We start from the raw sequence: 144,179 nt of genomic DNA, 5'->3' as shown, positions 1-144,179 counted from the left end.
CTGGGATCTTACCCGCAGAGATCTTTCATTTAGGTTTGTGTGTGTGTGTGTGTGTGTGTGTGTGTTTTGCCAGAGTGTCTTGGCTTTCCATGCCTGAACTCTCATGGGCTTTTCAGCCGGATCCAAATGCCTTAAGGGCTGATTCCGAGGCCGGAGTACTACCAACAATAGATGCTTGTACAACTTGGGACATGCTCAATCGGAAATCGGACTTGCCCCAAATGGTGGAGTTAGAAACGTGCCAGGGGATTCCAATACAATCCCGTCAATGTGGCATGAACCAATGCCATCTCACTAGTCCAAGTGATCAATTTCAGTTCACAATCGATCACACTGATAGGTCTAAGAGTCAAAGGGATCACACAAACAAGACTAGTGTCTGTTGTTTTTGTGATCCCTTTGACTTTTAGACACTAGAATGGCTATTATTAAAAAAAAAGACATCAAAGAAATGGCAACCCTTGTATGATATTGGTGAGAATGTTGATTGGTACAGAGATTATAGAAAACATTGTGGAAAATTCCCCTCAAAATTAAAAAGAGAACTACTTTGTGACTCTATAATTCTACTTCCAAAGCAGAATCAAAGTCAAGATCTTGAGGAGGTATCTGTACTTTCATGGTCATTGCGTCATTATTCACAATAGCCATAATATGCGCCCAACACAGAAGTCCATCCATGGATGAATGGATAAAGAAACTGGTATGTACCTATAATGGAATTCTATCCAGCCTTTAAAAACAGGGAAATTTTGCCATTTGCAACACTCTGGATGAATTTGAAGGGTGTTACGTCACATGAACTAAGCCAGACACAGAAAACAAATACTGTATGACCTCACTTAAGTGTGAATTTTAAAAAGGCAAAGTTGTAGAAACAGAGAGCAGGATGTGATTACATAGGTGTGAAGGAAGGAGGAAATGGGGAGGTGATGGCTAAATAGTGCCATGTTTCTATAGCACATGGTAAATAAGTTTTTGAGAGATATGTTCATTGCCACAATGGTGATGATGGTTTCATAGATATATATTCATCCCTAACTCATCAGGATGTATACATTAAATATAAACATATTAAAAAAAAAAACAGAAATATGCTGCTGCTGTGACCTAGTAGGCAAAGCTTCTGTCTGCGGCACTGGTATCCCATATGGGCACTGGTTCTAGTCCTGGCTTTTCCTCCTCCAATCCAGCTCTCTGCTTATGGCCTGAGAAAGCAGCAGAAGATGGCCCAACTGCTTAAGTCCCTGCACCCACATTGGGTACCTGGAAGAGGCTCCTGGCTCCTGGCTTCAGATTGGCTCAGCTCTGATCATTGTGGCCATCTGGAGAGTGAACCAGTGGATAGAAGACCTCCTTCTCTCTGTCTTTCCCTCTCTCTGTCTGTAACGCTACCTCTCAAATAAATAAATAAAATCTTAAAAAAATAAAATATTTATGCCAGATTTGGCCTCTTAATAAAATAGAGGCTTCTCACTCATCTGTAGAATTTGTCAAAATCATGTATGTTTATAACTTATACAAAAAACCAGGCATCTTAATACTTCTCAAATCTTCTGCATAAAGATAATAATTATATATTGGAATTTCCATTCTCCCATTTTCTTTATTCCTTACCCCTGCAAGCACATCAGAGATATTGGCTTTGGTGGCCAGTTAGTTTAGTTGAATCTGCCTATTAGCCCTTTACTCTGCAGTCTTGGATTCTCTCCATTATCATAGGCTTATTCAATGTCACAGCTGGAGTTGTTTCATCCACACACACAAAAGTAGAGACACAAAATAGAACTGTATTAGTGACTTCTAATGATGGAAATTCTGTATCCTACAAACAAACAATTTGGAAAGGAGGAAAGAGAATGAGATTCCCATTGTTCAGTGAGGAGACATGCTCTTTTGATGTCAGTTTCAAAGGATTTTCAAGAATTTATAATTATTTGAAAGACAGAGTATCAGAAAGGGAGAGAGAGAGAGAGAGAGAATGAATGAATCTTCCATCTGCTGGTCCATTCCCTGAAAGTCCACAATAGTCAGAACTAAACCAGCTTGAAGCCAGGACTCAAGAACTCCATCTGGGTCTCCAACTTGGGTGGCAGGAACCCAAATACTTGGGCCAACATGCCTTAACTCTCAGACACATTTGCAGGAAGCAAGATTGGAAGCATGGAGTAACCAGAACTAGAACTGGCACTCCGATGTGGGGTGCTAAGTGTCAGCTTAACCAACTGTGCCACAGCACACATTCCCTTAAGGCTTTTCAAAGCCCTATGCAGAATAATCAGTCAAGTAAAAAATTTGGCTTAAAATAAAAGTCAGAGAAAAATAAAAGTCAGGGTTAGCATCACAGTAAGAGAGACTCAGTGGTATTCTTCATGGAGATGTTGCTGAGACATTGACTGGATCAGTATTTCTCTGAGAACTTGTCTTCAAAAAATTCTGCTTTTCCCATGATAAACTGGACTGTTTTTAATTTATGACAATTGAGTGGGGCAGATGTTAGGCACAGTGGTTAAAATACTGCTGCTTGAGATGCCCACAACCCATAGAGGACTGCTTGAGTTTGAATCCTGGCCCAGCTTCTGATCCCTGCTGCCTGCTAATGTTCACGCTGGGAGGCAGCAGGTGATGGCTTAGTACTTGAGTCCATGCCACTCTTACGGGTGAGTTCTGGGCTCCTAATTTCTGCTTGCCCCAGCCACCACTGTTGAGGGCAGTTGGAAAGTGAACCAGTAGATCCAAAATCTCCCTCTGTTTCTGTCTCTTTCTGTGTGTGTCTCTCTGCCTTTCAAATAAACCAAAAATAAATAAATATCAAAGATAATTCTGGCCAATGAGGATATTTAACTGACCCCTTTTCCTTTTTCCCTCTGTCTTCTAAGAACTCAGTGCTACATTTCTGTCTTGCAGTTAACAATTGTACAAATACTTATGGCCATCATTGTATCAACTTGCTCTAACTTTTTTTTTTGCTAATCAATCCTCTTTTTATTTTTGTCCTAATTAATTTTGCTTAATTTTTCAAAAGAGTTTCATAATTATGTCGTACTCACAATGAGACGGCATATAAATATGCCTAAAAATAGTATTTCATAAGGTTAGAAAACTCAAGTGGTCAGTGTTGCATCACAGTGGGTAAAGCCACTGCCTACAACACCAGCATGCCCTGTGGGCTGCTGGTTGGGGTCTCAAGGCCACTCTACTTCTGATCCAGCTCTGTGCTAATGTTCCTGGGAAAGCAGTGAAGGATGACCAAGTGCTTGGGCCCCTACACCCAAGTGGGAGACCTAGAAGAAGCTTCTGGCTCCTAACTTTGGCTTGGCCCAGCCCCAGCCATTTTGGCCATTTGAGGGGTGAACCGGCAGATAGAAGATCTGTTTCTATCTCATTTCTCCTTCACCAGTAACACTACCTTTCAAATAAATAAAATAAATCTTTAAGAAAAACACTCAGTTCTTTGCTAATACTGCACATTTAAGTAATACAGTTGACCCAGTGGCACCTGAGGATGCTGTGTGCAGAATGGATATAAAAAGTTTAAAGACTGTAGGATATCAAGCAGAAATATGTGAATCCATTAGAGTATATAGATGAGGGGTAACAAAAGCATGTAATAAAGCAACAGCTCTTGATTTTCCACAAAAATTTGTGAATGGCCTTTAAGAAATCTATCAGTCATCCAAACACTTCTTAATTCTCCTGCAATTCAGTAGTGTTTATAACCAATGCAACAATTTACTTGTTTGTGTCTAGTATACTGTGTCTTGATTTAAGTCATTTAGAATATTATGCAATTGGCTCAACCACCCTACTATCTCTGAAATTGTTTTCTTCTTTGTGCAAATTTTCTCACATTTAATGTCTGCTCTTATGGGGAGTGGAGTTAGGGTATAAATTCAGAAAGATACAGACTAGATTAGCCAGCTTTTCCTTACTTTAACAAAATACTCAAGAGGAACTTCTTGGAAAAGAAAAGGTTTATTTTTGTTTACAGTGTGGAGATTCCACTATGGCCCCATAGGCAAGCATCTGGTGGAAACTGGGAACGGTGGCATAGGTGCTCAGTGACAACTACATGGTGAGCCAGGAAGCTGAGAACCAGGATGAACACAGCTCAAAATATCCAACCCTCCCACAGGGCTTATGCTCAAAGACCTTCCACCAAACGCACCTCTCATATGTCACCATTAGATTCAGCCCCAACCCTTAATCCACCATCCCTGAACATAAAAAGCCAAGTTTAAACATATGCATGAGTTTGGGCTGCCCATTTCCCTTTAGTACATAGCACAAGACATCAACATGGTTCTGCCACTAGTTCTACCCCATGACTGGCCCAGTCACAACCAAGCCCAAGGAGTTTTTATAGCATATGCAAACTCAGGTTAAAGTAATTATAAGTCCGTGTGTTTATGAGGGTAATGGCATGCGCATTTAGTGGAGACAAGCACGTTGCAGCAGGACCATCAGAGGAAGAGATAGTCCTCTTCGTTATAGTTAACTTGCCAACCAAACATCTCTATGAGGGCATTACTTTCCCAGGCAAGCAGGGACAGCTGGAACAGAAAGGCCAGGCATGTCCAAGTGATATGCTGAAGTAGAAGTGGCATGAATCAGGGCCAGGAGTGGAGTGATGCAAATGAAGTGGCTAGGAGCAACATTTAAGGAGATACTCACATTTATGGTTGTGCAAATGCAGGTCTCCTTAAGTGTTGTGTCCTATGAAACTGCCTCACCCTTGTCCCAGGACATCTCTAAGTTTACAGCTGGAAATAATGGAGAGAATGTCAATGACAAAAAGACAGAAATGGAGGAATTAAGAAAAAGAGCAACGTAGTGTTGGAAAGAGGTATGATAAGAATACATGGCACTTGGGATGACAGGAGGCCTTCCCTCTGTGTAGGGACTGGGGTTCTCTATACAAATTGGAGGGGGAAATTTGTGCCCAGAAGAGAAAGTGGTGTTCCAGGGTTCAAAGATTTCTGTTTTGAACTTTGTCTAACTCTTGCTAATCAAAAACTCATGTAATTCACTTTCTTAACCTTTGAATTTGCCCTATTTTAACACTCTTATATGTCTTTAAAGACATTGAAGAAGAGAAGAGAGAACATGACTTAAGTCTTGTTTTTCCTGCTTGCATCATCTAATATGAACAAACTGTGATGCCAGTATCATGCATGATGCTTCTTGTGTTTGTCATCAGTGCCAAAGTCCAAGGAAGGGTGGGTATTTGACCTAGCAAGTGAGATGCCCACTGGGGCATCTGTATCTCAAACTGCACTGCTATGTTCAATACCCACCTCCTGCTCCTGACTCCAACTACCTGCTAATGCAGACCCTAGGAGGCAGCAAGTGATAGCCAAAGTACCTGGGTTCCTGCCACCCATGTGGGAGACCTGTACTGAGTTCCCAGCTCCCAGCTTCATCCTGGCACAGTCCCAGTATGTGTGCACATTTAGAGTTTTAACCAGTGGATAAGAATTTTCTCTTTTAGTCTCTGTTTTAAAAGAAAAAAAAAGCCTAAGAAACTTAGTAGAATTTTTAAAATCCTTTTTATTTAACTGTAGTTTGTCCAAAGATGCTAAGCATATTTGATATGATTTGCAAGGGTGGGTGACATGCAGCTTCAGATGATTGACCAAAGATTCCTTAGGCTCATCTCCTTCATGACTAAAACAGCCACTGAGTTTTGAATGAGACTGATGGTTTTCACTTCTACTATATGCTGCCTTCTTGTAGTGCTTTTCTTGCTATTCAGTTTTCTGCCAATTCATTTGTGTCAAGAACTAACCTGTGTTCTGTGATCATATCACCACCACTAAAATATAAGAACTTTTTTTAAGATTTAATCTATTTATTTGAGGGGTAGAGTTACAGACAGTGAGAGGGAGAAACAGAGAAAGGTCTTCCCGTCCGTTGGTGCACTCCCCAAATGGCCGCAATGGCCGGAGCTTTGCCGATCTGAAGCCAGGAGCCAGGTGCTTCTTCCAGGTCTCCCATGTGGGTGCAGGAGCCCAAGGACTTGGGCCATCTTCTACTGCTTTCTCAGGCCACAGCAGAGAGCTGGATTGGAAGAGGAACAGCCGGGACTAGAACCGGTGCCCATATGCGATGCTGGCACCACAGGTGGAGGATTAACCTACTGCATCACGGCGCCAGCCCCTAAGAACATTCTAACTATCAATTTTTTTAAAAAATGTTACTTTAAGTTATAAACATCCCCTCTGCCACCCATTAGACATATGTTCCATACATATGCCTAAGACATATCAGTGAATCAACTCACCATGCAAATACTGTTGATAATTCATTTCACATTTCGTTTGCTGCATCTTGGACTCAGAAGGCTTCCAAAGCCTAGACAGCTCATGTCAAGAGCCTTGGGTGGTCACTGACATCATACATAAGAGTGTTAATTGTTAAATTAATAATAGGAGTCACTGTGCATTAACTCGCCATGCAGGACCTCTGTCCTCAATGAGTTGTATTATGAGAGTTAACTGTAAAACTTGTTCTAAAACTGTAAAACTAGTTCCAAAAACTGTAAAACTATTTCTAAAACAGTTTGTGTGTTTGTGTATGTGTCTGTGTGTGTGCAAGTTGTTGAAATCTTTTCTTAATATAGAGTTGGCCTTCTGTGTACACAGTTAATTGAAAATGAATCTTGGGGCCGGTGCTGCAGCATAGTGGGTAAAGCCACTGCCTGCAGTTCTGGCATCCCATATGGGCACTGGTTCGAGTCCTGGCTGCTCCATTTCCAATCCAGCTCTCTGCTGTGGCCAGGGAAAGCAGTAAAAGATGGCCCAAGTCCCTGGGCCCCTGCACCCATGTGGGAGACCCTGAAGAAGCTTCTGGCTCCTGGCTTCAGATTGGCACAGCTCCAGCCATTGCAGGCAATTGGGGAGTGAACCAATGGGTGGAAGACCTCTCTCTCTCTCTCTTCCTCTCCTTCTCTCTGTGTGTAATGTTGACTTTCAAATAAATAAATAAATCTTTTTTTAAAAAATAGAGAGAGAGAAAAGAAAATCAATCTTAATGGAGAATGGGACTGGTAAGGGGAGAGAGAGATGGAGAAGGGGTGGGAGTGTGGGCGGGAGGGTGGGTATGGTGGGAAGAATAAGTATATTCCTAAAGTTGTACTTATGAAATCTGTATTCCTTAAAAAACAAATTTAAAAAAATTAAAAAGATGGTCCCATTAAATGATTTTTGAACTTGGAGTACAATCAGGTCTCAGAATGTCAGAGCTGAAAGAGGATTAGAATGTCATTTTATCCAAACTCTTACTTTGTAGATAAGGAAAGCAAAGTGCAGATAAATAGAAGCGTACCTAAGTTCAGACAGTGAGCTCAATATTGCCAATGCTATATTTCAGATGTTCTGATACCTATTTCAATAATTTCATGCTGAGGAGAGAAAAACAAAACAAGACAAGAAACTGAAGTGAATACGTATTATGTACTAATTTATGTACAACATGTAAAAAGAAAGTATAATAAACTTGACCTCAACTATGATGTTTAACAGAATAGAGTTCTTAAAATGGGTCAAATGGCAGAAGCAATGTGATCATTTAGTAACTGCATCAGGAGCTTTCCGAGAATGTACTAAATTGGCAGTTTCCCAGCATAACAACTATTTCATAAAATATGCTTGTCTGAAGACACATAAGAGGGTGTTGTTACTGAATATCACACTGAGTTCACTTTCTATTAGTGCTGCTGTGGGATGGACCAGAAAAAAATGCGATTTCAATTATACAAGGGTACTCCAAAAAGTTTGTGGGAAAATTAAATGAAAAGTTTATCTGGATGCAAAAAATGTTTTGAAGTCTGTGCATAGTTTCTCTAAATATGCATTGCCATAAACTTTTTTAAGGCTCTTCATATTTATAATTGATCAAGAGAAGCCTTTAATTGGATCGTGTATTATTCATATTTTAGTTGCAGCTTCTCACAGAGTGTTCCAAGGTAATGCAGAGGAGATACTCTATCAACAGTTACTGAACAGATTATGATAAGAACAGATAAGACAGAATGCATAGCTTAGAGAAGGCTTCAAGTGCACAGATGAATGGGAGAGAAAGGGGCTGGGATGTACCGAGATTAGTGAGTTTCAGGGTTGGAGGTGGGGAGCAGCAATGAACTCCACCTGCTTCTTCATAATTCTACGTAAAATCAAGACTTCTCATGAAATTGCATTGAGATTTCATGAAGGAACTATAAGTCAGAGGACTTGCAGAGTGTCAATATGGTGATGTGGTAGCAGAATGGGGAAATGCAAATCTCATTTCCAACCCTTGTGATATTCTCTAATGGAAAACTATAGAATAAAATGTTCTCAGTCCAATTTGGGTGGGAATCCTGCTGACGAACACTGGTATATTGTATATAGAAAATAATGCTCCCTGTTAACATTTAATACCTTCCAGGTACTGTACTAGAGGTTTCAAATTGTCATTTATGCCGCACAATATTCCAGTAAAAAATAAAAATAAGAGTAATCACAATTTATTGACTGCTTACAGGGTATCAAGAAGCAATATAATCAATTATTTTATAGGTATTATCTATGTACTTTTTTCATTCAACTCCATGAATTAAATACAAACATTCATGTTTTGGAGAAGAGAATGAAACAATTGCAAAGTAAAACTCTTAGGCAGCATCTAATTGTTGATAAGAATTTATCATAATACAATAAGCCATCACATATTTGGCAAAACTTTGAGCCTTGGTGTCAGCATTTGACCTAGAGGGAAGACACCACTTGGGACACCGATATTACATATCAGAATGTCTAGGTTCAAGTTCTCATTCCATTTCTGATCCCAGCTCTGTCCCTTTCCTCTCAAGTCTCTCTCTCACCTTTTCTCCTTGAGATGTGTGTGGGAGTGGGAGATCTCTCTGTCTCTCAAATAAAGGAAATTTGAACTTCTGTAGGACAAGATGAACACATCTCTCAATCCTTGAGATAAATCTAGGAGTATTTCCTTGGATGTGCCAGCCTATTCCTATGCCTGTGTTTGAGAAGGCAGGATTTATGTGGACCATAGATTGTCAGGTGGTAATGTGGGCCCCAGGGTTGCCCCCAGAGCAGCCTCCAGACAGCAGAAGGAGCAGCCCTGTATAGGCTGACAACACAGTCCAGCTGCCCCAGGTACAATTCTCCCCAGTCCTTCCTTCTCATACTGCCAGAATTTATCCTAGTGTGAATGCTTTGGAAAGTGCTTCACACTAGCTTGAGTGCTCGAAGGCAGTGTTATACCTTTTCTTTAAAGAGGGGGAAAATTTGTCCTCAGTTAAATTGGATTACTTTTGCTTTTTAAATCAAGGCTTTTTAATTAAAAAAAGTTTACTTTTATTTATTGAAAGTTCAACAGAATGAGAGACATCCGTCTGCTGGTTCACTTCCCAAATACTCTCAACAGCTGGGGCTGGGACAGGCCAGAGCCAGGAGCCCAGGACTCAATCCAAGTCTTCCGGTGGGTGGCCAGGAACTGCCGTCTCCCAAGGTGCATGTGAGTAGGAAGCTAGATTGGAACTGAAGGCAAGACTCAATCCCAGGCACTGCAATGTGGGATGCAGGCTTTCTAAGTGGCAGCTTAACTAGCTGCACCACAATGCTTGTACCAATGCTTATAACAAGAGGTCTTCAAAAAGTTAATAAAAAATCCATATTATAAAAAGATAATGCATGGAATTGGAATTCAAATGCTTTTGCACCAAAGTGAACTTATAATTCCATTATCCATGAGCTTTTTGAAGTATCTTCATACTTATTTCTGGGAATAGGGGGTTTTTCTACCTTCATAAAAATAATTCTAGTATTAATATGAGAAATACATTAAAGCATTTTGATTTAAAATAGTTTAAAATAGAGGGTCCAGCATTAAGCTTAGTGGTAGTTAAGATGCCATTGGTGATGTCTGCATCCCATATTGAAGTGCCTAGGTTCAAGTCCCAGCTCTGCTCCATATCCCAGCTTCCTGCTAATGGGTACTCTGGGAGGCAGCAGAAACGGCTCAGATAGTTGGGTCCCTGCCAACCATGTGGGAGACCTGGATTGAATTCTGTGTTCCCGACTTCTGCCTGTATCAGCCCTGATTACTGGGGGCATCTGGGGACTGAACCAGTGGGTGGGAGATTTCTCTCTGTTTTGCTGCCTTTCAAACAAATGAATAAGTAAAAATTAAAACAGCTTGAAGCTACATTTTATTAAAAGATTTGCATCCTTTGAAGCAGAGTGCTGCACTTTAACATCAAAATCAGTATTTCCTAATATTGATGGTAACATGAAATAAATGCCAGACTGCCATTTTTATTCATGTTTTATGAATCATTTTCCAGTCACTCTCCTTTCTCTGCTGTTTCCCATCACCTGACCCTACAGCATCCTTACAGCCATTGCTGGCACCAGCAGCCTCCAATTCTCCTGCAGCTTCTTTCTTTCTTTCTTTCTTTCTTTTTTTTAACAATTTGTTTATTTGAAAGGCAGCATACATAGGTGGGGGTGAGGGGAGAGAGACATCTTCCACCCACTGGTTCACAAGACAGGAGTCAGGAACTCCACATTAGCAGGAAGCTGGGCTGGAAGCACAGCAGCCAGGACTGAATCAGTCTCAGACTTCAGATGCTGAGTATTGCAGGCAGCAGATTAACTCGCTGCATCACAATGCCAGTCCCTTCACACAGCTTCTACCCCATACATCTGCCATCACAAGAGGCTCACCAATCACCCTCTTTAAGGATAGGACAGTTTCACCTCACTAAACCCTCTTCTTCTACAGGGTGATAGACCCGAAAATTAAAAAAAAAAAGCTCATGGAAAATGGAATTAAAGATATTTTTATTTTTGTGCAAAATGTTTTGAAATCCATGTATAGCTTTTTTCCATAATATGCATTTTCCATGAATAGTATGGATATCTCCCATACAAAGATTTCACCTTTTTGTGCCAAAGTATCTTTCTTTTTTTTAAAAAAATATTTATTTATTTGAGAGGTAGAGCTACAGACAGAGAAAGGGAGAAACAGAGAGAGGTCGTCCATCCACTGGTTCACTGCCTAGATGGCCGCAATGGCCACAGCTGCATTGATCCGAAGCCAGGAGCCAGGAGCTTCTTCAGGGTCTCCCATGTGGGTGCAGGGGTCCAAGCACTTGGGTCATCCTCTACTGCTTTCCCAGGCCATTTCAGAGAGCTGGATCAGAAGTGGAGCAGCCAGGATTCAAACCATCGCCCATATGGGATGCTGGCGCTGAGGCAGGGGCTCAACTCACTGCACCACAGCACTGGCCCCTCAAATTATCTTTCAGTTGCATCTTCCATGAACTTTTTGTCATATCTCTGTATAACTGACTATTCATAGTAAGTGATGTAATATATCATTACAATTCCTAATATAGTCAGTGACATGACATGCAATGTAAACATTATAGCAGTAAAGAAAATTTCAATTTAATATGCAAAATTGCCATGACCATGGAGCTTGAAGACAGCATTTCCATCCATCTTCACACAGACATTTATGAGACACTGCCTCTGACTGCTTGTGCCTCTGATTTTCACTGAGTAGACCCACAACTTAGGCATATCCCAGAGGAAGTAATCAAGGTGCTGCTGAGCTGAGGAGCAGGCAACCCACTTCACAGGGCCACATTATCCATCTCAGTTTGGGAAATTATCCACCATCTGGTCTTTCATACCCCTGAACGGTGCACCTTTTGTCTGAAGCACTCCAGGTACTTCTCTGAGATCATCAAGAGTGGGTACTGTCACTTACATAGTAATATTTTAAGCATTTGTACATTTCTACAACCTTTTGTCAGCAACTGCGTTAAACACAGTACTTCTCATATACATGGGGCTCGGTCATGATTTTTCGAGTAAATGTGATTTAGTTCATTGATAGTCAATCAGTCATAAGACATGTTTTTATTTCTTCCACGTAATTTAGGTATTGTTATGGGCCTAGATATCTTAATCTTTGTTCCAGATTCTTGCCCCACAGAGATCAAAACTCAAAGCAGAGGCATAATTCATAATTATACAAAATGCATTATTTATAATAACATATATATCATTATGCATACTTATAATGTATTATGTTATATATAATATGTATATATTTATATACATTGTATAACATATAATAAAATATAATAATAATCTGCCCTCAGGATTTATTTAAAAGAGGCCGTGAACATACTTTCACGTGTGAGTGTGGGCCACTGCACAGAGATACCCTAAGAGGAAATGGTGAAGGAGGGCGGGAAGGATCCCTAAGCATGCTATAAATGGCCCTTACACATTATCCTCTTCTCTTACGAGATAAGGAATGGAGACTTGGTGGGATTTAGTGGGGATTTTGGGGATTTTCATGGTCTCTCCACATGGTTCCAATGGCCTTCATGGTTTCTCCTACTTCTTGGTCCCAAATGAGACACAGGTGCATGATGGGAAGGTGGGCATAGTCAATTGAATGCAAGGTTGGTAGAAATTCCAGCTCACCTACTCCTAACTCTATGCCTGGTTCCCCATATTGGGTATGAGGTAAAAGAACTAAGTCACCTGTTAGTAAGTTTTGTTAAACTATTACATCATATGTGCTGATGAGCACCTCAACTGCTGCCTCCCAGGTTTTACCTATTGCAGCAACAAAGGCAGCCACTTGCTTTTGTCCTACACTGCTGCTTTTCAAAGTGTGGTCCTAAAATCCTAGTATCTACTGTTACAGACATAAATTCTCAGGACACATCCCAGGCCTACAGCATTAGAAGCTCTGCAGTGGGGTCCTTCAGGTGATTTTGATACATATTAAAGCTTAAAACCATGGTCCTACATCTTCTTTGGACAGATATTATTGGAGAATATTAGTTTTACACTTGGCTGCCTTCACACTGATGCGCAGAACGGCCACTGTCATGTGTAGTTGACTCATGGGCCACTGAGCCACTAGGAAGTTCTCTGTTTAATCCTGAAACTAAAGCTTAATATGGGAACCCACACTGAGCAAGTATTTATGCCCCTCAGAATGAAAAGACAATAGTGTCAAATTTTGAATAGTTTGCAATTTAGGTAACTGTGTGTAATTAGGCCACAGAAGAATGTAATACACTTACAGAAGACTTGGTAAAATATCTATCTTAAAAGTCATGAGACTTCTTTTTGGTTTTAGATTTATTTATTTATTTGAGAGGCAGAGTTATAGAAAGAGAGAGGGAGAGATCTTCCATCTGATGCTCATTCTCCCAAATGGCTGCAACAGCCAGAGCTTCACCAATCCAAAGCCAGGAACCATGAGTTTCCTCTGGGTCTTCCAGGTAAGTGCAGGGGCCCAAGCATCTGGGCCATCCTCTGCTGCTTTTTCAGGCCATAAGTGGGGAGCTGGATCAGAAGTGAAGCAACGGGGACCTGAGCCCATATGGGATGACGCTGGCACTGCAGGCAATGACCTAACCTGCTATTCCAGAGTGCTGGCCCCAGAAGTCAAGGAGACTTCTAAGGCTGTTAGGACAACATTAGTGGGAACAGAATGTCTTCAACACAAAACAGCTCACTCCTTTAAAAAATTCCAGTTTGATTATCTCCCTTGTTCCCCACAAAAGAATCTCAGGGCCCTGGAATCTTTTTATTCAAAACATTCTGAATCTCATATACATGCTAATATGTTTTGGGAAAATATGTCACCTTTTCCTTTTATGATGGGTATTGTAACATGGAACTGTTGGTCTAAAGTGATAAACAATTCTAGATGTGGGTTCAGAGATGGTATTATTCCTGTGAGGTAGAACCAGCTCCCATTAAGCACTACTAATCAAATATTGACACACTTGATAGGATGCATGGATGTGGATGTCAGTCATCTGTCAGTGGCATCTCTTCTATGGTTAGAAGACTGTGGGTTAAAATGAACTGTACAATGATAGACTAAATATAATAATGTTGATCAATAATATTTGGTTCATGTTAAAAGCTCTAAAGTACTTAAAAATTGACAACCATATGCATTGCCCAGCATGACACATATCTGGTCTTCATTTAATACACCTTCGAAGTTTAGCATTTATTTTTCAAAGGAAACTGCATTGGACTTAAAATAAAAATTCACCTGCTTTTGCTGTATTTCTAACTACGCAACATTTTCTTTCCTGAATAGTTGTTTTATCAAGGGCAAGGTATACTTTTCCACCCATGTGACTGCTTCTCAGGGTATTTGCCCTTTTCAACATGCAAAGAGGACTCTTGCACTTAGTAAGGAGAACTTGTTGGCAGGTGCAGTGAATGTGCCCAGGTTGGAAAGCAGAACTGCTGTGACCATATGGAACACTGGAGATAAACTATGATGGTGTGGGTTCGACATTCTAGACTTACTGTTATTTTTTTTTATCTTTTATTTAATGAATATAAATTTCCAAAGTACGACTCATGGGTTACAATGGCTTTCCCCCCCATACCGTCCCTCCCACCCACCACCCTCCCCTTTCCCACTCCCTCTCCCCTTCCATTCACATCAAGATTCATTTTCGATTATCTTAGTATACAGAAGATCAGCTTAGTATACCTTAAGTAAGGATTTCAACAGTTTGTTCCCACACAGAAACATAAAGTGAAAAATAATAGATGATTTTTTTTTAAATGATGATGAAATCAGATCAGACCTATTGTCATGTTTAATCCCAGTGAGAGTCAAGTTGGGAATTGATAATTTCTTTTTTTTTTTTTTTACAGAAGATCAGTTTAGTGTACATTAAGTAAAGATTTCAATCGTTTGCACCCCCATAGAAACACATAGTGAAATATACTGTTTGAGTACTCGTTATAGCATTAAGCCTCAGTGTACAGCACATTAAGGACAGAGATCCTACATGAGGAGTAAGTGCACAGTGACTCCTGTTGTTGACTTTACAAATTGACACTCCTGTTTATGGCATCAGTAATCTCCCTATGCACCAGTCATGAGTTTCCAAGGCTATGGAAGCCCCTTGAGTTCTCCGACTCTTATCTTGTTTAGACAAGGTCATAGTGAAAGTGGAGGTTCTCTCCTCCCTTCAGAGAAAGGCACCTCCCTCTTTGAAGACCTGTTCTTTCCACTGGGATCTCACTCACAGAGATCTTTTTGCCAGAGTGTCTTGGCTTTCCATGCCTGAAATACTCTCATGGGCTTTTCAGCCAGATCCGAGTGCCTTTAGGGCTGATTCTGAGGCCAGAGTGCTATTTAGAACATCCGCCATTCTATGAGTCTGCTGAGTATCTCACTTCCCATGTTGGATCACTCTCCCCTTTATTTATTCTATCGGTTAGTGTTAGCAGATACTAGACTTGTTTATGTGCTCCCTTTGACTCTTAGTCCTTTCATTATGATCAATTGTGAACTGAAATTGATCACTTGGATTAGTGAGATGGCATTGGTACATGCCACCTTGATGGGATTGAATTGGAATCCCCTGGTATGTTTCTAACTCTACCAATTGGGGCAAGTCAGCTTGAGCATGTCCCAAATTATACATCTCTTCCCTCTCTTATTCCCACTTTTATGTTTAACAGGGATCACATTTCAGTTAATTTTCAACACTTAAGAATAACTGTGTGATAATTACAGAATTAAACCAGTCATATTAAGTAGAACAGACAAAAAAAAAATACTATGAGGGATAATGTATTAAGTTGTCCATTAGCAGTCAGGGCTATGCTGATCAAGTCACCATTTCTCATAGTGTCCATTTCACTTCAGGAGGTTTCCTTTTTGGTGTTCAGTCAGTTGTCACCGATCAGGGAGAACATATGGTATTTGTCCCTTTGGGACTGGCTTACTTCACTCAGCATGATGTGTTCCAGATTCCTCCATTTTGTTGCAAATGACTGGATTTCGTTGTTTCTTACTGTGGTATAGTATTCTAAAGAATACATATCCCATAATTTCTTTATCCAGTCTACCATTGATGGGCATTTAGGTTGGTTCCAGGTCTTGGCTATTGTGAATTGAGCTGCAATAAACATTAGGGTGCAGACCGCTTTTTTGTTTGCCAATTTAAACTCCTTTGGGTAAATTCCAAGGAGTGGGATGGCTGGGTCGAACGGTAGGGTTATATTCAGGTTTCTGAGGAATCTCCAGACTGATTTCCATAGTGGCTTGACCAGTTTGCATTCCCACCAACAGTGGGTTAGTGTCCCTTTTTCCCCACATCCTCGCCAGCATCTGTTGTTGGTAGATTTCTGTATGTGAGCCATTCTAACCGGGGTGAGGTGAAACCTCATTGTGCTTTTGATTTGCGTTTCCCTGATTGCTAGTGACCTTGAACATTTTTTCATGTGCCTGTTGGCCATTTGGATTTCCTCTTTTGAAAAATGTCTATTGAAGTCCTTGGCCCATCTCTTAAGTGGGTTGTTGGTTTTGTTTTTGTGGAGTTTCTTGATCTCTTTGTAGATTCTGGTTATTAACCCTTTATCTGTTGCATAGTTTGCAAATATTTTTTCCCATTCTGTTGGTTGTCTCTTCACTCTCCTGACTGTTTCTTTTGCAGTACAGAAACTTCTCAATTTGATGCAATCCCAATAGTTGATTTTGGCTTTGACTTTCTGTGCCTCCCGGGTCTTTTCCAGAAATTCTTTGCCTGTGCCAATATCTTGAAGGGTTTCTCCAATGTTCTCTAATAACTTAATGGTGTCAGGACGTAGATTTAGGTCTTTAATCCACCTTGAGTGGATTTTTGTGTAAGGTGTAAGGTAGGGGTCTTGCTTCATGCTTCTGCACGTGGAAATCCAGTTTTCCCAGCACCATTTATTGAATAGACTGTCCTTGCTCCAGGAATTAGTTTTAGATCCTTGATCAAATATAAGTTGGCTGTAGATGTTTGGATTGATTTCTGGTGTTTCAATTCTGTTCCATTGGTCTATCCATCTGTTTCTGTACCAGTACCATGCTGTTTTGATTACAACTGCCCTGTAGTATGTCCTGAAATCTGGGATTGAGATGCCTCCGGCTTTGTTTTTGTTGTACAAGATTGCTTTAGCTATTCGAGGTCTCTTGTGCCTCCATATGAATTTCAGCATCATTTTTTCTAGATCTGCGAAGAATGTCTTTGGTATCTTGATTGGGATTGCATTGAATCTATAAATTGCTTTTGGGAGAATGGACATTTTGATGATGTTGATTCTTCCAATCCATGAGCATGGAAGATTTTTCCATTTTTTGGTATCCTCTTCTATTTCTTTCTTTAAGGTTTTGTAATTTTCATCGTAGAGATCTTTAACGTCCTTGGTTAAGTTTATTCCAAGGTATTTGATTGTTTTTGTAGCTATTGTGAATGGGATTGATCTTAGCAGTTCTTTCTCAGTCATGGCATTACTTGTGTATACAAAGGCTGTTGATTTTTGTGCATTGATTTTATATCCTGCCACTTTGCCAAACTCCTCTATGAGTTCCAATAGTCTCTTAGTAGAGTTCTTTGGATCCTCTAAGTACAGAATCATATCGTCTGCAAAGAGGGATAGTTTGACTTCTTCCTTCTTGATTTGTATTCCTTTGATTTCTTTTTCTTGTCTGATGGCTCTGGCTAAAACTTCCAGAACTATGTTAAATAGCAGTGGTGAGAGTGGGCATCCCTGCCTGGTGCCAGATTTCAGTGGAAATGCTTCCAACTTTTCCCCATTCAATAGGATGCTGGCTGTGGGTTTTTTATAAATTGCTTTGATTATATTGAGGAATGTTCCTTCTATACCCAATTTGCTTAGAGTTTTCATCATGAAAGGGTGTTGAATTTTATCAAATGCTTTCTCTGCATCAATTGAGATAATCATATGGTTTTTCTTCTGCAGTCTGTTAATGTGGTGAATCACATTGATTGATTTGCGAATGTTGAACCATCCCTGCATACCAGGGATGAATCCCACTTGGTCTGGGTGGATGATTTTCCTGATGTGTTGTTGTATTCTATTGGCCAGAATTTTATTGAGGATTTTTGCATCTATGTTCATCAGGGATATTGGTCTGTAATTTTCTTTCAGTGCTGCATCTTTCTCTGGCTTAGGAATTAAGGTGATGCTGGCTTCATAGAAAGAATTTGGGAGGATTCCCTCTTCTTCGATTGTTCTGAATAGTTTGAGAAGAAATGGGATTAGTTCTTCTTTAAATGTCTGGTAGAATTCAGCAGTGAATCTATCTGGTCCTGGGCTTTTCTTTGTTGGGAGGGCCTTTATTACTGTTTCAATTTCTGTTTCAGTTATGGGTCTATTTAGATTTTCGATGTCTTCATGGTTCAATTTTGGTAGATTGCATGTGTCCAGGAATCTATCCATTTCTGATAGGTTTTCCTGTTTGCTGGCATACAGGTCCTTGTAGTAATTTCTGATGATTCTTTTTATTTCTGTGGTGTCTGTTGTTACGTTTCCTTTTTCATCTCTGATTTTATTGATTTGGGTCTTTTCTCTTCTTTTTTTAGTTAGTTGGGCCAATGGGGTGTCAATTTTGTTTATTTTTTCAAAAAACCAGCTTCTCGCTTGGCTGATTTTTTGTAATTTTTTTTGGATTCAATCCTGTTGATTTCTTCTCTGGTTTTAATTATTTCTCTTCTCCTACTAGATTTGGGTTTGGTTTGCTGCAGTTTTTCTAGGTCCTTGAGGTGCGCTGAAAGCTCATTTATTTGGTACCTTTCCAATTTCTTGATATAGGCACCTATTGCTATAAATTTGCCTCTCAATACTGCTTTTGCTGTATCCCATAAGTTTTGATATGTTGTGTTGTTGTCTTCATTTACTTCCAGAAAGTTTCTGATTTCTCTTTTGATTTCTTGAATGACCCAGTGTTCATTCAGGAGCATGTTGTTCAGTCTCCATGTGTTTGCATACTTTCTGGGGTTTCCTGAGTTGCTAATTTCCAGCTTCATCCCGCTGTGGTCTGAGAAGCTGCATGGTATGATTCTAATTCTTTTAAATTTGCTGAGACTTGCTTTATGGCCTAGTATGTGATCAATCCTAGAGAAGGTTCCATGCGCTGCTGAGAAGAATGTGAAGTCTGTAGATGTAGGGTTGAAAGTTCTGTAGATATCTGTTAGATCCATTTGGGCAATAGTGTCAGTTAAATCTGCTGTTTCCTTGTTGATCTTCTGTCCGGATGATCTGTCTATTTCTGAGAGTGGAGTATTGAAGTCCCCCAGTACTATTGTATTGGAATCTAAATCTCCCTTTAAGTCCCTTAACATATCTTTTAAATAGACCGGTGCCCTGTAATTAGGTGCATATACATTTATAATAGTTACATCTTCCTGTTGAATTGAACCCTTAATCATTATATAGTGTCCCTCTTTGTCTCTCTTAACAGTTTTTGTATTAAAGTTTATTTTGTCTGATATTAATATGGCTACACCTGCTTTTTTTTGGTTTCTGTTGGCATGGAATATCTTTTTCCAACCTTTCACTTTCAGTCTGCATGCCTCTTTGTTAGAGAGATGTGTTTCTTGTAGGCAACAAATAGTTGGGTTGTGTTCTGTGAGCCAGTCAGCCAAACGGTGTCTTTTAACTGAAGAATTCAGACCATTAATGTTCAATGTGACTATTGATACGTAGTGACTTTGCCCTGCCATTTTCCCGGAAATATTTTCTAGTATATGCTTTGAGCTTCCCATGCTCTTTTACTGGTAGGTGTTCTTCCTTTCCCTTCTTTCATATTGATGGCCGTGTTTCTGTGTTTCTGAGTGTAGCACATCTTTAAGTATCTTTTGCAGGGCCGGACGAGTGGCCACAAAGTCTTTCAATTTCTGTTTGCTATGAAAGGTCTTTATTTCACCTTCATTCACAAATGAGAGCTTGGCAGGATATAATATTCTGGGCTGGCAATTTTTCTCTCTTAGCACCTGTGTTATGTCTCGCCATTCCCTCCTAGCTTGTAGGGTTTCTGATGAGAAGTCAGCTGTGAGTCTGATTGGAGATCCTCTGAGAGTAATCTGACGTTTCTCTCTTGCACATTTTAGGATCTTTTCTTTATGTTTCACTGTGGTAAGTTTAATTACCACGTGTCGTGGTGAGGATCTCTTTTGGTCATGTTTATTGGGGGTTCTATGAGCTTCCTGTACTAGGATATCTCTGTCCTTCTCCAAACCTGGAAAGTTCTCTGCTAGTATCTCACTAAAAAGGCCTTCCAATCCTTTCTCTCTCTCCATGCCTTCAGGAACTCCTAGAACTCGAATGTTGGTTTTTTTAATAGTATCCTGTAGATTCCCAACAATATTTTTTAGGTTTCTAATTTCCTCTTCTTTTCTTTGGTTTGACTGTATGTTTTCCTGTGCTCTATCTTCTAAGTCCGATATTCTCTCTTCTGCTTCACCCATTCTGTTTTTAAGGCTTTCTAATGTGTTTGTCATTTGATCTATTGAGCTCTTCATTTCATTTTGATTTCTCTTGACTATTACACTTTCCTGTTCTACTAGTTTCTGAGTTTCATTTTGACTCTTCCTTAAAATTTCATTTTCACGAGAAAGATTTTCAATCTTGTCCATTAAGGATTTCTGTAGTTCAAGGATTTGCTTTTGAAAACTTCTAAATGTTCTTATCATAAATTTTTTGAAATCTGTATCTTGCATTTCTTCTATCTCATCATCTTCATACTCTTGGCTTGGGGTGTTTTGCTTATTTGGAGGCATCATAGTGTCATCGTTGATCTTGCTCCCTCTATTTCTGTGTTTGTTACTCGGCATAGTTAATTCTTCTTGCGTCACTGTGCGCTTTTTTTTTCTTTTTTTTTTTTTTTATACTGTGTCCGTGTTAAGTGGACTGCCTGCTGTTGGAGGAGCCTTGGAGGCTTGAGATGGGTGCGGCCTGAGAGCTCTGCCTGGTTCTTCCTCCCCTTCCAGCGCCGATGTGTGGACTTGGAGCCCTGAGCGTCCCAAGTCTCTCCGCTGTTTTCTGTGCATGCACTCTCCTTGGAGCACTGTCGCACAGACCCTGGGGCTTCTGCGGCTGGGTCCCGCAACTTGGCTTCCGCGCGGTGGGCGACCTTGTTCTCCCAGTAGGTCCTCCGATTCACGCCTGCTCCATTCAGAAGGGTTTCCCCTGCAATTTTTTGTTTGGTTCTATTTTCTGCAGCTACCGTAACTCCCCTTTTATTAAACTAAATTTTCCCGGACTATCGGTGCGCGCCCTCACTATTCCGCCATCTTGGCTCCGCCCCCGACTTACTGTTATGTTTGACAAGCACTGAGAAGCCAGGTCCTAAATCAAAAGCTAAGCCTTAGAAATCTGTTGTATGATAAGATTTCATGATGCAATCTTGGTGTGTAAGAGATTTGTTAGTTAAAATATGTCTTCTGATGAGTCTGTGTCTAGTATTGTTTACTTGTAAGTGGGAACACTAAAAATGATTCAATGTTATTTAACTCACATAAAAGTCTACATATGTGCATAGGGTGTGCTTGAGAGAGAGAGAGATTGAAAGAGAGACAAGTATAACTTCCTTGCATAAATAATATTCAGGGAACTTCCTCTGGGAGGCTTGTAGATGAACCTTTTAAATACAAGCCTTTCAAGTGATTATGCTTCATCTTTTTCTCATCTCATTGTTCCCTTGCTCTTAAGAGACAAGTGGATCTCTGCAGCCCATTCACATGTAGGGTGTCCCCTTAGCTGTACAATGTGCTTTGTCTTCAGCTCACAGAATCATTTGAAAAGAAATATGCAAGCCTTGGTTAATAGACAAGGTGAGACAGCTAGGTAAAGTTGCAATAGTGGCATTTTTCCTTGTTATAAATAATCGTTTAAGTAAAAATAGCTCCAAACTGTTATTCAAAATATGATTGCAGGGGTTGGCATTTTGGTTTAGAGGGTTAAGCCCCTGTCTGTGACACTGGCATCCCGGGGACTGGTTTCTGTCCTGGCTGCTCTACTTCTAATCTGTTAATGCCCCTGGGAAAGCAGTGGAGTTTGGCCCAAGTATTTGGGACCCTGCTACGCACATAGGATATCCAGATGAAGTTCCTGGCTCCTGGCTCCTCCTGGCTTCAGTTTAGCCCCATACTGGTTATTGAGGCCATTTGGGGAGTGAAGCAGTGGATGGAAGATCTGTCCCTCTGTCTCTCCCTTTTTCTCCATAACTCTGACTTTCAAATAAATAAATAAATATTTAAGAAAAATAAGTAAGTCTTAGATCCAAGGTTCAAATTAGATCAAGAGTCATTGATGATTTTAAAGACTGAAAGGTGTTCACAACAATTTGTTTGAAATGTTGACAGTGCACCCTATTAAAAAGGCTGAGGGAAACAGGTATTCTCATATTTTCCTGGTGGGCATATGCACTGGCACAGCTTCCTGGAGAGGCATTCAGCAGTGCCTAACAAAAGTGCATACTCTGGGGGCTGGCACTGCAGCACAGTAGGATACCTGTGGGGCCCACATCCCATATGGGTGCTAGTTTGAGTCCTGACTGCTCCTCTTCTGATCCACCTCTCTTTTTATGGCCTGGTAAAGCAGCAGAAGAGGTCCAAGTGCTTGAGTCCAGGCACCTTCATGAGAGACTCAGAAGAAGATCCTGGCTCCTGGCTTTGGATTGGCCCAGCTCCAGTCATTTAGAGAATGAAACACAGGATGGAAGACTTTTCTCTCTGTCTCTCACTCTCTCTCTCTCTGTAACTTTATCTCTCAAGTAAACAAATTATATCTTAAAAAATCCAAAAATAAAAAGGCAGATGGATCTCTCCAGGACCCCACCCTAAAAATAAAGAGCGTACTCCATTAGCTATTAGTCACCACAACTGGCAGCCTGCTCCTCTGAAGACAAAGCCCCATGAATACAGAACAATTCCGATTGAAAAGACAAAGAGAGGTGGGAGAAGAGTTTATCGTTCTCATTGTCACGTTTGAACCATGTTGAAGACTTTCTCCGGGTGGTGCCCCCCAGAACATGAGGAGCAATATTCTTTTTTTTTGCTCTTTAGTCTGAATTCTTATGATAATTTATATTTTAGTTTTGTGCATTAAGGTTGGTATCTCAGGAGTCACATGTGTCCCACAATCACCTGCTATAGGTAGACATAGTGAGCTTACTTGCCTGGGTATGTTCATCTCAGCATTAATTTTGGAGGAGTTGCTTGTCTCCCAAAGGCATAACTTCACATAGGATTGAAGCAGTTTCCTTTGCAAATATCTTGTGAAGCATTGATGATATCAGCTCTTAAAACAGAACAGTGCAACACAAGGAAGGAGGAAGCCTGACTACTCAGTCTAGGGTACTCCATTGTGTTGGGGGTGGCAGGGTTACAAAGTGGTGGTAGGGGCTCCCCTTGGGTTGCAGCTCAGCTTCAACTGAGCTGGCAGGGCTCCATGTCTCTCCCTGCTTCCCCACATTCCACCTGATGCTGGGAACAGGAGTTCATGTACTGTTCAGCCTGGATCTCCTTACCCTACATCATTCTACTGAGAGTTGACTAACATCCACCAGTCAAGGCAGGAGCCCAAACCTTGTCTTTGTGAGTTAAACTGCTGTACTTGGTTAGTAAAAACAAGTTTACAAACTCTAAAACAGAAGGAGGTATCCCTTCTACAGTAAAGAGATCTGTCTACTTCCTTTTCTTTTTTAACAATTTCATGATCATAAAAAAAGTATGCACAGATTTCAAAATTTCCTTGCACACAAATAAACTTATTTTTAATCATATTTTCCATGAATTTTTAGAAATATTGTATAATATATCATTATTTCAAAATAACTAGAAAAATGATTTTGAGTATATTTACGAAAAAGAGATGAGAAGCCTTTGAGATGATAGACATGTTAAATACTTTGATTTGATCATTATACATTGTATACATGCATTGAAACACTAAATTATGCCTCATAAATGTGTATAACTATTATGCAATGATTCAAAATACAATAAAATTAAATAAATAAGTAAAAATTTGCTAAAATTCCATACTCAAACTAAACATAAAATTATTTTGAGAGCCTGAATCCATTCTACTTTTTTCTTTTCTTGTAGAAACTCCAAAGTATAAAACATTTAGGAATGGTTAATTTCCAACTCCACTCTTTACTTCCTGTGATTACAGTCAGGATTAGTGGCCAGAAGATGGTAAAATAATGCAGTCTTTAGGAGAGGAAGGGCAAATATTCAACCCTCTTATCTCAGGTATTTAAATATTATTTATTAATTTGAAACGCAGAGTGACAGAGGTGAAGAGAAGGTGAGAGAGAGAGAATCTAGCCACTGGTTCATTCCCTAGATGGTTGCAATGGCCAGGTCTGGGCCAGGCTCAAGCCTGGAGACAGGAGTTTCATTCAGGTCTCCCACATGGGTGGTAGGAGTGCAAACAGTTGGGCCAAACTCTGATGCTTTTCCCAGGCCAATAGCAGGAAGCTGGTTCAGAAGTGGAACAGCTGGGACATGAACTAGCACTCATACAGGATGCCATTATCTGCTAGGCCACAATGTGGCTCCATCTCTCTTGGCTCTTTCTCTTTTTCTTTCTCTCCTTCTCTCCCTCTATTTCTGTAACTCACCTTTCAAATAAATAAAAATAAAGTTTAAAAAAGCTTATGTAGGCATTGGATGCATAACGTTCTCACTAGATTTGTCCTATTTTGGATGCTTCTTCTCATTTCATCTTCCTTCCATTCAATCTCCTATTGACTTGACTTCAGTATGTAACTCTAAACCTATAGACTGCTGTCATATAAAATGGCTAACACCATCATTCAAAATAGGCAGCATTCCTCAAACTTCCTATCCACTTAAGAAAGAAGTTCACGTTAGGCTAGAAATTCACTCAAAATAAACATATCAAGAATGTCATTAAGTAGACAACTTTGGCTGGCGCTGCGGCTCCCTTGGCTAATCCTCCGCCTGCAGTGCCAGCACCCCTGGTTCTAGTCCCATTTGGGGCGCCGGATTCTATCCTGGTTGCTCCTCTTCCAGTCCAGCTCTCTGCTATGGCCTGGGAAGGCAGTGGAGGATGGCCCAAGTGCTTTGGCCCTGCACCGCGTGGGAGACCAGGAGGATGCACCTGGCTCCTGGCTTCAGATCAGCGCAGCGCGCCGGCCGAAGTGCTCTGCCATAGCAGCCATTTAGGGAGTGAACCAATGGAAGGAAGACCTTTCTCTCTCTCTCTCTCTTACGAACTCTGCCTGTCCAAAAAAAGAAAGACTACTTTATGTCATCATTAGTATAATTCATGGCCCAGAACATTTTTCTGCGTATTCATCTCCCAAGAATGAAGGCAACAGTTTCAGAAATTACAATTATGTATGGTATGAAATTTTCAAATTCCTTAGGTGTTGATTTAAATTGAAAGTACATGGGCGGCCGGCGCCGCGGCTCAATAGGCTAATCCTCCACCTAGCAGGGCCGGCACACCGGGTTCTAGTCCCGGTCGGGGCGCTGGATTCTTTCCCGGTTACCCCTCTTCCAGGCCAGCTCTCTGCTGTGGCCCTGGAAGGCAGTGGAGGATGGCCCAAGTGCTTGGGCCCTGCACCCCATGGGAGACCAGGAGAAGCACCTGGCTCCTGCCTTCGGATCAGCGCGGTGCGCTGGCCGCAGCACGCCAGCCGTGGCGGCCATTGGAGGGTGAACCAACGACAAAAGGAAGACCTTTCTCTCTGTCTCTTTCTCTCACTGTCCACTCTGCCTGTCAAAAAAAAAAAAGAAAGAAAGAAAGAAAGAAAGAAAGAAAGAAAGAAAGAAAGAAAGAAAGAAAGAAAGAAAGAAAGAAAAGAAAAGAAAGTACAGGGGCTAGTGTTGTGGCATGGTGGATAAAGCCACTGCTTGCAATGCCAGCATCCCATGTGAGTGCTGGTTTATGTACTGGCTGTTCCACTTCTGATCAAGTTCCCTACATAATGCCTGGGAAAAGCAGTCCAAAGATGGCCCAAGTGCTTGGGCTCTGAACCCACATGGGAGTCCCAGATGAAGTTCCTAGCTTCTGACTTCAGCCTGGCCCAGCTCTAACAGTTGGGTCCATCTAGAGAATGAACCAGCAGATGGAAGATGTCTCTCTCACTTGCTGTTTCTTCCTCTCTCTTAGAAACTCTGACTTTCAAACAAACAAATAAATCTTTAAAAAAATGAAGTATTTGACAGAATGATTAAATTTCCCCATATACTTTTGGGACCAGTTTCTGTTGTTATTCAGTAATTTAATTGGCATATTTCATATTATAAATAAGATTCTGAGCACTGACCCACTGTGTAGACTGAGGGCTTTCTTCAATGTCAGAGAGCTGAGCTGCTCAGATGTTTATGGGAATGGTGCTTACATAGGGGCAGGGGTGTTTGTGAGTGACTGCCCTACTTTGAAGAGCCTAAGAGAGGGTCCAGCGTGGGGGTGAAGCAGGTTAAGCAGCTGCCTGCAACACTGCCATCCCATATCAGAGTGCCGGCTCAATTTGCTGCTGGCTGTTCAGCTTCTGTTCCAGCTCCCTACTAATGCACCTGGGGAAGTATTGAAAGATGGCCTAATTATTTGTGTTCCTGCCACCCACGTGGGAGACAGACTAGAGCTCTTGCCTCCTGGCTTCAGCCAGGCCCAGCCTCGGTTGTTGTAAGCCATTATGGAGAGTGAACCAGTGAGAGTAAGATCTTTCTCTCTCTTTCTCTCTCAGCCTTCAAATAAATAAAAAAAAATCTTTATATTTATAAAAAACCCTAAGAGATGGTGGAATTTGGAACTGGATCTCAACCCAGGATCACCCTCCTGATGTTTCTGTGATCCAGAGTACATCAGGAGAAGAGGAACAATGGAAATGTGCCTTGATGAGCTCTGTAAAAAGAACAGAGAATAAGCTCCACTTGTTTGTTTCAGAGACTAACACCTAACCTATAAGCTCAACACATGAGGATATAAAAAAGTTAGACTCACTATACTATTCACAATAACCAAAACGTGGAAATAACCCAATTATCTATCAATGGATGAACAAGCTTTAAGTGGTATATACGTGCAGCAAACTATTATTCAGTAATTTGAAAAAAGTGAAGTACTGATATGACATGAATGAACCTCAAAAACATGCTACATGAAAGAAGCTCATACTGTATGACTGTATTTATATAAAATATACAAAGTAGGTAAATGTGTAGACACAGAAAAGCAGACTAGTAGTTTCAAGTGGCTGCAGTAGGGAGAAAGAGTGCTTAATATAGTTGAGGTCTCCTTTTCAGGTTTGAAAATGTTTTACAACTGGCTAGCCAGAGGCGACGGTTGTACAACACCATCTGTGTAGTAAAAAGCATTGAAATGAACACATTAAAATGTGTTTATTATTTATTGAGTGAATTTTATTGCAATTAATATACATATATATCCACAATTATCAAAGCAGGTCTGTGGGAATAAGTAAAATTCCCCACGAGTGTAAAATATTCCCAAGAGACTAAAACAAGTACCACAGTGGCTTGGCAGGAAGTTAGACCACGTGGTCTTCAATCTCTTGAGTTTTTCATGGTCAAGAACATCTTCATTGTACTGAGAACCTCTCGCCCTCGTATAAGAAGTAAAGATACATGCTACATGCTGTAGATATACAAACTATGAAGACCTACACCATTGTCAGGTAGCCAAGTGATCAAGAATTCTAGGAATTGAAGACCAAGAATCCAGACAGAGGCCAAGCCATCGAACTGAACCAGTATACTCTGTGAAGATATTTGCATTTTTTTTATATTGAGCACCCAAGAGACCAGACAGAATATGTGGCTAAGAGATTTTGATAGTTTCTTAGATCTCTGGCAGTTTTTTGGAGATTTTGACAGTTTTTGAGAGAGATAAAACTGATGTACGAAGCTACAAAGCAGTTAAGAGGCTCCTGGCTCTTGGCTCCTGGCTTCAGATCAGCTCAGATCCAGCCATTACAACCATCCGAGGAGTGAACCAATGGATTGAAGACCTCTCTCTGTCTCTCTCTCTCTCTGTAACTCTTTCAAATAAATAAAATAAATGTTTTAAAAAGATTTTTAAATGTCTTACTCATTTGAAAGGCAGAGGGAGAGAAAATCTTTCATTAGTTGGTTCATTCCCCAGATGCTAACAATGTCAGGCTAGACCAGTCCCACTCAGGAAATAATTCATTGTGGATCTCCCACATGGGCGACAGAGATCCAAATTCTTGAGTCACCATCTGCTGCCTCCCAGGGTGGACAATAGCAGGAAGCTGGATCAGGAGCCAAGCTGGGAGGGGCACCCAGAAATTCCAGTGTAGGTCCAGCAAGGGAAGGGACTTCTGCGCTCTGTCCTAGGGAGCAGGCAGTAAGCCAGGCAGAAGGGAAGGACAGGGTAAGATCAGAGCTCTGAGAACGTTTAACACGGTGCAGGAACACCCACCAAGACCCTGGAAAAGCCAGAACTTCCAAGCAGGAAGGCGGGGATGGGCCTCTGGTGGAGCAGTAGTGGCAGTGATAAACTGTTCCACAGGGCACAAAAACCACTTACCTTATAGAAACACACTCCTTCTGTGGAGTGGGTGAGCCCTGGCCCTTGAGGCCTTGACTGTCGTGGGTGCGGCTTCTGCCCAGGCACAGATCCCTAAAGTCCTCCGCTGTCCCCTCCTCCACCCTTCACGTTCCTCTCCCACCTCCCTTCCATGGCCTCAGCAAGCACAGACTGCCAGCTCCATGTGGGCAGCCAGGTTGGCGTCTGCGCAGGGAAGTCTCCATCCAGGCCCGCAATGGCTCAGTGTCCTCCCAACCTTTACCCAGCAGTGTGAAGAGAGCCTGGCCAGTGCCACTGAGATCCTAGCTGCCAGCAGAGGGCAGCTCGCGGTTCAGACACTCTAGGTGAGGGTGAAGAATCCTGCAGCCACCAAAAGTACCCTGAGAGAATCCCTCCTGGTCTTAGTCCCTTTGCGAAAGGCTTGCAGGCTGGAGAAGGGAGCAGCTGTTGCTTCTTTGTGGAGCGGGCACCCGCTCCCGTGAGCTAAGGTTCTTCGGTGTCCAAGGGCCACTGCTCTCTGCACCCAGTCCCCACCCTCCACACCCCACCTAGGAAACCTGGGGCAATCTCTCTGCCAGCCAATTCCTACCTATTTGGCTCTCTGTGAGGCTCTGGGCAAAAGTAATCACATAATCTAGTAATTAGTAATTAATCTGGTAAACTTAGCTTCAAACAACCTTTATATGGCTTTTCTTTGAATGTCAAAATCTCATAAAAGAGATTAATAGCCTTTTTAAAATTTATGTGTGTGGTCTTGTGTTTATATGTACATACATGCACACTCATGTGTGGTATAGATGTTCCATGTTTCATAGAAAACAAGAGAATGCATTTACTTTTGCTGTCTTCATCATAACCTAGAAATTAAGAATTAATGAAAAATAGCCCTGTAATTATTAAGCAGACACTAATCTCTGATTTAATCAATGCTATTATTTGCAATTCATCATGAAAACCATACTCCTGCTTACATACTAATGAAGCTCAATCAATTGTGAAATGAAAATAGTTTCTGAATACATATAGAGTTCAAATTTAGATTTTAATGAGCTGACTTTTGGCATGTGCACTTAGCAGTGAGGCTAGGTGATGAATCTTGGGGTTGAGAGTAATGCAGAAGAAAAGTTTCTGCATGGAATTTTGCCAGCTTTCGGTCTACAAATATGTGAATTAGGACAAGGAATGACACATTTGTTTTTCTGCCTAGTTCCTGATGGAGCGAAACAGGGTTGTATCTTTAGGATGAAGATAAAACACCTCCATGAAGATCTATCCACATGTGTTCATCCGTTTAGAAGGATCAGGTATAGTCTTCTGCAGAAGTGGCATTGATTTCTTCCATAAGGATGTGCAAGTTTTATTCCATTTGGAGAGCTACATTGTTTCCTTTAAGTGCCCTATACCTCATAGTAATGGATATACATTTGTAGCTCATTTTACCTTGTGCTGGAAAGTCAAAAAGCCAAATGGGAATAGTAGGAATGACTATAAATGCAACATTTGAGTTCCTGTTGTAGCTCCTCCTTCCTGGAAATGTTTCATTTGTGCTGAGGTTGTGCCCCTCTTGGTAAAGAAGAGTCTTACTGCTTGAGAGAAGCAGGGACTTCCATTCCTGAAAAATGATCATACCTATAACAACCTCAGATATATATACAGAGTGATCTGATGAGAACACTGTGACAGCTCTTCCTAAACATATCTCATTATTCACTGATCTCATAGGGGTGGGTGAGCCATTGCAAAGCAGGCCTTGGAGCACAGGATCAAGTGCATTTCGATCTCCAAGTGTTCAGGGTTCATAAAGAATCGACTATGTCTGCCTTCCACAGGTGCCACCTCAGCCATGGGATCGTTTGCAGCTCCAGACCCAGAGGGACAGAAGCATTTCTTATTGAAGACAGGTATAACAGTCTGCAAAGTGACCTCATTCTCTTTTTGATTTTCTACTGCATTATCTAATCACCACTAATTTAATCATGAGAGACACTAATATCACCCTTGCAGGCATGGGGGAACTTTTTTCTGCCAAGGGCCATTTGGATATTTATAACACCATTCACAGGCCATACAAAGTCATCAAATTAAAAATTAGCCTGCTATAGATTTACTGAATTTCAAGTCCCACTTACAATTGCCTTGACAAAGCCAGACCAAAATGATTTTACAGGCCTTATACAGCCCAGGGGCCAGATATTTCCCATCCCTGTTAGGAACTGAGCAGCTTCTTACTCTGAGTTCCCACTTACAGTCAGCACAGCACACACTTTCCTGGAATAGGAAAGATTAAACAGTGATAATACAGAACATCACATACCAATTGTGCTATTTCTAATGTCCAATTTCTAAAATTTTATATGACAGCTGTTGAAAAATCTAATATTTATTACATTCCCAGAATCAGCAGGCTAATGGACAATTCAGCAATAAACACAATAAGCAACACGTGAGATCTAATTATCACCATTCCAATTTGCAGTTAAATAATAACCCTACCTAGATACCAAAGCTTAGATTCTTATAAAAATGTCAACTCCAGAAAAATTCCTGTCTTGCTTCCAGTTTTTCTAATCCAATCTCTTCTCTAGTCTCTCTTTAGAAATAAATCAATTAACGTTTTATAACCTAGCCATACTTTCAACAGAACAACCTTTCAGACAGCCTGCAACTGAGTGTCAGAGCAGGAACATCCATGCAACATATGTTAGGAAACAGTATCCCTGTAACCACAGATGAAAGATTCAAGATAACAGGGAACTTGTGATTCCATAGCTATGTCCAAGGAGGATCCTAACTCAGGTCCCTTATATTGTCAACACAGCTGTCACTCATATTTTTCATCCAAAGGAGGATGACAAAATTATGTAAAAGTATCTCCTGTGATGTGATGCCAACCTCACCTCCAACCTCAGTCACAGTGAGTGACTAGACATTCAACTCCCCCATATGGCCCACTTGACTGCCTGTTAAACCTGGAAAAGAAAATGGACTTTAGGGTGGATTCCTGGTTGAGAACTCAGATCACTCTACTCTCAGGCTCTTGAGACCAGCAGGAACCCTGGGCATCTTGGATGAAAATACAGTTAACAGCACAGAACTTGGAGACAGCTAAGCTCTTGCCCAGCTCTGCTACCCAAACATGGGAAAATTATGTAACCTTTCTGGGTCTAAGTTTCCTCATCTTAACATGGGGATAAAGACAGTACTTACGTTGCACATGTGTTACATGAAATAAATATGTAGTACTCAGAACATTTCCTGGCCCACAGGATGTCGAATGTTAAGTACATAGAAGATGGTGATAGTTCACAGCTTGTGTCTTCCCTGACACACATTTGCATCTGTTAAGAACTGGGGTGAAAGAAGGGAGTAAATGTCAAGTGGCAAGTGTTGTTGTTTCGATAGCTCCAGGGAATGGACTTCTTATTACACTGAGGGTCAGGAATCATGAGGTAGAACAGAGCTGGTAATTCCAGATACATGCATTTATCTAACAAATGTTTACTTAAGACAGAAAGTTGCCAAGGTTCTAGACACTGCTCATATATTTAATGGTTAGATCTCCTCAAAATGCATGAGAAACATGCATCTTACTATAAACTACTGAAACCATGGAGTAAAACTCTAGAGAGAATATCTGGTAAAATTATTTCTGTGGTCATCATATATATTTCCAAAGAAAATTAATTTTATGAAGCATAATTTGCTCTGTGATAAAATTAACTTTGTATCTAAGAGTAGAGAATGAATGTTAGAAATCAAAGGATGTGCCTGGAAAAATAGCACAAGATGGACCCAATTCTTGGACCCTTGTACCCATGTGGGAGACCAGGAAGAAGCTCCTTGCTTCTGGCTTTGGCCTGGCCCAGCCATTTGGGTAGTGAATCAACAGATGGAAGACCTTTCTCTCTGTTTTCCTCTTTCTCTGTAACTCTTCCTTTCAAATTAATAAAATAAATCTCTTAAAAAATGTATGATGTGACTGTCATCAGATTGAAAAATTCTATCAGTATACTGTTCCCAAGTTTTCACCTTAAAGAAGTGAGACAGGAAAACAGCACGTACTTATTATTTCTGAATAGTCAAAATATGAGAAAGAAGTAAATAGAAATGGTGACTTATCCCTGGAAAAGCTATTTCATTTATTTTATTCAAGTACTTCCCATTTCCTATATCCTGTAAGATCTAGGAAAAAAATCCATTCTCATCAATTAACAATACTTATTTTAAGAGACTATTAATAACAATGAAATTTAATAAGAATTTTGAAATTTGACTTGATCATTACTCTTAATATAATGACATTTTCCCACCAAAAATAAATTACATGGATTTACAAAGTAAACTGGAATGAAAGTAGGAACACATGTTACCTTTTTTCTCTACAGATGGGTTAATATTTTAACTATATTTTTCTCTAGTTAGCACTTAAATGTTGACTTACCATAGATAAAAGTGATCTATATGAACTTTCCATTAGTTCTTCATGAACAATCATTATTTTTACACACATGTGTGGGTATATTGAACTATGTTCTGTTTGTGACACTTGAGGAATATACCAAATATCTTTGGGTCCGAGACTCTCTGTTGACCTTTAAAGTCTACTAAGATGAGTAAAACAATGTCACATACAAAGAGCACTTTGTAAGTCTCAGAAAGTCCCAGGCAGCAAGTTTACTTTCCCCTGTCCTCCTGTTTCTATGAAGAGGGTTCCTTAGTGTGTCATTAGTCATCCTTTCCCACCACAGGATGCATGAATTATCTGATTCATCAATAGTGTGTGTGTGTGTGTGTGTGTGTTCACATAAGCAATTTTTAGTTTTTAATGAACTTGTAAAGAAAACAGCTCTTATTTCAAAATAAAAAACAAAATCCCAAATATAGATGTTTACAGTGTCTATATATTTATCTAAGCAACATGCATTACGTGTTCAGTCTGAGGATATTAACTAAATTGCTGTGACAAATATGTTTTTTTTTTTTTTTTAAATACCAAGCACATTATAGAGTTAATGCAGAGTCTTAAGGATTAACTAGAGTTGCTAGGTTTTTCTTAAGTCTTCACTTCAGTGGCTATTATTTGTAGCACAAGTAAGCAGGCAGAGTTTTCCATACTCAAACACTGGGATCTTTGAAATCAACCATTTTAAGAACATTTTAAGAAACTAACTTGAAAAGCTCAAGGGTGAGAAAACTCTACAAATGCACAATTGTGAGGCTACAATCATCACAACTGTGGTTGAACACTGATCATGCCATTTTTCTGAAATGAGGTTTCAAAGCAGAATAGTGCAAAATGAAAGATCTTAACAAAAATTTGCATATGCACAATTTCTTCCCCAATTTGTGTGTGTCAGCCACTCAGTTAACTTTCCACTTGAAAAAATGCAGTAGAAAACCAGACACCATGTTTCACTATCCCAATTAGTATTCACAATTACAGTGGCTACAGCTCAGGACACAGCATCACCAATGCTGCCCAGAACCAGTTTATAATAAAATTAAGTTCTTTACATCAAGTAAATGGTTGTCCATAACCAATGGCTAGTGCACATATGAACTAAAATTTCTATATTTAGGGAGAAGCAAATGCTTCTATACTCCTTCTGTTTGGTAACTCCTGCTTAGAGACCTTTTGTGTTGCTCTTGGTCTTGTCAGTTTCCTTGTCTGTGGTGATTTGGGCAGGCTGACACTGCCCAATGGGAGATGTTGCTTTCTGCTTTAACATTGTCCAGTCAAATACGTAGTCATATTGGTGGTTCAGGGTCCTGAAAAGTATGTGGAATAGCTGCCTCAGATACATGTAATCTGGAGTTTCCTCAAAGCGCAACCCACGACAGTAGTTTAAGTACATGGCAAACTCCGCAGGAAACCCCTTACATAAAACTTCAACAGGAGTGGACATCTTCTTTTCACTAATCTTGTCATATTTTTGTTTCATTGTTGCCGCCCTTAGTCCTTGCCACGGCAGGGTAGTTTTATTAAAATACATCAAAACATAGCCTAAGGACTCCATGTCATCTCGGCGACTCTGCTCAACACCGAGGTGTGCATTGATGCTGGCATACCGGGCAGTGCCAGTGAGGCTTTTATCTTCTCTGTATGGTATGTGTTGTTTGGTCCTCTTGTCTCTGTATTTTTTAGCCAAGCCAAAATCAATAAGGAACAACTTATTGCAGTGATGCCCAACACCCATGAGGAAGTTATCTGGTTTAACGTCTCTGTGTATAAAATTCTTTGTATGCACATATTCAATTCTACTGATCATCTGGTCAGCCAACATAAGTACGGTTTTCATTGTGAACCTTCTTGAACAGACATTGAAGAGGTCTTCGAGGCTGGGTCCCAGGAGATCCATGACCAGCGCATTATAGTCTTTTTCTGGACCATACCATTGTACATGGGGGATGCCAACCCCGCCTTGAAGAATCTTATAGAGTTTGCTCTCGTACAGCAACTGAGGGTGGCTGGTCTTCAGCGATTCTAGCTTGACTGCCACTTCCTCACCGTTGGTAATGTTGGTCGCCAGATAAATGTCCCCGAAGGTGCCAGACCCTATCTTCCGTAACAGTTTGTACTTCCCTCCGACAATGAATTCGGCCTTGGAGCCGCTGCTGGTCGCCATCCTGGAGATGAAGACGGAGGCTGGGACCACCTCCGACACCGCTGAGAGGACGACGGAGCCCTGTGGGGCTCATACACCAGGCAAGGCTGTGGGGGAGGGCGTCAGGAAGCCCAGGACAGAGGCCTTGCTGGCGTTACACGCCCAGAATCGGCCGACAGGGACCGGATCGCCGCAGCTCAGTCAGGTTTCTTTTTGCCAGGCCGCCTATTGTGAGGCAGTTCTCTTGGTTACTAGGCGGGCCGCTTGTTCGGCTGCGGCTGCCTGGCTTTCACGGAGACGTCGCTAGCTGGAAAATGGACGCCATGAGTTAAGGTGGCGATATTGCCGGCACCACTGCGGCCAGCTCCAGCCTGAAGGCCTGAAGGGATCACCGTCCCTCTACCCACACTACCATCTTGTTAGTCCCGCTCCAGCCAACACCAATAGTGTGTTTGTTCACATACCTTGACTCAGTGTAGGTCAAGGTTTAAAATGCCTTATGTATAGGCGGTCATGTCTTCTGTGTCCCTGCTATGAGGCAATAGGTAAAGCAGCAATCCTCTCGTACAGCTAAATGGCTTAGGGAAATGGAAATGAGCTTTGTGACGATTCTTCATATGCATGGTTTTCAAAATTTAGTACTCAAATGATATTTTAATATCACGTTTGAAGTATCTCTATATGTATGCTATATGTATGTATGTATGTACGTGTCTGTGATTTCACATAGTAACAGAGGCTGGAAAGTCCGGCAAGCTGTAGTCTGCAAACTGGAGCCTGAGGAAAGCCAGTGGTTACCTTCAGATACAGAAACACAAAGCACAAAGTCCTTGAGGTACACGAAGATTGACAAGTCTGCTATTTTGCTCCTTTAGTTTATAGTGATTTGGAACAGAAGGGGAAATATGTATTGGATAATATGAAGGTAACTTTCCGCTCTAGCCAAATCCCAGGGTTACCCATCTACCGTTTGCCATTCTTGATTCCCATTAATGGGGAAAGGAAATAGTTTTTAAATGTTGATACTTATTAATTAGCAAGCACCTACTGTGTGCTGCAGTGTGAGGCTGTTTACCTATAGTTTCATTAGGTCTTCACAACTGTCAGGTGAGTAAGAATTATGATTTCCATTGTGTTTATGAGGATCCCAAAGCTTCGCTTGTCATCCTGATATGAATACCTCTTGCTATTATTAAGGAAATATTCTATATATATATCCTAATATGGTTAAAACTTTAAATAATTATTTTTAACTAAAATTTTATTTATTTATATTTGAGATACAGACACACAGAACTCTGGTTCACTCTCCAAATGCCCACAAAATTCAGCACTGGGCTGAGCTACAGTGAAGCCAGGAGCGCAAAACTGAATCCAGATCTCTCTTGTGAGTGGCAAGGACTCAGCTGCTTGAAACTGTCTGCCTCTACCATTAACAGGAAACTAGAGCTGGGAGCGAAGCCAGGACTCAAATTCAGCGACTCTGATATGGAGTGTGAGTATCCCAAGTGGCATCCTAACCACTACACTAAATGTTTGTGCTTTTTGTTTGTTTTTAAATGTACTAATGTGCCATTCTACAAGGACATTCCGGAAATCAATCAAGCAGTATAGCGTGTGACTTATCATATAAAATCATATTGCTTTTTGCAGCTCTGTTCTCAAACAGGAGAAGACATGGATATGTGCTACATTGGTGCTTGATTATTCTGTCTTAAAATACACATTAGCTACCTTAAAGTTTTATTCATCTACATACATATTAGGAATATTAAAGCTAAAGTTCTCATTTATAAGAATAACCTCTCCTAATTTTCTCATTGAGAAAAATTTTCTCTCAGTGGTTATATTAATTTCTGACTCTTGCTCTAACAAAGTGTCACAAGCTTAGTGCCTTGAAAAAGACAAAAATAATCAATGTCTTTACATTCTACCAGTCACACAAGACCAAACTGGGTCTCGCTGGGCTGCATTCAGAGCACTGGAAGAGCTGCATTCATTTCCAGAGATTCTAGGGGGAGGTGATTCCTTATCTTTCCCAGATCCTACAGGCTGCCCATCTCCTTGGCTTACAGCCCCCTCAAACCTTCAAAGCCAGCAACTGCCAGTTTTGTCTTTCTTACAGTGATTCCCTCTGACTCTTGACCTTCTGCATTCCTCCTCCTCCTTTAGGGACATCCAGTCCACATCACATGCACCTAGTTTCTCATCTATCTATTTTTTTCTTAAGATTTATTTATTTTATATGAAAGGCAGAGTTATAGAGAGGGAGGGAGAGACATCCACTGGTTCACTCCCTAAATGGCCACAATGGCCACAGCTGGGCCAGACTGAAGTCAGGAGCCAGGAGCTTCTTCTGGGTCTCCCATGTGGTTGGTAGGGGCCTGAGCACTTGGGTCAAATGCTGCTGCTTTCCAGGCACATTGGCATGGAGCTTGATTGGAGTGGAGCAGCTAGGTATTGAACCGGTGCCCATATTGGGATGTTGGTGCTGCAGCTGGAAGCTTGCACAGTACACAACAGTGCTGGCTCCTCATCCTCCTATTTTAACAACAGTTGATTAGCAACCTAAACCCCACCTGCAAACTTTAAGCCCTTTTGCGTTGGTTCCAGGGATCTGGATTTGGATTTCTATAGAGAACCAAGACCTGCCTGCAAAAGTGGTTTTATGACTAGAGAGTGCACTGTTTCTTCTTCATAAGGTCTGAATGTATACTTAGTCCTCCACGTCCACAGGTTCTACACTGGGGATTCCTTGCAATGTGGATCCAAAATATTTAGGGAAAAAATGTGTGTGTAGTGAATCTGTACAGACTTCTTTATTTTCTTGTCATTATTTCCTAAGCAATATAATACAGGAACTATTTAAATGGAATTTGTAAATATTAAGTAACTCAAGTAATGAAGACATGCTTTAAAGTATCTACAGCCAACTCATATTTGATCAAGGGTCCAAAACCAATCCCTGGAGTAAGGACAGTCTATTCAATAAATGGTGCTGGGAAAATTGGATTTCCACATGCAGAATCATGAAGCAATACCCCTACCTTTCACCTTACACAAAAATCCACTCAACATGGATTAAAGACTTAAATCTATGACCTGACACCATCAAATTATTAGAGAGCATTGGAAAAACCCTGAAAGATATAGGTACCGGCAATGACTTCTTGGAAAAGACCCTGGAAGCACAGGCAGTCTAAGCAAAAATTAACATTTGGGATTGCATCCAATTGAGAAGTTTCTGTACTGCAAAAGAAACAGTCAGGAAAGTGAAGAGGCAACCGACAGAATGGGAAAAAATATTTGCAAACTATGCAACAGATAAAGGGTTGATAACCAGAATCTACAAAGAAATCAAGAAACTCCACAAGATCAAAACAAACAACCCACTTAAGAGATGGGCCAAGGACCTCAATAGACATTTTTCAAAAGAGGAAATCCAAATGGCCAACAGACACATGAAAAAATGTTCAAGATCACTAGCAATCAGGGAAATGCAAATCAAAACCACAATGAGGTTCCACCTCACCCCGGTTAGAATGGCTCACATTCAGAAATCTACCAACAACAGATGCTGGAGAGGATGTGGGGAAAAAGGAACACTAACCCACTGTTGGTGGGAATTCAAACTGGTTAAGCCACTATGGAAGTCAGTCTGGAGATTCCTCAGAAACCTGAAGATAACCCTACCATTCAACCCAGCCATCCCACTCCTTGGAATTTACCCAAAGGAAATTCAATTGGCAAACAAAAAAGCTGTCTGCACATTAATGTTTATTGCAGCTCAATTCACAATAGCTAAGACCTGGAACCAACCCAAATGCCCATCATCAGTAGACTGGATAAAGAAATTATGGGATATGTACTCTATAGAATACTATACAGCAGTCAAAAACAACGAAACCCAGTCACTTGCAAAAGATGGAGGAATCTGGAAAACATCATGCTGAGTGAATTAAGCCAGTCCCAAAGGGACAAATATCATATGTTCTCCCTGATTGGCGACAACTAACTGAGCACCAAAGGGGAAACCTGTTGAAGTGAAATGGACACTATGAGAAACAGTGACTTGATCAGCTCTTGTCCTGACGGTTGATGTGCAATGTAATACTTTATCCATTTTAGTATTTTTTTTTTTTGTTCTAGTACCATTGGTTGAACTCTGTAATTAACACACAATTATTCTTAGGTGTTTAAATTTTAACTGAAAAGTGATCCCTGTTAGGAATTTGGAAAACATTATGCTGAGTGAAATAAGCCAATCCCAAAGGGACAAATACCACTTGTTCTCCTTGATAGGTGACAACTAACTGAGCACCAAAAAGGAAACCTGTTAAAGTGAAATGAACACTATGAGAAACGGTGACTTGATCAGCCCTCACCCTGACTGTTGATAAGCAGCTTAATATGTTATCCCTCTTAGTATTTTTTTTTGGTTTGTTCTACTTAATACTTTTGGTTGAATACTGTAATCAATACACAGTTATTCTTAAGTGTTGAAACTTAACTGAAAAGTGATCACTGTTAAATATAAGAGTGGGAATAAGAGAGGGAAGAGATGTGCAATTCTGGACATGCTCAAGCTGACTTACCTCAAACAGTAGAGTTAGAAACATACCAGGGGATTTGAATTCAATCCCATCGAGGTGGCATGTACCAATGCCATCTCACTAGTCCCAGTGATCAATTTCTGTTCACAACTGATCGTAATGATAGGACTAAGAACCAAAGGCATCACATAAACAAGAATAGTGTCTGCAAATACTAGCTGATAGAATCAAAAAGGGAGAGAATGATCCAACATGGGAAGTGAGATACACAGCAGACCCATAGAATGGCAAATGTCCTAATAGCACTCTGGCCTCATAATCAGCCCTTAAGGCATGCGGATCCGGCTGAAATGCCCATGAGAGTATTTCAGGCATGGAAAGCCAAGACACTCTGGGGGAAAAAATATCCTAAATGAAAGATCTCCACGAGTGAGATCCCAGTGGAAAGAATGGGTCATCAAAGAAGGAGGTACCTTTCTCTGAAGGGCGGAGAGAACTTCCACTTTGACTATGGCCTTGTCTAAAAATGATCAGAGTCAATGAACTCAGGGGGCTTTCATAGCCTTGGCAACTCATGACAAGAGCCTAGGGTGATTACTGATGCCATAAACAAGAGTGTCAATTTGTTAAGTCAACAACAGGAGTCACTGTGCACTTACTCCTCATGTAGGATCTTTGTCCTTAGTGTGCTGTACATTGAGATCTAATGGTATAACTAGTACTCAAACAGTATTTTTCACTTTATGTTTCTGTGTGGGAGCAAACTGTTGAAATCTTTACTTAATGTATGCTAAACTGATCTTCTGTATATAAAGAGAATCGAAAATGAATCTTGATATGAATGGAAGGGGAGAGGGAGTGGATAAGGGGAGGGTTGCGGGTTGGAGGGACGCTATGGGGGGGAAGCCATTGTAATCAATATTCTGTACTTTGTAAATTTATATTCATTAAATAAAAGTTAAAAAAAAAGAAAAAAAAAGAATGTGCAAAGACTACACACTCTTATGTAAGAGACTTCAGCATCCACAGGTTTGAGTATCCATTGGGGGTTCTGCAACCAATCCTGCCACAGAAACCGAGGGGCAGTTCCTTACTTGTTTCAGGTAACTACAATAAACTTCCACTGATTCCAAAGCCAAAAAGGCACAATTTAACTGAATTTCTAAGATTTGGAATGCAGCCTGATAGTCTTTAGAAAAGTTTCTAATTAGCAAACAGTTTGGAAGGGGCTTGGTTTTGAAATCAGCACTGGCTATATGTATCAGGGTCTCTGAGGAAAATCATTTTACTGCCTACACATCAAAATTTTTCTGTTGATGCAGAATCACTGGGTTTGGTGGAGTCAGGCTTCTTACTGATAATTGTTTCTTTTCAACTTCACCAACTGTAACAATTTCTTATATATTTCAATGATTCCCAATAATGCCTAAATCAGCTTTACAGTTTCAAAAGCAGGTTTCAATAAAAACAATCCTCGTACCATGAAGTTATAAACTGACTGTAAAAGAGAAGTAAGACACAAAAGAGAAAACATTAACAACAGCAATGAAACCTGCTTTTTTTTCTCTCAGTCTTTTGTCATTTATCCTACTCCAATTAACATTGTTCCTCATTAAATGGACTGTTATTATGGTGGCCAGGTAATCAACTCATAGCCTAGTGGGTAGCCTGTCCTTCAGGGGCCAAGTAATCTTGTGTAGAATCTGGTTGTTTTGATTGTCTATACTGAACATGGCACAATTAATACACTGACAGAGCATCTAGAATTAATAATTTAATAGATGCTCTTAATTTTGCACAATTTATTAGTCCTTCCATAGCACCGTGCAGTTATTTTTGCGTCACAGAAATGACCATAGGCTGTTTCAAATTCTCACAGGTTTTTAAATACACACACACACACACACACACAGTGCTTTGTATTTGCTAATAAAGCTGACACAATTTTGTAAAATATATTAACATAAAGGGAATATGACATCTCCGATACTATTATAATTTAGGTGCAATATGCAATCTGCAAAGTAGGCCCCTGTATTTCAGGTCATACCCTCATTCTTGGGTTTACTAATTAGATGATGGGCCTCACAGATTGAAACAGTCATCCCCTTCGCCCTGCACCCTCCACTCCAAAGTCTTCCCCCTCGGGAGAATAGTCTCCCGAGATACTTTAGTGACTCTGCTCACCCTGCAAAAGCAGTTGGCAGGGATCTCTGCTAGCCCAGGGCACTGTGACGATTTACTGTCCTGGACAGCTTGGTGAGCGGAAGGCCAGCCATTAAGAGGGGCTTTTCATGGTTAAAGCACCAAACCTCTAACCACATCAATGCCACTTGTGGACGCCAATTGTATTTTGATCAGTGCCACACAATTTACACTCACTGCTCTCAGGTGCTTAACCGTTTTCTCCAATATTTGCTAAGCCTATGCTTCTTTGCTTCTTTGATATCCCCCCAAATGCCTAGGACATAGCAATATAGAAAATGCTGGTTGATATTCAGACTTCAAGGGAATTTTCCTCTGACTTACAACAATGGATGGCATCATTTATTTCAATGTTTGCTATCGATATTCACATTCACAGAATGAACCAACCAACTTTGTTTAGTCTTTTTCATACCTAATTCAGGAACCTGAGTATTGCCTGTAAAAGATTTCAAATCTTCTCCCTGGGGTCATACCAGCCATGTTTATCAGGGTTGGAATGACTTGTTATCTCCTTTTGATCCCCCAAGTTGGGAATCTTGTTTTTTTAGCAGGAACTTTATAGGAAAGCCATGAGGTTTCCTCTTTTTCACAGTAGAGCATGCATTTCTGTAATTGATTTAGCAACAATTCTGGGACTTAATTTGTTTCTCTTGTTTCTTTGTTTTTGTTTTTAAATGCTTTTATTTATATAAGGGGAACAAATTTCATTATATAAAATATAAAGATTTAAGAGCATATGATAATTTCTACCCTCCCTTCTCCTCTTCCCCCACTTCTCCCACCTTGCTTTTCCTTCCATCCTTCCATCCTTGTTTTCCTTTGCATTTTCACAATGACGTGCTTTCAGTTTACTGCATAATCACAAGCTTAATCCTCCACTAAATAAAGAATTCAATAAGAAGTAAAGAAGTAATAGAAAAACCACTGTTTCTTGAGAGTATAGACATGGGCCATAAACAATAATCAAATTCAAAATGTGAATTTCATTTATATACATATATATTACTTTTTTGGTAGTCTCTTTATTAGTTACCACAAATCAGGGAAACCATATTTGTCTTTTTGGGACTGGTAAGCATAATGGTCTCCAATTGCATCCATTTTGTTGAGCAATACAGGATCTCATTTTATATGAGTGAGTAGTATTCCATGTGTATACAGCACAATTTCTTTACCACTCATCAGTTGATGGACATCTGGATTGATTCCATATCTTAGCTACTGTGAATTGAGCTCCTGTAAAAATAGTGCAGATAACTGTTTCATATGCTAGTTTAATTTCCTTTGGGTACATTTCCAGCAGTGGGATGGCTGGATTATATAGCAGATCTATTTTCAGATTTCTAAGGCATCCCCATACTGTCTTCCACTATGGCTTCCACATTCTCGCCAACAGTGTACTAGGGTACATTTTTCTACATCCTTGCCAAGATTTTTTATTTTTTGATTTCTGGATGACAGCCATTATAACTACGGTGAGGTGAAACTTCACTGTGTTTTTAATTTGCATTTAACTTGCACTGATTTTAATTTTAATTTGCATTTAATTTGCACTAACCATGATGGTTTTGGATCCCAAGCATCTTTTCATGTGTCTTGTGGCCATTTGTATTTCATCCTTTGAAAAATGCCTGCTCATATCTTTAGCCCACTTCTTAACTGGATTGTTTGTTTTGTTGTTGCAGAGGTCCTTGTGTTCCTTATATATCCTGTATATTAATACTCTATCAGATGTATAGTTTGCAAATGTTTTCTCCCATTCTGTTAGTTGCCTCTTTACTTTGTTGAGTGCTTCCTTTGCTTTGCAGAGCCTTCTTAGCTTGATGCAATCCCATTTGTATATTTTTGCCTTCATTGTCTGTGCTTCTGGGGTCTTTCCCAAGAAGTCTAACTATGCCAGTATTTTTCAGTGTTTCCCCTATGTTTTCCTCTAGTAATTTGATGGTTTCAAGTCTTAGATTTAGATCCTTGAATCATTGTTAGGTGATTTTTATTTAGAGTCCAGGGAAGGGGGTCTTGCTTCAAAATTCTGCATGTGGAGATCCAATTTTCCCAACACTAATTTTTAAGGAACTGTCCATTTTCTATTCAGTGATTTTACCTTATTTGTCAGATTAGTTGGTTTTGGATGCATGGATTAATTTCTGGGGTGTTTAATCTGTTCCATTTGTACACAGATCTATTCTTGTGCCAATACCAGGTTATTTGATTACAACTGTCCTGAAGTATGTCTTGAAATCTGATATTGTGATGCCTCTAGCTTTTTTATTGTTCAGAATTGCTTTAGCTATTTGGGGTCTCTTGATTTCATACAAATTTTAGGGTCATTTATTCTAGATGTAAGAAGAAAATCTTTGGTGTATTGATTGGGATCATATTGAATATGTAAATTGCTAATGGTAAAACTACTACTCAAACAGTACTTTATAGTTTGTGTATCTGTGTGGGTGCAAACTGTCGAAATCTTTACTTAGTATATACTAAGTTGATCTTCTGTATATAAAGATAATTGAAAATGAATCTTGATGAAGAATGGGATGGGAGATGGAGTGGGAGATGGGGTGGTTGCAGGTGGGAGGGAGATTACGGGGGGAAAGCCGCTATAATCCAAAAGTTGTACTTTGGAAATTTATATTTATTAAATAAATGTTGAAAAAAGAATATGTAAATTGCTTTGGGTATTATTGACATTTTGATGATATTCATTCTTCCAAACCGTGAACCTGGAAGATTTTTCCACTTCTTGTTCCTGCTTCCTATTTCTTTCCTTAATGTGATTTTCACTGTAGAGCTCTTTCACACCCTTGATTAAATTTGTCCCAGGATATTTAAGACTAATTTTTTTGTAGCTATAGCTATGGAACTGATCTTACAAGTTCTTTCTCAACCATGAAGTTGTTTGTGTATAAAATATTATTGATTTTTGTGTGTTGATTTTATATTCTGCAACACTCAAACTCTCTTATCAGTTCCAATGATCTCCTTCTGGAGTCTTCTGGTTCCTCTATGTATAGCATCATATCATCTTGTGAGCAGGGATAGTTTGACTTCCTCATTTCCAATTTTAACCCTTTGGTTTCTTTTTTCATGTCTAATTAGCTTTGGATAAAACTTCCAGAACTATATTGAATAATAATGGTAAGAATGGGCATCCTTGTCTGGTTCTAGATCTTAGTGGAAATACTTCTATCTCTTTACCAGTCAATATGATACAGACTGTAGGTTTTTCATATATTGCCTTGACTGTGGTGAGGTTTTTTTTTTAAGATTTTATTTATTTGAGAAATAGAGTTACACACAGAGAGAGGAAGAGACAGACAAGGAAGGTCTTTGATCCTCTGCTTCACTCCCCAAAGGTCTGCAACGGCTATAGCTGGGCCAATCCAAAGCCAGGAGCCAGGAGCTTCCTCTAGGTCTCCCACACAGGTGCCAGGGCCCAACCACTTGGGCCATCTTTTAGTGCTTTCCCAGGCCATAGCAGAGAGCTGCATCAGAAGAGGAGCAGCCAGAACACAAACCAGCACCCAAAATGGATGCTGGCCCTGCAAGTGGAGGCTTAGCCTACTATGCCACAACACTGGCCTTATGCTTAAGGTTTTATCATGAAAGGATGTTGTATTTTTATCAAATGCTTTCTCTGCATCTATTGAGATAATAAAATTTTTATCCTTTAATCTGTTAATATGACATATCATATTATTGATTTCCATATGCTGAATAATCCCTACATCCCAGGGACAAATCCTGCTTGGTCCATGTGAGTGATCTCTTTGATGTGTTGTTGGATTTGATTACATGGTATTTTGTTGAGGATTTTTGCATCTATGTTCATCAATGATATTGATCTATATGTGTCTCTGTTATATCTTTTTTTTTTTTTTTGCTTTTGGAGTTAAGGTGATGTTGGCCTCATAGAAGGAGTTTGGAAGGATTCTCTCCCTTTAAATTGTTTTAAATTGTTTGAGAAGAATTGAAATTAGATTTTAAAGGTTTGGTAGACTTCAGTGGGAAGCCATTGAGTCCTGGGCTTTTCTTTGTTGGGAAGGTCTTTATTACTGATTTAGTATCTGTCTTAGTTATTGGTCTATTTAGGTTTTTATGTCTTCATGACTCAATTTTGGTAGATTGTATATGTTCAGAAGCTTATCCATTTCTTTGAGGCTTTCCAATTTATTGGAATGTTGTTGTTTGTAGTAATTCCTGATGATTCCTCTTATTTCTGTGATATCTATTGCAATACCTTATTCACCTCTGATTTTATTAATTTTGGTCTTCTCACTTTTGCTTTTTGGTTAGTTGAGCCAATGGTGTATCAAATTTTTTTTTTTTTTTTTTTTTTTTTTTTTTAGTAAAGCTTGCTCTTCATTTCACTGATCTTTTGTAACATGATTTTGGTTTCAGTGTTGTTTATTTCTTCTCTAATTTTTATTATTTTCTTTCCTCCCACTAATTTGGGATTTGTTTTTTTTCCCCATGCCCTTGAAATGAATTCATTATTAGATTATTTTTGTTGCCTTTCCAGTTTCTTGATGTAAGCATTAATTACTATAAACTTTCTTCTTAACACTGCTTTTGCTGTATCCTTTAAGTTTTGGTATGTTGTGTTGTCATCTTCATTCACTTCTAGGAATATGTTTTATTTCCCTTCTGATTTCTTCTCTGATCTACTATTCATTCAGGAGCATGTTGTTCAGTCTCCATGTATTTGCATATTTTCCAGTGTCTTAAGTTGTTAATTTTCAGCTTTACTTCATTGTGCACAGAAAAGGTACAATGGTACATTTTCAGTTTTTTTTTTTAATTTGCTGAGACTTGTTTAATAGTATAGCATGTGGTCAATCCTATAGAAAGTTTCATGCACTGATGAAAAGAATGTGTATTCTTCAGCTGTTGGATGAAATGTTCTGTAGATATCAATTAGGTCCATTTGGTCCATAATGTATATTAGTTCCATTGTTTCTTTGTTGATTTTTTTTGTCTAGTTGATCTGTCCATTGATGAAAATGAGATGTTAAATTCCTTCATTGTTATTATATGGAAGCTATTATTATATTATATTATATTATATATATAATATATTATATTATATGGAAGCTTTAGCTCCATTAACATTTGTTTTAAATAGCCTGGTTTCATAGCATTTGGTGTATATACATTTACTACAGTCATATCTTCCTGTTGTACTGATTCCTTAATCGTTACAAAATGCACTTCTTTGTTTCTGATAAAATTTGTCTTAAAGTTTATTTTGGCTGATATTAGAATACGTACTCCTGCTCATTCTTCATTCATTTCTATGAGCATGGTATGTCTTTTTCCATCCTTTCATTTTCAGTCTGTGTGCATCTTTCTTAATGAGGTGTGTTTCGTGTAGGTGCAAATAGATGGGACTTGTTTTTTATTCTGAACTGCTTGTCTGTATATTTTAATTGGAGAATTTATCCCATTTGCATTCATACTGATAAACAATGACCTGGTCCTGCCCTCTTCCCATAATTATTCCAATTGTTTGTTTTGGATTTCCTTTGTACTTTTACTAGGAGATATTCTGCCTTTACATCTTTCATGATGCTATTGGTCTCTGTTTCTCTGTGTAGCACATCCTTAAGTATCATTTGTAGGGCTGTATAAGTGGTGATAAATTCTTTTAATTTCTGTTTACTTTGGAACGTCTTTGTGAGCTTTCCTGGGTACAAGAGTTTAGGTTGAAAGTTTTTTTTTTTCCTTTAAGAATTGAACTAGGTCTCTCTATTCTCTCATAGCCAGTAGGGTTTCTAGTAAGAAATCAGCTGTCAAGCTAATTGGAGATCCTTGGAAGATAAATATCCTTCTAGGATATTTTATTTATTTTTACTTTTGAAAATTTAACTATAATATGTTGTGGTGAAGCTCTTATCTGATCATGTGTCTTAGTAGTTCTGTTACTTCCTATACATGGATGCTCCATCTTTCCCCAAATTAGGGAAGTTGTTAATGTTTCCACTATATTTTATATGACATATTGAATTCTTCATTTCTCATGTTTCATTTTGATTTCTCTTCAATATATCTGTCTCCCAGTTTAATTTCTCATCCATAACCATATATGGATTTTTTAACTCATGTATATGCCTTTCTGTGTTTTTGAGTAATTTTATGATTTTTTAATTCCTTATCATGAGTTTCATCAATCTCTTTGCCTTCACATTCCAAGATTGAAGTGCTGTTGTGTTCCTTTTAGTGAGTCATATTATCTTCCTTGTTCATGTTTCTATTTCTGTGTTTATTTTTAGGCATCTGTGGAAACACTTGTTTCCTCCTCTGAATGTTTTTCCTTTGACTTAGTGGAGTGTCTGTTCCTTCCACGGTGTCACTGAGTTGAGCCAGAGAGCTCAGTGTGTGCTCAAGTGTGAGACAAGAGTCCAGAGTAACACCTAAGCTGGGCATAGTGGATCCTCTGTATCATTAGCAGAGGGAAGGGTATGATTATATCAGTTGGTGTGTTCACAGCCTCACCTCCTTTTCTACCATGATGAGTCAAATGCTCAGGGTGAGCTTACAGTGCCTGCATACCCCACCCACTCAGATGCATGGACCGCACAAAGGATCTGTGAGCACAGAGACCTCTGTGATGACCAATCCCAGCACTCAGTTACCTCTAAGCTTCTGAAACCAGACCAAAAAACCCGTCCACACCATGCCCCATCACACAGCCCAGGGTTCCTACAGTCACAGAGAACAGGGGATCCACTCTCAATCCCATGAGCCTCCTTGTCCATGAAGAGAGCCATGGCATTCCCCAAGCCAGCTGTCTGCCTGAGAAAAGTCGGTGGTGTTCCACCTTGGCCAGTTGAGTATGGATTCCTTATTAGAGTGAGGGGAGGAGAGTAATTCATGAGCTTAAGTGGGCTACTCTCACCCCCAGCAATCTTCCAGGTCAAACTCAAAGGCAATGCAGATTGTGGATTTATCCCTCTGATAAAATTCCCCCAATTTTGTGTGGTCCACAGCAGCCTCTACTCACCTTATTAAGATAGCGGCTTCCTCTCTGCTGATTGCCAGGCACCTTGTGGGGTGGGGAGGAGACCAATGTTTCTCCCTTCAGAGGGTCAGGTGGGCACCCTGCCCTCCCACTATTGCTTCATGCTGGATTCAAAGTCAGTGAGGACTGTGAAGTTCTCCTTCAGGCAATATTACCAGTGCACAGGCTGCTGCAGGTTCTTCTCACCATGCTCCAAGAAAATGGCATTCCCTCTAGTCACCAGCCCTGGGAATCACCTGTGGTGACCCACTTTCTGCTGCATGATTGTACCTTCCCCACTGCTCCATAGCATTTCTCTTCTTTTTATTGGTTTTCCTTTGCAAATGTCTCTCCAACTCTCCCCTGGGAATGCAGTTCCTCCCTTTTTCTTCTTGTATCTGCCCATGGTCAAACTCAGCATGTCTTTTCCCTATTCAGCCATCTCAGATCTTGGGACTTATTTTTGTTATGTCCTTAGTGAAATCACTGAATCTATTATTACCACATAAAACAATTCTTGATTTTCAAATGCATTATAAATTAGAATACTGAAATTTATTCCCATTCTCAAAATAATGGCCATTACTTGTCACTGTATGGTAGAAACTGTGTGCAGACGTCCCTTCTATTGAAGTATCTTCATAAGAACTTTGGTTCTCAGATTTCTAGGGACAGTGGAAGTGAAAGGATAATTTAACACCCCATCTTGTCTTCTTACTTGGGCTTCTTACATTCTATAAAAGATAATGTTTCATATCTTTAAAAAAAAAAGAAAAAATATATTAAAAGTCATAGATTTTACACTTCCTGTAGGAAAGTACATGATGTTAATGACTGTAATGGCTGAACAATAATTGGTATTTGCCCTACATGAGATATTTCCTGAGACCATGCCATAGGACCACCAGTGCTGCTAATTCTTTTTGTAGTGGTTGGTCTTTGGTATTAGCTTGTTTTTTTTTCCCATTAATTTATCCTCTCTTTCAACCAATTTATGTATTTGTAATCCAAGTACACAAATGAAGTAGCAATTTTGTACATGTATATATACATATATATATTACTTAAAAATAATCATCTTATCAGTCTATTTACACTGCCTTAGACTTTTCCAAGGAAAACTTAGAAAAATATTTTTAAATCTTCTTATAAGTCATAACATTGAATAACACAAAAAACAAAAGGTATCAGGTCTACCATTGCAGTATGGTAGGTAAAACCACTGCCTATGATGCTGGGATCCTGTATCAGAGATGGTTCAAGTCCTGGTTGCTCCATTTCCAAACCAACTCCCTGCTAATGGCCTAGGGAAAGCAGCAGAAGATGGTCCAAGTGTTTGGGCCCCTTCAACTCCTGGCTCCTGGCTTCAGACTGGCCCAGCCCTGGCCATTACAGCCATCACTCTTGCTTTCACTCTTGCTCTGTCTTTCCCTCTCTCTCTGTAACTCTAACTTCAAAATAAATAAATAAATCTAAAAAGAAGATATCAGGATAAAGCAACCTAAAATATAACATTAAAATATATAGTTATCTAATTTATTTGAAAAGCAAGAAAAGACAGGCAGACAGAGAGTTCACTGTTGCTGGTTCACTCCCCAAATTCTGACAAGGGCCAGGACTAGGCTGGGTATGGAACCAGGAGCCAGGCAGTCAATGCAGGTCTCCCACATGGGCTCCAAGAAATCAATTATTTCAGTATCACTGCTGCTCCCCAGGGTGTGCATTGACAGAATGCTGCAGTCAGAAACTAGAGGTGGGAATCAAACCCAGGCACTTCAAAGTGGGAGTCCAAATGTTAACCACAGAATACTTCTTAAAAAGTGAAAAGAGAAAGTTATAATTCCTGAATTATTATATTGTTAGAAAATCTCAAAACAGAGTAAGCAAAATATTCTGTTACTTTTAACAATAATCTTTTTAAGAGACACCTAATAGTTTTGTGCTTTGTTAGTGGAAACCTACTACCAAAACATGAATAAATCCATAAGTGAAGATATATCACTATTATTATGTAGCTTGTATTTGGGAAAGGATCAATATTATTCCTGCATAGTTTAAAAAACTACATAAATAATAGATTCTTTTTTTATTTTCAATTATCTTTATATACAGAAGATCAATTTAGTATATATTAAGTAAAGATTTCATCAGTTTGCACCCACACAGAAAAATAAAGTGTAAAATACTGTTTCAGTACTAGTTATAGCACTACTGCACATTGGACAACTCATTAAGGACAGATCGCACATAAGGAGTAAGTACACAGTGACTCCTGTTGTTAACAATTTGACACTCTTGTTTATGGTATCAGTAATCACCCTCAGCTCTAGTCATGAGTTGCCAAGGCTATGGAAGCCTTTTGAGTTTGCCAATTTCAATCTCATTCAGACAGGGTCAGAGTCAAAGTGGAAGTTCACTCCTCCCTTCAGAGAAAGATACCTCCTTCTTTGATGGCCCTGTTCTCTCCACTGGGATCTCACTCACAGAGATCTTTCATTTAGGTCTTTTATTTTTTTCCCAGAGTGTCTTGGCTTTCCATGCCTAAAATACTCTCAAGGGCTCTTCATCCAGATCCGAATGCCTTAAGGGCTGATTCTGAGGCCAGAGTGCTATTTAGGACATCTGCCATTCTATGAGTCTGCTGTGTATCCTGCTTCCCATGTTGGATCGTTCTCTCCCTTTTTGATTCTATCAGTTAGTATTAGCAGACACTAGTCTTGTTTGTGTGATCCCTTTGACTCTTAGACCTATCAGTGTGATCAATCATGAACAGAAATTGATCACTTGGACTAGTGAGATGGCATTGGTACATGCCACCTTGATGGGATTGTATTGGACTCCCCTGGCACATTTCTAACTCCACCATTTGGGGCAAGTCTGATTGAACATGTCCCAAATTGTACATCTCCTCCCTCTCTTATTCCCAATCTTATATTTAACAGGGATCACTTTTCAGTTAAATTTAAACACCTAAGAATAATTGTGTGTTAATTACAGAGTTCAACCAATAGTATTTAGAACAAAAAATACTAAAATGGATAAAGTATTACATTGTACACCAACAGTCAGGACAAGGGCTGATCAAGCACTGTTTCTCATAGTGTCCATTTCACTTCAACAGGTTTCCCATTTGGTGCTCAGTTAGTTGTCGCCGATCAGGGAGAACATATATTTGTCCCTTTGGGACTGGCTTAATTCACTCAGCATGATGTTTTCCAGATTCCTCCATCTTGTTGCAAATGACTGGATTTCATTGTTTTTGACTGCTGTATAGTATTCTATAGAGTACATATCCCATAATTTCTTTATCCAGTCTACTGATGATGGGCATTTGGGTTGGTTCCAGGTCTTAGCTATTGTGAAATGAGCTGCAATAAACATTAATGTGCAGACAGCTTTTTTGTTTGCCAATTGAATTTCCTTTGGGTAAATTCCAAGGAGTGGGATGGCTGGGTTGAATGGTAGGGTTATCTTCAGGTTTCTGAGGAATCTCCAGACTGACTTCCATAGTGGCTTCACCAGTTTGAATTCCCACCAACAGTGGGTTAGTGTCCCTTTTTCCCCACATCCTCGCCAGCATCTGTTGTTGGTAGATTTCTGAATGTGAGCCATTCTAACCAGGGTGAGGTGAAACCTCACTGTGGTTTTGATTTGAATTTGCCTGATTGCTAGTGATCTTGAACATTTTTTCATGTGTCTGTTGGCCATTTGGATTTCCTCTTTTGAAAAATGTCTATTGAGGCCCTTGGCCCATCTCTTAAGTGGGTTGTTTGTTTTGATGTTCTGGAGTTTCTTGATTTCTTTGTAGATTCTGGTTATCAACCCTTTATCAGTTGCATAGTTTGCAAATATTTTTCCCATTCTATTGGTTGCCTCTTCACTTTCCTGACTGTTTCTTTTGCAGTACAGAAACTTCTCAATTGGATGCAATCCCAAATGTTAATTTTTGCTTAGACTGCCTGTGCTTCCAGGGTCTTTTCCAAGAAGTCTTTGCCCGTACCTATATCTTAAATAATAGAGTCTTAATACAAGAAAAATCATAATTAATGATATTTTATTTCCCTTTTATCACTTTTTTTGGAAACCTACAATATATAGCACAGCACTAAGTCTATACCAAAGAGTGTCCCCTCCTTTCTTGTTCCAGTGTCTGTTCTCTCCAAATGACATGAAGTAGAAAAACTTTCCAGTAGGAGAATAGTCATTCTTTAGTCAAGAGCAGTCATGCACTCCTTTGAGATTCACCAGCTAGATGCCAATACTTGATGGCTGATGTGAGAGTCCACATAATGTAAGTGAAATTATATCACTCAGTGTAGAAACTTAACTCCAATCCTTATTAGTTATATGACTGAATAAATCACAAAGCTTCAGTTTCTCCTTTTAAAAGACAAGCAAAAATACCCATTTTGTTAGCTAACACACAGAGTCAGCTGCTGTAAAAATGATAACAAATGGAAGCATAGCCTAAATAGGACAGAAATGGATTCCTCACCCATTGCAGCTATTCAACATTTTTAAAAGTGTTGAGGTTTGCTTTATAGCCCTACAAATATTTATCTTGGAGAGTGTTTTGCGAAGATGCATGTCCTGCTATTTGGGTGTAGAGCATTCTGCAATGAAAGTCAAGGAGGGGCTCACTAGGCTAATCCTCCGCTTTGCGGCGCCGGCACACTGGGTTCTAGTCCCGGTCGGGGCACTGGATTCTGTCCCGGTTGCCCCTCTTCCAGGTCAGCTCTCTGCTGTGGCCCGGGAGTACAGTGGAGGATGGCCCAAGTGCTTGGGCCCTGCACCCACATGGGAGACCAGGAGAGGCACCTGGCTCCTGGCTTCGGATCAGCACGGTGCACCGGCCGCAGCAGCCATTGGAGGGTGAACCAATGGCAAAGGAAGACCTTTCTCTCTGTCTCTCTCTCACTGTCCACTCTGACTGTAAAAAAAAAAAAAAAAAGAAAAAGAAAATCAAGGAGGTCAAATTAGTTAAAAGTGTAGTCTAGTCTTCATCTTTTACTGATTTTTTTTTTGGTACACTTTCTATTAATTACTGAGAAAGAATATTGTACTCTCAAACTATAAGTGGGATTTATTTTTTTTCTTTTTGTTCTATCAGTTTTGCTTTATGCATTTTTAAGGATTTATTTATTTATTTATTTGAAAGTCTGAGTTACAGACAGTGAGAGGAGAGACAGAGAGAGAGAGATTTCCCTTCCGATGGTTCACTCCCCAATTGGCTGCAATGACTGGAGCTGAAGAGAGAGAGGAGAGACACAGAGAGAGAGAGAGAGAAAGAAGAGAGAGAGAGGTCTTCCATCTACTGGTTCACTCCCCAACTGGCTGCAAGGGCCAGATCTGTGCCGATCTGAAGCCAGGAGCCAAGAGCTTCTTCTGGGTGCAGGGGCCCAAGGACTTGGGCCATCTTCCACACTTTTCCCAGGCCATAGCAGAGAGTTGGATCGGAAGTGGAGCAGCTGGGACTTGAACCAGCACCCATATGGGATGCTGGCACTGTAGGCAGCGGCTTTACCCTCTATGCCACAGCACTGGCCTCATTTATGTATATTTTATGCAAAAAGAAATGAATACTCAGAATGGCTGAGGTCCACGGTGGGGAAGAAGCAGACCTAAGGCCAGAGTGAAGAGTCTTCATCCACTGACTGCTAGGCAGGTAGATAATTCTCAAACTCTATGCACAACACAATTCTCTACAGACCCGATATTTAATTAAATCAAAACCCTCATTCCATGGCCTTACCACAGAATTACTGAGGTAAGAATCTTCAAGGTGAGGGATAGGATTTTAAAAGCTTAAACTCTATATTGAAAAAAAGTATACCACATGCTGTACTTGATAAGCAAAGCTGTAAAGAGGATTTTTTATTCCCACCTCAGCAATAGGGAATTGGTGAAGATGTTTTGATAAACACATGCTTTGTATACTGTCTTCATCCTCTAAACATCAAAGCATTTACCCAAGAATCTCACGAGTGTAGGACAAGTGTGGGATTAGCAGTTAAGCCGGTAGTTGGGATGCCTGAGTCCCACATTGGAGTGTCTGGGCTTGAGTCCTGGCTCTGCTCACCATTCTAGCTTCTTACTAACGCTGACCATGGAAGGTAGCAGGTGATGGCTCAAGTAATTGGTTTCCTGCCGCACATGTAGGAGACATAGATTGAGTTTCCTGCTCTTGGTTTTGACCTGGCCAGCCCCCACTGTTTTTTAGGGGAAAACCATTCAATAGGTACTCTCTCTCACACACATAAAAATAAATATTTTAAAAAGTAATATCACACATATTTAATGCTTTTAGATATTTTAACTTTCTCTTAGTCTATATTTTTAACCACCAACCAGCAGGTATGGGCACTTTTTTATTGATAATATATAATATAATATAATATAATATAATATAATATAATACAGTAAGAAAGAAGATTGTTCTCATAAAAAGATCCTTATCTTTCTCTGGAGAAAAAAACCTTTTTTTCCTTTTGTTATTTAGTGATTTGCTTAAAGCCAATTCAGAAATAATCTCGAGGGAAAAGGCAATTTGCACAGCAGTTAAGATGCCGCTTAGGATGGCAGCATCCCATATCAAAGTTCAAGGCTCGGCTCTGCTCCCCATTGCAGCTTCCAGCTCATGTGTACCCTGGGAGGCAGCACTGATGGCTCACGTAGTTGGGTTCCTGATACCTATGTGGGAGACCTGGGTTTACTTCCAACTGCTGGCTTCAGTTTGCCCAGCCCCAGCAATTGTGAGCATTTGGGGAGTGAAACAGCAGTGATTCACTGTCTGCCTGCCTTTCAAAGAAATAAAGTAAATAAAAAATAATAATCTTGGCAGTTTCAGGAAGCACCTCAGAGATCTTAATACATGTGTATTTTGAAGATATCTGAAAGTTTTTCTCTTTACAAAGTTGTTGTTTTTTTTTTTTTGTCTGCTAAAATGGTTTCTACTAAAAAAATGCTCATATTTTGCCTTTGAGAGGACACACACAATATACAGAGAAATTCTTGAGGTGTACCATCTTGATTTTTAAATTTTATTTTCTAGGATTCCAAAGGAATTGAAAAGTAAACTCTTGAACAATAGCCCACGTGTCTGAGTGTGATAAGGTCTAAGTTGTGAGTGTGGAGATATCGTCAGGTTCATCAAAGCTGCACTCTCTCCTGTGTGGGTTTGTTTTCCCTGCCACCATGTTCAGGCGAATGTGCTGTATTCAGTGAGAATCCAATTATTCTGGTATATGAGTTTCTAATGGCAATGAGTAGCAGACAGAATGACAGCAATAGCAGTTCTTAATTCTCACGTTTATATGAAAGACGACCGAATAATGAAGCTGCCTACCAGGGCTTTGTTGTCTGAATTACTGTTGATATTAGAGTGAGTTACATGAACATTTTAGTTACAGCAGTGTGATAATAATGAACTTGTTCATTCCCAAACAAGCATCTTCACCACCAAAGAGAGGCCCTTACAAAGCAGCTCTGCCCGTAAATCCAACAAGTCTCTCAGTGCAATTGTTTGGCACTGGGACTTTGGCAATGATGTGGAACCTTGTTAGAAAATAACTAAGTTTGTAAAGTGAAATTGTTTAAACTATCATAATTATAAACAATTTTGCAGTCACGTTCCTTAGGGGATGGCTTATGAAATTAAATCATTACAGGCAAGAGCAGAGCTCCCTTACCTACTCAGATCAGTGTTACTATAATGTTTCTTTGGAGACTCCTCAAAACCCTACTGGTTTTTAACTTGAAATTTATGCTGTTATCTGAAATTCTGCTCTAGACTGGAAACCACACAAACTGCTTTACTTCTGATTTAAGAAACCATTTTTCTGTGCAAATGGCAAGCTTTCTCACACCCATCAGAAGAAGTGGTGATTCAATTCACTCTAGATACTCTAATTTCTAAAATCACTCTAAAACCTTTGGGTATGAATAGCCCAGTTCCTGGAAGGAAAGCTTGTTTTATATCCATTGAAAAAATGGTAGGAAAATCTTTTTTTAAAAAAAGTCATATAAACATAATCTATAAGAGAATATATTACAAAGACCCAGTCAGGAGGGCTTGAAAATTCAGTTAAAGATTAGCATGTGTAATTCTTGCACTATTTATCTCAATAGTTATCAGTAGTCTTTCTAGGCTTTATGGCTGCAAACTCAGGTGTTGAAAGAAGATGGTGTAATGTATTAAAGCCCTGTAGCTTCTACCCAAACTGTGTTAATTTTCCAGAGAGTCAATAACAAAGGGCTATAAACTCAGTGGCTAAAATACCAGAAATGTGTTGTCACACAGCTCTGGATGCTAGAACTTCAAGTGTCAGCACAGTTGCTTCCTTCTGTGAGCTCTCGGAGAGAACTTGTCCCATGCTCCCTTCAAGGAATGGCTCCAGGTATTCCTTGTCTTGTGGGTGGTTCCCCCTGCCTCTTCACGTCGTCATTCCTTCATATGTGTCTGTCTGAATCCAAACTTGCTGTCTTTTAGAAATTTTTCTTGCACTTATTTTTATTTAAAAAGCAGACAGAGAGATCTTCCATCTACTGGTTTGCTTCCCAAATGTCTACAACAGCCAGGGCTGGGCCAAACCAAAGCCAGGAGTTTGAACCTCCATCACCTGGATCTCCCACATGAGTGTCAGGGATCCAACTACTTGGGTGATCACCTACTGCCTCCCATGTGGCAGAAAGCTAGATCAGAAGTGGAGGAGCAGAGGGAGGTGGCACTGAGGTGTAGCGGCTTAAAGCCCTGGCCTGCAATGCAGGCATCCCATATGGGCACCGGTTCGAGTCCTGGCTGTTCACTTCCAATCCAGCTCTCTGTTATAGCCCGGGACTGCAGTAGAAGATGGCTCAAGTCCTTGGGTCCCTGCACCCATGTGGGAGATCCAGAAGAAACTCCTGGCTCCTGGATTCAAATCCAGCTGCAGCCAATGTAGCCATCTGGGGAGTGAACCACTGGATGAAAGATTCTCTCTCTCTCTCTCTCTCTCTCTCTCTCTTTTCTCTACCTCTTCCTGTCTGTAACTCTTCCTTTCAAATAAATAAATAAATCTTAGAAAAGAAATGGAGGAGCTGGGACTTCAACTAGGCACTCCAAAATGGGATAGATCTCAAGTGGCAACTTAGTGGCTGTGCCAAATGCCTGGTCTTCATATTTCCCCTCTTTATAAGGACACAATCATATTGAATTAGGGCCCACCCTCATGACCTTCCCTTAACTTGATTATCTGCATAGGTAATTTTTCCAAATAACGGCCTTGTGTTGTGTTGCAGCATGTTAAGCTGCCACCTGTGATGGCAGGCTCCTATATGAGCTCTGGTTCAAGTCCTGGCTGCTCCAGGACTTATGATCTAGCTCCCTGCTGATGCACTTGGGAAAATAGATGACCCAATTGCTTGGGCCCCTGCTGCTCATGTAGGAGACCCTAATGGAGTTCCATGCTCCTGGCTTCAGCCTGAATCAGCTCCATTTGTCCACTGATTAACGTTTAGATTGCTTCCATTTCTTGGCAATTGTGAATAATGCTACAATAAATATGAACATTCAAATATCCTCTTGAGGTCTTGTTTTTAAGCCTTTGGGATATACAAGAGTACTTCAAATATTTTGTAAAAAAATGAAATTAAATGAAATGTTTATATTTGTGTAAAAAATGCTAATGTTTATGCATAGTTTTTTCATAATATTCATTTTTCATGAACTTATTGAAACCTCTTTTCACACCAAAATAGACTTATCCTTTAATTTCATTTTCTGTGAATTGTTTGAAGTACCTTCATACACAGTGGACTGCTGGATTGGTCATATAATAATTTTATTTTTAATTATTTGAGGAGCAGTCATTCACTAGTGGTAACAATGAGGTTTTGACAGACACATATGAAGGGCCAACAATGTGAAGAAGTAGGGGATAACCACCCACAAGCCAGGAAATGCCTGGAGCCACTAGAACCTTGGAGGGAACATAGGGCAAATTTCTTGTGAGAGCACACAGAAAGAACCAACCATGCTGACATTTGAAGTGCTAGCATCAGAGCTGTGGGACAACATATTTCTTTTATTTATATTTGTTACTGACTCTCTAGAAAATTAACACATTATGGTTAGGGGTTAGAGGGCTTTAATAACAAGTCTCCCAGTCTCAGAGTCAGGTGAGAGGGAAGCCTCTCTGCACAGATACTGTGCGCTTGTTCTTTTCTCTCTTAAGGCAGTAGCCAGGAGCTGGGAATGTTCCCCACTCTGCACCACAATGTGACAGATGGTCTGAAGTGTAAGGCTCTTTTTGTTCTGCACCAAGCCACTGAGCTCCTTTTTGTTTTCCTCATCCTCCAGACACCCAGAGCTCTCTGATTCCCCATCACAGCTCCAAGGCAGAGGAGAGGAAAGACAGTCCCTTGAGCAGCTCCCTGAAAATTCAGCCTAGTAGACATATGTTCCACTGCTTTCTTTCCTTTCAGGAGAAGCCATGAGCTTTTCCAGTTTTGCTGTGTTTGTATCAGTTTGGAGGAGGAACCATCATGGTTGAAATGGAAGGGTTTTCTTATCCATTTTATCATGGCTTTGGGTTACTGTGGCTTTTCTTTTGACAGGCAGAGTGGACAGTGAGAGAGAGAGACAGACAGACAGAAAGGTCTTCCTTTACCGTTGGTTCACCCTCCAATGGCTGCTGCGGCCAGTGCGCTGCGGCCGGCACACCACGCTGATCCGAAGCCAGGAGCCAGGTGCTTCTCCTGGTCTCCCATGTGGGTGCAGGGCCCAGGCACTTGGGCCACCCTACACTGCACTCCTGGGCCACAGCAGAGAGCTGGATAGGAAGAGGGGCAACCGGGACAGAATCCGGCGCCCCAACCGGGACTAGAACCCGGTGTGCCGGCCCCACTAGGCGGAGGATTAACCTAGTGAGCCTCGGCCCCGGCCTACTGTGGCTTTTCAACCTGTTTCTGTAATGTTTGAACAGGCTTAGAGCTGTTAATTCAGTGTCTCTGTTGGAATAAGACCTGGGACTTTTTTATTTTACCAACTTGCTGATCATTGTCCATTTTCTGGTTATTTCTTAATAAATCCTCAAATGTTTTCTCTGGTCTCAAAAGCACAGAATATATTTAATTCCCTCACAGATAACATTACAAGATACAAAGCAAGTTCAATGGAATGGAATGTCTTCTGGAGTGAACAGGCAATAAAAGAGGGTGGACAGGATAATCCTTACGTTAATCAAAGTTGCTCCAGTTGACTGCATTGGAAAGACCACTGACTTTTAAGGAAGGATTTATTTATTTATTTATTTATTCGGAAGGGGGAGAGAGAGAGAGACAGGTCAGGGGGAGAAAGTGGGAGAGGGAGAGAGAGAAACAGAGAGAGGCCTTTCAGCCATTATTCAGTGCTCTCCCTGGTGCATTCCCAGGGGCCCTATTGGACACAGAGAAGCTGGAACTCGAACCAGCTTGTCACAAGTGGTGGATTAACACATTGTACCACAGAGACAGCCCGAACCACTGACTTTTGAAACAGAGAGCAGACTGGCTACCCTCACTTGACCACTCAGAATCTCGTATTTGACAATGTGCATTCCCTGAGCTTTTGTCTCCTCCTCCTTCACAAAGTTGCTGTGAATATTTAATAGCATATGCAGTTTCTAGCCTAGAACAAAGAACATGATAAGCATTTTCAATCACACCCTCCTCTTTCCCAGTTACCCAAACTCAGTGGAAACCATCACAGGAAGAAGTAAGTCACGTGAATAAGTTCAGTGCATACCAGGTACACATGGAAATATGTTGTGAAATCCAAAGCAAAATATATGTGCGCTAAAATTATATTCTGTCTACTACAAGCTTCTGTAAACCATTCACCCCATACTAGCTAAGTATCATGGTGAATTGTTGAGTTTTAATTTTTTTAAAAAGTACTTTAAAATATAAGCCATGAGAAAAATGCCAGGTGCCTGATAACTGATAAGCAATGTCTGGAAAGTTGGATAAGGACAGTGAAGGCTAAAGACCTTGTGAGTAGTACAAGGAAGAAAAACTAACATTTTGGTATCACTGCCATCTTTACTTTAATAAATAATAATAGAAGAGAAGATGCTGATTATTCTCAAGTACAAAAGAATTTGACATTCCTTATTAGATTTCAACCCTAAAAACATTGTTTATGTGTTCACTCAATATACTATCACCTCTCAATATGCATTTTAAGATCTCAAATAAATATTTTCCATTTGGATAATGAATGTGATTATGAATAATAATATTATGAAAAGGAATAATCATTTTTATGTCATGACATTCATTTACTGTACCATTAGCAATTTATATGTATTCATTCCTACCAAGTAAGTGGCAAAAACTAGGCCAAGTAATCTAATTACACATGGATATTTATTTACCGAGAGAAAGATCTCCCATTTGCTGGTTACTAACAAGTGCCTGCAAGGCTGGGAGGCTAGGGTCAAAGTGTGAGCTGGGAGGTCAGTTCATGTGGGTGGCAAGAACTCAATTACTTGAGCCACCACTGCTCTCCATCAGGCTCTGCATTAGCAGGAAACTACGATCAAGAGCCAGAGCCCAGAATTGAACCCAGGCACTCTGATATGGAATACGTGTGTCCTAACAGGCCTTCTAACTGTAGCCAGACTAAATACCTGCTCCCACATGAATTTTTAAAGCTTACTCTAAAACAAATCATCTCATTAATGCTTCATGTTGCCTGTTCCTGGCTGTCAGGTAGATGTTTAGCAGAAAACCCCACATGGAGAAAGAGCTGGGTGCCACCTTCTTCATTAAAAACTCTGCAATCTGCTCTCATTAAGTATTTGCTGACTGGTGCACCAAATACATAGAAGCAAACAAGTTTTATAATACTCAGTGCCAGATTCAAGGACAGTTTATATTATATTACAGAGATATCAGGGAATAAAAAGCAGAACTACAACAGAAATTATACAATGTGTTGTAAGTACCATATAAATATGTGTTAAAGTACAGTCATTTATTCATTAGCCTTCATGCAACAGGCTAACTGAGGCGCTCAGTCTGTGTTGTTGCATTAAACTGTTTAGCCAAGGAAAAGCCTTCCTCAGGTGAAGATTTTGAGTCTGTGACCATATCATCTTTTCTTAGGAACTGTTTAACTCGCTACTGACAGAATTCGGTTTATTTTTTGGGAACGTTGAAAACAGGTTGCATTTTTTAATATAAGAAACAAAATAACTCAAGAAATGATACAATTGATAACAGCTACCCATTTGCAGAGTTCCTGCCTGATTATGAGTAGGTTCTTTAATGTGTTAGATATTCTTAGGAGAGCTCAAATGAAATATTTTGGAATTAATGTTTTACATATTTATAAAGACATAATTGGATGCTATATTCTTATGAAAACTACAATTGTATTTTTCACTTATGGTAAACATGGCAACATGAAAGGATGCCAAGGGGATAAACTGATAAAGAAGCTCCTTGAACAAGAATTTTAAGAAACTTTTCCTGCAAGGCAAATGGTTTTTGATGAGATTTGATTGACATGATGAAGTCTGTGCACCTGGGTTGATATTCTTGTCTGTTTTGGAGGCAGAATAGGAATAAGTGCTGACAAGTTCTGGAAATTCTTCAACTTGTTAAGTGGAACAGAATATTCACCTTGCAAATAATCCTACTTATATTATAAAATTATGACTCAAATAATACTGAGATTGCAAATTCATATCCAAAGATAAAAGGATCCCAACAATCTCAATTTAAAAATTTGTGTTGTGAAAGGAATGGTGCATGTGAACAATGAACACGGTTGCAGGTGTGGCTGGGGACCCTCCACCTGAGGACAAAAGGGTCTTGCCTGGGAGGGGAGGCTCAGCCAGTGACTTCTCTCACTCTCAGAGATGAATGGGACCATGTAGTCTCAGCAGGTGGAGGTTTATACTATGTTAGAAAAATTCTAAAATCAGGTTAGTGCTTTAAAGAACATACAGGCTTAGATTTTGAAATACTTTAATTCATCTGAATTTCTAACTTAGAATATAAAAAAATTTTATACCTCTATTACAAAATAAGTGCATATTTTAGTTTTTCAGACATCTTCCCTGTTATATCCCCAAAACAACAAAGTCTATTCTATCATTATCAGGAGAATTTTGCAAAGCTGATGGGGGCATCCCAGATCTGGTCACTTAGATAGCCCATTTTCATTTTCATGAATTCATAAATTAATTATTTACTGTATGAACAACCAAACTTTTACAAATTTTCAAGCTAGCTGCAAGCAAAAGTTATACATAACACTCTGATACTACATTGCTCAAAGGGAAATTACAGAATCGTGTAAAAATATATTTGAATTCAGCTTCCAGGCCAAGTTAATATAGCAAAAATTCCTACTCAGACTGTGGTGATAATACAAAGCCAAAAGGGGGCCGGCGCCGTGGCTCAATAGGCTAATCCTCCACCTTGCGGCGCCGGCACACCGGGTTCTAGTCCCGGTTGGGGCGCCGGATTCTGTCCCGGTTGCCCCTCTTCCAGGCCAGCTCTCTGCTATGGCCAGGGAGTGCAGTGGAGGATGGCCCAGGTGCTTGGGCCCTGCACCCCATGGGAGACCAGGAAAAGCACCTGGATCCTGGCTCCTGCCATCGGATCAGCGCGGTGCGCCCGGCTGCAGCGGCGGCCATTGGAGGGTGAACCAACGGCAAAAGGAAGACCTTTCTCTCTCTGTCTCTCTCTCTCACTGTCCACTCTGCCTGTCAAAAAAAAAAAAAAAAAAAAAAAAAAAAGCCAAAAGGGATAGAACACTTTTTAAATATCAAACACATTTACAATTCACTGAAATATTATTATGTGACAGACATTATGAAGATAAATTCATATTCATATACAGCAACTCTTCCAAAGGATGTACAATTTGGAGTCTGTGACATTGAATTACTGTAAACTCCTCAACATGCAATCTTTAGAGCTAGTTTTCTAAATGAAGAAACCTAACAAATTTAAAGGCCAATGTAGCTCTCAAATATATCCACAGCATGCACTGAACATCAGAGCTCCTGTTGCATCTCATCATCTCAAGAGTCACCTGGGGTCTTCTGTTCTCCCTCTGGGCTCTGACTCACATGGTCCTGTTCCATCACATGGCAGGACCTTCCATCTTTCTCTGTGGCACTGACATGATAGGACACAACACACTATGACTTTATTTTCATCAGGTTGTTCCCTCACTAAGATCAAAATTCCGTCCTGCCGGCATTCTCCTAACAGGTTGAGGGTAGCTGATTTTAATGTCCAATGAAAATGTAGAAGAAGCAGATGGTTAAAATGATTGATGGTGGAAGCTGAGCCTCAGATGCTGATTGGTTGGATTTCAGTAAATTTATTCATAAACAATAAGTTTGAGAAACAGATGAGACAGCAACAAGCACTACTTTTTTTTTTCATTTTATATATAAGGACCTTTTTTTTTTTCTTATAAAGCCCATTGATCTAATCACTGACTATGTTACTTATCTGAAATCCTCAAATCAATTTAGCAAATTAAAACATTTGATTATTTTTATCTCTTTGTCTATTTAGTTCATCAAAAATGGGTTTTCCAGGAGCCCCCTTACCCAGTCTCACAGCACACGTTTGCTTGATGCTCACAGAGGCACTCAGTTACCTTTTTCTTTTTTCTTTTTTTTTTTTTTTTTAGTTTTCAAAACAACACTTTTTAAATCTGGTTTCCTGTTTGCAACCTATAAATGAGAAGTGTTCTGTGTCATTAAAATTAAAAATCACAGAACTTTCTTTTAAAATTATACAGTTCATCATAGAATCAGAAAGAAATCTTGAGAATTCAGAGAACAAAGTGGCTTACCTAATTCCAAAGGAGCTCAAGTACAGGATCTGTGGTAAACATGTTTACCTGTCCTGTCTCAGTATAAACTGTTTTGGCATGTGGACTCATTGAAACAGGGAGGTTCTACTCTTTCTTCTTTGCTTTCATTGCTATTTCTAAAGCTGTGCTTGCGAACACCACCCTCCACTGCCTACATGCATTTAAAAATAGCATTCACTAGATACTAGATACTGTTGTATGCTAGGTGCTGTAAGAATGGAAACAAGAGGAAACAAAATCCTTGACACAAGGAAGTCATAGTCATAGGAACCAAAGACCAGGCTAGGGTAGCATTCAGAGTAGGACTAAGTGGCTAAGGAGCACAGAGAAAGGAGAGGCGAATGAATTCATGGGGCTGGGAAGGGAGAAGATGCGGCTTCTACAGAGGGTGGCTTTTCTTGGCTATGGGAGTTGGTTAGGCTTTGAGCAGACAGAGAAGAAAGTAAAAGGCACAGGTTTTTCAGGTGAGAGAACAGTGCCCACATAATAAGCTCAAAGCCTCCAGAGTTGTCTGCTGAGCAGCTTTCAGATCTGTGTAATTAGGAGATCAGAAGTATCTGAAAACACAGCCCAAGTGACACATCAGGGACCAGGATAAGGTTGGGGTTTTATTTGTTAGGTCCTGGATACTCATCAAGATGTTTGTGGCAGGGTAAATCTAATGAGTATCAAATAATCCTGGGATCTGCTTACTCCTTTATGTGTTAACCCCATTATGTGTTAGCCCCTCCAGGCAGCCTACCACCAGTGAGGTGTGAACAGCTACACATCTCATTCTAATCAAGCTCTGTCTCCTAGAGAACCTAACCTTGATTAGAAGTTTGTGATGAGTCCGAAATGCCCCCCACACAGGGTAGGCCAAACATATTTCAAACACATATTTTACAAATAGCACTTGGGAAGTGTATTTTATGATCTGCTTCATAGCATCATATGCAAGACCAAAACAATGGCTGTAGACAGTGAGCTAAAACTGTTTAAAACTATTTGTATTGGAAACAAAGATAGCACAAATTATCACTGGTAAGATGGTCCTGTTTTATTCCTTTTTTCAAGAAGTAAGAGGATAATCATAGGCATTAAAGCCTTTTGGGCCCAAATTTTCATAATGGATGGAAATGGCAGCCACTTTTTTTTTTTTTTAAGATTTATTTATTTATTTGAAAGTCAGAGCTACACAGAGAGAGAAGAGGCAGAGAGAGAGAGGTCTTCCATTTGCTGGTTCACTCCCCAGTTGGCCGCAACAGCCGGAGGTGCACCAATCTGAAGGCAGGAGCCAGGAGCTTCCTCTGGGTCTCCCCATGTGGGTGCAGGGGCCATCTTCTACTGCTTTCCCAGGCCATAGCAGAGAGCTGGATCATAAATGGAGGAGCCAGGACTTGAACTGATGCCCATATGGGATGCTGGCACTGCAGGCGGTGGCTTTACCTGCTATACCACAGAGCCGCCTCCAGCCAGCCACATTTTAAATATCGCAGGTACAAATCAGATGTATAACTTATTCTCTTACATAGTTTTCCATACATATTAAAAGAACCAGAAGAGTGTAACAGTGAAGATTTGTTCTCTAAATAAAATAATAAATCTAAGCAAGAAAATGCAGCAACAGCTTCTACACAGGTGACAAAAACCTGCTGAAAGATTATGAGGGTTAAAATCAAAATTGAAACTTATACACAAGTTCTCTCTGTCGCTCTACCTTTCAAATATCTTTTTCTTTTTTAAACATTCATTTGTGTGCATAACCTGAGGCCTCTAGGAGCCAGATACATGCCTAATGGCCCATTCAATAAGGACCTAGGAGAGTACTAGAACATTAGGATCCAGATGTGTTTTTCTCTCTACAGCACAACTAGATAAGAGAATCGGAAGGATCCTGCTTTTATGTCTTCACTGTCACATGGTTTATTTTTTTTAAAAAGGAGTTTAGGGTGAAATATAATCAAAAGCATGTGAAAAGCAAGATTCTTTTCAGTGCTTTTTAGTTGGCAAACACAAAGATACATTCCCTGAGCTGAGTAAAAAAAAAAAAATCTCAATGAAAGTGATTCTTGGGGAACAGAAGGATTATTTGGTTGTAAATTAACCAGTATGGGTTAGGGAAGGAAGTCTAGGATGTTTTTGTTCTTTTTGCCATTATTGTAATTGTGTACATTTATGGGGTACAATGTGATAATCTGATGCATATATCCAATGTATATTGATCCAATCAGGGCCATTAATACTTCACTTCCTGTTGGGGTCTGTGAGCACCTGGAGCTGATCCAGTTCCCCTCCAGGACCCTGCTCTCTCTTTATAAATACCAATCGATTCTGGTTGATCCGAATCCGTATCCACTCCCTTCCTCCCTTTTGTATCTTCCTGCTTTTCCATTTTGTTATTTGAGAGACCTTATGACTTATTTTTCCTTTTAATTAAATTAACACTTTTTTACTTAAAAATTTAGCAGACATACAAAAATTGTACTTATCTATGGAGTACAACATGTATAGCACATGTATAGTAAGGTCCAATCAGAGTAAATATATTTATCCCTTCAAGTATTTAATTTTTCCTTATGCCAAAAGCATCTACAATCTCATCTTCTGGTTTGTTTATTTATAGAGAATGCACCATACAATAGCATTATCTGACTGTACAATAAACCCCCAGACCTTCTTACTCTTCTCTGGCTATAACTTAGTACCTGTCACTTTTTCATCATCAGAAAACTTAATGGGTTGCCATAGGCTAGTGGCAAACATCAACCACAGAGGAACTGAAAGGCTGTGGAAGCAGAGGTGGATTGCGCATTTGTCAATAAAATGGACACATTTATAGCCCATCACTGAGTGTATAGCGGGGGTGGTAAATGAGTCATTTGTCCCCTGCATCATCTTTGGGATTCCTGTCCTCTCTGTATTGTTTCTTTGGGAATTCAACAAAGATAACATGCTAGGACAGGGCTAAATCTCATCTCCCCTTTAGAATTGGGAGGTGTAAATCAACAGTAGTAACATTCAGGCATGGACCTGAAAGGTTGTCCAGTGTGCTTGGATAAGGCTGGTAGGAGGAAGAAGGACTTGTGGGTTAGGGCTGCCAGAAAAAATAGAATAAAATATGCTACAGTATCTGGAACATCTGAGGGGACTTAGAAAGGTTCATGAGAAAATAGAATTAAAATGCTTATTTTTGTTCAAAAAAGCATTTGAAATCTATGCATAGTTTTGTTATAACACACATTTTCCATGAACTAATTGAAGATCCTTCCAACTGCTTAAAAATGTTGTTTGCTTGCTTATCTGAAATTCAAGTTTAACTGAGTATACTGAACTTTGGTTTTCTAAATCTGGCAGTGCTATTTGGGGGCAGTTCTGATTTTGTGTGGGTAAACATATGTGCATATTGGAAGGTGTCCCTGGCACTTTATCTGTGCATACACATTTTCTTGTAAAATGTAGGCACATATCTATGCTTGCCAATTTTTGCAAAAAATTTTAATAACATGCTTACTAAATATCACAACCTCAGCATCAGCCAGTTCTATACCAAGGGAGAATCGACCAGGATAAATAAATGGACAATATTGCACAGCAGGTCTGTTTTCTATTGTTCTCTCTGCACTGAAGATTCTCAGGAAATTTTTTTCTGAGACCCTGACTTTCACACCAAAATTAACTTACTTTTCAAAATTGTTATTTAGGTAGTTTTGTTTTATTTGAAAGGCAGAAAAATAAAGATACACACAGAAGGAGAGGAGAGAGAGAGCGATTCCATTTACTCCCCAAATGCCTACAATAACTAGGGTTGGGCCAGACTGAAGCCTGAAGCCAGGATCTCTACCAGGGTATCCTACATGGGTGCAGGGACCCAGGTACTTCAGTCATCACCTGTTGCCTCCAAAAGTGCAAGCAGAAAGCTGGGATGAGAAGTGGATCCAGGACTCAAACTCAGGCCCGCTGATATGGGATACAGGTATCTCAAGCCCCAGCTTAATTCCATTTTACCCACAAACTTTTTGCAGTGCCCTTGTACAACTGTTTTTCAGTTTCTAAACATACATTATATTTATTCATTCTAAAAATAATATGAAAATATTGCATAATAAATGTAAGTAGTACAAATGTCATTTACTGTTGAAGATCTGAAATCCTAAAGCTGGATTTCCCTTCTACTTTCCCACAGAAAACACAGGAGACTGCAGCAGGAAGCACGTGGGTCACCAGGTCTTATTCCTAGACACTGCCTCTGTGTTTTCATGCGTCATTCAAATGACAGTATTAAGAAACTAGATGCACATGACCACATTTGGCTGTAAAAAACTTTGGTGAGAAAATAAAGATTTTAGGGAAAGTTGTCTGATTAAGGCATGAAAAGTAAATAGCAGAATAGAGAGACAAATTTAATTTCCTTGTAATCAATCAAAAAATCAGGGGAACGTTAAAGCTTTGAGCCAAGTGACTTCATCCTGGTTATGTTCATTGCACTTAGAGTTCAGTTTCTCAACTTGGCCACTATTGACATTTCATACCTAATGATTTATTTTTTTGCAAGGAGCTGAGTATTCCATACTCAGTGGGATTTTACAGGACCCTTAGTCTCTGTAGACCCCTCCCCTCAGATGTGGCAGCCACAGATGTTTACGCGCTTGCATTGCTGCTGGGATGAGGGTGGAGGAGCAAAATTGCTGCTGGCCTAAACCTGACTTACAGATTGTGAAAAAAATTTGATCATTGTGGCCATAGATGCCCTCCAATTCTAAGGCAGCCAAACAGTGCACAAATGCCTGGGGCCCTATCATTTGAGATCATCCCCCAAAATAAAGAAACAGATGCTCCCAAAGGTTCCAGCTCTCCTGGAACAGAGAAGAACCACTCCCCTAAAAAAAGAATGATAATATTCCTTCAGGTATAGGGCATAAATTATCAGAAATTTGGGGCTGGTGAAGTGGCATAGCAGGTTGAGCTGCAGTTTGCAACACTGGAACCCACACTGAAGAGCTGGTTTGAGTTCCAACTGCTCTGCTTCAGATCCAGCTTCCTACTAATGCACCTGGGAAAGCAGATGATGGCCCAAGTGTTTGGGCCCCTGTCACTCATGTGAGAGACTCAGATGGGGTTCTGGGCTCCTGGCTTCAACCTGGTTCAGCCCTACTTATGGCAGGCATTTGGGAAGTGAACCAGCAGATAGAAGATCTAACTTCCTCTGCATATAAAATAAATAAATAAAAATTAAATTTTAAATTTTTATTAGTAATTATAAATGAAAATGGAGTGTTAGGTACACGATTTGTAAAGATGGAAACAATGTGATGCTGGTTGACAGCAATGGTTGCACACAAATAGGAATGTTCTTAATGCCTCTGAACTCTACTTTTTCACATGGATTTCAAAATATTTTTACCAAACTTATCTTTTAATTCCATTTCCATGAACTTTCTGGAATTCTCTCATGAACTAACAATTGTTAAAATGGTAAATTCTGTTGTGTATATTTTACTACAAAAATAAAAACATACATACATCAAATTTTACAGGCAGGTGTTCAGCCTAACAGTTGGAACACTGGTTGGGACTCTTGCATCCCATATCAGATTGCCTGGGTTCCGGTCTCAGCTCTGTTTCAGACTCCAGCTTCCTATTGATGCAGACTCTTGAAGGCAGTGGTGATAGCTTGAGTGATAGGGTCTCAGCTGCTCAAGTGGGTAACCTGAGTTGGGTTTCTAGCTGCCAAATTTTGCCTGGCATGTGAACCAGCAGATGGGATATTCTCTCTCTCTCTCTCTCTCTCTCTCTCTCTCTCTCTCATCTGCTGCTTTTCCAGGTGCATTAGTAGGAAACTAGATCTGAAGCAGAGCAGCTGGAACTCAAACCAGTGCTTAAATATGGGATGCCAGTGTCACAAGCTGCGGCTTAACCTGCTGTGCCACTTCACCAGCTGTGTGCTCATCCTGCGCACAGGATGGTAGGGTGATAGCATTCTTCAACAAGAAGCAGTGGAGACAAGTTTTGGTGAACATGTCCATTTATTATCAATGAAGCATAATTTTTAAAGCGCAGGCAGAGGGGGCATAGCTAGTTCAAGGCAACTCTAATTCTATAGGATAAAGCTGATGTTGACACCTCTATGCTTCTCCAATCAGATTGAAGGTCACGTAGCCTATGTAGCTTTCCAGGTGGTCATTATGGGTCTACACCACACCAGGAGCAGTTTACTTGATGGGCAATTACAAGGCCTTTGAACAGGAAGTGAGGGTTGGGGAAATGTGCCTGGGGCTCCTACCATCTGCCTGCAGTCAGGTCATAGGGTCCTTCCTGGGAGGCATGGTGTGCCATGCCCTATTAACCTCCTGCTTGGGCTAGGCAGGCAATCTCCCAGCCAGGCACAGGATCACTCACAACCAGCCCCAAATTTCTGCTAAGTTATGTCCTATACCTGAAGGAATATTATCAATCTTTTTTGGGGAGAGTGGTCCTTCTCTGGTCCAGGGAAGCTGGAACCTTTCGGAGCATCTGTTGCTTTATTTTAGGGCATGACCTCAAATGATAGGGCCCTAGGCATTTGTGCACTGTTTGACTGCCTTAGAATTGGAGGGCATCTGTGGCCACAGTGATCTTCCTTGCAAAGATAATCAATTGATTAATTTAAAATATCTTGGAACTGGCATTGTGGTGTAGTGTGTAAAGCCCTGCCTGTAATGCCAGAATCTGATATGGGCACCAGTTTGTGTCCCAGCTGCTCAACTTCCAATCCAGCTCCCTCTAACAGCCTGGGAAAGGAAGCAGAAGATGATCCAAGTGTTTGGGCCCCTGCCACTCACGTGGAGACCTGGATGAAGCTCCTGGCTCCTGGCTTTGTCCTGGTTTAGCCCTAGGCACTGTGGCCATTTAGAGAGTGAACCAGCAGATGGAAGATTCCCTCTCTCTCTCTCTCTCTCTCTCTCTTTCTCTTTCTCTCTCTTGCTCTCTTTCTCCTCCTTTCTGTATAACGAACTTTGAAATAAGTGAATAAGTAAATCTTAAAACAAGCAAACAAAAACTTCTAAAAAAAGCACAAGACTCTTCAAAATGCTCCCTACAGAGCCAAAATTTGAAAAAAGGAAAAAAATGAGGCTTTGAAGGGACAGAGCCTGAGGGCCTGCAGAGCCTAAGCAGCCCGGGATGGGATCTCACCCCAAGAGCTGGGCCTCTGTTTGTTAAGTCAGGGCCTGATAGTGATTATGGGCTTCAGATCCCATGGAAGGTGACTGTCCTAGACATTGGGTGGTCCGGGGTCTGTTCCAAGCCCAGTGGCCCAGCACTATAAGGCCCCAGGTGGCCCCATCACAGGTGCTTGTATGAGCACATCCAAGAGGTCTGAGTTTTGGGCCCTGTTCATAATGCCCTCTCCCTGCTATGCTAGCACTGCAGAACAGCAGGACTTGGTCACTGCTCTGCTCCCTTGGATACCAGGGCTTGTTCCCTCAAAGTAGCACATTCCTTCTTCTACCTTTTGATCTTCCTCGGCATCCCAGCCAGGAGAGGAGCACCTCCCTACAGAAGACCAAAAGCCCCACAGCTTCCCTTATGCTTAAGCAAGATTCTATATTTGAAAGAAGGTGCCGTATACATCATGTTGATATGGCCTATGCAGATAGCTAGATAGGTCTGGTGAGCATGTCCCCCCACCCCCACCCTCAAATGCAGTTCTGTCCTCCTGTTCAATAAAAATATCCACTTTCTGGTTATGCAGCTGCTTCATCTGGGACCTAAGAGATGGTGCCATGGAAATACGGATACTAAGCTCCATGTGGAATTTATGGAGGAACCATAAAACTCTCAGGTGGCTTCATGCCTGTAGAGGCACCTCATCAAAGAGGCCAACACTGGGAGGTGCCCATTCTCCCTCTTCTGTCACAGAGCACAACTGGAGGAGGTGCTAGGGTGTCCATTTTCTGCTCCCTTGACCACACTCCTTTCTCCTTTTTTGAGCACAATCCTCTGGCTCACTGCCCACTCACGATGGGTCTCTCTCTGTTAGGGGCAACCCATGCTCACATGTGTGTGTGTGTGTGTGTGTGTGGTGTGTTTGTGCATGCGTGCATGCCCATGTGTTCACTTTCTCACCTCTTGAATAAAATTTATCACACAGTGGGTAAGAAAAGGAAAGCAGGACAAAGAGGAGACAACACATGAACTCATAGCCAGACCAAGTTTATTCAGAGAATAAGTCCTAGGAATGTGGCTAACACCAACCCAACAGTTTCACTGAAATGTGTGGCCACAGGCTCAAAAGTTAACACTCTCTGCAGGGTGTTGGTCTCATTGAAGTCTGTCTTCCATGTAATAATGGCAAGTTGATGAAGCAGCTGTACGTACATGTATATTCACATTTCTAAGACAGTAAATGAATGTCTAACTTGCATATGTAAAGAAGTATCCCAAGAAAGCATTTCCTCTTAGTTGTGTCGGATAAAAGATTGTGAATGTAGGGGTCTATTAGGGTTCTCAAAAGAAATACAATCAATACAAGATATATATATATATATATATAGCCCTAGGGAGATCTCTCCCCGCCATGTACATAAATATGTGAGAAAAATGTAATTAAAAGAAGTCTATTTTACTGCAAAATTTTTCAAAATCTATATATACAACAGGTCTTCAAAATGATAAACAATGCATGGATTACTATGTTTTTTTTAGTCACCAAAATAAATTTACCTTTTGATTCTATTTTTGATTTTTTTTTTTTTTGACAGGCAGAGTGGACAGTGAGAGAGAGAGAGACACAGTCTTGATCTTTTTTGAAGTATCCCTGGAGAGAACTTGCCCTTTCTCTACGTGTCTATTCGACTTACGTGCTAGGATTGGATGAGGCCTGCCCACATGGATGAGGGCCATCTTCCTTACTCAGCGTACTGATTCAGACACTCATCTCTTTAGGAACACCTTCCCAGATGCACACAGAACGAACATCTTACCAGCTGTCTGGATTTCCTTTAGCCTCATCGGTTGGCATAGAATTAGTCATCATGGGAGAGAGTGAGCCAGGGACATACTAAATGGCCCCCGCCATTACCTCCCCAGCAGTGTGTGTGAGAGGTACTATTGCCAGCTCTGTGTAAAACCATCAAAAGTGACCTATATCACACAGAATGTAGCCTTTATATCAAAGCCCTGTCAAGGGCTTGTTTCATAATATAAAAGTTATACTTTTTTTCCTAGAGAAAACAAACCAAATTCAGAAGCTGGGAAGTTTCTGTGAACCCCAATTAGTTGAACTTGTCCTAAATGTGAAATCCAAGTCTCCTTCTAAGTAATTTAGTGATATGACAACTGTGCTAAAAACAAATCAGCATAAATGTTGGGAACTGGTTAGTTTTAAAACAAAAAATCAAATTAGCTTCAAAGTAAGTTGACTAAACAAGCTCTCCTCTGTTTCTCCCTTGAGAAGCATAGCTCCACAATACCATCGTTAAAGAAAATGAAAGGCAGTGCCCTTGAAAATCCTGATTGAATCAAGTAAGTCTGGGAAAACTCCCTCATTCCTCTTTTGCATATCATTTAATTTCCTTGAGGTTTTCACACCCTCATCCCCTAAAGTAATTTTGTTTTATAATCAGTATCATCAATGATAAATTGGCATATTTAATCATAATGAGTATTGTAGACAATCTCTCTGCTTCAATAAGAACTTTAATTTTGTCTTTTAGAAAACAAAGAATGTTTCTCCCTAATGACATAATAGCTACACTTCCTATTAAATAGTTTTAGCTCTCTTGTGTTTTATATTGACTTCACTTTGCAATTCAACATCATTTAAAACAAGGCAGTATTGAGTTCAATGTCTGCCTTAGTTTGCTAGGGCTGTTCTAACAAAGTTCTGGGGATTTAAGGCAATAGGGACTCATTCTCTCATGGGTTCCAGAGGTTCCAGAGGCCAGAAGTTCAAAGTCAAGGATTAGGCAGGATGTGCTTCTTGAGGGCTCAGAAGGAGAATCCATCCCATGCCTCTTCTGTAGCTTCTGGAAACTCTCGGCGTTCCTTGGTGGGCAGCTACATCACTTTAGCCTCTGCCTCCACTGTCCTATCACTTCCTCTCTTACAAGAGAGAGGGCAGTACTGATGACATTACAACACACATCCATTCAATAAAAACTCCTCTTCACTTGATGAGAGTGGAGAGGACCTGCTTCTAAATAGGGTCAGATTCTGAGGTTTTGGTTGGGCATGAATTTTCAGGGAGGGGAAGACACAACTCAACCCATGCAACACCCCTTGGAAATTAGTTTCTGAATTATCACTCTCATTGTGTTTTCCATCTGTTTCTAGTTTCTTACGCTAGCACAACAGTCTGGCAGTGATTAAAACGAGTTACCCAACAGCTCCACTGACCCTTTAAGCCCCAATTGCTGCTGATTCTCTCTAAATTCCCATCCTCTCTTGCAGCCTTTGTATTTGTTTAGCAGTTGTAGGCCTCTTGCTAGGTGCACCAATGAGTCTGTCCACCACTCCTCAGCAGTTCAACCAGAAGAGCAGGGGCAACCAGAGCTTTCTCTGATGTGTTCTGAACTGGGAATGAGAATAGCAAAAGCCCAAAGTTCCATTTACTTTGGCACTCACTTCATGAAGAAGCTGCTCTGAGAATGAAGGCAACACAGAAGAGAGGAAGACCTGAAAGTGGGGGTTGGGGGGAGGTTCCAATAGCACTGATGTTCTTTTTTATGATTTTATTTATTTATTTAAAAGTCAGTTACACAGAGAGAGGAGAGGCAGAGAGAGAGAGAGAGAGAGAGAGAGAAAGAGGCCTTCCACCCGATGGTTCACTCCCCAATTGGCTGCAACGGCTGGAGCTGTGTGGATCCAAAGCCAGGAGCCAGGAGTTTCTTCCAGGTCTCCCACGTGGGTGTAGGGACCCAAGGACTTGGGCCATCTTCTACTGCTTTCCCAGGCCATAGCAGAGAGCTGGATTGGAAGTGGAGCAGCCGGGACTAGAACCGGCGCCCATATGGGATGCTGGCACTTCAGGCCAAGGCATTAACCCACTGTGCCACAGCACCGGCCCTGCACACTGATGTTCTAATTTCAGAGACCGAGAGCAGTCTCACATAATCCTCCCAAAAATCCATACTTTGTGTGTGTGTATGTGTGTGTGCTTGATGATTACAACCAAGGAATCCTAACAGAGATACTATCCTGGAGGGACATGCTGTATATTAGTTTCTTGGGATTGACACATTATCACAACCTGAATGACACAAACAACAGAAATTGTCATTCCGGAAAGAGGACTGAAGTTTGAAATCAGGGCATCAGCACAACCACGCTCCTTCTGAAGTTTCAGGGGAAGAATTATAGCTTCTGGTGGCTCTGGCAGCTCTCTGCTTCCAGCTGTGGTACTCTAATCTCTGCCTTCATACTCCCATAGCCATCTTCCCTGTGTGTCTGTGTCTCCAAAGCTCCCTCTCTTTCTATGGACACAACCATTTCATTTAGAAACCACTCCAAACCAATATGACCTCATTTAACTTCATAAAATCTACAAAGACTCTCTTTTCAAACAAAGTCACAATGATAGGTTTTGGATCAGCTACATATTGTAGGTGACAGATGCTAAAATTTAGACTTGGTTGAGTAAGGATGTAGTGCAGAACTTTGACTAATTCAAGGAGGCAGAATTTATTTGTTGCTAGCATTAGAGCAGTGCATTAAGCTATCATCGTTTTTCTGTTGGGAGTCAACCAAGGATGAGATGGATGTGTTAAGACGGATGGTGGTAATAATTGTATAACATTGAGAATGTATTTAATACCAGTGTAGTATATGTAAACTACTTAACAATGGCTAAGTTGGTATATTTTCTGTTAGATGTATTTTACCACAATAAAAAATTGGAGGTTAAAAAAAATAACAGACTAAATCAGAAATCAAAAATCTTCCAAAAAACCAATATCCTGGTATAGGCAGCTTCATAGGTGAATTCTACCAAATATTTGAAGAATGTAATTATATAAATAAGAAAAACCAGCTCAAAAATAATGTACTAAGATGTATACAGGTGTCTCAAGTAAAAAAAAAAAACATAATAAACATCTCCTCTAGTGCTAGTTGGCCAAATTGGTCAAATAAAAGTAAAATAAGGTATTATGGTTAAAAAGAAATAAGAAAATTAAATTTATAGAAGAATCCACTAGAAAAGTACTAGAAATAATGAGTTCAGCAAGTTTGAAGGATAAAAATCAATATTACATAATCAGTTGCATTATTATATATTAGCAATGGACATTTGTTAATATGAAACTAACAGAACAATTACTTTAAAATCACACCAAAAAACAGATATAAAATTAACAAGAATTATAAGACATGTATACTAAAAACTACAAATCATTACTGAAAGAAATTAAAGATTTAAATAAATGAAAGACATCCAGTGTCCATTGATTGAAAGACTTTATATTGTTAAATAATAGCATTTCCCAAATTGATGTACAAATTCAATATATATTCTATTAAAATCTCAGCGAGGTATTTTACAAAGAGTTACAAACTGATTTTGAAATTCAAATAAAGATGTAAAGAGGGGTTGGTGTAATATGCATTGGGTTAAGATGCAAGGAATGAAGAATAGCCAGAACAATCTTGAAAAAGAACAAACTTGGAAGACTCACAGTTCCTGAATACAAAACACAACAAAAAACTATAGGAATGAAGGTAGTGTGGTATGGGCATAAGGATAGTCACACAGAACAATGAAACATTTATTTTATTTATTTGAAAGACAGAGTTAGGTGGTGGTGGAGTGAGTAGGGAGGATTAGAGAATGTGTGTATGCGTGTGTGTACATGTGTGAGAAAGGTATCTGCGGGTTCATTCCCTAAACGTCTGCAGTGGCTGGGGCTGGGTCAGTTGGAAGCTAGGAGCTTGAAACTACATCTGGGTATCCCATATGAGTGACAGGAACCCAAGAGCCTGGGCCACCTTCTGCTGCTTTCCCAGGTGCGTTAGTGGGAAAATGGATCAGAAGCAGAGCAACTCACACTTAATGTTAACTGAACATGAAGAACATAAAATCCTATGTATAATATTACTGAAAATGTATAAAATATACAGAAACAAAGAGCAGTGACAGCATACCCTATTAAAATAATTCTATAAAAAGTTGGCCAGTTTTATTTCAGTAGCATTCAGTTACTAATCACATTAAGCCTATGTTTTATTTCCTATCAATCTAAGACCTTGGTTAACCGGTGTGTATCAAGAGGTTCTTCCCTCCTCTAGAAAGTCTTAAAAACCACAAGAGTGTGTGTCGTCATAAGAGAGAAAAGCATGTCTTGAATTTTACTCACTGTTGTCACTAAAATGACACTAAAAGATAATCTTTGCAAAAAAAATCATAAACCTTGGCCAGCACTGTGGCATAGCATTAGAAGCCACCGCCTGTAGTACCAGCATCCTATATGGGCACCAGTTCAATTCCCGGCTGCTCCACTTCCGAACTAGCTCCTTGCTAATGCACCTAGGAAAGCAGCAGAGGATGGCCCAAGTCCTTGGGCCCCTGCACCCACGTGGGAAACCCAGAAGAAGCTCCTGACCCTTGGCTTTGGATCAGCCCAGCTTTGGCCACTGTGACCATTTGGGGAGTGAACCAATGGATGAAAGATTTCTTTGCCCCTGCCTCCCTGGAACACTGCCTTTCAAACAAATAAGTAAATATTTTTTTTTTAAAAAAATCATAAACCCACATGAACAAATGGAAACAAGAAGTAGGGTTCTGGAGAAATAGATAGAAGTACAATTGGGAACATAAAAGCAGGAAGGCCCTAAATTAACCTCATGGCTCTCCCCTCAGGTCAGGAATTGACATTAGATACACCTGAAGGAAAAGGTGCATTTAGTGCTAAATACTGAGGATTGTGTAAAGCATATTGAGTCACATTGCTGGCTCCCCTTTTTCAAATCTGGGCTACTAGGCAATTGTTCCTCCTCCAATTGTTCTCCCCTCCTATTCTCCCAACCTCTTTGACTTCAGCCCTGGTTGAATTACCCTGTGTTTTGCTATGAGCTTTGCTGAAATCTCTCAAGATACCTGCAGGGGCAGGAACTGTGGCATAGTAGATTAAGACTCCACCTGCAGTGCCAGCATCTCATATGGGTGGCCAGTTTGAGTTTAGGCTGCTTCACTTCTGATCCAGCTCCCTGCTAAGGACCTGGGAAAGCAGTGGAAGATGGCGTAAGTGCATGGGCCTCTGCAATCATGTGGAAGAGTATTCATTGTAATTGAGGTTTGAACAGTGGTCTTATCACATTTTGATAGGATAATGGCAGGTTCCTGGGAGAAGGGGGAGTGAGAAATGTGATAGGAGTGCTAAAAACAGGAAGGTGAAAGAAAACAAAAGCATCATTTTCAATGACAAAAATTTACCAGATAAGCCAAAATTTTTAGGATCAAGTAGTAGCAGTACTAGCACATTATTTGGAGGTGTGAGGGAAATTCCAAAAAGAATCAACTGAAAGACTTGAAATGCTTTGCCCTCTGTTGTTGGAAAGTTGAGGGGAGGGGGCGGAGCCAAGATGGCGGAATAGTGAGGGCGCGCACCGATAGTCCGGGAAAATTTAGTTTAATAAAAGGGGAGTTACGGTAGCCGCAGAAAAAAGAACCAGGAAAAAATTGCACGGGAATCGTGAATCGGAGGACCTACTGGGAGAACAAGGTCGCCCACCGCACGGAAGCAAAGTCGCGGGACGGAGCCGCAGAAGCCCCAGTGCTCCAAGGGGAGTGCATGCCACACAGACAACAGCGGGGAGACTTGGGACGCTCCACACATCGGCGCTGGAAGGGGAGGTGAGCTCAATAACCCGAGACATTGGTGGGGAAACGGGGGTCAGAATCTAGAGGGGGGCCGGAAAGTGCAGCAAACTCACTACCGGAAAGAAGGAAAAAAAAAAGCTTCGGGATTTCTCTTCCCCCTAACCTTGCAAAGGTTACAAGGCTGGAAGGCTAGAATTCCCAAGAGACAAAGAGCAGGTCTGCGCTCTGGATTTACATATCAATGGGGGAGAGCTAAGGAACTGAGTCACTACAATTCAGTAGCCTAGGCAACCCAGTGGGAGTCCAGAGGAGCCAAAGACTGGAAGCTAAATACCATCAATTCTGCACAGCCGTGCCCTGCGGTGTTACTTACCCCCTGAATAAATAAAATAAATAAATAAATAAAAAGAGAGAGATTTACCACACATAACCTGAGGGTGTCACCTTTGCACACCCTTAACCTGGAAGAACCAGGCAGAGCTCTCAGGCCGCACCCATCTCAAGCCTCCAAGGCTCCTCCAACAGCAGGCAGTCCACTTAACACGGACACAGTATAAATAAAAAAAAAAAAAAAAGAAAAGAAAAAAAAAAAACGCACAGTGACGCAAGAAGAATTAACTATGCCGAGTAACACACAGAAATAGAGGGAGCAAGATCAACGATGACACTATGATGCCTCCAAATAAGCAAAACACCCCAAGCCAAGAGTATGAAGATGATGAGATAGAAGAAATGCAAGATACGGATTTCAAAAAATTTATGATAAGAACATTTAGAAGTTTTCAAAAGCAAATCCTTGAACTACAGAAATCCTTAATGGACAAGATTGAAAATCTCTCTCGTGAAAACGAAATTTTAAGGAAGAGTCAAAATGAAACTCAGAAACTAGTAGAACAGGAAAGTGTTATAGTGAAGAGAAATCAAAATGAAATGAAGAGCTCAATAGATCAAATGACAAACACATTAGAAAGCCTTAAAAACAGAATGGGTGAAGCAGAAGAGAGAATATCGGACTTAGAAGATAGAGCACAGGAAAACATACAGTCAAACCAAAGAAAAGAAGAGGAAATTAGAAACCTAAAAAATATTGTTGGGAATCTACAGGATACTATCAAAAAAACCAACATTCGAGTTCTAGGAGTTCCTGAAGGCATGGAGAGAGAGAAAGGATTGGAAGGCCTTTTTAGTGAGATACTAGCAGAGAACTTTCCAGGTTTGGAGAAGGACAGAGATATCCTAGTACAGGAAGCTCATAGAACCCCCAATAAACATGACCAAAAGAGATCCTCACCACGACACGTGGTAATTAAACTTACCACAGTGAAACATAAAGAAAAGATCCTAAAATGTGCAAGAGAGAAACGTCAGATTACTCTCAGAGGATCTCCAATCAGACTCACAGCTGACTTCTCATCAGAAACCCTACAAGCTAGGAGGGAATGGCGAGACATAGCACAGGTGCTAAGAGAGAAAAATTGCCAGCCCAGAATATTATATCCTGCCAAGCTCTCATTTGTGAATGAAGGTGAAATAAAGACCTTTCATAGCAAACAGAAATTGAAAGACTTTGTGGCCACTCGTCCGGCCCTGCAAAAGATACTTAAAGATGTGCTACACTCAGAAACACAGAAACACGGCCATCAATATGAAAGAAGGGAAGGGAAGAACACCTACCAGTAAAAGAGCATGGGAAGCTCAAAGCATATACTAGAAAATATTTCCGGGAAAATGGCAGGGCAAAGTCACTACGTATCAATAGTCACATTGAACATTAATGGTCTGAATTCTTCAGTTAAAAGACACCGTTTAGCTGACTGGCTCACAGAACACAACCCAACTATTTGTTGCCTACAAGAAACACATCTCTCTAACAAAGAGGCATGCAGACTGAAAGTGAAAGGTTGGAAAAAGATATTCCATGCCAACAGAAACCAAAAAAAAGCAGGTGTAGCCATATTAATATCAGACAAAATAAACTTTAATACAAAAACTGTTAAGAGAGACAAAGAGGGACACTATATAATGATTAAGGGTTCAATTCAACAGGAAGATGTAACTATTATAAATGTATATGCACCTAATTACAGGGCACCGGTCTATTTAAAAGATATGTTAAGGGACTTAAAGGGAGATTTAGATTCCAATACAATAGTACTGGGGGACTTCAATACTCCACTCTCAGAAATAGACAGATCATCCGGACAGAAGATCAACAAGGAAACAGCAGATTTAAATGACACTATAGCCCAAATGGATCTAACAGATATATACAGAACTTTCAACCCTACATCTACAGACTTCACATTCTTCTCAGCAGCGCATGGAACCTTCTCTAGGATTGACCACATACTAGGCCATAAAGCAAGTCTCAGCAAATTTAAAAGAATTAGAATCATACCATGCAGCTTCTCAGACCACAGCGGGATGAAGCTGGAAATTAGCAACTCAGGAAACCCCAGAAAGTATGCAAACACATGGAGACTGAACAACATGCTCCTGAATGAACACTGGGTCATTCAAGAAATCAAAAGAGAAATCAAAAACTTTCTGGAAGTAAATGAAGACAACAACACAACATATCAAAACTTATGGGATACAGCAAAAGCAGTATTGAGAGGCAAATTTATAGCAATAGGTGCCTATACCAAGAAATTGGAAAGGTACCAAATAAATGAGCTTTCAGCGCACCTCAAGGACCTAGAAAAACTGCAGCAAACCAAACCCAAATCTAGTAGGAGAAGAGAAATAATTAAAACCAGAGAAGAAATTAATAGGATTGAATCCAAAAAAACATTACAAAAAATCAGCCAAGCGAGAAGCTGGTTTTTTGAAAAAATAAACAAAATTGACACCCCATTGGCCCAACTAACTAAAAAAAGAAGAGAAAAGACCCAAATCAATAAAATCAGAGATGAAAAAGGAAACGTAACAACAGACACCACAGAAATAAAAAGAATCATCAGAAATTACTACAAGGACCTGTACGCCAGCAAACAGGAAAACCTATCAGAAATGGATAGATTCCTGGACACATGCAACCTACCTAAATTGAACCATGAAGACATCGAAAACCTAAATAGACCCATAACTGAAACAGAAATTGAAACAGTAATAAAGGCCCTCCCAACAAAGAAAAGCCCAGGACCAGATGGATTCACCGCTGAATTCTACCAGACATTTAAAGAAGAACTAATCCCATTTCTTCTCAAACTATTCAGAACAATCGAAAAAGAGGGAATCCTCCCAAATTCTTTCTATGAAGCCAGCATCACCTTAATCCCTAAGCCAGAGAAAGATGCAGCACTGAAAGAAAATTACAGACCAATATCCCTGATGAACATAGACACAAAAATCCTCAATAAAATTCTGGCCAATAGAATACAACAACACATCAGGAAAATCATCCACCCAGACCAAGTGGGATTCATCCCTGGTATGCAGGGATGGTTCAACATTCGAAAATCAATCAGTGTGATACACCACATTAACAGACTGCAGAAGAAAAACCATATGATTATCTCAATTGATGCAGAGAAAGCATTTGATAAAATTCAACACCCTTTCATGATGAAAACTCTAAGCAAATTGGGTATAGAAGGAACATTCCTCAATATAATCAAAGCAATTTATAAAAAACCCACAGCCAGCATCCTATTGAATGGGGAAAAGTTGGAAGCATTTCCACTGAAATCTGGCACCAGGCAGGGATGCCCACTCTCACCACTGCTATTTAACATAGTTCTGGAAGTTTTAGCCAGAGCCATCAGACAAGAAAAAGAAATCAAAGGAATACAAATCAAGAAGGAAGAAGTCAAACTATCCCTCTTTGCAGACGATATGATTCTGTACTTAGAGGATCCAAAGAACTCTACTAAGAGACTATTGGAACTCATAGAGGAGTTTGGCAAAGTGGCAGGATATAAAATCAATGCACAAAAATCAACAGCCTTTGTATACACAAGCAATGCCATGACTGAGAAAGAGCTGCTAAGGTCAATCCCATTCACAATAGCTACAAAAACAATCAAATACCTTGGAATAAACTTAACCAAGGACGTTAAAGATCTCTACGATGAAAATTACAAAACCTTAAAGAAAGAAATAGAAGAGGATACCAAAAAATGGAAAAATCTTCCATGCTCATGGATTGGAAGAATCAACATCATCAAAATGTCCATTCTCCCAAAAGCAATTTATAGATTCAATGCAATCCCAATCAAGATACCAAAGACATTCTTCGCAGATCTAGAAAAAATGATGCTGAAATTCATATGGAGGCACAAGAGACCTCGAATAGCTAAAGCAATCTTGTACAACAAAAACAAAGCCGGAGGCATCACAATACCAGACTTCAGGACATACTACAGGGCAGTTGTAATCAAAACAGCATGGTACTGGTACAGAAACAGATGGATAGACCAATGGAACAGAATTGAAACACCAGAAATCAACCCAAACATCTACAGCCAACTTATATTTGATCAAGGATCTAAAACTAATTCCTGGAGCAAGGACAGTCTATTCAATAAATGGTGCTGGGAAAACTGGATTTCCACGTGCAGAATCATGAAGCAAGACCCCTACCTTACACCTTACACAAAAATCCACTCAACGTGGATTAAAGACCTAAATCTTCGTCCTGACACCATTAAGTTATTAGAGAACATTGGAGAAACCCTTCAAGATATTGGCACAGGCAAAGAATTTCTGGAAAAGACCCGGGAGGCACAGACAGTCAAAGCCAAAATCAACTATTGGGATTGCATCAAATTGAGAAGTTTCTGTACTGCAAAAGAAACAGTCAGGAGAGTGAAGAGACAACCGACAGAATGGGAAAAAATATTTGCAAACTATGCAACAGATAAAGGGTTAATAACCAGAATCTACAAAGAGATCAAGAAACGCCACAAAAACAAAACCAACAACCCACTTAAGAGATGGGCCAAGGACTTCAATAGACATTTTTCAAAAGAGGAAATCCAAATGGCCAACAGGCACATGAAAAAATGTTCAAGGTCACTAGCAATCAGGGAAATGCAAATCAAAACCACAATGAGGTTTCACCTCACCCCGGTTAGAATGGCTCACATACAGAAATCTACCAACAACAGATGCTGGCGAGGATGTGGGGAAAAAGGGACACTAACCCACTGTTGGTGGGAATGCAAACTGGTCAAGCCACTATGGAAATCAGTCTGGAGATTCCTCAGAAACCTGAATATAACCCTACCATTCGACCCAGCCATCCCACTCCTTGGAATTTACCCAAAGGAGTTTAAATTGATAAAGAAAAAAGCGGTCTGCACCCTAATGTTTATTGCAGCACAATTCACAATAGCCAAGACCTGGAACCAACCTAAATGCCCATCAACGGTAGACTGGATAAAGAAATTATGGGATATGTATTCTTTAGAGTACTATACCGCAGTAAGAAACAACGAAATCCAGTCATTTGCAACAAAATGGAGGAATCTGGAACACATCATGCTGAGTGAAGTAAGCCAGTCCCAAAGGGACAAATACCATATGTTCTCCCTGATCGGTGACAACTGACTCAACACCGAAAAGGAAACCTCCTGAAGTGAAATGGACACTATGAGAAATGGTGACTTGATCAGCATAGCTCTGACTGCTAATGGACAACTTAATACATTATCCCTCATAGTATTTTTTTTTGTCTGTTCTACTTAATATGACTGGTTTACTTCTGTAATTAATACACAGTTATTCTTAAGTGTTGAAAATTAACTGAAATGTGATCCCTGTTAAACATAAGAGTGGGAATAAGAGAGGGAAGAGATGTATAATTTGGGACATGCTCGGGCTGACTTGCCCCAATTGGTAGAGTTGGAAACATACCAGGGGATTCCAATTCAATCCCATCAAGGTGGCATGTGCCAATGCCATCTCACTACTCCAAGTGATCAATTTCAGTTCACAATTGATCATAATGAAAGGACTAAGAGTCAAAGGGAGCACATAAACAAGTCTAGTATCTGCTAACACCAACCGATAGAATAAATAAAGGGGAGAGTGATCCAACCTGGGAAGTGAGATACTCAGCAGACTCATAGAATGGCGGATGTCCTAAATAGCACTCTGGCCTCAGAATCAGCCCTAAAGGCACTCGGATCTGGCTGAAAAGCCCATGAGAGTATTTCAGGCATGGAAAGCAAAGACACTCTGGCAAAAAGATCTCTGTGAGTGAGATCCCAGTGGAAAGAACAGGTCTTCAAAGAGGGAGGTGCCTTTCTCTGAAGGGAGGAGAGAACCTCCACTTTGACTATGACCGTGTCTAAACAAGATAAGAGTCGGAGAACTCAAGGGGCTTCCATAGCCTTGGAAACTCATAACTGGTGCATAGGGAGATTACTGATGCCATAAACAGGAGTGTCAATTGGTAAAGTCAACAACAGGAGTCACTGTGCACTTACTCCTCATGTAGGATCTTGGTCCTTAACGTGCTGTACACTGAGGCTTAATGCTATAACGAGTACTCAAACAGTATATTTCACTTTGTGTTTCTATGGGGGTGCAAACGACTGAAATCTTTACTTAATGTACACTAAACTGATCTGCTGTAAAAAAAAAAAAAAGAAATTATCAATTCCCAACTTGACTCTCACTGGGATTAAACATGACAATAGGTCTGATCTGATTTCATCATCATTTTAAAAAAATCATCTATTATTTTTCACTTTATGTTTCTGTGTGGGAGCAAACTGTTGAAATACTTACTTAAGGTATACTAAGCTGATCTTCTGTATATTAAGATAATCGAAAATGAATCTTGATGTGAATGGAAGGGGAGAGGGAGTGGGAAAGGGGAGGGTTGTTGGTGGGAGGGACGGTATGGGGGGGGGGAAGCCATTGTAACCCATGAGTCGTACTTTGGAAATTTATATTCATTAAATAAAAGATAAAAAAAAAAAAAAAAAAGTTGAGGGGAGAAGCAATTCAAAAGACTATATGGGGCTGGCGCTGTAGCTTAGTGGGTAAAGCCACCGCCTGCAGGGCCAGCATCCCATATGGGTGCCAGTTCCAGTCCCAGCTGCTCCATTTCTGATCCAGCTCTCTGCTATGGCCTGAGGAAGAAGTAGGAGATGGCCCAAATGCTTGTGCCCCATGCCTGCCTGGGAGACCTGGAAGAAACTCCGGCTCCTGGCTTCGGATCGGCTCCTGGCTTCGGATCGGTGCAGTTCCGGCCATTGCAGCCATCCAGGGAGTGAACCAGCGGATGGAATACTCACTCTCTCTCTCTCTCTTTCTCTCTCTCTCTCTGCCTCTGCCTCTCTGTAACTCTGCCTTTCAAATAATAAAATACTTAAATCTTAAAAATAGAAGGCTATATGATATATAGTGTTCATAAAAACAAAAACCTAAACCTTAAGAAGTGCCCAAAGTAAGCACCTGGCTAACATGTTGCCATTCTGTAGCAGTCAGGGCCTGAAAGCCAGGGAGGTCCTTCTTCCACACTCCTAACTTTTCCAGTAGAATGTAAGAAGAGCCATTGTGGAAGGGGTTCATCTTCCACTCAATACTATCCAGGAGTGTTCAAGTCTCCTCACATTCTATATTCCAAAAAGAACCAATTTCCAAAATGGGAGTAAACAGGTCCTCTGAGTCCGGTTTGTCACCTGCAGGCATCAAATCTCTTCCTCCAAGAGTCTGACAAACCAATGGTAAGACCAAGTGGGTTCACATGAAGTAAACTGACTGAATGACTGATCTCTATTTTTGTTGTTGAATTTTTGCACCTTCTTGAAGTGACTCTCATTGTTGGGTAGAGCTAGTCTAATGTGAGACTTCACACTCAGGCCATAATGTCTGCTTTTCTATATTTTACCCACCTCACTAATCCTAAATCATTATGAAGTACTTTTCTAGTTGAGGCAGAGCATTTAAGACTATTTCATTAATTGTCCTGCTTGGTATAACTAGGCATTTGTTTCTGGAACAATTGTATGTTTAGGAAGACAATTAAAAGGAAAGCCACAATTTATGTATTTAAAAAGGGGTGTGTGTGTGTGTGAGAGAGAGAGAGAGAGAGAGAGAGAGAGAAACTAAGAGAGATCATCAATCCACTAGTTCACTCCCCAAATGGTTGTAACAGCCAGGGCTGGGCCAGGATGAAGCTAGGAGCCAGAAACTCCTCTAGGTTCCTCCCATGTGGCTGGAATTCAAGTACTTGAGTTGTCATCTGTTGCTTCTTTGGCACATTAGCAGGGAGCTACATTGGAAAAAGAGTAGCAAAGATTCGAACTAAGGGCCAATGTTGTGGCCCAGCAGGTTAAGCCACCATTTCTTGTCCCAGCTGCCCTACCTCCAATCCCGTTCCCTACTAAGGTGCCTGGAAAAGCAGCTGAAGACAACCCAAATTTTGGCCCCTGCACCCACATAGGAGACCTGGATGAAGCTTCTGGCTCCTGGCTTTAGCCTGGCCCAGCCTCAGCCATTGTGGCCATTTTGGGAGTGAACAAGTGAACATGTGGATGGGAGATTCTCTCTCTCTCTCTCTCTCTCCCTCCCTCCTTCTATCTCTCTCTTTCTGTGTGCGTGTTTCTCTTTCTTTAACTCTGATTTCAAATAAAATATAGCAAATCCTTTCAAAACAATTGAACTCTGATATGGGATGTGGGTATATCAAGAGGCAGCTTAAAACACTGCACCATAGCACCCACCTCAGGAAGACAACTTCTGCATGAAGTCCTCATCAACCTCAAACACTAACTATTAAAGACTATTAAGGAAAAATCTTGTTGCTCACTGTATGAAAGGAATAATACACTTAGTGAATTGGCAGATGATGGTCCTTAAACTCTAAGATACATGATTTAGATATGCTTATAGACAGTCAAAGAAAAAACAAAAGTCTTTTTCAAAATTTATATTTTCTGTCAAGCAATAAACATATCAGCTTAAATTGTCTAAAGTTAAGAAAGCAGGAAGTTCTTCATACCCAGATGAATTGTAAAGAGACTGGATGCTGAAAAAGAATTTGATTAATCAAAAACCCACTTGTAAAGTTAAAATAAACCTCTGCTAACATTATAGGATAGAATCAAGTGAATCCTATGAGAAAGCGACTGGTGAAGTGGAAAGAATCACGCAAATCAAAGACACTCTCATCATCATTCGTAGTGGTCCTGTTTTAGTGAAGGGCACTTCAAGCTATAAACTCCTGAGTTAAAGACAGGAATTATTGCTGTTCATCAGATTCTTTTCCCCTGCTTTGTTCACAGATTTAATTGAGTATTTAGATGCAGTGAAGAAGCGACTTCTTTATTTTAATTTCATTCTCCCTCCTAACCTAGCCATGTTCCTCAGGTAGAGGCATCCTTCTTTTAGGATGGATAAGTGTGGTGGATGTGATGGGGTGACCCCCACTGGACTTCAATATGGCCTTCACTGATTCTGATTCCCTGTGGCCATTGCTTTTCTAATATGGAAGCCCAATTAATTGAGTAAGTTTCCTTGTTAGCTGAAAACATCTGTATGAGCAAGACATCAAGCACCCCATGAGATAAGGGCAGTCCTCCCCCACATCTGTCAGCCACTTTCACCATCAGAAGCCCTGATTTCCTTGGAAGAGGATCCTTATTTCTTTCCATCTTCTGGCCTCTTAATCCTGGCTGTGTGCAAGTGATTTCTTAAGGACTGAATTGATTTACCAAACCTGACAGGCAGAATTTAATAGCACAAATAACTAAGACATTTTTTGTGAACTGAGAAGGATAGGACAATATTTTTTACCTCTAGTTGTGGCTCTTCTTATTAATAAAGAAGGGTTGACATTTGTTGTTTTGTGTATTTCAAGAGAGTTTCATTTTAGCAATTTTTTGTTATACTTGAAAGGCTGAATTACAGAGAGGAGAGGGGGTGAGGGAGAAGAGAGAGAGACTTTTTTTTCCATCTGCTGGTCCAGTCCCCAAAAGGCTGCAATGGCTGGGAATGGGCTGGGCCAAAGTCAGAAGCCAGGAGTTTTTTCCAGGTCTTCCACATGGGTGCAGGGGCCCAAGCACTTATCTGCTGCTGCTTTCCCAGGCACATTACAGGGAGCTGGATCAGAAGTAGAGCAGCAGGGTCTCAAACTGGTGTCCATATGGGATGCCGTGGTTGCAGGTGAAGGTTTAACCTGATAGGCCACAACGCTAGAACCTAAGGCAGTTTCATTTTAAAGAGAAATTTAATTGGGTCTCTCTTAGCTCCTTAAAGCTACTCGCATTCCTTTTCACACAACCTCTCCATTTCTGAAGCAGTAATTCAAAGAGTCCTCTTCATGTTTTTTTTTTTTTTTTATCTTTTATTTAATGAATATAAATTTCCAAAGTACGTCTCATGGGTTACAATGGCTTTCCCCCCCATACCGTCCCTCCCACCCACCACCCTCCCCTTTCCCACTCCCTCTCCCCTTCCATTCACATCAAGATTCAGTTTCGATTATCTTAGTATACAGAAGATCAGCTTAGTATACATTAAGTAAGGATTTCAACAGTTTGCTCCCACACAGAAACATAAAGTGAAAAATAATAGATGATTTTTTTTTAAATAATGATGAAATCAGATCAGACCTATTGTCATGTTTAATCCCAGTGAGAGTCAAGTTGGGAATTGATAGTTTCTTTTTTTTTTTTTTTTTTTTTTAACAGAAGATCAGTTTAGTGTACATTAAGTAAAGATTTCAACAGTTTGCACCCCCATAGAAACACAAAGTGAAATATACTGTTTGAGTACTCGTTATAGCATTAAGCCTCAGTGTACAGCACATTAAGGACAGAGATCCTACATGAGGAGTAAGTGCACAGTGACTCCTGTTGTTGACTTTACAAATTGACACTCCTGTTTATGGCATCAGTAATCTCCCTATGCACCAGTCATGAGTTTCCAAGGCTATGGAAGCCCCTTGAGTTCTCCGACTCTTATCTTGTTTAGACAAGGTCATAGTCAAAGTGGAGGTTCTCTCCTCCCTTCAGAGAAAGGCACCTCCCTCTTTGAAGACCTGTTCTTTCCACTGGGATCTCACTCACAGAGATCTTTTTGCCAGAGTGTCTTGGCTTTCCATGCCTGAAATACTCTCATGGGCTTTTCAGCCAGATCCGAGTGCCTTTAGGGCTGATTCTGAGGCCAGAGTGCTATTTAGGACATCCGCCATTCTATGAGTCTGCTGAGTATCTCACTTCCCAGGTTGGATCACTCTCCCCTTTATTTATTCTATCGGTTAGTATTAGGATGCCACTTGGGATGCCCATATCATATATCATAGTGCTGGCTCTACTCAATATCCCAGCTTCTTGCTAATGCACAGCCTGAGAGGCAGCAATGATGGCTCAAATGCTTGGGTTCCTTCCACCCAACTGGGAAACCCAGTTTTAGTTCAAAGCTCTTGGCTTTATCCTGGCCCAACCCTGATTGTCTGTGCATTAGGGGAGAGTGAGCCAGTAGATGGAAGAGTTCTCTCTTTTATTTAAAAGATTTATTTTATTTATTTGAAGGGCAGAGTTACAGAAAGAGAGGGAGAAACAGAGGGCAGAGGTATTCCATCCACAGGTTCATTCCCCAAATGGCAGCAGTGGCCGGCGCTGGGCCAGGCTGAATCCAAGAGCCAAAAGCTTCTACCAGGTATCTTTTCTAAATAAATAAATAAATAAAATTCTTTCATGCATTTCTAGTGGTGCATTTACATTGATCTGATCAAAATTATTCACATGTTTATTATGTCTTTTCCAAAAAATCAGAGAACCATGATGTATCAACTTGTGCTGTGTACTCCAGTATTTTTGTTTTTCCTTTATTTTCAGTGTGCGGTATGTGTGTTTAAGCAAAGCAGAGATCACTGATGTAGCACTAAGTTAAATGTGTGGATCTGATTAGATGAATGGCACTGAGCACTGTGCTAACAATGAGACAAATGGACTTGATTCCTATTTGGCCCAGCAAGTTGTATCATGTTCCCAGATGCAATATGCATCTAGTTCATGCCTGTTGTTTTTCAAATTTGTGTCCTTTGTCAAAGGTAAAATAAGCCATACATAAATCAATACGCTAGCACAAAATATCAGTACCACCAAACATGGCATAAATAAGAAATCAGTAGAGATTTATGAATCAGGCTAATCTCAGTTTGTTCAAAGATCTAAGAGATAGTTGAAAGCCTGAACTCAATTTCTGCATCATTAAAAAGTTTGTAGTGTGTAACTCAACTGATTTTCTCTCATTTTTTTTTCTTTCTCTCTTACTTCAGAACCCTAAGGGTAAAAACATACCAGCCAATATTATGGAACCACTTTCCATTTTTGTAGAAGCGTAAGAACATACTTACCACATTTTTAAAGTTTATCTTAAATTTATTTATTTATTAATTTTGAGAGACAGAGTGACAGACAGAAAGAGAGAAATAATTCCCATCAGTTAGTTGGTTCAGCCTCCAAAGCAAGCAACAACCTGGGCTGAGCTGGGCTGAAGTCAAGAGCCAAGAATTCCATCTAAGTGTGCGGCAGGATCCCAATCCCTTGAGCCATCACTGCTGTCTCCCAGGATCTGCATTGGCAAAAAGCTGGAGTCAGGAGCCATAGCCAGAGTCAGGTATCAAGCCCAGGTACTCAGATGTGGTTGTCTTACTAAGTGACTCAATCAATCACTCAGCTAAATGCTGCCCTAGACACTTGCCAACTGGTCTAAAGTGCCTACAGAAAAAGTGCCTAAAGAAAAAAGCAGAGCGCTTTCCATTTAGTATCATGTAATTCTAATTATTTGTGAGTTAAAATCAACAACCAACAATCAGTAGTCTTGGGTTATCTGAAGGACAAACAAAAATAACTGTAAGAATAATGTACAGTCGTGCAGCCAATGGTATCTAGTGCACAAATGAAAAAATCTTAGAACAAAAGGTGACTGAGGATCTGTGGAAGAATGACAGTTATTTTAAGCTTTGGCCTTCAATCAATATCAATAATAAATCCAAGAATAATCTTGAGGACTTGAGGAAACAGTATTCAGAAGAAAGCAATGGAACCAGGGCCTGCATTGTGGTGTAGCAGGTAAAGCTGCTGCTGTAATGCTGGTATGTCTTCCAGGCGCTGGTTTGTGTCCTGGCTGCTCCATTTCCAATCCAGTTCCCTGTTAATTGTCTGGCAAAAGCAGTAGAAGATGGCTCAAGTGCTTGGGCCCCTTCACCCACATGGGAGACCCAGATGAAGCTCCTGGCTTGGCCCTGGCCTAGCACTGGCCATTATAGCCATCTAAGTAGTAAACCAGTGAATGGAAGATCTCTCTCTTTCCCTCTCTCTTGTTCCCCCCCCCCCCCCGCCATGTATGTCTTACCCTCTCTTTGTAATTTTGACTTTCAAATAAATAAATAAATAAATCTTTTTTTTTTTTTTTTTTTTGACAGGCAGAGTTAGACAGTGAGAGACAGAGAGAAAGGTCTTCCTTTTCCGTTGATTCACCCCCTAAATGGCCGCTATGGCTGGCGCTCTGTGCCGATCCGAAGCCAGGAGCCAGGTGCTTCTTCCTGGTCTCCCATGCGGATGCAGAGCCCAAGCACTTGGGCCATCCTCCACTGCCTTCTTGGGCCACAGCAGAGAGCTGGACTGGAAGAGGAGCAACCAGGACAGAACCGGCGCCCCAACCAGGACTAGAACCCGGGGTGCTGGCGCCGCAGGTGGAGGATTAGCCTAGTGAGCCATGGCGCTGGCTAATAAATAAATTTTAAAAAAAATCAATGGAACCAGTGAGTGAATAAAATACAGAAATGAAATAATTCACATTAAAACAAAATTCTAGAGAAACATTTTAATTCCAAAGTGTGAGTTCTACCTTCAAAATATCATTTTAATTCTGTTTATGAAAGTCATTGTATTTGATCTTTCAAAGCTCCTGATGGCAACACACGTTTCCTAATACTATAGTAAAAAAAAAATCACATTTCATGGTAAATATCTGAAATTCTCAAAGTGCTTGGCAAACATTTACTTACTGGTATCCTTAAAAGTCATTAAGTGGTAAAGAAAGTACAAATGTGTCACAGGATTGGTGAATATAGATTGTTCCCTTCAACACTATGTCCACCCTACAAAAGTGGCTTCTAACTTATTGTTCCCCTGCTCAGAAGGTAGACATCCTCTAACCCACTGAGGGCCTGACTAGAAAACACAAAAGCAGAGGAAGGACAATTATCTATGCCTGGATGCTTAAGCAGGCGCATCTATCTTCTTCTATCCTCAACACTAGGACTTACAGCTCAGCTGCTGCTCCTCCGCACGCGGAGGAGCCGCACCGGACCGGGCGCTTGTTGCTCCCTTTTTTTACAAGTCCTTTCTATAGTAAAGTAAGAATAAGTAAACAGCAAACTCCCAAAGCAAGAATGAGTAGAGAGAAATGAGAAAGAACGAAGTAACGAACTTCCCCGCGAACTCTCCAACACACTCTCCAACCAACCCACACCACCATGCCGTCTCTCTCCTCCTATATAGTCCTCCTCCGCCAATCCCAACTCGGCTGCCCACACGCCGAGCACGCCGCTCTCCTCCAATCAGGAGCAGCTCCTGCAGCTTGTCAAGTTGGTGAGAGGCAGCTGGGTAGAAGCTGTTTACTCCTCTCCCAGCGCCATATTGTGGGAGAGCAGATGCATAGAATAAGTCTTAATTCCAGTAACAGTCTAGTCCGAGTTGCTCCCCACACTCAGCATTCTGCTTCTCTGTCCTTCGGACTCACCCTGAATCTATGCCAGCAGATTTCCTGGGTCTCGAGCCCACAGATGGAAGATTGTGGGATTTCTGTGATTCCCTAATTTCAGAATTTTCCTCAGTGGGAGCTAGAAATCTGTTACCAAGAGATGTATAAATGGCATACTGCCATTCATTCCACTAGTGACCCACTAGCAAGATGTTTGCTCCTGTTCCCACAGCCTTGTGCTCTGCTAGCCTAGAGGTTTACTCCCAGAGGTAGGAATACTTGCAGCAGGAGACATAGCGATGATTTCTTTGAACTTGAAATTAAGACACTGCAGCCACTATGAGCTCCTCATGCTTCTGAACCAATAGGAAGTTATTAGGCTGGTTGTGCTGACTGATCCTGAGTGCAGAGAGAAATGGGTTGACTACTCCATGAGGAAGAGAAGAAAGCATATGTCTTGAATACAGGGAATCCCTTAGGGCACCTCTTAATATTACTGGGCTCTATTATAAAGGTAGATGGAAAACTGTAGCAATCCAATGCAGGCAGGACTACTAATGACCCACACCCTTCAGGATTGAAGATCTGGGTCATTAGACTCAATAAAGAGCCACGACCAGCTGAAATGATTGTTGAAGGAAAGGGGGTCAGAGAATGGACAGGGGAAGAAGGCAATTGCAAATACTAGCTACAATCAAACGACCAGTTACAGAAATTGTAACTGTGATTGCTTTGAGTATTTCCTCCTTATTTTATTGTTTTAAAAAGATTATTTATGCATTTGAAAGGCAGGGTTACAGAAAGGCAGAGGCAGAGAGAGAGAGAGGTGTCTTCTACCCGCTGGTTCACTCCTTAAATGTCTGCAATGGCTGCAGCTAGGCTGATCTGAAGCCAGGAGCTAGGAGTGTCTTCAGGGTCTCCCATGCAAGTGCAGGAGCCCAAGGACTTGGGCCATCTTCTACTGCTTTCTCAGGTAATAGCAGAGAACTGGATTGGAAATGGAGCAGCCAGGACTTGAATTGGTGCCCATATGGGATGCCTGCACTATAGGCGGTGGCTTTATGCACTATGCCACAGCACTGGAACCTCCTCCTTATTTTATTACAAATGCATGCGTGTGTGTCTGTGTCTGTGTTTGTATGTATGTCCTAATGAAACAAGGATAATATCACCTAGCAACATAAGCCTGAAAGGAGATAGGCTTTTTGAAGGTGGAAAGAGGAGCAATGGTTTGAAAGCTGCAGTGAGGTATGTGGGGTTGGTAGGATGGCATTATGGAGAGAAGACAATTTTCTCTTAAGGCAAGGCATGGGAGAGAATGCTGAAGGGAAGGATGAGTATATAGAGACAATGTCAATGAGGAATTCCAGAGAGCACAGATCAAAGCTTAGGAGAGGATACTGATGGAATAGGACTCAGATTAAACAACATTCTCAGCAGTGCAGGGAGTTGGGAGCGAGAGAGGGAAACTCCAGGGGCCAGAGACAGAGGCAAGCAGGCAAGCAAGACTGAGAAACCATGATCGGCTTTCTGGAGGAGGGAGCTAATATATTCACCACTGTGATCACAAATACACAGCTTGATAGGGTGGCTGCTCTGTGGTAGCTGCACTCTTTGAATGCCTCCAACTCCCATAAACACCGATCCTGTGTTTTATACATGATTGACACATAATGTTTGTTGCTCTGAATTTGATTTCTTAGCAAATTTGATGAAAATATTAACTCTACATTTTTTTCTTTCATTATGGGCAAAAGATTCTCCTAACTATATATCCTGCTGCAGTATATCTTCCATGCACAATATGGCAAGCTGGGGTGTGTAACGAAGATATTCTGTTTCAGTTCTACTGGGTGAAGGTCTCCATTGAGCTGCATTGTCAAAAAGAGGAGCAAGTTTTAGCCAAAGCTGCAGAGGTTTTCCTTCTTTGTATATCAGTCACAGAATGTAGGCACTAGTGTGGATCTAGAGCCAAATGCTACAGAGGAAAGCTGAAATCCTGCCTCTAGAGCATCTTCCACTGGTTTTCCAGGTATCACCTCAATCACAACACACTGCATCAAATTTAAAGAATTTGGAGCAGAATGCAAGGGGAAGAAAATTAATAGTCACCGTTACAGTAGAGAGAAATTCTGATGACAGATAAAAGGAAAAGAACTTCGTTTATCTCTGAGAGAACTATTGTTAAAGTGTTCATTGAACTTGACAGCTAACAATGTGAACATAAAATCTGATTGCACCTTGGAGTTATGAACTTTGGCATACACTGATCACATTCTTATCACTTCACCATGTTTGTGTACCCAAAAGATACTTATACCATACACATGCATGAAAAATTTTTTTCTCACTAAACAAGACATTTTGGTAAACATAAATGACACTCCCTTTGCAGTCTTCCTTCCCACAAAAATACATGGAATTGTAACATCCACTCTTGTCTTAGTCTTTTTGTTCTTCCCCAAATCAATTCTCTATTCATGATGTGAACATTTTTCACAGGACTAAGTAAAACAGAACTTAACTCAATTTGGGAATTTTTCCATTCCTGACATCTCGCCATCCCTGTCCTTTATGCTTGAGGAGTAAGGCTCTTGGCAAGGCACATTTAATCACTTAGGCCTTTAGGGAAAAGCACTGAACACTACCAAAATGCACCTAATTTCTCCTTCACCCAGCACAGTTCTCCTTGTACTGCCAGGAATAACGTGCTCTGAATAAAGCAACTCAGTGGTATTCCATTTGTTAATGTCCACTTATTTTCCTTGGAGGAGTCAGACCCAAGAAAATAAATTAAGAGCAACTATATGATAATTCTGTGCAGAATACAATTTCTCCTTCTAATCCCTTTGGGTCAGTCCATTGTATTCCCTATCACCCCCAAACCAAAAAATATGTATTAAATCTGTCAAAAAAAAAATAAAAAAAAGGACAGTATTTTTCCTGAGAGGCCCTGCTAGAAAGCAAAAATGTCATGCCTACACACATATATTCTCAAAAAACAGAAGTAACCCACTGCACACTTACTAAATTAAGTCCAACTACAGCCAACTAACTTGGGGTATAGAAAAGCCAAAGGACTTGTTTTCTTTTACTTGTTTGTGTGAGAAATAACAATAAACTGTTATGCAAAATATTAAATTTTCCAGAGATTAGATCAAGATAGGTGGGTTCTGATATGATATCACAGGGAGAGTTCACCACAGCCTGTTGCATGTAACACTGAACAGAAGGTAGGACTCAACTTTCCATCAAATAGGTGGCTATATGAAAGTAAAAGTATAGGACTTAGAGTTAAGAACATAATAATTTTAAAATTTAAAATTATTCAAAGCACACTGTTAGAAACAATAAAAGCATGTCATAGACTGGGAAAACATATTTATTAAAACACTATCTGGGAGGCCGGCGCCGCGGCTCACTGGGCTAATCCTCCGCCTTGCGGCACCGGCACACGGGGTTCTAGTCCCGGTCGGGGCGCCGGATTCTGTCCTGGTTGACCCTCTTCCAGGCCAGCTCTCTGCTGTGGCCAGGGAGTGCAGTGGAGGATGGCCCAAGTGCTTGGGCCCTGCACCCCATGGGAGACCAGGAGAAGCACCTGGCTCCTGCCTTTGGAGCAGCGCGGTGCGCCGGGCCGCAGCGCACTGGCCGCAGCGGCCATTGGAGGGTGAACCAACAGCAAAGGAAGACCTTTCTCTCTGTCTCTCTCTCTCACTGTCCACTCTGCATGTCAAAAAAAAAAAAAAAAAAGAAAGAAAGAAAAAAACAAACAAACAAAAAAACACTATCTGGGAGCTTGTGTTGTGGTATAGCAGATAAAACTCACTTGTGATGCCAGCATCCCATACGAGCACCAGTTTGCATCCTGGTTGCTCTATTTCTGATGCAGCTCTCTGCTAATGACCTGGGAAAAGCTACAGAAGATGGATCAAGTGTTTGGGTCCCAGCACCTACATGGGAAACCTGGAAGAAGCTCCTGGCTCCTGGCTTCAAACCAGCCTAGCTCTATCTGTTGTGGTCATTTGGAGAGTGAAACAGCAGATGGGAGACCCTTGACCCTCCCTGTTTCTGTCTTACTCTGTAACTCTACCTTTTAAATAAATAATTTTTAAAAAAAAAGAAAACAGAAAAGCACATTCAATAAATATAATGATAAAAATATAACTGGCATCAGAGACATAACAAAGTAGGAGGAGTCTTTAGGAACTGGTTCATTCACTGATACAACTAGCTGGCACAAAAATATGACACAATAACCCTCCCCCATCTCCAGAATCTAAAAGAAAAAGCATACAGCATCCATGGGAGTGCTTAATGAAGAAAGAGACTGCAAAGTGACAGCAAGAAAGTATCCTGGTATTTTTGCTCATCCTTAGCCTTTCTCCATCCTCAAACTCATGGCAGCCAGGAAGACAGTGGCCCACGATCTGGATATGGTTTGTGCCAGGATGGTTATTTGAACCCTTTTCCAAAAAGCCTGTTATATATTCTAGACTGCGTGGTAGTTACCAAAAAGATCAGGACAGACACTGACTTTTGTTTTACCTCGATTGACTAGAGTGATTTTCCTGGAAATACCTGCTGAAAGTGTTCAGAGACATATCCTAACCCTAGCCAGCTGAGGGAAGGGACAGCAGATGGGACAAGCAGCAGACAGACCCTCAAAGCCTAGGAATTAGGGGGCTGAGGAGGAAGGTTCTGGGAGAGAAATGATTATGAGGCTACCAAGTATGGAAGGAATCTGGAGTGCAACACTCACACCCAGGACCAAACACATCTCAGGAGCGGATCCTGGGCTTGAATCCCTGTATAACTTCTAGAGTCTGCCAGCAGCTGTTTGCAGTTCAGCAGAGTTTTAGGAGGCCTGGCTTGCATGGAAGGAGTATCCAAGGTTTAAGAGAATCTGTTCTGATCAGGAGCTTTTTGATTTCTTTTTTGCTCCAAGTGTTCAAGCGAGTCTCCATGAGATCATGAACTGACTGCTGAGATAACAGATTGGAGACTTCAGTGATTACACACCACAAGGAAAACATCCCTCACAATAATCATTTGGGAACATCGCTAAACAAACGAACAACTGAAGCCCTCAACATATGTCAGCATCAAACCTTGGGGTAAGAGAGGGAAGATTTTCATGGTTACCATAGTATAATATTCAAAGTGTCCAGGTTTCAATCAAAAGATCATACAAAGAAACAGAAAGTATTGCTCATTTATAGGAAAAGAGATCAAATAAATAAACAAAGACTGAAGAATCCACGACATTGGACTTAAAAAAAAAGAACTCTAAATCAATTATTTTAATATACTCAGAAACTATGGGAAAGTATAGAAAAAGATTTAAATAAACTAGGAAAACAATCTCTAACCTAATAGATATCCCCAATGAAGAAAATCATAAGCACCAAATAGAATTTGAGAACTAAAAAATAAAAAAAAAAAAAAAATGAGAAGGGAAACTGGGAGAGTGGCCAGGAGGGAGGTTAGGATGTAAAGTATCACTATACTTCTAGGCCTTTATTTATGAATACATGAAACTTGCCCACCTCATATAAATAAAAATTGTTAAAAATTAATAATCTGGTTTTCTTAAATATATCTTTAATCTTGATATTTAAGGACCTATTGTTCCTTTTCCTTTGCTATTGAATTCCAAGAAAAATCTATTGTAATTAAACGGAAGAACAGATAGTACTTCACTTTCCTTTCTCAATGATTCCTTGGATGAGAAAATCAAGGTTAGGGGGAAAGTCCAGGAAATCAACAGAACAATGTTATGTGTGCCTCCAAGTAACTTCATTCTTGTTGCCAATGTGGATTCTGATAGGACATAGCCAAGAGCTCATTAATTTCTTTTTCCCTTTTGTTCTTTCAAATTCATAAATAATTTATAATATTCATGTTCATGAAATCCAAGAGTAGCCAATTATTTCACTTGAAAGTACAAGCCAACATTTCATGAGGGGACAGGAATGAAAACTCCTGACCAATAGTCTGTGAAATGTAGTTATCACTCAGTACAGCTGTGTCTTTCTGAAACTTTTTACTTACTTATAAATGAATTATAATTTAGAAACTATTTTTTGGTTACCATTTTGAGTCAATTAAGCCAAATGACAGATGTAATGTAAGATTCTATTCATTAAACCGGTTGGAGGTCTACTAACTAAACTTTCTGACAGTCATAGATGGATGAAAGTGAAGAGAGAAGTCACTCTGCCTCCTAATATCTGAAGCATCAGGAAGACCTTCTGTTCCTTGTAGCTCTTGCTCGTATCATTCTCTTCCTTTACTGAGATATAGAGTTGAATTCAAATGTATACCCTTAATGCTTTCTTTAAAAAAATTTATTATTGACTGGTTCCTTGATTGGAAAGTGAGAGGAGAGAGCCAAAGAGAGAAAGAGAGAGTGAGTTGCCCTAAATTCCCATGACAGCCAGGGCCGGAACAAGATGAAGCTGAGAGCAGGAACTCTACCCAGGTCTCCCACACGGGTGACAGGGACCCAAATACTTGAACCATCGCCTGTTGCATCCGAGGGTATGCATTAGCAGGAAACTGGATTGGAGCAGAACCAGGACTCAAGCCAGATATAGGATAGAAGTGTCCCATTTGGCGACTGAACCACTCTGCCAAACATGAGCCCTTATGCTGGTTTTGCTTGATTCAGTTACTAGGGTAGATATTTTCTTGTCAGTGAGAAGCTATTTGAGTGCTCAAAATCACTGCACTTTCTATAGCCTCAGGTTGCTTATATCAGGAAAAGCATTAAGCTAGCGAGGAGATAAGAGTGTTTCCTTCTCATTGCCTCCCTCTGGGTGAAGTGATTTGCAGATGACTAATTGGTTTTCATTGGGTTTCTCTACATATATGTTTTTCCACAAATTATTATGTATGCATGGTGCTAGCTAGTCAAAAGTTCAACACCAGACATAGGCCCCTGGCTATGTTTTGTTCACTCATAATTTACATTTTATTATGTAAAATGATTTCAACTGAAGGAATATTTTTTCATTCAGAAGGAACACTTAGACTTGCAAAGATTTGAACACATCATTTCTTTCTTTCTTTCTTTCTTTCTTTCTTTCTTTCTTTCTTTCTTTCTTTCTTTTTTTTTTTTTTTTGACAGACAGAGTGGACAGTGAGAGAGAGACAGAGAGAAAAGTCTTCCTTTACCATTGGTTCACTCTCCAATGGCCACTGCGGCTGGCGCGCTGCGGCCAGCGTGCTGCGGCCGGCGCACCGCGCTGATCCAAAGCCAGGAGCCAGGTGCTTCTCCTGGTCTCCCATGCGGGTTCAGGGCCCAAGGACTTGGGCCATCCTCCACTGCACACCTGGGCCACAGCAGAGAGCTGGCCTAGAAGAAGGGCAACCGGGACAGAATCTGGCGCCCCGACCAGGACTAGAACCTGGTGTGCCAGTGCCGCAGGTGGAGAATTAGCCTATTGAGCAGCGGTGCTGGCCTTAACACATCATTTCTTTAATCTTTCAACTTTTAGATTTTTACTTCAATCTTAAATAATATCATGACACAAATACTACAAAATAAGTATCTTGAATTTATACCTATCAAAAACTCTTACTAGGGGACAGCACTGTGGCATAGGTTAAGCCTCTGCTTGTAGCACCTGCATCCCGTATTGGTGCTGTTTCAAGTCCTGACTGCTGCACTTCTGATCTAGCTCCCTGTTAATGGCCTGGGAAACCAGTGGAAGATGGCCCAAGTGGGAGACCTGGAAGAAGTTCAGGCTCCTGGCTTTGGATTGGCCTGGCTCTGGCCATTATGGCCATTTGAGGAGTGAACCAGCAAATGGAAGACCTCTCTCTGTGTGTTTCTCCCTTTCTCTGTAAATCTGCCGCTCAAAGAAAAAATAAACCTTAAAAAAAAAAACCTTACTTAGGAGGCCCAGACTTATCTATCTTCACAGGGGGTACATCCTAAGGGAGGTGTCAACCTCCTTGGAAAGGCACCCTGTTGACTTCCATTACCTAGTTGGCCTGGGAGGAGAACTGGCCAGGTGAAGGCAGGTGGCATCTGCTGCCTCCACTGTTACTGACCTTACTTGACTGTACCCACAGCAGTGGTTGATCACTTTGGAAGCTGCGCCAAGTGAAGGGCTTTTCAGCAAGACCTGTGGCTCTGACCTGGGTGTCCTTTGACTCTGGGGCAGTTCCATTCCAGTGATCCAACTCTTGGCTGGCAGAGCTGCCAGGGCTCTTCATAAGCTGACTTCTGCTGAAGCCCTGGCTTTCCACATCGAAAACCAATGCAGTGGACTGGCCTGTTGGGTCTTCTAGGGGGCAGATCACTGTACAAAGCCACCTTTAATAGGCCTGCCACCTATCTTTACGTTGCTTCCCTGCCCGCCCCCTGGCAAAGTTTTAAAAGGACCTGTTCCTGAGCACATGGCTCTCTTTCTGTCTGTCTCCTGATCTCTGTCTTTCTCTCTGTCTCTTGATCTCTCTCTCTGGATCCTTCTCTTACACTCTCCTTCTCCCTCTTTCCTTCTTCATCCCTTCCCTCCAGTCTGCCAGGTTTCCCCAATAAACCCTTTCCTTTAAAAAAAAAACTTACTAAAAGTAAATTATTTCCAATTATCACCCACTGCTCTTCATTTTCTACAAAGTTACTTTAAAAATTTTGTGGAAAATAGAATTAAAAGATAAGTTCATTTTGGGGCAAAAAGATGAAATCCATGCATGAATTTTTTACTATATATATTTTCCATGAAGTTTGTGAAGACCCTCTGTATGCATGGATTTCAAAAAATTTGCCCCAGAGCAGGTGGGTAAAGCTGCTACTTGCAGCTCTGGCATCCCATATAAGCACTGCTTCAAGTCCCGGCTGCTCCATTTCTGAGCCAGCTCTCTGCTATAGCCTGGGAGAGCAGTAGAAGATGGCCCAAGTCCTTGGGCCTCTGCACACCTGTGGGATACCCAGAAGAAGCTCCTGGCTCCTGGCTTCAGATCAGCCAAGCTCCAGCCATTGAGGTCATCTTGGGAGTGCACCAATGGATGGAAGACCTCTCCCTGCCATCTCTCTCTCTCTCTCTCTCTCTCTCTCTCTCTCTCTGCCTCTCTGTAACTCTGGCTTTCCAATAAATAAATAAATCTCTTTTAAAAATTGCACCAAAATAAATGTAAGTTTAATTCCATTCCCCCAAGTTTTTTAAAGTACCCTCATATATTGAGGTAGAAAAGTAAATTGAGACTTTACACAAAAAGGAAATAAAGGGAAACTGAATGCAGGGTGGCACTGTGGCACAGTAAATAAAGTCATCGATTAGAATGCCAGCATCCTGTATGGGCACTAGTTCGAGTCCTGGCTGCTCCACTTCCAATTCAGCTCCCTGTTAATGTGGCTGGAGAAAGCAGTGAAAGATGGTCCAAGTGCATGGGCGCCTGCACTCACATGGGTGACCTGGAAGAAGCTCCTGGTTCCTGGCTTCAGCCTGGTCCAGTCCAAGTTGTTGTGGCCATTTGTGGGGAGAACAGAAGATAAAGAATAACTCTCTTTCTCTGTCTCCCTCTCTATATAACTCTTTCAAATAAATAAATAAATAAATTTTAAAAAAGAAAGAAATTGAATGCATACACTGACCAGTTATAAACCATTTAAGTTATCCTGATTTGGTATTTGGCAACCACACTTGACCATTTTGTTTGGCTTTTTCCTTCCTATTGCACACATGAAGCTGTAGAATTTCCATGTTGTCTATATGTTCATGTGTACTATAACATCACTTTTTTTGGTAACTGTTAGGACTAATTTCTTTCTTTCTAACCTACCCATAACTTCTACTCCTTCAGCCTTTCAGTTCAGAGAGTAACAGAATAGGAAATCCCTACGTAATAGGAATTAACCTATTAATTCCTATTAATAGAGATTAATAGTAATAAAATCAGAAATCCCTAATCCAACCCTTTTATTTTGAAGATAAGAATATTGAATATTATGGACATGCCTGGTTTGGTGAGAAATTGTCTTGATATTGTTTTTCCTAAAAGGCCAATATCCTGAATGCTGCATCTAATACTACGTCCCTCCCCTCATTGATTCATGAAGCTTCTTTATCAAATATCCTAGTTTGTTCTAGGATGGTCTAACAAATAACTACCTGACCTTGTTTCTTTTACTATTTTAGCAATAACACTTTCAGTACAGTGACTTTTTTCTCCAATATATTTGTACAACTCTTACTTGCTGCCTACCTGGTGATGTTTTCTCAAGTCAATTTTTCAAGCAGCAAAAATAATTCAATTAAACAATTCTTAGAATCATAATAAAATTGCTTACCATTTAAAATAGAAATTCAAACTTTACCATGTTCATTTTTGCTATCAGAGATACAGTATAACCATTTGATAATTTATGGCTCCCAGTAATGCTTTTTCATTCCATCCATTTAGTCTAATATATTTTTCATTATCATCAATCCTAAGTATTAGTATTTTTGTAATATTATATTTACTGTCATATTTCCACTACGTGTTTTAAAAGATTATGTTGATTCAGGTATACAAGTTCTTATTTTTTTGTATAAACCTGTTCTTAATCACTTTAATGGACATTTATTGTATGATGAGAAGCTTTGGGCTCTTGACCAAGAGTCTTGTCTGAAGGGAACAGTTGTAGATATCTGTAGAAAACAGTAGATCAGTGAAAAGGTAAAGGTGAGAATTAAGTTGAAAATAATTTCTTTTCCCTGAATATTTTTTAATCTTGGCATAATGTATTATACAGCAAAAATGGATTGATAATCTTTGTTCCAATGGTTTATTTTTTCTGTTTAACCCTGTATCACCAGGGCCAAAAGGCCCAGAATGATGTGAATATAAAACTGAGAAAGGGGCTGGAGCTGTGGTACAGCGGGATGCCTGCAACGCCAGATTCCACATGAGTGCCTGTTTGAATCCTGGTTCCTCTGCTTCTAATCCAGCTTCTGGCTAATAAACCTGGGAAAGCAGCAGAATATGGCCCAAATGCTTGGGCTCCTGTTACCCACATGGAAGATGCAGATGGAGTTCCAGGCTCTGGATTTTAGCCCGAACCACCCCCAACTGTTGTGGCCATTTGGAAAATGCATCAGCAGATGGATGATATCTCTCTCTCTCTCTCTCTCAACACCCTCCTACTATTCAAATAAATATTTTTTTAAAAAAAAATTGAAAAAACAGAAAGCCCATTCTCAAGTGTGACCATAACGAACAAGGGATAAGGGGCAAAATTGCTGTCCTGCCACATCAGAGCAGCCCCAATGAGCTTCCCCAGAGAGACCCCAGCATGTGGTGTAGCTACTCTGGTATGTGGACCCCAATTAATCTCAGAGGAGAGGCAAGGTAGACCTCAACTCCCCTGCATGCTGTAGGAGCATTCATGGCCCTGTGAGGCAGCTCTTGGGGCCTAGGGTGTGGCCACTCAATCTTGGATCACCTGTACCAGGGAACTGGCTTTCCTTCAGAGGTAAAAACTGTTTCTACTATTGCATGATTTTTGCACTGACATTTTGCTTAATTATTGGAGGTTTTCTAGTTCATTTAAGTGGTGTTTACATGAGGTCTGGCCTATACTATTCGAGCTGCTACTCAGCCCCACAGCACAAGGCTACCCCTTGGCACCACCTTCAATGGGCAGCCTCAGCCACTGGCATCCTCCCAGATGAACCTCCCACATCACAGACTGCAAACTTCAAACTGCTCCACAGAGAGTTTTGGAGACCTGAGACACACTCACAGAACAGAAGCACTGCTGTGACTGTCACTTACAGCGAACATCAACATCCAGCTACTCCTCTGCTTCCCCAAGTCACTTTCTGTTACAGGAACAATCATCGTTTCCGATCTCAGAGTCTACTTTTACTTCAGCTCCACTTAATTACTCCTTTCATGGGTACAGATGAGTCAGAATCTCAACTAAGTGTTCCCCACTGATGAATAACCTGGTGAGATGAGATTTTGTAGGGTGAACAGGATATTTGTAATTTGTTTGAATGTAGGAGGAATTCAAGCAGTTTTTCCAGTCTAAATGAAAGTGAGAGAAATGAATTAAACCTGACATTTGCCTACAAAGCTAAGGAAATAACCATGAAATATTAGTTAATTTTAGTATGAAAATCCCACTTAGCATATATTACAGAAGCCATCATTATGACAGTAAACTGAAAAAAAAAAACTTATAGTAGTTTTATCATAAGAGTACAAAATGGCAAAGAATCAGAGTATACATCAAAAGCTGATTGGAATACTATCCAGCAATGAAAAAAGATTGGATCACTGACATATACAAAAAAATGGAAGCTCTCCATAAGCAAGCTCTCCATAAGCAAGGCCTTATGTCCTACATATTACATAAAAAGGCCTTATGTCTTACATATTATATAAAAATCAATTCTAAATGTATCAAAGATCTAAAACTATGATGTGATACCACCATACAGGACAACATTAGGAAAATTCTGTAAGACATTACATAAGCAAAGACTACTTGGAAAATAAAAGACCCCAGAAGCACAGACAATTAAAGCAGAAATTGACAAATGGGATTACATTAAGCTGAGATGCTTCTGCACTGCAAAAACAACACTCAACAAGGTGAAGAGGAAATTGACAGAATGGGAGAAAATAATTGCAAATTATGCAACTGACATGAGATTAATATCCAGGATTTATAAAGAGCTCAAGAAATTCAACAAATAATCAATACACAGTTATTCTTAAGTGTTGAAACTTAACTGAAAAGTGATCGCTGTTAAATATAAGAGTGGGAATAAGAGAGGGAAGAGATGCGCAATTCGGGACATGCTCAAGCTGACTTACCCCAAACGGTAGAGTTAGAAACATACCAGGGGATTCCAATTCAATCCCATCAAGGTGGCATGTACCAATACCATCTCACTAGTCCCAGTGATCAATTTCTGTTCACAATTGATCATAATGATAGGGCTAAGAGCCAAAGGGATCACATAAACAAGACAGTGTCTGCAAATACTAGCTGATAGAATAAAAAAGGGAGAGAATGATCCAACATGGGAAGCGAGATACACAGCATACCCATAGAATGGCAGGGAAATAAAAATCAAAACCAGAATAAGGGTTCACCTCACCTCAGTTAGAATGGCTCTCATAGAAAAATCAACAAACAATAAATGCTGGTGAGGATGTGGCGAAAAAGGCACCCTAATCCACTACTGGTTGGAATGAAAGCTAGTACAGCTACTGTGGAAGACAATATGAAGATACTGAATACATCTAAAAATAGATTCCCCATATAGCCCAGTCATCCCAGTCCTGGGAATTTCCCAAGGAACATTAAATCAGCATATATCTATTATCTGTACTCCTGTTTTGCAGCTCAATTCACAATTCACATAGCTAAGATATGGAATCAACCCAGATGTCCATCAACTGATGACTGGATAAAGAAAGTATGGTACACATGTACACTATGGAATACAACTCAGCAGTAAAAAAAAATTGAAATCCTGTGTTTTGCAACCAAATGGATGCAACTGGAAACCTTTATACTTAATGAAATAAGCCAGTCCCAAAAAGACAAATACCGTATGTTTTCCCTGATCTGTGGTAACCAATAGAGTATCAAAAATGGTCCAATATGGGAAGTGAGATACACAGCAGACCCATAGAATGGCAGATGTCCTAAACAGCACTCTGGCCTCAGAATCAGCCCTTAAGGCATGCGGATCTGGCTGAAAAGCCCATGAGAGTATTTCAGGCATGGAAAGCCAAGACACTCTGAAAAAAAAAAAAACCTAAATGAAAAATCTCCGCGAGTGAGATCCTAGTGGAAAGAACGGGTCATCAAAGAAGGAGGTACCTTTCTCTGAAGGGAGGAGAGAACTTCCACTTTGACCATGGCCTTGTCTAAAAATGATCAGAGTCAGTGAACTCAGGGGGCTTCCATAGCCTTGGCAGCTCATGACAAGAGCCTAGGGTGATTACTGATGCCATAAACAAGAGTGTCAATTTGTTAAGTCAACAACAGGAGTCACTGTGCACTTACTCCTCATGTAGGATCTTTGTCCTTAGTGTGCTGTACATTGAGATTTAATGCTATAACTAGTACTCAAACAGTATTTTTCACTTTATGTTTCTGTGTGGGAGCAAACTGTTGAAATCTTTACTTAATGTATGCTAAACTGATCTTCTGTATATAAAGAAAATTGAAAATGAATCTTGATGTGAATGGAAGGGGAGAGGGAGTGGGAAAGGGGAGGGTTGTGGGTGGGAGGGATGTTATGGGGGGAAGCCATTGTAATCCATAAGCTGTACTTTGGAAATTTATATTCATTAAATAAAAGTTTAAAAAAATGTAATGTATAGGAGTGAAATGAACATTTTGAGATTTGAAGATAGTTTACAGCCCTTGTCTCTACCATTGAGGCACAATGTTTTTTAATCTTCTAATTTGTTGAACTCTTTATTTAGTGTAGAGTTAATCTCATGAATATAAAGTAAACTGATAGTATATCCTTATAAGAATTAAGAGAGGGAATAAGAGAGGGAGGAGGAGGAAATGTAGGAGCATGGGTGGGAGGGTAGGGTCAGAAGTATCACTGTGCTCCCTAAATATGTACATATGAAATACATGAAATTTGTATACCTTAACTCAAACAAAAATTTTAAAAATTAAAAAAGTAAATTTAAAAAATAAAAATCAAGATACCAGAAAGGAAAAAAAAAAAAAAAGAACAAAAAGAGAAAAAGGGAAAACTGAAATGAATAGAAAACAGAAACATGACAGATATTTATTCATGTATATCAGTAATCAGTTTAAATGTAAATGATAAATACACCAACTAAAAAGCATTGGTCACGGCCAATGTTGTGGCTCAGTGGGTTAATGCCCTGGCCTGAGGCTCTGGCACCCCATATGGCGCCAGTTCAAGACCTAGCTTCTGCACTTCCTATCCAGCTCTCCGCTGTGACCTGGGAAGACAGTGGAAGATGGCCTAAATCCTTGGGCCCCTGCACCCATGTAGGAGATCAGGAAGAAGCTCCTGGCTCCTGGCTTCAGATCGGCACAGCCAACTGGGGAGTGGACCATAGGATGGAAGACCTCTCTCTCTGCCTCTCTTCTCTCTGTGTCACTCTTTCAAATAAATAAATATATAAATATAGCATGGGTCAGCAGGTGTTGTGGTTCAGTGGGTAAAGTAGTGGTCTGGGAAGCCCACATCTCATAGACAAGTGCAGTTTGTGTCTAAGGTCATACCACTCTGAATGCACTGGATCTCATCTGATCTCGGAAGCTAAGCAGGGTCGGGCCTGGTTAGTACTTGAATGGGAAAAGTGCAAGTTGGAGCCCTAGCTACACTGCTCTTCTAATCCAGCTTCCCGCTGGTGCATTCTTGGAGGCAGCAGGTGATGATTTAAGGACTTGCAAGATCTGATGCAGTTCTGTGCTCCTGGCTTTATCCTGGTCCAGCCCTGCAGGCATTTGGGAGTGAACCAGCATCTGAGAGATTTCTCTCTTTTTTCCCCCTCCTCCTCTTCCTCCTCCTCCTTCTTCTTCTTTTCTTTCTCTCCCTCCCTCCTCCCGTCACTCTGCCTTTCAAATACATGAATAAATAAATCTTTAAAAAATACCAGGGATCATAAAAGTTGGTTTAAAAAAGACCCAACTATATGTTTTCTACAAGAAATCTACTTCAAATATAATGACATAGATAAAGTAAGAGATGGAGAAAGACCACAATAACACCAGAGTACCTAGATTAACTTCAAAGAAACACCTCACAAAAAGAAAACAAAAAATTTTAAAAGATTTATTTATTTATTTGAAAGTCAGATCGCTTCTCGGCCTTTTGGCTAAGATCAAGTGTATTTGAAAGTCAGAGTTACACAGAGAGAGAAGAGGCAAAGAGAGAAAGGTCTTCCATCTGCTGGTTCACTCCCCAGTTGGCTGCAATCCGGAGCTGTGGCAATCCGAAGCCAGGAGCCAGGAGCCTCTTCTTCTCCCACACAGATGCAGGGGCTCAAGAACTTGAGTCATCTTCTACTGCTTTCCCAGGTCATAGCAGAGAGCTGGATCAGAAGTAAAGCAGCTGGGACTCGAACCGGCGCCCATATGGGATGCCGGCACTGCAGACGATGGTTTACCTGCTATGAAAACAAATTGAAAGAGACACATTACAAAATGACAAATGAATCAAGTATCCTAGAAGATATAATAGTACTTAGCAAGTATGCATTTAACCAAGTGCAAAATATAGTAAAAAAAATATGATAGAAGAAATCCACTATTAGAGTTGGAGATTTCAACACCCATGCTTAGTAACTGATAGATCTGGCTGACAGATAATTAATTAGCATATAGCTGACCTGAATAGCACTATCAAAAACTTGAAAAAATTGACAATTATATAATACACAGAAGCAGAATCCACAAATCATTTCAAGCTTATGTGAAACAATCATCAAGATTGGCCACAAAACACACTTCAACCAATTTAAAAGAATGAAAATCGTACAAAGTAGTTTTTCATTCCACAACGGAATTAAATTAGAAAACCATAGTAGAATAACTGGAATCCCTAAATTCTTAGAGACTGAGTCAATAATATTAGCTTCTAAACTAACATGAGATTATGAAGAAATTTCAAGAGAAATGCAAACACATTTTGAACTTAAGGAAAACAACTTATTAAAATGTGTGATATATGGTAAAAATAGTTTTAGGAAGAAAATTTATACCATAGTTCAGAAGATAAAAAAAAGATACAAAGTTAATAATCTGAGCACCCACTATAGGAAACTGTGGAACAAAAAATTTAAGCCTGCAGCAACCAGAAGAGAAGAAGTAATCAAAGCTAGAGTTAGAAATCAATTAACTGGGGGCCAGTACTGTGGCTTAGTAGGTTAAGTCTCCACCTTCAGTGTCTGCACCCCATATTGGTGCTGGTTTGAGTCCCACATGCTCCACTTCCAATCCAGCTCCCTGCTAATGGTCTAAACAAGCAGTGGAAGATGGCCCAAGTGCTTGGGCAGCTGCACCCATGTGGGAGACCCAGAAGAAGCTCCTGGCTCCTGGCTTCTGATCAGCCCAACTCCAGTTATTATGGCCATTTTGAGTGAAACAGTGGATGGAAGATCTCTCTCTGTCTCTCTCTCCCTCTGTCTATAACACTTTCTCTCAAATAAATAAATAAACTCCTTTAAAGGAAGAAAAAGAAATACATGAAATGAAAAATAGGAAATTAATAGAGAAAGATCAATGAAACTAACAGTTGGTTTTTTGAAAAGAACAATAAAATTGGTGAATTTCCAGCTAGGCTAACAAAAAAAGAAGTACACAAATTATTAACAGCAGAAATGAAAGAGGGGCATTATTTATTTATATTTATATTCAATTTATTTAATCTATAAATGTATTATAATAATATATTTATATTATAATATAATATTTATTATATAATGCAATAAATAATAATTAATAATAAATATCATTAATAATTACAAGTATATTTATATATTCATATATTTGTGTACTTATATATTTATTATTATTTATTGCATATTATTATTAATTATTATTCAATATATTGTATATTATATATGATTATTTGAATATTTATATTATCTATTTTATCTATTCCTTACATATTTATATTACATTATTTATTACATATTTAAATAAATATGTTATTTATATAAATATAGTATATAATGTGTTATATAATATATTTTATATAATGTATATAACATATATAACACATGATATATGATATATGTGATGTATATGTGATATATGTGTATCATATATATGATGTATGTGTGATGTATGATATATATGATATATGATATATGCATGATATCATGTTATATATGTTATATACATTATACAACCTATATAATATGATATATGGTCATATAAATAACATATATATCATATATCATATAATGTATATGTTATATACATCATATAGAATATATTATATAATGTGTATAATATATGATGTGTATGATATATAACATGCAATATATACATCATTAAATATATAAAGTAATGCATATTTTGGTGTATAATATTATATTTTATAGTATAGAATATATCTTACATATAATTTAAATATTTAAATATATTATATATAATATATTCATATAAAGGTATAAGTATTATAATTATTATGAACATTATGTATATAATAGAGAGAATTTCAACTAAATTAGGGAGGGATGAAGGAGTATCAGAAACCCATTGCTCTGATATTAAGTACTTGTACTTTGCCTTGCGAATAGCAATTGTTAATAAAACTGTATGCATGGGACAGCTTTTTAACTCAATAGAACACCTGTACTCATTATTTTCCCATAACACTGCTGTAAAATAGATTATTATTGGAAATAGGAAGAAACTGAGACCTTAGGAAGTAAAATCCATTATTTATGAGTCTATACCTTACTGGCTAAACAAGATCTAAAACTCAAGTTCCAACCAATAACTGCTGTACCTTCTTTCCAGAGTGAGAAATTATTCCAGATGTTGTTTGATCTGATCTGGAACCAAGGTTAGATGAGATGTGGGACTTAAGTAGAGCTTATATTCACCACACTTATAACTAAATCATCCTTATTGTATCTATAATTTAATAAGGCTCTAATAAGTAATTCATCTGCTACAATTATCATGTAAAGAAGCTCTGCTGTTGCCATTGAAAACATGAAGTGAAGCTCAGATAAGTGAAGTGACTCCCCAAAGCCTCTCACCCAGTGTGGAGCAGAGCTGTGTTTATCAAGCACCACAGCTCCCTGCCCTCTCTGAAAACTGCCCAGCTCTCTACATGCACCTGTGGGGCTTTTATTCATGAATGCCTGTAGGCCGAAATTCAGGGTATGGAGTGGGGTTGGCAAAGATATTTCCAAGGATAGACCCAAATTTGACTCCAGCTCTCTGTGCCAAACTGGAAAGTTGCAGAGAGGTGTTTATACAGAATTCCATCTTAAAATAATTTTAAATGGTTCAGCAGGTAAATTTGCCACCTATAGCACCAAATTCCCTTATGAGCACCTGTTGTGTCCCAGCAGCTCCAGTTACAAGCCAGCTCCCTGCTAATGGCCTGGGAGAACAGCAGAAGATGGCCCAAGTGTTTGGGTCCCTGCACCTACATGGGAGACCGGGAAGAAGCTCCTGGCTTCAGTCTGGTCCAGTCCTGGCCATTGTGGCCATCTAAGGAGTGCATAGCCAGGGCTGGGTGCAGGCCAAAGCCAGGAATTAAGAACATCATCTGGGTCTCCCACATGGAAGTACTGGGCCAGAACCTGCTGCCTTTCAGGAGTACCCAGGGACTCCAACCAAGCACTCTGATAAGGAATGTGCACATCCCAAGGCCTGGAGTGCTTAACACGCTGTACCACAAAGTCTGCCCCCAGGGCTTTGTTTCTTATGAGAACTGATGCTGTCCCCAAATCTTGCAAATGTTACCTTCTACAACTAACTTTTCCCTTTTGATATGTATTATTTCATTCATTCGGACCTCCACTTTCACACTAGGTATATGTTACACTGTGATCTGTCATGTACATTTGTCATTTTATCACACATTTGCACTAGTCATTTGAAATCTTTCCAATGTCCTGTGGATTTTTATATGTGCTTCACAGTTCCCTACACAAAATAATCAGGGAAAATTGTTCACTGTTCAAACACATTCTTTCTTTTCTTTTGGACAGGCAGAATTAGACAGTGAGAGAGAAAGAGACAGAGAAAGGTCTTCCTTTATTCCATTGGTTCACCCCCCAGATGGCTGCTACAGCCAGCATGCTGCGCTGATCCGAAGCCAGGAACCAGGTGCTTCTCCTGGTCTCCCATGCAGGTGCAGGGCCCAAGCACTTAGGCCATCCTCCACTGCCTTCCAGGGCCACAGTAGAGAGCGGGACTGGAAGAGGAGCAACCAGGACAGAATCCGGCGCTCCAACCGGGACTAGAACCAGGGGTGCCAGCGCCACAGGCAGAGGATTAGCCAAGTGAGCTGCGGCACCGGCCAAAGATATTCTTTCACTTGCTTCTTTTTCCCTATTATATTCATTCATCTTTCATTGGCTTAGCTTTACTATGATCACAAAATATAAAAGCCAAGATCTTCTGGGTCTCCCACATGGGTACAGAGGCCCAAACACTTGGGCTGTCCTCTGCTGCTCTCCCAGGCACATTAGCTGGATAGGAAGTGTAGCAGCTGGGACTCAAACCAGCACCCATATGGAATGACAGCATTGTGGGCTGTGGCTTTACCCATAACACCACAACATTACCCCCAAAAAACTAAGATCTTATTCTTAAAATACAAAATTTTGAAAATGTTTGTTTCAGGGGACTATTAGTTCAGACCAAAGGAGGAGATATTGAGTCTATCAGGAGGAGTTTTCTATCTACTCTTTCTTATAGAATCTTCCATTTAAGATGAGTTCTTTGAATGAGAGAGATAAATAAGGCCTGGGAACATGGGCAGAATCTTATTTAAGTTCCCATAAAAAGAAAAGCTAGAAGCTTTGTATGGGGTGACCTGTGGACTTTGCAGTTCAATCATGTCAGCCGGTGGAAGTGCCAATGTATCCTTGAAGGACTTCATTTTGTCTACTGTTATTAGAGTCAGGAAAGGGCAGTGAGGATATTTGCCGAGATGAAATGTTTCAACCTTTGCCTCAGAAACATAAAGTCTTCCATGATTCTATTTCTGATTAGATTTATTAGTGGAAATTTTTCCTGCATATTACTTTTATATCCTATTTTTTCATAGTTTTTGGACAACCTTCTTAGGTGAGTGGGAAACTGATTAATTAGTTCATGACAAGTATTTTCAACATATCCCTAAACTTTTACTTTCATGACAGTGGCTATGTTAAAGTTTGATCTGAACACAGTCACTGGCACTGGGCACCTCGTGGGAGTGTTGAAGTGCAGCAGGGAGGATGGCCCGAGTTCAAATCTGTACAGTCTTTGTCTTGCACTCTGAGGGAGAATTAGTATCCTAGTTCCCAAAATACACAACACAATCAAAGAAATCCTTTTTCTTCTATTATTCAATATGTTTGAAAGTAGGGAAGGAAGATGGCCCAACACAGATTTATCTGATGATCTGAAAATGTAGCTTTTAGGCTAAGTGGAAAGATGGTTGGGACAAGAGTCTGCCCTGGCTCTGCCTCATATGCTTCCCGGTCCCAACTCCTTGAGAACAGTGCAGTCTTACAAACTGTGCACAGCACCAGTTCAAGTCAAGCTTTCACCTCTCCCTAAGGATGACATCTCTCTGTTCTCATCTCCCTTGAGTTCATAGGAGATCTTAAAAAAAAAAAAAGAAATATCCTGATGCTATTCACCCAAACTGTATACCTGAAGAAAGAAAGTTAAGAGTCCAGTAAATGTTAGGAAAGAAGCTGGTTTGTAGGAGTAGTTAATGTTTCTAAAATGTGTTTAAAATAAAGCAATGCAGCAATTTGTGTTTCTCCAGATTGATATGAACTTGGTATATTACCTACAACAAACCAGAACAAATATCCAATGTCTAAATAATAATAATACCAATCTTAAACCTGAGGGGATGGAGGGGACTCCTCCCATGGGCTGCCATAGCTTTTGTGTATGCTGATGGAAGATCTTGATCAGCCAGAGTATACAGCAGGACTGAGAAGAACATTTGAGCCATGGGAATCATGGCTGCAGAGTCCACAGAATCAGAGAACTGAACACAGATTCTGCTGTTCTACGTCATTTTTGGTGCACACACTGTTACCTGGAGCAGCTGCCCTGGAGTTGCCTCGTGGAGTAGTACAGTGCCTGTGCATGCTCTCTCAGAGTGTGGCAGAAAGAGTTCAAAGACAACCGCATTCTACATGTCTGTGAATTATTTCATCTCAAACTGGTCACTGTGAGCTGCTTAGTCCCTTTTTACACACCTGACTTCTTTATTTTCAATCTCATTGACTCTACTTCATTGAAGTGATCTCTATCTTCCAAAAAACCTCTTGGAAATCCTTTATCAATCCCTGGCCTTTCTCCACCTGTCCAAATGGCCTTTTTATGCATCAGGCAGAGGAAGAGGCAAAATTTTGCTCATTCTTAACCTTCAGCCAGAAGGGGAAAATTGGGAAGAAAGATACTTTGTCAGTGCCTCCCTGTGGGAGAAAAGAGGAACAAATATCCCAGACAAAGGGTACCATGGAAGGAGAATTGTTTTAGTAACAAAGCTACAACTAAATGATATGTGATCAGTACCCTTAATTCTAGAAGTGCAATAGAAAATGTAGTACATTTCAAATATGTTTTGGATTAAGCAGGTTTCTGGTACTTAAGCACTATTTATTACAGCATTTCAATGGGAAATATCACAGATATTATAAAAATAACTGTAATAAATCAGGCATTTTGACACTGAGAAAACCAGAACTTATAAAAACATCAACAAGTCCACTCATTTTTCAGCTGCAATTGAGAAATTTTACTCTATGAATGAGCATGCCATTTGTAAGTCTGAAGCGAAATGCAGCTGGTACAGCACTCATTACCCTTCAGTATACCATCACTCTCTATCATCTTTCCAATTCAAGGCTCATCTACATCATGGGTTTATAAAGGCATTGGACTGTGGCTTCATACCTAGGACCCCACAGCTATTCAGGCAGAACCTTGTTTCCTCTAGTGGGGCTATCTTTCTACCTGCTCATTAATTTCTTCTTTGAAGTTTTTAAGCAGGTCACATATGCGATGTGCAAAAATAGAATTCCTAGCAGTTCCTCATCCGGGTGTTTTCGGTCCCCAGGCACAGGCACTGAGTGTTGGGCATTGGGGGCAGTCTTCTGTAAACACTCAGGTACAGTCTAAGGTGATGTGGGCCTCCAATAGCCAGATATCCACTACTCCAGAACCATGCACCTGCATTTGAGCCTGAATCCAATTCTGAACCAAACTGCATAGGTATCATCAACCAGGGTCCTGACTGCAGCCAGGGTGGCCTGGAGTGCCAAGGGAACAAGCAGTAGGGACAGACTCAGTGTGAAAGTTATACCGTGAACTGAGGCAGTCCACACAGCCTCCTGAGGGAAGAGCATGCACTGTGCATTCTGGGTAGACAGCAGTGCTGAAGGACTCTGCGGGGACTCTGAGGCATTGAGTAGCAGTGTCTGGGAGTCAGTCGGTGATAGGCATATGGGCCATCTTTTAAGAATCTAGGCAGATGGAGCAGAGCACAGGAGGGAGGTCTCAGCAGCATTCACAGTAGTTGCAACAGGAGCCATGCCTTCTAGGAACCTTCGAGTTATGCAGGACGAGGGGAGGGGACTCTTTCCCTTTCAAGAAAGCAGAAAGATGAGCATAGCCCACAGAACTTTGACCATCAGCCACAAAGGAATGGATGGGAGGACAAGGCACTGCCATCCTGCCTTGATGTGCCCTCATGGGAATTTCTGAAACGTATAGGCATTGCTCACCGCAGACCTCATGTATTTTCCTGGGGGTGTGTTTCAGAAATCCCCATAAGGGCACATCAAGGCAGGATGGCAGTGCCTTGTCATCTCACCTATTCCTTTGTGGCTGATGATCAAAGTTCAGTGGGCTATGCTCATCTGGCCATTAATGTTCAGTTGCACATAAGCTGTGGTCTTACTGGCCTTCCACCTTGCTTCTCTTTTTTTTTTTCCATTTTTTTTTATTTATTTATTTAATGAATATAAGTTTCCAAAGTACGAATAATGGATTACAATGGCTTCCCCCCCATACCGTCCCTCCACCCACAACCCTCCCCTTTCCCACTCCCTCTCCCCTTCCATTCACATCAAGATTCATTTTCGATTATCTTAATATACAGAAGATCAGCTTAGTATACATTAAGTAAGGATTTCAACAGTTTGCTCCCACACAGAAACATAAAGTGAAAAATAATAGATGATTTTTTTTTAATGATGATGAAATCAGATCAGACCTATTGTCATGTTTAATCCCAGTGAGAGTCAAGTTGGGAGTTGATAGTTTCTTTTCTTTTTTTTTTTTTTTTTTTACAGAGGATCAGTTTAGTATGCATTAAGTAAAGATTTCAACAGTTTGCACCCCCATAGAAACACAAAGTGAAATATACTGTTTGAGTACTCGTTATAGCATTAAATTTCAATGCACAGCACATTAAGGACAGAGATCCTACATGAGGAGTAAGTGCACAGTGACTCCTGTTGTTGACTTTACCAATTGACACTCCTGTCTATGGCATCAGTAATCTCCCTATGCTCCAGTCATGAGTTTCCAAGGCTATGGAAGCCCTCTGAGTTCTCCGATTCTTATCTTGTTTAGACAAGGTCATAGTCAAAGTGGAGGTTCTCTCCTCCCTTCAGAGAAAGGTACCTCATTCTTTGAAGACCTGTTCTTTCCACTGAGATCTCACTCACAGAGATCTTTTGCCAGAGTGTCTTGGCTTTCCATGCCTGAAATACTCTCATGGGCTTTTCAGCCAGATCCGAATGCCTTTAGGGCTTATTCTGAGGCCAGAGTGCTATTTAGGACATCTGCCATTCTATGAGTCTGCTGAGTATCTCACTTCACATGTTGGATCACTCTCCCCTTTATTTATTCTATCGGTTAGTGTTAGCAGGTACTAGACTTGCTTATGTGCTCCCTTTGACTCTTAGTCCTTTCATTATGATCAATTGTGAACTGAAATTGATCACTTGGACTAGTGAGATGGCATTGGTACATGCCACCTTGATGGGATTAAATTGGAGTACCCTGGTATGTTTCTAACTCTACCATTTGGGGCAAGTCAGCTTGAGCATGTCCCAAATTATACATCTCTTCCCTCTCTTATTCCTACTCTTGTGTTTAACAGGGATCACATTTCAGTTAAATTTCAACACTTAAGAATAATTGTGTATTAATTACAGAATTAAACCAGTCATATTAAGTAGAACAGACAAAAAAACTACTAAGAGGGATAATGTATTAAGTTGTTCATTAACAGTCAGGGCTATGCTGATCAAGTCACCGTTTCCCATAGTGTCCATTCCACTTCAACAGGTTTCCTTTTTGGTGTTCAGTCAGTTGTCACCAATCAGGGAGAACATATGGTATTTGTCCCTTTGGGACTGGCTTATTTCACTCAGCATGATGTGTTCCAGATTCCTCCATTTTGTTGCAAATGACTGGATTTCGTTGTTTCTTACTGCGGTATAGTATTCTAAAGAGTACATATCCCATAATTTCTTTATCCAGTCTACTGTTGATGGGCATTTAGGTTGGTTCCAGGTTTTAGCTATTGTGAATTGAGCTGCAATAAACATTAGGCTGCAGACTGCTTTTTTGTTTGCCAATTTAAATTCCTTTGGGTAAATTCCAAGGAGTGGGATGGCTGGGTCGAACGGTAGGGTTATCTTCAGGTTCCTGAGGGATCTCCAGACTGACTTCCATAGTGGCTTGACCAGCTTGCATTCCCACAAACAGTGGGTTAGTGTCCCTTTTTCCCCACATCCTCGCCAGCATCTGTTGTTGGTGGATTTCTGAATGTGAGCCATTCTAACCGGGGTGAGGTGGAACCTCAATGTGGTTTTGATTTGCATTTCCCTGATTGCTAATGACCTTGAACATTTTTTCATGTGCCTGTTGGCCATTTGGATTTCCTCTTTTGAAAAACGTCTATTGAGGTCCTTGGCCCATCTCCTAATTGGGTTGTTGGTTTTGTTTTTGTGGAGTTTCTTGATCTCCTTGTAGATTCTGGTTATTAACCCTTTATCTGTTGCATAGTTTGCAAATATTTTTTCCCATTCTGTCGGTTGTCTCTTCACTCTCCTGACTGTTTCTTTTGCTGTACATAAACTTCTCAATTTGATGCAATCCCAATAGTTGATTTTGGCTTTGACTGCCTGTGCCTCCCGGGTCTTTTCCAGAAACTCTTTGCCTGTGCCAATATCTTGAAGGGTTTCTCCAATGTTCTCTAGTAACTTGATGGTGTCAGGTCGTAGATTTAGGTCTTTAATCCATGTTGAGTGGATTTTTGTGTAAGGTGTAAGGTAGGGGTCTTGCTTCATGATTCTGCATGTGGAAATCCAATTTTCCCAGCAACATTTATTGAATAGACTGTCCTTGCTCCAGGAATTGGTTTTAGATCCTTGATCAAATAGAAGTTGTCTGTAGATGTTTGGGTTGATTTCTGGTGTTTCAATTCTGTTCCATTGGTCTATCCATCTGTTTCTGTACCAGTACCATGCTGTTTTGATTACAACTGCCCTGTAGTATGTCCTGAAATCTGGTATTGTGATGCCTCCAGCTTTGTTTTTGTTGTACAAGATTGCTTTAGCTATTCGAGGTCTCTTGTGCCTCCATATAAATTTCAGCACCAATTTTTCCAAATCTGAGAAGAATGTCTTCGGTATCTTGATTGGTATTGCATTGAATTTATAAATTACTTTTGGGAGAATGGACATTTTGATGATATTGATTCTTCCAATCCATGAGCATGGAAGATTTTTCCATTTCTTGGTATCCTCTTCTATTTCTTTCTTTAAGGTTTTGTAATTTTCATTGTAGAGATCTTTAACGTCCTTGGTTAAGTTTATTCCAAGGTATGTGATTGTTTTTGTAGCTATTGTGAATGGGATTGATCTTACAAGTTCTTCCTCAGCCATGGCATTGTCTGTGTATACAAAGGCTGTTGATTTTTGTGCATTGATTTTATACCCTGCTACTTTGCCAAACTCTTCTATGAGTTCCAATAGTCTCTTAGCAGAGTTCTTTGGGTCCCCTAAATAAAGAATCATGTCATCTGCAAAGAGGGATAGTTTGAGTTCTTCCTTCCCAATTTGTATCCCTTTAATTTCTTTTTCTTGCCGAATAGCTCTGGCTAGAACCTCCAGAACTATATTGAATAGCAGTGGTGAGAGTGGACATCCCTGTCTGGTCCCAGATCTCAGTGGAAATGCTTCCAACTTTTCCCCATTCAATAGGATATTGGCTGTGGGTTTTTCATAGATTGCTTTGATTGTATTGAGGAATGTTCCTTCCAAACCCAGTTTGCTTAGAGTTTTCATCATGAACGGGTGTTGTATTTTATCAAATGCTTTCTCGGCATCTATTGAGATAATCATATGGTTTTTCTTCTGCAGTCGGTTAATGTGGTGTATCACATTGATTGTCTTGCGCACATTAAACCATCCCTGCATACCAGGGATAAATCCCACTTGGTCTGGGTGGATGATCTTTCTGATGTGTTGTTGCATTCTATTGGCGAGAATTTTATTGAGGATTTTTGCATCTATGTTCATCAGGGATATTGGTCTGTAATTCTCTTTCAGTGCTGCATCTTTTTCTGGCTTAGGAATTAAGGTGATGCTGGCTTCATAGAAAGAATTTGGGAGGATTCCCTCTTCTTCGATTGTTCTGAATAGTTTGAGAAGAATTGGAGTTAGTTCTTCTTTAAATGTCTGGTACAATTCAGCAGTGAATCCATCTGGTCCTGGGCTTTTCTTTGTTGGGAGGGCCTTTATTACTGTTTCAATTTCTGTCTCAGTTATGGGTCTGTTTAGGTTTTCGATGTCTTCCTGGTTCAATTTAGGCAGGTTGCATGTGTCCAGGAATCTATCCATTTCTGATAGGTTTTCCTGTTTGCTGGCATACAAGTCCTTGTAGTAATTTCTGATGATTCTTTTTATTTCTGTGGTGTCTGTTGTTACATTTCCTTTTTCATCTCTGATTTTATTGATTTGGGTCTTTTCTCTTCTTTTTTTAGTTAGTTGGGCCAATGGGGTGTCAATTTTGTTTATTTTTTCAAAAAACCAGCTCTTCGTTTGGCTGATTTTTTGGAATGTTTTTCTTGATTCAATCCTGTTGATTTCTTCTCTGATTTTAATTATTTCTCTTCTCCTACTAGATTTGGGTCTGGTTTGCTGTAGGTTTTCTAGATCCTTGAGGTGAATTGAAAGCTCATCTATTTGGTGCCTTTCCAATTTCTTGATGTAGGCACCTATTGATATAAACTTTCCTCTTAACACTGCTTTTGCTGCGTTCCATAAGTTTTGGTATGTTGTGCTGTTATCCTCATTTACTTCCAGAAAGTTTTTGATTTCTCTTTTGATTTCTTCTATGACCCATTGTTCATTCAGGAGCATGTTGTTCAATCTCCATGTGTTTGCATATGCTCTAGGGATTCCTGAGTTGTTCATTTCCAACTTCATTCCTTTATGGTCTGAGAAGCTGCATGGTATGATTCTAATTCTTTTGAATTTGCTGAGACTTGCTTTATGGCCTAGTATGTGGTCAATCCTAGAGAAGGTTCCATGTACTGCTGAGAAGAATGTAAAATCTTTAGCTGTAGGATTGAAAGTTCTGTATATATCTGTTAGATCCATTTGGGCTATAGTGTCGTTTAAATCTACTATATCCTTGTTGATCTTCTGTCCTATTGATCTGTCTATTTCTGAGAGTGGAGTATTGAAGTCCCCCAGTACTATTGTATTGGGGTCTAAGTCTCCCTTTAAGTCCGTTAACAAATCTTTTAGATAAACCGGTGCCCTGTAGTTAGGTGCATATACATTGATAATTGTTATATCTTCCTGTTGAATTGATCCCTTAATCATTATGTAGTGTCCCTCTTTGTCTCTCTTAACGGTTTTTGTAGTAAAGTTTATGGTGTCTGATATTAAGATGGCTACGCCTGCTCTTTTTTCATTTCTGTTGGCATGGTATATCTTTTTCCAGCCTTTCACTTTCAGTCTGTATGGATCTTTGTTGGAAAGATGTGTTTCTTGTAAGCAGCAAATAGATGGGTTTTGTTCCTTAACCCAATCAGCCAATCGGTGTCTTTTAACTGGACAGTTCAGGCCATTCACGTTCAAAGTGACTAATGATAAGTGGTAACTTGGTCCTGCCATTTGCCAAAGATAAGTTCTAATATATGCTTTGAATTCCCTGTGATCTTTTGCTGTGAGGTTTCCTTCCTTTACCTTCTTTCATATTGATGACCGTGTTTCTTTGTTTCTGTGTGTAACACATCTTTAAGCATCTTTTGCAGGGCTGGACGAGTGGCAACAAATTCTTTCAATTTCTGTTTGTTATGAAAAGTCTTTATTTCACCTTCATTCACAAATGATAGCTTTGCAGGATATAATATTCTGGGCTGACAGTTGTTCTCTCTTAGTACCTGGGCTATATCTCGCCATTCCCTCCTAGCTTGTAGAGTTTCTGATGAGAAGTCAGCTGTGAGTCTGATTGGAGATCCTCTGAGAGTAATCTGACGTTTCTCTCTTGCACATTTTAGGATCTTTTCTTTATGTTTCACTGTGGAGAGTTTAATTACAACGTGTCGTGGTGAGGATCTCTTTTGGTCGTGTTTATTAGGGGTTCTGTGAGCTTCCTGTACTAAGATTTCTCTGTCCTTCTCCAAACCTGGGAAATTTTCTGCTAATATCTCACTAAAAAGGCCTTCTAATCCTTTCTCCCTCTCCATGCCTTCAGGAACTCCTAGAACCCGAATGTTGGGTTTTTTAATAGTATCCTGAAGATTCCCGACAATATGTTTTAGATTCCTAATTTCCTCGTCTTTTCTTTGGTCTGACTGTATCCTTTCCTGTTCTCTGTCTTCTAAGTCTGATATTCTCTCTTCTGCTTCTCCCATTCTGTTTGTAAGGCTCTCTATTGTGTTTTTCATTTGATCTATTGAATTCTTCACTTCAGTCACTATCCCAGTTTCCTGTTGTACTAGTTGTTTCGTTTCATTTTGATTCCTCCTTAATATTTCATTTTCACGAGAGAGATTTTCTATCTTGTCCATTAAGGATTTCTGTAGTTCAAGAATTTGTTTTTGAGAACTTCTTAATGTTCTTATCAATTTTTTGAGATCTGCTTCTTGCATTTCTTCTATGTCATCATCCTCATAATCTTGAATTGGGGTGTCTTTTTCATTTGAGGGCTTCATGGTGACTTCCTTGTTTTTATTACCTTGGTTTTTGCGTTTGTTATTTGTCATATTGGAGATATTTTGTTTCTTCACTGTGGTGCTTTTTCTTGTTATACTATGACTCTAGATTAAGTGGACTATCTGTTTTTGATGGAGCCTTAGGGCTTGAGATGGGTGTGGCCTGAGAGCTCTGGTGTGCCAAAGGTGACACTCCCAGGTTGGGCGTGGTAAACCTCTCTCTCTCTCTTTCTTTTTTTGATTCAAAAGGGAAGTTATTCTGCACAGCTGAACGAAGTTGGAGGTAGTTGGCAGGCAAATGATATACCCACAGGAGCCAGAGATTGGAAGCTCTTTCCCAAGGACCACACAGGGAATCTGTTCGGCCCTCAGAGTGGGCTCAAATTCTCCTTCAGTCTCCCACTGGGTTGCCAAAGTTACAGAATTGTAGCGTCTCTGGAGAGTGCTCACGTGAATTCCGTGAGTTCTCTCCCCCACCATCTCTTTTTTCACAGTCTCAGTTCAATAGCACCACGAATTTACTAGGTCCTAATCTCCTGTTAATTCTCCCCGCCCAGAGTCAGGTTTTTCTGCTAGGCTCAGGGCCGGTGCAGAACTGAGGTCGCTCTGCTTATGACGTATGTCCAAGATGGCGCCTGCTCTTTGTCTTGCTCGCCCTTGAGAGGTGAGTGGAGAGAGAGAAACCCGTGTCCATACCAGTCACCTTTTTTTTTTCCCCTCTCTCTCTCTTCCAGTTAGCTTGGTGAAGTCCCCCCCCGGGGGTCGTTCCCTCTAGTCTCCTCTCTCTGCTTGCCTGCCGGTGTCTCGGGTTATTGAGGTTCGGCTCACCTCGCGTTCCAGCGCTGGTGTGTTGAGTCTGCCGCTGGTGTCCCGAACTGTGGGCTCCCACGCTCTCCACGCAGGTCTGCTCCCCTTCCAGCGCCGATGTGTGGACTCGGAGCCCTGGACGTCCCAAGTCTCCCCGCTGTTGCACTCCCCTTTGAGCACTTGCGCGCAGACCCTGCAGCTTGCGCAGCTCAGTCCCGCGGCTCGGCTTCCGCGGCTCGGCTTCCGCGGCTCGGTCCCGCGGCTCGGTCCCGCGGCTAGGCTTTCATGCGCGGTGGGCGACCTTGTTCTCCCAGTAGGTCCTCCGATTTACGCCCACTGGATCCAGAAGAGTTTCGTCTGCAATATTTTCCTGGTTCTTTTTTCTGAGGCTACCGTAACTCCCCTTTTATTAAACTAAATTTTCCCGGACTATCGGTGCGCGCCCTCACTATTCCGCCATCTTGGCTCCGCCCACCTTGCTTCTCTTTTACATGCTGGATTCTCAGCCCCAGTTCATGGCTTACAACAATCACAAATCCCATCTAATTTGACATTGCTAGTGCAGCAGTGATTCTCAACCTTAATTGCACACTGGAAACTCCTAAGGAGATTTTAAAACACTCTGCTTCCAGACTGTACCAACTCAATTTGAGTATCTGTCAGAAGGCATCTAGACACTGATAGTAAGGACCTAAAGCTGTAACACACATTTTAGAAATCCTGGGTGGGGGTACTGTGGTATAGCAGGTAAAGCCACCGCCTGCAGTGCTAGCATCCCTTATGGGCACCACTTTGAGTCACAGCTGCTTCACTTCCAATCCAGCTCTCTGCTATGGCCTGGGAAAGCAGTAGAAGATGGCCCAAGTGCTTGTACCTGTGCACCTGTGTCGGAGACCTAGAAGAAGCTCCCAGCTCCTGGCTTCACATTGGTGCAGCTCCAGTTGTTGTGGCCATCTGGAGAGTGAACCAGTGGATAGAAGGCAAGGCCTCTCTTTCTCTCTCTGCCTCTGCCTCTCTATAATTCTGCCTTTCAAATAAATAAATAAATCTTAAAAAGGCAAAAGGACCAAATCAGAATCTTTCACTGAGTAAAAATTAGTTGTTATTGATTTAACAATGTAGCTAGGACACAGTTTAATGTCAATATTCAGGCATGAGCAATCCAGAAACTTTGATCAAGGAAGCTGAACATAGGCGTCCTGACTCTGTACAAACATGGCAGGAGCAGGTTAACAACGAGTAAGTGTCAGGGGCAGTCAAGAATTCTAGTCCCTGGTACACCTTATAAACCTTAGGGAGGCAGTTATATATACCAGGGTACTTCAAAAAGTTCACAGAAAATGCATATTATGAAAAACCATGTTTAAAAGTTTTTGAACAAATATTAACTTATTATTTAGTTCCATTTTCCACAAATTTTAAGATTTACTCTTATATATAAAATTTCCCTTTAAAATTGATGAAACGCCAGCATGCTTTTCCCATAAGACTGGCACAGCTGTGGATAGGTGGGTAAATTCTTCATGAACCTGGGGAAGTTGATGCATGGAGAGTCAATTCAACAATTTCACCTGGGAACACTCTACCCAGTGACCGAAAGTAAAAGATAAACATCCATTAATCCTACTGATATAAACAAGTGACTGAATAAATAAACAGTTAGAGGAGAACTGGCAAATCTCTCATGCAGAAGGATTTAGAATAAATTATGTAGAAGTTCAACTCACAGGCAGGACAGGCATTGCTGATCCTTAAGTGTAGGCTGTGCAGAGAAATCTCCTTTTCAAAAAATGCAGTATGTGACAGTAACTTTACTGTGAAGAAATCTGACAACACTACACAGCAGTGATGAATCATGTGGCAGCAGGTACCTTAAAATATCAGGAGAATGGCACTTTACCTCTGTGGCCTTCCTCCCATGAAACCATAACTCCAATCTAATAATGAGAAAAACATCAGGCAACTCCCAGGAAGGGCAGCCTATGAAGTATCTGACCAGTACTCCTCAAAGTTCTGAAGGTCATCCAAACTGCCAAGGAAACTAACTCTAAAAGAGACACAATGGCTGAATGAAAGAAGTATCCTGGATGGGATACTGAAACAGAAGAGGAACATTAGGTAAAAACTAAGGAAATTGGAATAAAATATGGACTTTAATTAACACTGATGCATCAATCTGTGTTTATTGATCACAACAAATATACCACTTGTTAATAATGAGAGAAACTTAGTACACTGTAGATGGGAACTCTTTAAAATATTTGTATAAATCCAAAACTGATCTCAGACTAAGAGTTTACTTCTAGTATTCTACTCAGTGTCCTGCTTTATTTTTCTCATCCCATTAACCATGAATTTAGGCTCTCCAAAATAACTCACTTGCATCTATGTCACTCTGAAAGCGAAGGGTCCTAGGCAAGGTGGATGTACTGACCACGACCGAGAGGAGACGGGGAACATATGCCCATGGAACAGCATGAACATAGCCCAGGTTATAACAGGGTACAAATTCTGTGGGAACACAAAAAGACGAACTCCCACTGTGGGACCATGGGAAGTTCATGGAGTAGGTGACCAGGACTTCTACCACATCTGGAAGAATTTGAGAGGTTTCAGCAGGCAGAATTGAGCATCTGAATATGATTTAGCCTAACTTTAGAAAGAGTTGAAGAAACTAGGGGTGCAATATAGAGTTGGAGATTTCAGACTGCATATTTGCAGGATGCTTACATGGAGGAGGAAGCATTTCTGTGTCACACCAGAATCGGCCAGAGAACAATTCCAGGAAGTATATCTGAGCTCCACCAAAGAAATACCTTTATCACAAATTAGCACCAAAATAACTTTTGCTCCAGGAGAAAAAGGAACTTTCCTTGAAAACTCATGATGGGGGGGCCAGCATGGTGGCACAGCAGGTAAAGCTGTAGCCTGCAATGCTCGCATCCCATATGGGTGCCAGTTCAAGTCTCAGCTGCTCCACTTCTGATCCAGCTCTCTGCTGTGGTAGATGATGGCCCAAGTGCTTGGGCCCCTGCACCTGCGTGGGAGACCTGGAAAAAGCTCCTGGTTCCTGGCCTCAGATAGGCTCAACTCCAGCTGTTGCGGCTACTTGGGGAGTGACCAAGCGGATGGAAGACGTCTCTCTCTCATTCTATCTCTCTCTCTCTCTGTCTCTCTCTCTGTCTCTCTGTAACTCTTTTAAATAAATAAATAAATCTTAAAAAAAAAAAAACTCATCCTGGATCCAACAGATCAAAGATCCAAATAAGGATATCCACACTGAACCAGAGACCTCATTTCACTCATTCCTTATAAACACAATGACTAAGTCAGAATTTTATATATATGTTTTAAAAATATTTTAATTATAGAAATACTGAATATAAATAGCACATCATAGTATATAAAAGGAATATGTTTCTTCCCAAGAGACAAATAAAACATATAGAAAAGAAATTCAGCCAAAAGTTATTCAGATAATCAATTGTGAAGTCTCATAAAAGCAAAATAAGAAGGAAACTGAATTTGAATGAGTAAAAACCCAATAGCTTGCTGCTTTGATAACAAACTCAATAAAAGTGTGTCATACAGTGATGTGACAGCCCAAGAGCAAACCTGACAGAGCAATTTAATGTCCATGTAAGCCAGCACATTCTATTTGGGGAACAATATCTCACGGCCATCCAGTTAAGTACCACCAACAAGTATATTTCATAAGGATGACAAACTCATTAATATTGAGGCAAAATATATTGTGTATTATCCACTGTGTTCCAGTAAAGTTCTGACATATTCTAAGCACAGGCCTTGTCACCATTCTTTGCACAAAAGGCACTAACTCATTTTTTTTTCCAATGAGTTAGCACAAATTCCTTCTCTCAGAAAAAGCACAAATCAGCTTTCCTTTATATCCAACTTGTTCATCTTCTTCCTTTCCTCGCAGAGTCAGCCTCCACTCAGTAGGCAACTGTCTTGGGCCTTTTAAGTCTCCAGACAAATCCACAACATTGGAAATCTCAAGGCACAGGCATGCAAAAGAAAAGATCTGGTCTGTTTGGTGTGTTGTCAAACAAGATGCAATTGTTTGGTAATGTTAAAGAAAGAGAACATAATTCTAACTTTACTTCTGCCCTTATGCTTTGCAGAAAATTCATTTATAGTCATGGTTCTCATCCAGGGATAGTTATACCTCAGGTAACATTTAACAATGTTTTCATTGCCCTGCTATCAGGAAATCTCTGGCTTATGTTTTATTCCAATCATTGACAGCCAAACAAATACATTCTCATTCACACCTGCCGCCTGCAGGTGACATACTAAGCAGCTATTCATTATTCATTGTGTATCTTCTTGTTCTTCTTTTCTGGTGTCAGCCTGTACTCGCTTCCGCCAAATGCATCTCTTCACGCAGCAGGAGCATGTCCACACACTGGATAGTTCCCTTGAAGTGTGACACAACAAGCTTGTCCACTCATCCTTGCCCACCCAAGGAACCCTCCCACTGCCTCATGTTGGATGCCTGGGCATGACCAGACCAGGCTTCCAGGGAGGGGAACAAAGCATAGAAATGTTGGTGAGAAAATGGAAGGAGTAACCAAGTTGGTTCCTATGTCCAGAAAGGAATACTCTTTCTAGGTCCTAGGAGACAAGGTAGAAAAATGAGTTTCAGATGCCCAGCAAAAACCTTCATGCTATATCATATAAGCAAGCACTGGGCCACCAGGAGTAATTTCTAACTAGGGAAATGGTATTGAGAAAAGTGGAAATTTTATTAAAAAGTCTATTGTTATAACCCAGTTCCTGAGACTGAATAATTTATCAAGGAAAGTTTATTTAGTGCATGCTTCTAGAAGCCAGAAACTCAAATTAAGGCAGCCACAACTGGCAAGGACCTTGTGCTGTGCCAGTAACATGGCAGAAAAGCAAAAGACCCAACATAAGGGTCGGCCTTGCGTTATAACAATCTTCTCCTATGTAACGGGCCCAGTCCCATAAGAATTAACCCACTCCCATTAACACTGCACTAATTTCCATTAACAACAGAATCATCTATTTAGGTATCACCTGCCAACACTGCATAATCCAATTTTAACACGAGTTTTGGGGAAGATAGACCATATTCAAATCCAAGGGCAAGCAAGCAAGGTGGATCTGTTTCTCTTGGGTCACAGTTCCCTCCACCTACTCCCATGTTAGCAAACATCCATCCTAGGGAAAAATAGATCTTTTCTTCAACAACACAGCTAACAATTTAAGTTAAAAAAAAAAACAGGAAGAGTTTATTTTCTTTTCTTATTCATTCAAACCAATATATTGTCCTTTCTTTGTAGTTCACAATCAGCATAATAACCAAACAAGAAATTTCTCTTTGCATTCTATTTGATAGAACTGAAATTAGGAAATTCAATGTATTAAACAATGCCACAGAATTATGTCATCTTAGTCATTCAAAGTGCAAGTAAAACTACTTCCTCACTGAAGCCTGATGATAAATAAACCAGGATTTATTTTGCTTTTGCTTTTGTCCAGTAGACACGCGACACTTATTTTTAACAAATTTTCAGACATCTAATTTTTTCCTCCTTAATAATTGTATTTAGTTCAGCCAAAATCATTTTTACTACTTATTAAAATGTTTGAATGACATCTAATTCATAAAACAATTTTGATAAGAAAAAATTAACAATAGTACAATTTAAAGAGTCTAACATTATTTTAAAATCAAAGGAACACTAGAGCAAGCTAAACGTTTTTTTTTTTTTCCACAAACCCCTATCATTGTTGTCCAAGCACTTGCTAGTTCTACAGTCTATAAATCTCTACATAAGAAACAAATCTGAGTCACTAGCATTCACAACCTCATAATTACCCTCTGGTGAGAGAAGTCATTGTCTTCATGGAAACTGAGCATCTGGGCAGCATGTGGTGAGTGCTGGAAATGGAGGCCAAGTGAGAATTACAGGTATTAAAAGAAGACAACATAATTTTTATCGCATATCCACCATGCTGCACACGAGTTTTGAAACACTGCGGTTCTTCAGTCATTACAGCTACATGATGAAAATCAACTGCTTAAGGCTTAAGAAATCACTTGTATATGCACCTTTTTTTTCTTCAAACTGTACATTTCTTAAGGATATATGGCCAGCTTCCATACTACAAAGGCTCTTCAAAAGTTCTTAGAGAAAGTAGATGTTTGGCTTAGTGGTTAAGATGCCAATTGGGATGCTTACATCCCATGTCAAATGCCTGGGTTCAAGTCTTGGGTTCACTCCTTTAACATGTACCTTGGGAAGCAGCAAGAAAACAGAGAGAGAAGGATCTTCTATCTGCTGGGTCACTCCCCACATGGCTACCATGGCCAGGGCTGGGCCATCTAGAACACTATCTAGTCCCTGCCATGCAGGTGGCAGAGCCAGGATTCAGGAGCTTCTTCCAGGTCTGCCTCTCAGGTGCAGGGGCCCAAGGAGTTGGGCCATCTTCTACTGCTTTCCCAGGCTATAGCAGAGAGCTGGAATGGAAGTAGAGCAGCCGGGACTCGAACCAGTGCCCATATGGGATGCCGGTACTGCAGGTGACAGCTTTACCTACTGTGCCTGGCCCATCTTTTCACTTTTTTACTAACAAAAACTAACTACTTATCTTGCAGCTTCTCTGTGACTAGTCTTATGATTTACACTGTTCACCTGAGAATTTCAAGATGCACTGTCTTCCCAGACCCCGTACAGATATCTTTCTCCTTTACACATTTCTTAAGGATATATGGCCTATATATTAAGAAATGTGTAAAGGATCCGATAACATTAGGAGATAAGTCTTAAAATGTTTCTTATGCCTCTGACAAATCTGAGTACTACAAATTTAGAACTAGAAAAACCAGGAAAATGTTTGTATGTTATATAGCCAAAACCCAAACATTTAAAACATCTATTCAAAAATATGCTTAAGTAAAATATAAATAAAATACTTAAAATATTGAATTGTCATGAGTTCCTGGTAATTTTTAAGTGAAAGACCAGGAGAATGTAGTGGTAAAACATATCTAACAAATGCTTGTTTCCCAAATACAAAAAAATTCTACAAATCAACAATAAAAAGATAATTCAATAGAAAAATGGATTGAACTGACACTTCACAAAAGAAATGCTACATAAGAGTGTGTTCAATACCATGAACCATCAGAAGGATAAATTCAGAGACATGCTACTTCTCTTCTACTAGAAGGACTAAAATGAAATGCCTGACAACACCCAACATAGGCAAGCATCTGCAGTTACTATAATCCCCAGGCACCGGGCCAGTGCTGTGGCGCAGCGGGTTAACGCCCAGGCCTGAAGCGCTGGCATCCCATATGGGTGCCGGTTCTAGTCCAGGCTGCTCCTCTTCTGACCCAGCTCTCTGCCCTATCCAGCTCTCTGCCCTATCCAGCTTTTCCAATGGTCTGGGAAAGCAGTAGAAGATGGCCCAAATGGTTGGGCCCCTGTACCCTCATGGGAGATCCAGAAGAAGCTCCTGGCTGTGGATCGACACAGCTCCGGCCATTGCAGCTATCTGGGGAGTGAACCAGCAGATGGAAGACCTCTCTCTCCATCTCTATCTCTCTCTGTGACTCTGTCTTTCAAATAAATAAAATAAATCTTAAAAAAAAAATCGCCAGGCTTTGCTGGTACAAGAATAAAGTGATAGAATCATGGTAGAGAAAGTGTTTAAATTTTAACTGAAAAGTGATCCCTGTTAAATATAAGAGTGGGAATAAGAGAGGGAGGAGATGTACAATTTGGGACATGCTCAATCGGACTTGCCCCAAATGGTAGAGTTAGAAACGTGCCAGGGGATTCCAACACAATCAAGGTGGCATGTACCAATGCCATCTCACTAGTCCAAGTGATCAACTTCAGTTCACAATTGATCACACTGATAGGTCTAAGAGTCAAAGGGGTCACACAAACAAGACTAGTGTCTGCTAATACTAACTGATATAATCAAAAAGGGAGAGAACGATCCAACATGGGAAGCGGGATACACAGCAGACTCATAGAATGGCAGATGTCCTAAACAGCACTCTGGCCTCAGAATCAGCCCTTAAGGCATTCGGATCTGGATGAAGAGCCCATGAGAGTATTTTAGGCATGGAAAGCCAAGACACTCTGGCAAAAAAAAAAAAAAAAAAAAAACACAACAACAACAACAAAACAGACCTAAATGAAAGATCTCTGCAAGTGAGATCCCAGTGGAGAGAATGGGGCCACCAAAGAAAGAGGTACCTTTCTCTAAATGGAGGAGAGAACTTCCACTTTGACTATGACCCTGTTGGAATAAGATCGAAGTCCAAGGCTTCTATAGCCTTGGTAACTCATGACTAGAGCCTAGGGAGATTACTGACGCCATAAACAAGAGTGTCAAATTGTTAAGTCAACAACAGGAGTCACTGTGCACTTACTTCTCATGTGGGATCTGTCCTTAATGTGTTGTCCAATGTGAAGTAATGCTATAACTAGTACTGAAACAGTATTTTTACACTTTGTGTTTCTGTGTGGGTGCAAACTGAAGAAATCTTTACTTAATATATGCTAAATAGATCTTCTGTATATAAAGATAATTGAAAATGAATCTTGATGTGAATGGAATGGGAGAGGGAGCAGGAGATGGGAGGGGTGTGAGTAGGAGGGAAATTATGGGGAATAAAGCCAATGTAATCCATAAACTGTACTTTGGAAATTTATATTTACTAAATAAAAAAAGAAAAAGAAGTACAGAGAGTATTAAAAAAAGAATTGACTGAAGAATAAATTTCTCTTTAAGTAAGTAATGTATATTTTAAATTCTAATAAAAAATACAGCTCCAAGGAGGTTAGAATATGCTGAGAAAACTGTAGATGCCTAGGGTATACAGAAAAGCAGAAATCTAACCAGATTGCTGACCTCAAAACCTAACCCAGAGAAGGAACTACACTTACTGAGTTCTTCCTGTATATTTCCATATATCTGCTCATTTAGTTCACAGAGCAACCTGTGAGAGGTACTTATGTACACTGAACTGATAAGGAAACTGAGCCTCATGCTAGCTAAAAAAGTTACCCAACATCAAAAGCTGCTATGGTAGACTCATAGAATGGCAGATGTCCTAAACAGCACTCTGGCCTCAGAATCAGCCTTAGGGCATTCGGATCTGGCTAGAAAGCCCATGAGAGTTTCTTAGGCATGGAAAGCCAAGACACTCTTGCCAAAAAAAAAAAAAAATGACCTAAATGAAAGATCTCTGTGAGTGAGATCCCAGTGGAAAGAACAGGCCATCAAAGAAGGAGGTACCTTTCACTGAAGGGAGGAGAGAACTTCCACTTTGACTATGACTTTGTCTAAATAAGATTGGAGTTGGCGAACTCAAGAGGCTTCCATAGCCTTGGCAACTCATGACAAGAGCCTCAGGTGATTACTGACGTCATAAATAAGAGTGTCAATTGTTAAATCAACAACAGGAGTCACTGTGCATTTACTCCCAATGTAGGATCTCTGTGCTTAATGTGTTGTACTATGTGAATTAATGGTATAACTAATACTCAAACAGTACTTTATACTTTGTGTGTCTGTGTGGGTGCAAACTGTTGAAGTCTTTACTTAGTATATACTAAGTTGATCTTCTGTATATAAAGATAATTGAAAATGAATCTTGATGTGAATGGGATGGGAGAGGGAGTGGGAGATGGGATGGTTGCAGGTTAGAGCAAGGTTATGGGGGGAAAAAGTCGCTATAATCCAAAAGTTGTACTTTGGAAATTCATATTTATTAAATAAAAGTTGAAAAAAATAAAAAAGCTGCTAAGTAGTAGGAATAAAATCCAGGTTAATCAAAAGCTCACATTAATGTTTATTGTTTCAAGATGCCAAATGTAAAGTTAAATATGAATGTTTAAAGTTTTTTCCTTTTTTTCAAAAGATTTATTTATTTATTTGAAAGTCAGAGTTTCACACAGGAAGAGGAGAGGCAGAGGCAGAGAAAGGTCTTCCATCTGCTGGTTTACTCTCCAATTGGCCGCAATAGCCAGAGCTTTGCCGATTTGAAGCCAGGAGCCAGGAGCTTCTTTCAGGTCTCCCATGAGGGTGTACGGGCCCAAGGGCCCAACTCTTGAACTGGCGCCCATATGGGATGCCAGCACTACAGGAGGTGGCTTGACCCACTACCCCACAACACTGAGTCCTAAAGTTTATCCTAACCAAATGTTAAAACCGAGCATGATTTCACAGTGCTGCCATACTAGACCAAGAAAAGATGTGTTCCCTGAGCCATGTAGTGTCCTTGCAACCCAAGCAGCAGGGGCGTATGGGTGAGTCCTGCATTGTGTGACAAGGACAACATATCATGCTCCCCTAGGCCTGGATTATGTTTGCTTGGCTCCAATTGTTTTGTCAAGAACCCACTTTCTGTTGCTAACCAGAACTTTTGAAACTAGGAGCAGGGAGCCAACTGTGCATCTCAGAAGTCAACGTGTTTCACATCAAATCGCTGTCACATCCAAACTGAGTTGTTTTCTCACTCAGTATTAATTCTTTTTTGAGAAATAGCAAAACTAAAACTATTCGACTCTCCCCAAGTTTACAGTGAAGGAGCAGGAGTCCACCAAATGTCTTCCAAGCCCAGCGACTCACTGCTGCCTCAAGTGCATTCATCCAAGTGAAAAATCTGAGCTCACAGGACCAGATATGAATAGTTTTCTTGTGCTGCATGTATCAAAAACTTATAGTTTATTTACCTGAACTTTTTTTTCTAGGTGCAGCAGATAAAGCCATCACTGAAGCATCCCATATCAGAGTACTAGTTTGAGTCCTGGCTGCTCCACTCTTGATTCAGCTTACTGATAATGTGCACAGGAAGGTACTGAAAGATGGTTCCAGTGGTTGGGTCTCTGCTAACCATGAGGAAGACCCAGATGGAGTTCCTGACTACTGGCCTCTGCCTGGCCCAGGCTTGGCGGTTGTGGCCACTTGGGGAGTGAAACAGCAGATAGAAGTGCTCTTCTTTCTCTCTCTCTCTCTCTCTTTCTCTCTCTTTCTGTCTTTCTCTCCCTGTCATTCTATCTTTCAAGTAAAGAAATCTTAAAACTAATTTTTCTATTATAATAAAATATGCATAATTGCCATTTAAACTGCTTTTAAGCACACAATTCTATGGTGTTACACACTTTCATATTGCTGGGCAACAACCATGAATATCATTTTCCCCAGCCTCTGGGCAGGCACCATTCTGCTTTCTGTCTGAAAATGACTATACTAGATAATTCATGTCAGTGAAGCCGCACAGTATGTGTTGTTTCATGACAGTCTCATTTCACATAACATGTCTTGAATGGTCATCCATGTTGTAGCATGTGCCAGAATTTCCTTCCTTTTAAGGCTCAGTAATTTGCCAGTGTTGTATGTACCCCGTGTTGTTTATAATTCATCCACAGGCACAGACTTGAGCTGCTTTCACATCTAGTCTATGGTGAATAATGTTGCTATTGAAGTGACACCTTGACAGTATGGACTCCATTTTGAAGCACCTGAGACTCCATCTTGAGAAACCACCCCCCCCCGCACCCCCTCCCCCCCCCCCCCTCGTGAGACTCTGGTCTGAAACTACGATCTAAAGCACGCAGACAATAGTAGCCCAATGCCAGAGTCCAGCCAGTTCAGGGGTCCCAAGGTATGAGAGATGTCGGCACATGAAGAAATTAGAGACACTCGCAGCAAGGCTGATGGCATGGCTCTAGCTCTCAGGCACCAGACTTTATTTCTATATCATGTCACATAATGATTCTTTCTTCTTATAATAACAAGTCTGTTGTCCATTTTCATCTAGTTACAATTTCTTTGATTTTCAAGGGCATATTCAGAGCATGGGTTACAATCACAGGTGCGAGATAATGATTTTCAAAGGCATGTTCAGAGCATGGGTTACTATCACAGTTAATCCAATACTTGGATTAATGTCAAGATTATAATTAAAATTGTTAAGATTGTAACTGGTATTGTTAAGATTATAATTGACTTCTCTCTGTCTTTCTCTCTCATTGTCTATAACTCTACCTGTCAAATAATAAATAAAAAAAGATTATAATTGATATCAGTTTCCCATAGGTCTTAGGTTAGCTTGACCCTGGTAACCATGTATTCCCCCATGATCCTAGCAACCATGTATTCCCCTCCTGATTTTGTGGTTTTCACCTTTGTAAACCCTGTTGCTTTGGACTTTAAGGTTTAGACTTCTTTAGGGCATAAACCCACTCTCAACTGCTGGCAATAAAGAACCATCAAATTTTATTAGTGTGTGGTACTCCTTTGTTTGTACTTGCTCAGGTACAACACTGTGAATATCGGTCTAAGAATGAGTTTTAAAGTGTTCATTTTGAAAAAGTTCATGGAAAATACGTATTATGGAAAAATATATGTAGATTTCTAAAAAAAGAAGAAAAAAACTTGTGCCAAAATAAATACATTTATTTTAAAAAACTGCTGATTTTCATCAAGGCAAGTAAGAACTAAAAAGCATCCACATTTCAGTGGAAGATATCAAGAGATGAGAAACATTTGCATGCCAAGAACCATATTTTAGATTGTAAAGATTTCAAATGGTTTCCCCAGGACTCTTACTAGTCCTTTTGTTGTATGGCAGTACTTCAAAAGGTTCAAGGAGGGGCAGGCTTTTGTCCTAACAGTTGAGACAGATTAAGACACCTATGTCCCATACTACAGTGGCTAGGTCTGATACCCAGCCCAGGGCCCCAACTTCCTCCTAATGCTTGGAGGAAGCAGTGACGGCCAAAGTAACTGGGTTCCTGGTACCCACATGGGAGTGTTGAATTGCATTCCTAGCTTCAGCCCATCCCAGCCCTAGCTGTTCCAAGCATTGGGAGTGAATCAGTGGATGGGAGCCCTCTCTCTCCATCCATCTGTTTCACTCTCTCTGCTTATGAAGGTTTTTAAAAGTTCATGGAAAACTGAGTTTAAAATTTTGGGGGATGTAACTGTCTTTGCATATGAACTTTTAGAAGAGCTCTTGTATTATAGCCTCTTACATCCACCTCAGTAACTGTCATTCTACTTCAACTTTTGGCTGCCTTCACAGCTCCTACCAGTACTGGACCTTTGGCAGTGGTGGAGAGGGGTGGCTGACTGCATTTCCGAAAGCAGGGCAGCCACTAGAGCAGGCATGGCCTGACCTGGTGTTGGCAGCTGAGGGAAGGATGTGCCCAGGGGTTTCCTTCCAGCCATAGCTCTGCGATGAGCCCACTGCTCCTCTGTCATCCATCCTTGCTGTTGAACTCCTAATGCTTAGTTACTTCCAGTAAACTCCAATTAACAGCTTATTTCTAACAACCAGCAGTAACCAGAAACTGAACAAAGGCTCTATTTTGGTGTGAGAGTTTGCCTGGGGAGGGACAGCTGGTGGGTGGCTTTTATTTAATTTATTCTATTTTAAAAATAGAAATACTAAAGGAAATGAACCTTGACTTTCACAAAATCCATCTTCTTAACATCCTTAACTCAAAAAGTTCATGAAAAATGCTTTTATGAAAATGTGAAGCTATGTGTGGGTTTCAAACATATTTTTGCACCACAATACTCTTATTTTTTAATTCCATTTTTCATAACTTTTTAAAAAAGATTTATTTATTTGAAAGTCAGAGTTACACAGAATGAGGACAGGCAGATAGAGACAGAGAGAGAGAGAGAGAAACAGAGAGAGACAGAAAAGAGAAAGGTCTTCCATGCGCTGGTTCACTGTCCAATTTGCCACAACAGCTGGAGCTGCACCTATCTGAAGCCAGGAGCCAAGAGCTTCCTCCAGGTCTTACACATGGGTTCAGAGGCCCAAGGATTTGGGCCATCTTCTACTGCTTTCCTAGGCCATACCAGAGAGCTGGATTGGAAGTGGAGCAGCTGGGACTCAAAATGCGCCCATATGGGATGTCAGCACTGCAGGTGGCGGTTTTACTTGTTACGCCATGGCGCCGGCCTAACTTTTTGAAGACCCCTTGTAGGTTGACATCTTAGAATCCCATTACAAACCATGAATGAGGTGTTGTTTGGCCAGGCCTCTCCCAAGTATGCTTACCCTGTTTCCTGATGTCTTGAGCCCTGAGTCTGTGCCAAAGAGACGTTCAGATACAAGAACTGCTTGAATGCAACACTTTGGAAGTCTCTTGTCAAATGCATTGTGTGAAAAAGAGAAATCTCAAGACTATCATTTGTGGGAAAATATACTGGAAACACAATGTAGGACGGAGATCACCCAGCTAATGAAGAACCCTATGGAATTTTAAGATTAGATTGCAACATGCTTATCCATGTGCTCTTGAAGAAAATGTACACATTTTTTTTCATCACTGATAAATCTAACACTTTTTAATCACAAAAATCTACAAGCAATCAAAAAAGTACACTGGTTCAGTCAATTTTAACTTGTTTTGAAGATAAGCTTTATGCCTATGGGAACTGCTCCTTATATATTTATTTCAGGTTATAAACTTCAGTGTTAAAATATAATAAAAAATTTTATTTTCTCAGTTTCTCTTTATGATCAATTTGGCATTATAGAAAATCCACTGGAGAACTGCATGTTTTATTTATACCTTTCTGCATGTATTGCACATTTCAAAAATATCTTGGTCCTCAATCATTTTTAGTCTCCTATTTCACTATGTTTTAAAGCTAGCAAGAATATAAATATAAAGATGATGCAATGCTGCATCTTAAAGCTCCCAGGGAAACACTCTCCGTTGGATTTACACAGCTGCTGATATGGATTGAGTGGCAAACCAACTTACCACTGTGTAGACAGGTCACTGTGCAGCACAGGGAAGCTATTCCATGAAACCCAGCCAGTCCTCTTAGTTCAGGATATGAAAAGTTTATAGGTGTAAAGACAAAAATAAGCTGAATATATTTTATATTTATATTATATAGGTATAAACTGCAAAGATGAGAAAATTGCCCAAGGAAATTTAAGGAGGGCAAAGATTTTTCTATTTCATGGGAAAAAAAGTTTACTTGTTCCCAATGTTTCTCCCCTAGAAGACATAAATAATAATGTGGTTAAATTGTAACTTTTGGAAAGCAGACAAAAATAGTGATAGCAGATTCCCATTTGGTTATTAGCACACTTTCAGGTGAGAGGTGTTCTCCAGCCATCAGTTACACATTACAGCCCATGGAGATGCTCTTTTCCTGTGAAATGAGCCCGTCACAACATCTGCATTAGACATCTTCTTAAACCATTATTGTCAAAGGAAGGAAGAGAGGGAGGGTGGAAAGGAAGAAAGATTGCTAACCATAAACTTTAGGATTTTCCCTACAGAGTTTATTAAGGTTTACCCGTGACTACCTGGTTTCCCTAGTTTAATCTCTAAATTAAAAAAATGGGGTTTAACTTAACACTTTACAGTGCTGGGCTCCAAGGACAGTAAGATTATAGCCTTTCAGATCTCATGGTAATTTAGAGACAGTGGCCAGGAAGCAACTGGGGGCTGGACACGGCTGTTCTCTGTCACATCACCATGATGGATCCTTGGAAATGCCAAAAGTAGTGAGATCTAGATCCCAGTGATTTTTCAGTCTGCCTGCCCCTCATCACGGCTAGGGCCATGGGCTCAGTGAGTTGGAGACCAGAAAGAAGGAGGTCATGCGCCTTTGTGGAGCAAGACTCAGAGTTGTGCTGTTCCCAGAACTGATTCCTGGGTCTCCAGCATCCTCAACAGAGGCTGTGACTCTAGATGTGTAAACAAAGCCTTGCACCATTCCAGACAGATGAACCCACAGTAACTATGCTCTAAGAAACTTCATGGGATCATCTCTCATTTCTGAAAAAAACTCAAGCCATGAAATTCACAGGAAGTGGAATTAAAAGATAAGTTTATTTTCGTGCAAAATAGCCTTGAATCTATGCATACAGGGAGTCTTTAAGAAGTTGATGAAAAATGTATACTATGAAAAAATTGCATGCCTTTCAGAGGTTTGCTAAGTGGAGAACACCGGTGTCAACACTACAGCTGAGTGAGACACTCAGTGTCACTGGAGTTAAGTCAGTGCCAGGATTGCAGGCTCCCCTCTTAAGTGATCAGAGAATCAGAGACAGAGGCTTTTTCTCCAGCACTAGCAGTCCTGTCTGGTCAGGGAGGCACAGAAGTTCCCCTCTAATATGATGGGCCATGGCTGCCCCCAGAGCTGTGGTAAGACAAACTTGGCTACACATGCAGCAGCCCCTGGGATCCCACATGTTGTGGATACTCCAGGACAGGGTGACCCCAGAGGGACATTTATGTACTGCTTTCTGTGATCCCAAGGGAAATATGTCACACATAAAGCACAAATCCCAAAAGGGAAAAGCCCGCACAGAACTCTCCAAGATTTGAAACATGACTGTTAGTCTTAGGACATAGTCCACTGGTAGAATTCATTCATTCTGTTAAGGAGGCAATCCCTTGACAGGCCCTCTCTGCTCCACAGAGCAGAGGAAGGTTCACTCAGAACCAGAACCACTTAGAGTAGAAGACAGATGCTCAGCATAAGGAAAAAGGCTGAGACTTCTCTGCTCCAGCTTGAGAGCAACATGCAGTCCCCTGGATGGAGCTGAGCCCTTCCACCAGATGCTGCTCAACAGCTCACTGCCCATGGGAGAGAGATCAGGCCTTCAAAAGTGCCAGTTTCAAGCCACTCTCTCCTCTTCTCCCAGATGTTACGCAGTCTTTCTCCTATTGGTGTGGTCCATAGCGTTGCACCTGGCTGAACCTCTGGCTCACTAAGTCCTGAAGATATTTAGCCTCCAAAAAAAAAAAAAAAAAAAAAGCAAAGAAGTCAGGGCAGGACAAGGCCCCACACCAAGGGAAAGCTTTCTGAAGCCTGTTTCAAACAAATAAGAAGCAGCCAGGCATCGGGCTCAGCTAAGATCATGGTTTGTCTTAAGAAATGTGTTGACACCCTCCAAGATTCCACCTCCCCAGCAAGATCTATAGGTCTGGGACAGATGGACTCCACAACACCTGGAGTCAGCAACTCTGGAACCAGTTGCTCAGAACCCACGGCAGCCGGAATTGCTCTGTGAGCAACCCAGCCTGCTTAACAGGCTGAATGTGGCTGGTGTAAACCAGCACAGTCTTTTCACAAAGTAGGATTAAATGTGCATCAAGGCAATCAGACTTCTATACCCTTTTGACCCAGTGACCCCACTTGAGGGATGGTAGGAATGTGGGGTTGCACTGCTGGCATATGACAACCAGCATTTATTGGCCCTTATAAAGCAGCAAGACTTTCATATACCAACCCCTGCCTTGCTTCCCACCCAGCGTCCTGAGTGTCAAGGTTCATTTCATGTAAACCATGGCTCTTTGTACTGTTTATCCCAAAGGCAGAGTTTGCAGCAGTGAGTTTCATTGGTAGACAGGCATTGCAATCACCAGGAAGCTTTCTTAGGCTACTCTCCCGTGCTGGGTGCTCTCCTCAGACAAGAGGACCTGCTTCAGGCAGTTCTTCCCTCCCCCCACCCCTTGCCCCCATGACAAAAATGATTCCAATCCAAGCAATAATCTTTTCAGAGTGGTAGGGCTATCTAGATTCAGACAGAGCTGGTCAAAATTACTTGCACTGAAATGAGTGATCTGGGGCAATTTCTTTCCTAGGAGACCCTAAGAGTGCACAATGCAGTCCAGCTCTGGTAGGACAGACCCAAAGGCAGGGGTCACCTTACCAGGCACACTCTTCAACCTAGAGACCCTGAAGCCTCAGACCAAGCTGGTGTTCATTTCCTTGGAGAATCCCATTCCTCCCATGCACAGCTGGGCTCCACCATAAGTGCTTCCACCTGGGATTCTAAAGAGGTTTCACCTCACCCCAGGTGGAATGGCTCTCACACAGAAATCAAAAAACAATAAATGCTGGCAAGGATGTGGAAAAAAGGTTCCCTAATCCACTGTTGGTGGGAATGCAAGCTAGTACAGCCATTGCGACAGACGGTATGGAGATTCTTCAGAAAGCTGAAAATAGATCTATGCTAGGACTCAATCATCCCACTCCTGGGAACTTATCTGTGTCCCCATGTTTATTGTAGTTCATATAGAATAAGATATGGAATCAACCCAGCTGTCCATCAACTGATGACTGGATTAAGAAAATGTGGTACATATACATTAAGGAATTTTACTCAGCCATAGAAGAAGAATGAAATCCTATCTTTCACAATAAAATGGGTGCAACTGGAAACCTTATATTTAGTGAAATAAGCCAGTCCCCAAAAGACAAACACTATATATTGTCTCTGATCTATGCTAACTAATAGAGTACAAAAAATGTAATATATTTACATTGCAATCTGCATAAAATTATTCTTGTAGATAAACTGTAGAGAGGAAATGGGTTAAAGTCTAAATGAGCTTCATTATTATCTGATAACCACACAGGAAATATTTAGATGTTACATTGTCATTGGCTGTATTTCATTGACAGAAATTATGAATAACAAACTGACCAAAAACACTGAATATGGGTGAAATGGTCATTTATATATTCAATTATTATTTATAGTCATTATCTTTATTACCACTAAACTACAGCCTTTTTGCTTTTTATTTTTTAAATAATTATTTATTTTATTTGAAAGTCCAACTTACATAGAGAAGGAGAGGCAGAGAGAGAGAGGTCTTCCATCTCCTGGTTCACTCCCCAATTGGCCTCGATGGCCAGAGCTGTGCCAATCTGAAGCCAGGAGCCAGGAGCTTCTTCCAGGTCTCCCACATGGGCGCAGGGGCCCACGGACTTAGGCCATCTTCCACTGCTTTCTCATGCCATAGTAGAGAGCTGGATTGGAAGTGGAGCAGCTGGGACTTGAACCAGCACCATATAGGATGTGGGCACTGTGGGTGGCAGCTTTACCTGCTACACCACAGCGCGGGCCCCAGACTTTTTGCTTTTTACTTGTTAAACTTCTTATTCAGTGAAGTGATACACCCTTTTACTCTAACATAAATTTTAAAAATGTTACCTCAAAACTAAAAAAAAAGGGAAAGAAAGGTAGAAAGAAATAGGGTGGGAGGGAGGGAAGAAGAATGGGTATATCATTATGTTCATAGGCTTGTATCTACAAATCATACTGAATCTTAAATATTAATTAAAATTAAAATAAAAATTAAAAAAAGTCATTTCATTCTAATGAGCTATATTATGCTGTACTGAAGGTTGTAGGTTTTTCTATTTGGCTATCAGTTACACAATATTCTTTTGCTAACATTCTGTTAATTTCTTTGTATTGATTTCAAATGTAACAATACAGACTACCTCAGTGAAATATTTCCAACTTGTTTATGGTTAACTTCTTGGTAAAATTAACAATGTCATTCTCACTTTTCATTTGGTCTTATTTGT

The 144,179-nt window shown here is 40.4% G+C and overlaps 1 long non-coding RNA gene and 1 pseudogene across 4 annotated transcripts; one reads left to right on the top strand and one right to left on the bottom strand.

Moving 5' to 3' along the window:
- Window positions 1-32,717: 32,717 nt before the first annotated feature.
- Window positions 32,718-35,276, bottom strand: LOC100345503 (casein kinase I pseudogene; annotated as a pseudogene).
- A 3-nt stretch (window positions 35,277-35,279) lies between these two features.
- Window positions 35,280-107,879, top strand: LOC138844072 (uncharacterized). Of its 4 annotated transcripts, XR_011379470.1 has the most exons (5): window positions 35,280-35,846; window positions 36,298-36,506; window positions 74,053-74,120; window positions 95,841-99,197; window positions 104,892-107,879. It is a non-coding gene; the product is annotated as an uncharacterized lncRNA (long non-coding RNA). The 4 variants fall into 4 exon arrangements; XR_011379468.1 differs by lacking the exon at window positions 104,892-107,879 and having other exon boundaries at window positions 95,841-101,123; XR_011379469.1 differs by lacking the exon at window positions 104,892-107,879 and having other exon boundaries at window positions 36,292-36,506; window positions 95,841-101,123.
- The last annotated feature ends 36,300 nt before the right edge of the window (window positions 107,880-144,179 follow it).

Source organism: Oryctolagus cuniculus, chromosome 10 (genome assembly GCF_964237555.1).
Source record: "Oryctolagus cuniculus chromosome 10, mOryCun1.1, whole genome shotgun sequence".
Classification (NCBI taxonomy): Eukaryota; Metazoa; Chordata; class Mammalia; order Lagomorpha; family Leporidae; genus Oryctolagus; species Oryctolagus cuniculus.
The sequence above is the reverse complement of the archived record's forward strand: the minus strand, read 5'-3'. Positions and strand labels throughout refer to the sequence as shown.